This window comes from Ochotona princeps, chromosome 14 (assembly GCF_030435755.1).
Source record: "Ochotona princeps isolate mOchPri1 chromosome 14, mOchPri1.hap1, whole genome shotgun sequence".
In the NCBI taxonomy this organism is placed as follows: domain Eukaryota; kingdom Metazoa; phylum Chordata; class Mammalia; order Lagomorpha; family Ochotonidae; genus Ochotona; species Ochotona princeps.
The window spans coordinates 18,251,181-18,387,226 of record NC_080845.1 but is presented as its reverse complement, the minus strand read 5'-3'; the positions used below and the strand labels follow the sequence as shown (position 1 = coordinate 18,387,226).

General features: G+C 42.2%; 1 protein-coding gene and 1 long non-coding RNA gene across 2 annotated transcripts; both read left to right on the top strand.

The window, feature by feature from the left end:
• Window positions 1–53,053: 53,053 nt before the first annotated feature.
• Window positions 53,054–90,193, top strand: UGCG (UDP-glucose ceramide glucosyltransferase). The gene is made up of 9 exons (XM_004600026.3): window positions 53,054–53,578; window positions 69,779–69,920; window positions 78,022–78,124; window positions 80,436–80,537; window positions 82,147–82,259; window positions 85,511–85,689; window positions 86,610–86,696; window positions 87,014–87,203; window positions 87,712–90,193. The coding sequence occupies exons 1-9, from the start codon at window positions 53,481–53,483 to the stop codon at window positions 87,880–87,882; spliced, it is 1,185 nt and encodes a 394-aa protein (XP_004600083.2). The 5' UTR covers window positions 53,054–53,480; the 3' UTR covers window positions 87,883–90,193.
• Window positions 90,194–95,078: 4,885 nt separating this feature from the next.
• On the top strand, window positions 95,079–111,092 carry LOC131481911 (uncharacterized). Its single transcript, XR_009246643.1, has 3 exons — window positions 95,079–95,310; window positions 95,705–95,766; window positions 111,011–111,092. It is a non-coding gene; the product is annotated as an uncharacterized LOC131481911 (long non-coding RNA).
• Window positions 111,093–136,046: the final 24,954 nt, after the last annotated feature.

The window sequence follows — 136,046 nt, the reverse complement described above, 5'->3', positions numbered from 1 at the left end:
AGGAGGCTGTCAAAAATTCTACTGAAGATGTTTAATGCTTTTCTTTTAATTAATTTGGAACGATTGACACAACCTTCTTAAAGGAGTACCGTAATATTTCTATATCCATCCATTTGAAGAAAGTATAAATATAAATCTAAATTTGTACCTATTAACATGTAATCCTTGATCATTAGAAAAAAAAAAAAAACCTGCATTGAAGCAGACATTCTGCTCAGCAGGTTGAGCTGCATTTGGAATACCTGCATCACCTATGGGATGCCCGGTTCAAGTCCCAGCTACTTCGCCTATAATTCAGCTCTGGCCATTTTGCCAGCATGCCGGAGGGACTGAGCAGGTTATGGTTCAGTTACCTGCCATCCCCATAGAAGGCCTGGATGGAATTCCCCCATCCCCGCTCCAACCAGTGCTGGCTGTGTGGGCTTTTGGAGAGTGAGCAACTACATGGAAGATAGTTTCTCTCTCTTTCTCTCTCTCCCTCTCAAATAATTAAAAATAATAAAACTTTACCAAAAAATGCTACTTGGACATGAAACCAGGACTTGGGGCACTAGATTACAGACCAGATGACTGTATGACTACTGTTCAATTTTGAAACTTCTACAAAAGAAAGGTATAAATTAAATAACATACAAGAACAATAGGAACACACTGAAGCTGTGTCAGTCTATCAGGGAATACATAGTTGCCCTAATTATGAAGCACAATCTGTGGGAGTATATTGAGGATTCCCAAGTGGTAGGAGAAGGGACACTGGAGATTTCATCTGTTTTTTCATTTCCCTTCCTGATTTCCCCAGTGTTTCCTAATGTCTCCTCCAACATTCTCTCAGCTACTTTTTCTCGTTCTTGTGCTTTAACACATAAACTGGGTTTAACATAAATAAAACCCTAAGGCTGTTTTCACAGGTAATTGTTCTTTTGCTTTTATAGCAATCTACACTCATGAGCAAAACAAATCTAGTTTTAGGGGAATCCCAGAGGGGTTACCGTGTGACTGCCAGAAATAAAACATTTTGTAAAAGGTGAATCTGTTAACTATTTTCCTGTAAAGAAGGAATGTACACCCCCTTTCTCCTGTGTTAAAAAAGCCAACAACATGAGAAGATGAATTTAAGATTGAATGTGGTCTTACGCAAAACAGCTTGCATCAATCAACAAAGATCTTGAATCTGTGCTATGTGGTACTCACACAGTTCCTCATAATTTACCCCCAAGCAAAGGCAGAACAAGTCTTCCTTATTCATAAATCTGTGTTCGCATGCAGAATTTCCAAGGGGTACAAATCACGCATGTCACAAGACATATTCCTGCCTTCACGCAGTTTACCAAAGAAGGGAATTTATCATTGCTGTCCTGATGCCCCTTAGGAATTTCAAGAAAACATCGGTACCAGAAAGGTCAGAAGGGAGGCAAATGAGGGGAAACAGATGGGAGTATGGTTCTCAAACAACTTTTGAAAACTGGCATCTATAATGGAGAGGTGCCCTTACCTACATAAACACCTGTTTTCAAGTGCCTTTGTGGATGGAATGTAGGAATTATTCATCTTTATACTGTCACCACATTTGCTTCAGCACATGAGAATTATTGTCAGAAGAAAGAGGGAACAGCCTTCTCAGGGCTGTTGTAATGTAGTTAACAATGATTAAAGGAGTAGCCAACACTTGCCTGGAACCAAGGGCTGGTTTTTGGTTTGTTTGTTTTGTTTTTCACTATTATCTCAAGAGATGTGTCTTTGAGTGATATGGGCCTGGGTCTGAGTCCTGAGACTGTCATTCTACAACCATATGTTCATGAGCAAGAAAGTTCCTGGACTTCTCTAATACTGAATTTCTTCAAACATAAGATGTTTTCAGAATTGTTAGAAAAACAGGTTAGGTCAAATATGCACAAACACCAACAATAGCACTGGCACATAATGGTACTTTTCCTCTGTGTTGGACACTTGGTGAGCCTCAGAGACACACACTGGCATTTGTGAAAGACTGTCTAAAAGACATTGAGTAGTTAGATCATCTGGTACCAATTATGTGGGACAGTAATATAAGTACCCATTGAATTTATATGTCTCAAGGCTGGCATTATGGCCACAGCGGGCTGAACTACCACTGAGGCTAGCATCCCATATTGGAACAGTGGTTCAAGTCCTAGTTAGTCTTTTTCAATCCAGATCCTTCCTCATGCACCTAGAAAGCATTATAAGATGCTCCAAGTATTTTGGCTGCTGCCACCCACTTACTATACCAGGAGGGAGTTCTGTGTTCCTGGCATTAGCCTGGCTCAGCCCTGGCTGTTGCAGTCATTTGGGAAGTAAACTAGCATATGAAGGATATTCTTTCCTTCTTGTCCTCCTCCACCTCCTCCTCATCTTCCTCCTTCTCTCTCATGCCTCCCTTTTTCAATAACTAAATGAAAATTATTTTTTTTTAAAAAAAGATTGTATACCTCTTTCTGCTTAGGAGAAATGATCCCCATTTAAAAGACTTATTTTCCACTAGCACTGTAAAATTTAGAAGCAAAGATCCTAGTAGGCTTTATCAAATCCACAGGTATCCACTATGAAGTCTATATCAAGAGTTGATTTCTATTTCTTTCCTGGGTACTGAGATTTAGGGTTGTGTTTTCCCAGAAGATCATTCATGGAGAAGTATCTAAATGTCTGTATGGTATATTTCTCACAACCTGGTATTCATTGAAATATAGTGTGTCTTACATGGTTTCCTTTTGTCAAAAACTTCAGATATATAATATGTACAGCTTTCATCCCTTACCAATAGAATAGATGATCTATGTTTATAATGCTTAGTATTATGACTTGCTAATTAAAATAGTCAACAGCTGCTAAAATGTTTGAAAAGTTAGCCTGGTTTGTAATTAATCTCAATTGTCAAATGAATAAAGGAATAGGAACAGAGAAAGAGATTATAGAGCCTTCAAAAGCTACTGTTTATTTAACTGTTTATTTATTTGAAAGGCAGAACGATGGAGGAGAGACAGGGAGCTGTGAGGAAAGACAGAGACAATAGTATCTTCCATCTGCTAATTCATTCCCAAACGATTGAAACCAGGAGCCAGGAATTCCATCTAAGTCTCCCACATGAGTGGCAGAAACCAAAGTACTTGGGCCATCAGCTGCCTCTAAGGTGCATTAGCAGGGATTGGAAGCACAGTGACTAGGACTCAAATTAGACACTCTGATTTGGGATACAAGCACCTCAGGCAGTGGCTAAACCTCCTGTGATACAACTTCTGCTCCTCAATTATTTTTCACGTTATTGAAAAGGTACAGAGACAAATGGAGAGAGATCCTCCATCTGCTGATTGGCTCCCTCATTTACCCAGAACAACCGAGGGTGGGCTAGGCCAAAGGCAGGAGCACAGAACTCAGTCTGGATCTCCACACGGGTGGCAGGGACACAACTGTGTCAGTCATCATCTGCTGCCATCCGAGTGTGCCTTAGCAGAAAGCTGGGTAGCAAGTGGAAGAGAAGTAGCTTATATTCACACCAGGCTCTCCGATATAAGATGGCAGGCATCTCAATGGTGGTGTAACTTCTATACAAACACCTTCAGTAATTTGGGGGTTCTTTTGTGTGATTATGCTGTGGGATTCAGAACTGGATTTTGTTATTGTTGTTTCTTGCATAAGATAATTAACAAGAACAAAATAAATGATGTTTTAAAATTACACATATCTGTATTCATACAAGTAAAATATTGGGAAATTCCCTTCTTAGTAAACTACCTTTGGATATTCAAACAATAAGTACATCATAGTGCAGAAGCCAGGTAAATTCCTCTGGGGGACTTGTGTTTAGAACACTTGAAGACAAAGATCACTCATTTTCATGTGATGCATGTTAACCTATTCCTAGCCCGTTCAAAGAAACTAGATAAAGGCAGCCATCAAAATCATTCTCAGTGCCAGTATTTGCTAAAATCGTGGCATTTGCCTCTGATCCCCCTTCCACTTGCTTGCATGAAGATCCTGTTACTTTAAGTTCGCAGCATCATGAGATCTGTGGTGTCTTCACTTCATACTGTGGTTTTGAAAAATGATCTTAGCCCTGACTCTATCTAGCTACTACAGTGATAATAGTATCTATCTATCTATCTATCTATCTATCTATCTATCTATCTATCTATCATCTGTGTAATATTTTCAGATATTGAGGGCTGTTTTCCTTTTGATGATTGTGTTTTCATGAACAAGATGTCCTCTTCAGGTCACTGAGAGGGCATCAATGGCTTCTAAAGGCATTACCTGTAAAACCAAGAACAAAAGTCAAGTTCTTGGCTTTGCGTTCTAAAGTAGGCTTTGAAATACATACTAGAGCCAATAGATTTACAAGCAGAGACTTTAAAATCGTGACAGTGGGCTGTTTGAAAGAGAAAGTATTTTTATGTTCAGAAGTTTGGCTTCAAAACTCAAGAGTCAAAATCCAAATATAAAATATAGACCTTAAGTATCAGATTCTAGAAGAATGTAGCATGATTTAAGAGTCATTTTGCAGCCAAAAGGAAGTTGAATTTTTACCACTTGGCAGAGAATAGAGAAGGAACTTGGCCTTGTGACTGTAGTTTCTGTCTTTTCCAATCTACAAGGTAGTCTTATAAAGAATATGGAAGGATCTCGTAAGCTATCCTGCTGAAGTATTTGGGTTCTTGGGCAGGAGAGAGATCATCAGGCTCTCCAGAGTATTGCCCACTGGGACAGCAAAGCTTGTGGTGAAGCCTAAATTTCATGCTGTCCAGCACAATGAACCATAGAGCAACTTCTCACAGATGGCTGCCTCATGTCAAAGTACAGTGGTTCCTCAAAATGAAAATAGAACTATATGATCCAGCAATTTCACTTCTAGTTGCATATGTCACACAACTGAAAACAGGAATTCCAGCAGCTTTTTGTATACCCGTGTTCATGACAGTATTATTCTGGACAGCCAAAAGGTGAAGCAGCCCAAATGTTGATCAACTGATAAATGGATAAACAAAATCTGATAAATCCACACAATGGAATATCATTCAGTTTTAAATGGGATGAAATTGTAGTAAGTACTACAATATAGATGAAATATTATTCTAAGTGAAATAAGCCAGCTGTAAAAGATATGATTTTATTTATATCAGATATTTAAAACAGCCAGAATCACAGAAACAAAATAAGGATAGTGGTTACCAGGGCTGAAGGAAGGAAGAGGAGAATGAGGAATTGTTCTTTAATACATAATGGTTTTCAGTTTGGGATGATCAAACAGTTGTAGCAGTGGCTAATGGTAATAATTGTTCTATAATATGAACATGAATCATAATGTCTCTGAATTACACACTAAATGATTAAAATTGAAAATTTCACATCATGCATATTTAACAAATTTTAAAATTTTGACTTGGAAGGCAAATTTTACAAAGAAGGAGAGATAGAAAAGATCATTTGTCCTCTAGTTCATTCCCTATAAGACCACAATGGCCAGAGCTGATTCGTGTGAGTTCACGGGCGTAAGGACTGCCGGCCTCAGATGCTTTCCCAGGCCATATTAAGCAGAGAGCTAGGTCAAAAGTAAAGCAGCCAGTATCCAAACCAGCACCCATAGGGGATGTCGGCGCCACAAGGCAGAGGATTAGCTTACTGTACTGCCACACCATTCCCTATTTACTAACATTTTAATACCATAAAGTTGAAAAAAAAATCTCGTGCCCCTAAAAGGAGGATCAAAATGGAGAGTTCAGAACAACAAGGCGAAGAATGACTTGTGATTGGTAATCAGTGAGTCGAAGGTGCATAGACTTTTCAGCATGATCACGTTGGGTAAGTGGGTGGGGAACAGGTAGCAGAGGAACGAGAGAAAAGCAAGTATTCACTGCAGCAAAGGCCAGTCAGGTGGTCTGCTGATGACCATGAACTGTATTTCTCTCCCTCAAAGTTAGAATGATAGACCACCCAGCACCTTGAAGCATTCAGAGCTTAGATTACTGCTAAGGGGATGGAAAGAGATGAAAGGAGAAAATCCTAACTTGACTTTATCAAAAAAGATTGAGTTTAAAGTGGAAGTAATTGAAATTACTTTTGGATTATAGGGTTAGATTTTCCATCACCAATGAAATAAGAGCTCCAGAGCTAAAGTAAATTGGATTACAGGGTTGAGTTTTCCATCACCAGTAAAACAATTCCATTGCCATAGTTAGTTATAAGGAAGTCACTTCCATTTTACACATTTGAATGTGTGTGCCTGGGAAATATATTTCTATTAATTATCTGTATTCTTTTTCTAAACCTAAAGCTATGATTTTTAAGTCCTCAAAATCATGGCACTAGATGGCTCTTTTGCAAGGAATAAAGAGTTAGTTCTCCTTTAAGATTTTCATTGCTCCTTTTTCGGACTCAGCATCCAAGATGGCCATCTGGTCTCATTGCTGGCCTACCTCTGAACCAACTACAGGATATGAGAGCTATGTCTTTGGGATACTTAAAATTGGAACAGTGACAAAGCATGGCCCTCCAAGTCCTAGGTTGCATCTTGGCCATTGAGAACACATTTATACTGATTAGACTATTGAGTAACCCTCCCAACATCATCTTCCGGTGGTTAATAAGATTCCAGAAGGGCCTCTTGAAATAGTAGCTATTAATAACTACCAATATGTATTCTGTGCCGTGCTGGCACTATGCTAAGTGCTTTACACAATTATATCACTTAGTCCTCAAAAGAAATTGATGAAATATGTCCTCTAATTCATTGCATTTGGCAGAACAATATTCTGAAGGCTAGTGGAGACCAATAACTTTTTCAGAGTCACACAGCTTGAGTGACAGAGCTAGGATGAACTTAAAAAGCAACCTAACATTTCAAATGTCAATGATGGCATTCTCTTGTTATTAGGACATTCTCCTCACCTACTGCAAAAATCTAGCTTCCCACTCGTCACTGACATGAATATTCCTTAGACAGAATAGTAAGAACAGATTGAGCTACTGGATCCTATTGAAGGAGTGTCAGGTTGATTACTGATCCATATTTACAAATAGGACTTGTGCGCAATACCCAAAACCACTTCCTTGAAATTATGAAGTAGGAATTCACCTTGCAACCAGGAGATGCCCAAAACGCGCAGTGATTCTGACTACAAATTCCTTATCCTTGCTATTATTTCTGAGCTGCCACTCAAAGACTTGCTTTATAATTAGGCGGCCAGAGTGCTGAGTAGTGGAAACTAAAAATCTGATAGGAAGGAAGGATGAGGAGAGGTAGCTGCAGATAAGGAAGGGAGACAGAAGAGAAATAAGCAATAAATTCTCATTTAAAATAAACAGGAAGCCAAAAATCTCAACATGCAAGTTTATTGCAAGTAAACAAAACTATTAAAATCTACTGTTGGAATAGGAATTCAATCCAGACAAACTCTGCATGAAATGAGCATGACAAAGACTTAGCCACAAATATGCTGAGGATGTTAAATATAAGTTGAAGTACACCTTCCTTTTCAAAGGCCATTAAATTGTAAACAAAATAGGTAGAAATAAAACTAAGATGGGTATCTTAAAAAAACTCAATCTAGAATTTAAAAATATAATAATTTTATATATAATAAAAGAATGAACAGTTGATAGTTACAAAAGGGTGAACCTCAAAAATATGATGGTAAAATAAAGAGTCAAGATGCAAAAATCCACCTGTTGTATGATTGCATTATATAAATGTCCAAAAGTGGCACAACTATAACACAGGCGCAAAAATAGATTAGAAATCGCCTGGGGCAAAGCCTTGCAACAATGATTGCATGTTAGGGTATCTTTCAGGGAAAGAGTCACAGCCCTATAGATTTACTAAAAATATATTCAAATTACACACTTTGCAGGAATTTTTTTGATATGTAAATTAAACCTCAATGAAGTCCATGAAATTACATCACAATTGGAACTGAAATGTTTTCATTAAGGGTATCTCCTAAACTGGACACAATTGCATAGGAATTAAAGTTATGACTAAGAAACTCATTTGTGGAGAGGCTAAGAGGTATAAATAACACAGAGCATGAAAAGACATTGAAGATAGATTTTTGAGGCTCCAACAATTGTTTTATAATAAAAGTTCCAGATGGAAAGAATGGAAGTTGATTGCAGCAACTATCTTTGAAGTGAAAACAGCTAGGAATTTCTCTTTAAAAAGTGGAGAGACTTTGATTTATTTAAGAAATATTCATCAGATGCCTCTTCCGTGTCAGGCACTGGAAATTAAGCAAAAAACAAAATGAAATCTCTTGCTTCTTTCAGAGTAAATGTGCATTTTCAGGGTCAAGCAAGATAAATAAAAATACCAAATGATCTCATAATAAAATGGGGGAATGTTAAGGATAAAGACATAACTTAAAATCTTACAAAGATAGAGAATTATCTGTAATGAGAGACCAACAGCAGACTGAGTGTCAGTAGAAGTGAGAAAATAGGAACAGTGGTATTTATGAGAAATGCCCATCACACAGACTCTTTACCCAAGTTATGATTTGTTGATAAGATGGAGGAAAGATCCGTGAAAATTTACTCATACCGCTTCATTAAAAGAACGTTTAGAAAAGGAGGATACAAGCAGAGAAAAGATATATATAACATTTTTTAAATGAACAAGATAAGAAATTTAACTTTCCCATTTAAAAAAAACCCTACGGTCTGTATCTGTTTAAGTAAGAATGTAGAGCTGGTATTATTCAAGACATCCTAATCCTATGTTTGGTTTAGGAATATAACAGAAACACTGAATTACGATGGACTTTAAAAAAAAAATCTGTTACTTAAGAAGGTTTATAAATAGAAACATCTAGAAGTAAATTAATGGTTAATTGAGAGTAGAAAGAAAATAATAGTATTTTATTTTTTATAATTTATTTATATACTTACTTATACATTTATATGAAGTGAAGCAACTTCACATATATTACAATATATATTTAGGAGTTAAGTGTCGCTTCTCACCCTATCCCTGCTGCTGCCTGATCCTTGACCCATCCTCCTCCTTCCTTATTTTATTTTTCTAGTTCTTATAATAACATTCTTTCATTTGACTTCTCAGCCACAAGTTTTAACACTCCATTAGGGAAAGATAGCAATATATGGCAAGTAGAAAATAATAATAATAATGGCAAAGAAAAAGAACCACAACAAAAATTGTACTGTTCTTCAGGTGTGTAAATAAAGACTGTGCACAACAACGAAATTTCAGAATGTCACTCTCACACCTGTAGATTGCATTTTCTTAAACTCTATGTATTAGTCATTACAGATTTGAAAAAACATGATTTGTCTTTTTGTGACTGGCCTATTTCTCTAAGCATAATGAATTCCACTTAGATGCAAAAGACAGGCTTTCATTCGTTTATGGCTGAGTAATATTCCATAGTGTGTATGTACCCATCTTTTCTTTATTCAGTCATCAGTTGATAGGGAGTTAGATTGATTCCATTTCTTAGCTATTGTGAATTGAGCTGCTGTAAACATGGGGGTACAGATAACTCTCATATGTTGATTTCATTTCATTTGGATAAATTCCCAGGAGTGGGATGGTTGAGTTGTGTGGTGCAAATATCAGAGATTTGATCATGTATGAAGTAACAAAAAAATACAAGAAAAATGATAGCAAGTAGAAAAAAAAACAAAATTGTATAATTAAGTTAAAATGTCAATTATAAAATACTTAAGTTAAACTTACTTGTATAAAGACAAAAAATTATTAAATTGGGGTAATGAAACAGTTAGTTCTTGGCATGACAGACACACCTAAAATAGAACTACACAAAAGTGCTGTGTGTAACAACACAGCAAGCTGCTTGGGATACCTGCAACCCATGTCTGAGTGCCTGGATTCAAGTCCCGTCTGGAAGGAGGTCTGGGTTCCTGGACTTGCATAGGCCCAGTCCTGGATGTTGTGGGCATCTGGGGAGTAAATCAGAGGATGGAAGATATTTCTCAATCTTTTTCACACACTTCTTCTCTCCAGGTCTGCCTTTCAAATAAATCAAAAATAATTTCTTTTTAAAAAAAAGGTTTTCTTTTAGAAAGATGCAGCTGAAAGTAAATCAGGTTATTTCAGTATTAAACATACAAAAGCTGAGGCAGCAATATCATATAAAAGACAAATATTTAAGACTAACAACTTGGAATGTGGCATAATTTTAATTGATACTGTAAGAAACTAGACCTTGATATTAGGAGTCGGTTCTTTTATATAGCTTGGAGATCCTAACCCTAGAGGAGAAAATGTAATCCTAACATGCTACTTGGCCCAATGTTGGACACTATTCACATGTTTACACTAACAAAAATGCTATAATCTTAGAAATTGAGAATGAGGTGGTGGGAAGTAATGTTTTTCTATCATAAGCAGATATATTTGATTATCTATAAATGACCTCAGTAAAAGTAAAAGTTAGAATTAAATTTGAGTTTGGGAGCTGTACCACAAAGTACTTTTTCTTTTTGGGCCTCTGTCGTTTGTTATGCAGCTTAAAAAGCCATTGTGGCTGTAAACTGGAGCCACTAGCTGAATATGGCTTCAGAAACCCTCTATCTCCCCAGGAATTCTCTGGCTCTTTTGATATTAGTGTTGACATTAAGTTTTGGTTTTACCATTGTTGCTAACAAAACCAAGTATCACGTCAACTATTATTCAGACCAGTGGCATTGGGGCCCTTCCTATCTTGAATGGCATATGGGCATTTCTGCTTCCATGTCTGTAGTAATCCCAACAATCACTGGGACTTATTCCTGGCCATAAAGAAGTCTGGCTAGAAAACTTGTGAGAAAGTTTGCAAAGTAGAATATTCTTTTCCATTGAGAGAAAATTTTTCTCCAAGGCTAAGTGCCTCTTAGAAGGGAACTGGAAGGCTGAATGACAGAAGTACGAGGAAGAACTACTTACTTCATATACACCGGTACTTTTCAAATTCAGAGCATCGGTTTTACTTTTTAATATTTTTTTAAAAGCTTTGGAAAACTCCCCTACTTTAAATCTTAGGTTGATCTATTACTAATGTTTTAAGGTCTGTTTCTATAATGATTTTTAAGAAGAGTTGGATGTTCAGAGCCTCGGCCCAAAGACCTTGTTGACGATTTTACAGGGACAGCACCCATAAATATTTGCTGATGTTGATATTGTTATGGCTGGTAATGATTATGACAGTGCCAATGATAATATGCACCAGGGCCCATTGCATCACTTCAGAAGCCACGGCACTGGAGCTTGGTGAGGAGTCAACGCCACAATTTGCTGAAACTGGTGTAGTTATTGCTTTGCCTGAAGGCTGTGCACTGTCCTTGATGTGACTTCTGCTTGGTATGCTGAGTCTTCCTCCTGTGCTCAGTGTATCATTCTGTCCCTTAAGTTTTCCAGTTGCCTCATCATCGGCTTTGGTAGCCCTATGGTAGCCCTAACTCTAGGAAATCTCTCCACTCAGTAGAATATGCTGTGGTTGTATTGTCCCTTGGGAGGAGTCTGTAAATGCTCAGTAGTCAAGCAAAGCATCGGGCGCAGAAAGCGTATTATTAAGTGATATTTTCTTATCTCTCAGGTGCCAAGCACATCTACTAGAGCATTGTCTGATGATTGCAGACCTGCGGATGGAGATTGTGAGACATACAGAAATTATCACCACCTAGACCTACCACTTAGCTCAGTTAATTAGGCATCAGCTGGCAGAACACATACTTGCCCTAGGCTGATCTTGGAATTCTATACACCTCATCACATAGAAATGTTATGTGTCACAGAGTTCTCCATCTCTGTTCTTCCAGCTCTCTTTTCTTCTCTTTCCTTTATCCTCCCTTCACCCACCAGATATTCTTTGAGCACTGATCCAATAAAAAGGTGCCAAGAACCCCATGCCAACTTCCAATCAGTAAAGTCTAAACCATTAAGCTATGATGTGGGTTTTTATCAGTCTCCACCATAGGAACAGTGAAACAAATACCAATTAAAACCAATCAGCTCCCATCAGAGTTGCATCTGCAGGAATAACTCCAACCCTGGCACCTGATTTGGTTGGTAGGATTATGCGGGCAACTGTATGATAGGTGGGAAGAAATCTTGCTCCACCTGCATTTCTGAAGGAGGAATAGCTAGGTCCACTGCCAAGGATGATTGTGCATATTAGTCTGTGCAAAGGGATGGCTGGGGAATGTGAGTGGGGACAGAGATCCAGCGCATGCTGTGTTCACTGAGCTCACTTTCTCATTGTCACAAATGTATCATATAAGGGTACTTAAAAGCTCACGGACCAGCACACTGGGGAGTAAAGTTACATTAATGGTTAATGATACACATCTTTTCTCCTGAATAAAAGCAGTACTTGCATTTTGAAACTTGTAAATATGCCCATACAGCATAATACTGGATTTTTTTTTCCAACTCTACCTATGCTTACCACATCCTGATATGTTACATAGCAGAAAGTTAATTTTGTAACTGTTACTAAGAGACTATACTAATGTGATGATTCAGGGAATAAGAGTGAATGGAGGGGAATAGAGAAGGAGGAGGGGGATGGGGAAGAACACCTATAACTTTAAAACTGTAATAAATAAATAATGATAATTTAAAAATTTTAAAAGCTCATGGAAAAGTGAATTAAAATATGAATTTATTTTGGTGCAAAATAATTTATTTTCATTCTATATGGAAAATGCATCTTATGAAAACACATGGATTTCGAAATATACCCTTAATTCCACTTTTGCATGAGCTTTTTGGATACAGGTTTTTCCTGGATATACCTGAGAAAATCTTAGAGATCCTAATGCATTCCTGGCATGAGAACCACACTTTATAATGGATCTTTTATTTACTACCCGGACACTCCTCACATTAGTCTCACTGACTTTTATCTCCTCGGTAAATACACCTCCTGTAGGTAAATACATGTTTGTTTGTTTAAGATTTATTTATTTTTATTACAAAGTCAGATATACAGAGAGGAGGAGAGACAGAGAGGAAAATTTTCTGTCCAATGATTCACTCCTCAAGTGAGCTGCAACGGCCGGTTCTGTGCTGATCCAAAGCCAGGAACCAGGAACCTCTTCCGGGTCTCCCACACGGGTGCAGGGTGCCAAAGCATTGGGCCGTCCTCGACTGCTTTCCCAGGCCATAAGCAGGGAGCTGGATGGGAAGTGGAGCTGCCGGGATTAGAACCGGCGCCCATATGGGATCCTGGCACATTCAAGGTGAGGACTTTAGCTGCTAGGCCACGGCGCCAGGCCCTGAATACATGTTTTTTATCTTCATTGACTCTGTCATATGGAAAATGTCTAGAGAATCCCCTGAAACAAGCTATTTGGCTTAAACTCCAAGAATTTCAGGTAGGCAGGCATAGCAATGTTAATTCCCCAGAGTTAACCTTGATGCCTACTGATTACCCTACCTGGACAAAGGACCCAAGTTCCTAAGTCTTAATCCTCGCTCTGGTTGGTCTTGAACGTATCTGTATTTGACTCTTGGTTTTATTCTCTTATTCTCTCCAGTAAGAGCAGTTGACTTTTCTGTCCTACCATGGTTATACCCATTTGGGCTCCAGAGGTTGGAAGCATAAAATCAAGGCAGCAAGCTCTTTGTAGCCATGTACAACCTGTGTCTAGAGGAGATGGAAGATATCATACAAAGTGCTCCGGGATGAACCATGAGGACAAAGAGTTCCAAACAGCTCTCCTCATTTAGTGTGTGCCAAGCCGATCAAAGCTTAACTGGCCTTGGCATACCAAACATTACTGTATTTACTTGCTCCGCAGCTTCTCTTTTTGTTCATTAAGCCCTTGTGGAAGTTGCCATCCCTCCCACCTGCATTTAGGTATGCAGAATGCTACAGAAAAAAAAATGCAGTAGCTTTGAAATCCTGGTTCCACCCCTTATTAATTATGTGACTGATTCCAGTTTCGTAATATGTAAAGCAGAAATAATAGTGCTTATGTCATGGAGCTGCTGTAAGGATTAAATGAGATTCTGGTTGACACCTGTTAACTTCCTTTCCTCTCCTCCCACTTCTTCCCCCCTCCCTTACTCCCTCCACCCTACTCCTGCCAGTGTGTGCACATGTCAGTAAAAACTGTTACAAATCTGCACCCTGGAGGAGTGGATTGACTGACTAATGACACAAGCTCAGGCATGAGACAAGTATGCACTTCTCTATCCCTAGAAACAGTTCTCACTGTTTCAACTGGAAGTGTCTCATTAGGATGATTTTAAAAAATGCTTTCTTTTTGTTTCCAAGACTGTAGGTGCTTCCAGCTGTGTTGAAAATGATCATCTTAAATGTGTGGGAGAAAAAGATTAGTGTCCAATGATGAGCTCAAATGACATGAAATCTCCTTAAGTTTCAACCTAAGTGTTCTGTGATGTTTCCTGCAACCCATAGCTGATCCATACTCAACTATCTTGTCTCATTAGTTGTGAGCTTTCTATCTTATTTTTAAATTTTCGAATTATAAAAAATTTATCCATGGAGCACATACACACACACACACACACACACACACCCCAGCTGACAGAGGACCAAGGAAGAGCTCCAATTCATTGGTTCACTCCGCCAAACGTCTGAAATAGCCAGGTCAGGTTTGGAGCCACCACCAGAATGAGCCAAGAACTCAATCCAGGTCTTCCACGTAGATGACAGGAACTCAACTACTTGGGCCGTCGTTGCCTCTCAGAAACTGCACTGCTAGAAGCTGGTTTCAGGAGACAGGCACTATCATGTGGGTTATGGGCATCTAAGCTAAGCTAAAAGTCAACTCCTAGACTATTTCTTTTAGTGACATGTTCCTTCTGTACTGTAAGCTATAGTCTTTACCATACACAGCTACAAAGTTAGTATGCACTTGTTAAGAGCAAGGCCTTTATACTCAGAATGGCTCTCTTAGTGTTATTTAGTAGACACTTAATAAGCTAGTTGATTCTCAGTTTCCTCATCTAAAAAAGGAGTCCAACTGGATGAGTCTGTTGTGAAGATTAAGTGAGTCAATATATATGAAGTATCTGGTATGTAGTAAGTTCTCATAAATGTCTATTATTACTGGTGATAATTATCTCTTCTGCACGTGTTAAGTTGTCATGTTCTAGAACAAAGGTGAGAACGGCCCACAAAACTACAATAGAATGGAATAGGTGGAAAGGAGCCAGTACTAAGAACTTAAATGGCCCATTTCAAGGATATATCCCAATGCTGGTCCTAGAACTCTTATTTTGAGACAAACCATTATGCTTGGAAGGAAGCCATGATAGCACGTGGAAGACATGACTATTATTCAATGTGAAGGACACTGTCTTGCACATGAATCCCCTACTGGACCATGTAAGTGAGCTCAGGTGCCTCTTGCCAGGTTAGACACTTGAGCACAGTAAGGCCAGAATGGCCATGAATTTCCAATGATCAGCCATCTCTATACTATTGGACTTGGAACTTCTAGGCCAAGACCTTTACCTCCATATACTGCTGTGAAAAGTATATGCAGTTTGGATTGGTAACAAATTGGCTCTTCCAGGACCTAGGATATGGACCTAGACAATTCAGCAAAAGAAAAATACCAAAGAGCTTTTCTTGACACTGATTGCATGCCTAAATCCTAAGAGTATTATCAATTTTAGTACTAAGTTTTTATCATCAGAGAGCACACAGCAGAGATTCTGTTGATAAGGACTCCTTTGGTTCTTAGTTTGCTCTGCAATGCCAAAAAAAAAAAAAAAAAAAAAAATCAGGAGTCAAGCTGTTATAGGATTACTAAGGCTTCTGGACTGTCAGAATACACAATCACAGCCCACTCCTGATGATTTCCAGCTTGCTAGACCAGCTGAGGAAATCTTGAGTACTCACAAAGTGTGAAGGAATTATGTAACCTCATCAGAATCCAGGAAGGCGGCCTTACAATGACTCAAGCAATTGGAATGCTGAGGGATATCCTCCAGTTTTTATGTTGGAAGACAGTAATTGTAGTATAGAGAATGAGGAGTACATAAGGACTGAATTGGTTGGGGGAAAATCCCCTGTTGGAAGTAGTCTACATACTTCCTTTTTACTTCTAAGACAACTTGTCCACTTTCTTTCCACTTCTACTCTGGAACCATCCATCCCATAATGGTTAAAGTTTTCTATTACTTCAGCTTCTTCCTCCTGAAACACTAACTCAGATAATCTCTCTGAGGCTACTACTTGTTCCATTTCTCTTTTTTGACTTTTAAAATTTTATTTTTATTTGTTTATTTTATGATACAGTTTCATAGGTTCTGGGATTTCTCCTCCCCCTGCCTGAATTCTCTCCCCTTGTTGATTTCCCATATATTATTTTAATAATATAATCCTTCAAAAATTGTCATAAATCCATCACTATGTTATTTAAGTGTATCCTGACATTGTAGGTATGGAGAGTGGCAGAGAGTCCAGCATCCTATTGTCAAGATATATCATATGTTCTCTCTTTTATAAGGCAATCTTCATGCAAAATACAAGATCAATACATATTTGGGTAAACATGCATGTACATATAGTCATCTAGAGGAATTGTATAGTAGAGATGATCATATTGAGGTGTGAAGATACAGTGCAGTATGGGTCTCTACTTCCAAATCAAAGATGGACTCCCAAAGAAACGATTAAATATATCTTGACCATTTCTCTTCCTATTCTATCTACCGCAAATCCCAGAAATAAGAAGTTCTCTTATATCCCAACGCCCCTAGACACCTTTAATTTTATATCCTCAAGTTAAAATTTGTCCTCTTGAATTTCAGTTACTTCGCAGCTATGATGCAGAGTGCTGGCTCACGCCTCACTGCTCGATCTCCAGTCCAGCTTACTGCTAATGCATCTAGGAAGGCAGCTGAAGATGACCCAAGTACTTGGGCCCCTGTCAACCAGGAGTGCAGGATGGAGTTCCTGGCTCCTGGCTTAGACTGTTACAGCCATTTGGGGAGTGAAACAGTAGAAGGAAGATCACTTTCACTCTTGCTGTCTCTTGCTCTGCTTTTCAAATAAATATCTCTTTTCTTTAAAAAAAAAAATCATACAGCAAGAACAAAAATAAAACAAAAATAGGAATTGGGACTATACTTTTTTAAGTATGGAGTTGGACAGCCCATTCCAGTGGAAATGTCAAGTGGAGGGTCTGGAGATGTCTTTAAGAAAGAGATCGGTGCTGTATAGTCAACCGTCAGAATTCTAGCTTTCTTACTCTGACATATCAAAGCTAAGTAAGTAGGCATTACTTGAATGGGAGGTGTCTCTGAGTATTCCTCTTTTTTTTTTTTAAGATTTATTTTTTTTTTATTACAAAGTCAGATATACAGAGAGGAGAAGAGTCAGAGAGGAAGATCTTCTGTCCGATGATTCACTCCCCAAGTGAGCGCAATGGCCGGTGCTGCACTGATCCAAAGCCGGGAACCAGGAACCTCTTCCAGGTCTCCCATGCGGGTGCAGGGTCCCAAGGCTTTGGGTCATCCTCGACTGCTTTCCCAGGCCACAAGCAGGGAGCTGGATGGGAAATGGAGCTACTGGGATTAGAACCTGCGTCCATATGCGATCCCGGCGTGTTCAAGGCGAGGACTTTAGCTGCTAGGCCAGCCGCTGGGCCCGAGTATTTCCCTTCTTAGGTTTTTCTCCAAAAGTCATTCAAGTTAATTATGCATTTTATTTTTAAAGATTGGTTTATTTATTTGAAAGTTAGAGTTACAGAAAGACAGGGAGAAAGAAACCAAGGTCTTCTATCCTTTGACTCACTGCCCAGACAGCTAGAGCTGGACCAGTCTGAAGCCAGGAGCTTCATCTGGGTCTCCCACATGGGTGGCAGGGCTACCAGCACTTGGCATCCTCTGCTGCTTTCTGCAGGCCATAGGCAGGGCACTGGATCAGAAGTAGGGCAGCTGAGGTGCAAATCAGCACCATTGTGGGATTTTGGCATTTTAGCGGTGGCTTAACTTGCAACAAGCTCAGCTCCTGGGGCTATACATTTTAAATCATTTTTAAAAAATATTCAAAGATTTACTTTGTATTTATGGTTTTCCATGATACACTTTTGCAGATATAGGAATTCACCTCCCTCTCCATAATTCCTCCCCATTTTGCTCTCCCACTGATTTCCCCTCCTCTATTATCCCAATAGTATAATCTCTTAGTACAAGTTACAAGTTTAGCTTTCTGATATTTAAATGTATCATGACCTAATAAGTACAGGCAAAGGTACAAATCCTAGTATCATTTTATGACTGAACAGAAAAGGAGGAAAAGTTGTAACTCTGGACTCATATTACAATTCCTATATTGTTACGTCACTGAAGAACACTTAGGGACAATGTGCAATTATATTTACTAGAAGAAAGGGTTCTAGAACTGGTTAAAACCACTACCTTGATGTTGGCATTCCATATGATAACTAGCTGCTCTGCTTCTGATCGAGCCCCTGCAAATGGCCTAGGAAAGCAATAATGAGCCTCTGTCACCCGTGTGAGAGACCCAAATGAAACTCCTGGATCCTGGCTGCGGCCTGGTCTAGCGCTGGCCATCGTGGCCATCTGGACTCCTGGCCTGAACCAGCAGACGGAAGATCTCTCTCTCTCTTCTCTGTAACTCTTTCAAAATTAATAAATAAAACATTTTAAAACTCTTCTGAAAGTCTTGTTAGAAGATGACTTTCCTATTTCTCAGGGAAGAAAAACGAGCTCTTCAACAGCTGCTTCAGCCTCCCCTTTGGAGTAACATCTCCAAAGTACATGCTGCATGTCAAGTCCGGAAGGGTAGAGGCTGAGGAACCCCTGGATAGCATGACTTTGACCTTGGCTCAAATCACTCCTCAGAGGTTCACATTATTCTAGATTCCTTCTGATAAAATGGAATTTTACTTTTCTGATAAACAACTGCCTTTTCAGTCTCAGTAATTTTACTACAGATTTGAAAATTATTTTAGGTTACTTTAAATTACCATAATCAGTGCACTCTTCTTTCACGACAACACACTTTGCTTATAAGTATTTTCACAAAGTGCATTTGCACAGTCATCAAAAGCCTACAAATTTCCTGAAACCAACAGGATGGCATTCATCAGCAAAGTTGATCATCTGCCGTGCAGCTCTTCGAAACAATGCATCTGTTTATTCTTTGAATACTGGGTCATTGTACAGAAAGCTCAATAGATGAAAACCTAAAAATAATGTCAAGTAAATCCTCTTATTTTTGTATCATAGTGTCAAATAGCAGTAAAATAAACATGTTAAGATCCTTAATCTACTGCTATGTTTCACTGTAAAATTTACCTTTGTTAAAATTTGCTTTTGTTCAAATTTGTTGAGATCGCACGGAAAAGTATCCTAATATTACTTTGGCTGGTATTTTCTAATTACTGTATAATATTTTGGGAATGCAAATTTTATTTGAATGTCAACTACAGTTAAGCATGTGCCGTTTGTTTTTCTTACTCAGGTTTTGTAATTTGATGGAATGTTTTTATCACAATTTAATAAATGTTTGCTTTATTTAATAAAAAAAAAAAGAAAAGAAAACCTAAAAATAAAAAGATAAACTAGGAATACCAAAATGAAGAGACTTTAAAAATGTACCTACTGTCTTCCAAACAAACTAAAAAAGCCATTGCAGTGGTGATACCATCTATTTACATTCCTTCCTTCTCTGCTTTCCTCTCGTCACGTCTTCCTTTGTCTCCTCCACACAGAGACACACACATTTACTAAGCACTCCTAGTATGCCAGATTCTACATACAATATTAGGATACAGTAATGAGCAATGATCAATTTCTACTTTTAGTATTCTGTTTAGTAGAGGAGATATGTTATGTAAACCTGAAACCTCGGCAGCAAGTCTGTGTTCCTTAATTTAATCGTGTGGATAATAAGGCAATATAAATATGGAAGTGATGCTTGTACTTATCCTCTTAAAAATTAGTTATGTATTCAATCCAAGGCAAAGTTAGAGAGAGAGCAGTTCCATCTACGGGTTCACTTCCTGAATGGCCACAACAGCTGGAGCTGGGCAAGGCTGAGGCCAGGAGCCAGGAGCTTCATCCAGGTCTCCCTGGTGGGTGGCAGAGAGCCATGTGCTGGACCAGAAGCCAGATCAGAAGCAGAGCCAGCTGATATGGCTCTCTGATATGGAATGTTGGCACTGCAAGCAGTAGCTTAACATGGTGTGCCACAACACCAGCACCTTGTTTGCATTCTTTAAAAAGCAAATAAAGTTAACCAAGAAGGCAAGTGGGGAAGAGCATTTCAAACAGAGAAAAAAAAAAAAAACTTGCTAAGCAACACCAAACCTGAGTATCTAATAAGTCTAAGTGAGGCGCATGATTGCAGCCAAGTGCATCAATATAGATACAGAAATGTCTTGTTCATTCATTCTTAGGATCTTCCAGTAAAAGAAGATCAGCTCTTTGAACTTTTTTCCTTAGTAGAATCTTTCTAAAGCTGACAAGAATAAAATCCAATCCTGTTGTTTAATCAGAAGTGTTTTATTGCCAAATATATAGAGAAAACTCAAAAGAAATTGTTTTTTCAGCTTTCTTTGAGGACGAGTAACTCTTGAAGTCTTTCTTACTGCGCACTGAGAGCAAAGGTTATTCATAGGAATCATTTCTCAGTTATCCTCAGTAGAGTTTCCTGGCAGTATTTCATTCAGATCAAAAGCATGTTAATTGCATTTTTCATAAGATAAAGGAACATGATCAGTTGCGTCAAGTAGACCCAAAACCTCAAAGAGTTCCAAGTTAATTTGAATCAGCCTCAGGAAGTCACGATCTTTATCTGATGTGGCCTGTGAGTCCAGTTATATTTATAAGAAGGCCTTTTACGCACTGGCTATTTACCTCATTTTGTATTCAGGCACGGGAAGTGATAAATCTTAAAAGAAGGCCACACAACTTTTAGAACTGGTGTCACTGACAGTCCGTCTCTGTCTGCCTCTTGATCTCTACCCTTCCTTTTGATCTTCCTGTGTTCTCTCTCTCTCTCTCTCTCTCTCTCTCTCTCTCCCTCCCCCATTCCTTCCTTCCTCCCTTTCCATTTTTTCCTGTCCCAATGTTTTGTTTCTCTTCTTTGTTTGTTTGTTTGTTTTCTTTTTCCCCCTTCTGACTTACGTCTTATGACTAAAACAATTTCTGTTGATGATACTTGAGTTTGTTACTGCATTTTGGAAAGAATAATTTCAGAAACTTTTTTAGAGTGTTTACTTCACAAGGACTATCCTACCTTGTTTAATGATTTTATGTTTTCCCACCCTCAACAGAGCCATGCTTAGAACAATGGAATCACAGTTTCTGGGTCACTGAGGAAAGTCACTGGAGGATCCCGTCATTGGCCCTGCCCTGTTCAGCATTTTCACAGGAATATAGATGAAGACTCAGGCAGCAGAATGACCAAACCTGCAGGTGACTCCAAGTCAGGAAGGATAGCTAAGACTATACATGATAGAATCAATTTCTATAATGATCTCAACTCACTGGAATGCTGATATGAAACCAACAGGATGAAATTTAAATCAGACAGACTGAAAATCCAATATATTCCATTTTAAGAGAGTTTGCAGATTCAAGTCCTATATGGACTAGATTATAGGGATTATAGGATTTTTGTGGATTATTAATTTAACATAAGCCCAAAACACGAAGCAGTTGTGGAAAAGGCTAATGTATCCTTTAGCTTTGAAAAGTAGGGTATAATAGACCACAGCTGGCCCAAGGAAGGAGTTGTCCTCCTGTACTGTACACTCTCACACCATGTCTGAGACACGATATTCTTTGGTAAGGCAGAACAAGTGAGGCAGATGGAATGGGAAGGACAGTGAGAAGTAACAAACTAGAGGAGAGTGTAACAGTCATTTCAGATGAAAATGGAAGCAACAAATAGGAGAGCCGATGAAAGTCTGCTCCTGTTCCCCGATCAGGAGAAGCCAGAGAGCAGCTGGAGAAGAAAACAGTAACTGTCTCTGACCCAACTATGCCCGTGTCTGCCCAGATCCTTCTCTCCCTGGGAGTTATGAAATGAGTCCAAACTTCTCCCATCACACCTGCATCTCCGTCATAATTAAGGGATTGGTAGGCTCGGCTTCATGAGGGTATGATCAGTGCTTTTGAAGTACCATCTGCTCAGTTTAATGTCTCTTTTGTGAAAATTCTTTTCTAAATTTCTTTTCTGCAATTGAAATTTTTTATTATTTTTATTATTATTGGAAAGCCGGATATACAGAGAGGAGGAGAGACAGAGAGGAAGATCTTCCATCCGATGTTTCACTCCCCAAGTGAGCCGCAATGGGCCGGTACGTGCCAATCCGAAGCCGGGAACCAGGAACCTCTTCCGGGTCTCCCACACGGGTGCTGTGTCCCAAAGCTTTGGGCCGTCCTCAACTGCTTTCCCAGGCCACAAGCAGGGAGCTGGATGGGAAGTGGAGCTACTGGGATTAGAACCGGCGCCCATATGGGATCCTGGGGCTTTCAAGGCGAGGACTTTAGCCACTAGGCCACGCCGCCAGGCCCCTGCAATTGAAAATTTTAAATCATGTATTTATAGTGTAGAACATTATGCTTTCCTCTATGTAGAGTATAAAATGGCTGTCAGTCTAATTAAAATATCCATGACCTCGAATATTTAGTTTTTTGTGGTAAGAACACTTCTGATCTACTCCTTAGCCATTTGCAGGTGTCCAGAACATTGTTTTTAATCACAATTACCATGTTGTACAACAGAGCTCTTGAACTTTCTTGATATCCTTTTAAAAAGTGTTCTGGTGTTTTCATTTTGCACTGACACCCAAGAATTATGTAACTAGGTCTAGATGGAGAAAACATTCTTTTATCCTTAGACCACTTGGAGTTTGACAAAACAGATTTACTATGAAATTGTAGCTGCAAACAAAAACATTGGCAACACTTGTAGTAAGCAAGAATAAAAGTGCAGCTTATGGGAAGATAGACCAATGATGGGGCCTCTGCCACCACTTCGGAGATCCAGAGGCCCTGGCCCAGGCCTATCCATTAGTGGATGTTTCGGGAGCGAACCAGCACATGGAAGCTTCTGTCTCTCTCTCTCTCTGTGTATGTGTCTCTCCTTTCTAGAACTCTGCCTTTCAAATAAATAAATCTTAAAATAAAATGCAGGATATGTGAAATTTTAGGTAAAAATGATTGCATACCCACCTGCTATGAGGCTCTGCCTTGGACAGAATTTCCAGACAGAAGGCAATGGCAATTCATGGTCAGTCTACTCCTGAATCTATGATTCAAGAACTCTAATGAAACACCTACCACCACCACCACCACCACGTTTTTCAGCTTATGTTGCTGAATCTTGCTCTTCCAAGGCACAAGAGGTATAACATTTTAATGATGTGCCAGCTACTTTTAGTTTCAGATCTGCCACAGTGTAAATATAAGGAAATGGCTCCTCTTAGTGGAAGGTAAAAATCACTTTGGTTTTTCCAGTTTATATTTGAGCTGTGTATTTCTGTGTCTATTTTGGCCCGACCTTTTCCAAAAGGAACATAGTGTCATAACTAATGTGCTGACTGTGATAAATGTGGAGTAATTGACTACATGTCTATGAGGGAAAATGGTACAAGTATTATCCCTGAACACAGTTATTAGTGGAAACCTGAAGCTTGCACCTTCAATATGAAAGAAATATCTGAAGGTATGGGAAGTAAAACTATCTCATAATCTTGGAATTCCTATATATCTTTTAGTCTTTTAATGTTCTGTGAGGGAAAAGGTGAAATGTTTGGGTGGAGTTATTGTGCATATTTGAACATCATGTGTTGTGTCTGTGTGTAATGTGTGTATGGGAGGGAAGGAAGGGAGCTAGACAGTATAGGGATAAGATGTGTGATGTCATGTGACCAGGTTGGGGAGTTCGTGGTGGTGGTTCAGCAGGTTTGTTATCTTTTCAGGCTGAGTAGGGGCAGGATGTGGGTGTAGACATGTGTGCAAGAATATGTAGGGATAGAGGAAACCAAGTGTGTATTTGGATAGGATGGTGGGGCAAATGGTATGTATGTACATGTGGTCGAGGTTTATATGAGGGTAGACATGGTTATGATGTGAGGAAAGAAGTCTGTGAATGGACTGATCACAAGCATGTTTGCCTTTGTGTTTGAGAGAAACTGTTGGAGGCAACTAAGTATAAAGTGTGGGTAAAGTGATGGGGATGAAGTCTACAGCTGTTCGTGACAGGGTATAAGGAGGTGTCAACACATATCCTGTGTGTTGGAACAGACAGTGTGTATGGGAGGTGGGAGACAAAGGAGGCAGCTTTGAGACATCTGAACCCATTTCTAGATAGGCTGTTTTTTTAATGAGATGTGACTGTGTGTGTGTGTGTGTGTGTGTGTGTGTGTGTTCACAAGTATGTTAGAAAGGAGTACAGATATAGTGAGTGGAACCTTAGTGTGTTGGCAGGTGGTAGACCAATGAAAAGATTTATGACAAGGTGTGATCCCCACATGGCAGTGAGACCCTGTAAGAAGGAAGGCTAATCACCATTGTGTAGTGTTTCTGTCTGACCTGCTTATCCTGTTTCCATTGTCATCAGGGCTAGGAATGTATGCTAAGGGATGGCTCAGAGCAAGCTGATTGTAAGAGAAGACCTTTAACTAATCTCCCTGTGGATTAGTCATGTCTTAAACACAAGTGGGCATTGGGGTTCCAGTCCAGGGCTTCCTCAGTTATGCCCCTGGCCTGACCTTCTGTGGGCTTTCTGAAAGCCTGGGGAAAAACATACACCCAAGGTGTTTCCTCCCTGAGGCCTGTGGGTTCCTCTCAGCATCCCTGAGCCTGAGTCACAGGGCACACAGCCCTTTGTTCATGGACAGCGTTAATGTTTCATTAATTTGTAGACCCATAGAGTGTGAAATCTGGGGAAAATCTTCAGAGATGCTCTAACTAATTGTACTCACTCATGTTGATGGGGGAAGGGACGGAAATTGTCATAGAATCTGAGACTGATTGAGAGTAGGGTTCACATTCCAGGGAATTTTTAAAATGTTCCTTCGATAACCGGTTGTCACTGTCTCCTTGTCTAATTGAGACACCTTGCTGGTCCAACTCCTCCAACATACACACAGACACAAACACACATACACAGACAAAACACACACATGCTTATTTTAAAGAGGATTCTAAGGTAAGGAAGGTTAATATTCTCATTCAAAATGAAATGGCACTATGATGAGCATGTATTTTGCGATTTGAGGTTCTCTGAATCATTTAAGATCCATTTTATAAACGGGTCTGTATTTAGCTGGCTTCTTTTACGTAACCCTAAACATGATACTTGAACTAAATAAACATTCTTTACGAGGTTAGTTAGACAAAGGCAAGGGTCAGGGTCCACTACAACATAATATGGTATGTAGGAGAAATCAGAAATGTGCTGTTTTGATAAAAACTGGATAGGCATTATCATGACCTTTATAACGCCCTTTAAAATACAATTCATAATGCAATATAGACTAAAACTAACAGCCAGTGTGGCAACATTTTAACACATCAATGTGTGTCCTCTTACTAAGTTTATAGCTGGATGCCTCTGAAACCAGCACTTTACTGTTTTTGCCTCCCCAGTTTACCTTTATGCCTTCCCATGGAGATAGAGAATTGTAGAGAAAATGGTTTTTTGAACCTTTGCATTATCTCTCATTTCCCTTCTTCTTTATTTGATCCCAGGATTTTTCTCTGATTGTTCAAAAATATATAGCAATGGAAAAGAATCCATAATTAAAAGTCAAATAGTAGTGTGAGCCTCAGCGAGCTGCTTCACCTCTCTGCCTCCCAGCTTCTCCACTGAAGAAATAGCCCAACAGTGACTGCTATTAAATGGGATATATAACAGATCCATGGCCCAGCCTGGGCAGTGTGCGCGTGTGAGTGCCGTGCCTCTCTGCTTTTACCTACTGTGTGATGAACTGATTGTCCAATAGACAGTGAAGGGAGAAAATGCTCCAGGTTTCCCCTGTCAGCAGAGCCCCGAGGCCCAAGGCTGCAGGAAGACAAGCCGAGTGTTTTCCTTGGGCACAGAATTTTAGGAAGTACCTGTTTTTTTTTTATCACTAAGATAAATGTTATTTGTGGTAGTATTTTTTTTTAATAAAAAGTAAAGCTTTCAGGGATGAACATATTCTAAGAGAGCAGTCATAATGGTTATACAACTCTGAGTGTAAGTCAGTTTAGAAGGTATCTCATGGTACATGAACAGTATCACAATGAAGCTGTTACAGAAAAAGTCATTCAATCAAGGACACCAGATTGCAAACACTGCCTGAAAACCATGCAGGAGCAGGCGCACTCTTGCCTCCCTTCTGTGCTTTTAAGTTAGTGCCACAGGCACTAACTTCCCTGCAGTGCTTCCCCTGGTGAGAGTTTCCTGATTGCAGTTCCCTATGGTACAGAGTGCATGTCAGCTGAAGAGAAAAGGGGACGCACTCTGTAGTGAGGTCTGCCCAGGGTGAGGAAAGTAAGGGTTTGTCCCAGGTCCACCTCTAACCTTGGTGAAGACTTTAAAAGAGGTTTTTAATCTATTTGAAAAGCAGAGAGACGGGACAAGCAGACACTCAGGTAATTGCCATCTGCCAGTTCATCCCAGAATTGCTACAGTGACCAGAGCTAAGCTGGGGCTAACCCTGGAAGCCAGCAGCTGCATCAAGGTCTCCCACGTGGCTGACAACAAGCCAATTACGTGAGCCATCACTGCTACCTGCCGGAGCTTTGCATTAGCTGGAAGCTGGAATCAGGAGCAGCAGCAGGAAATGGACCCTCAAACAGGGACACAGGCACCTTAACTGGCATCTTAACCACTATGCCAACCACCTACCCTGTGAAACATTTGTAGTAACAGAAAAAGCAAATAATGAAATGAGCAATTGACACGCAAAATTCCTAAGGGGGAACAAAGAAACAGGGAGAAAAAAAAATGCCTCAGAATTGTTGGGAACAGAAAGCAATGACTAGAGATGAGGCTGGAAAGGTTGGTAAAAGCCAGATTCCAAAGGACCCGAGACATTATGCTTAGAATTTAAACCATACAGGTGGAACATCATGGAAGGATTTTAAAAGTCACCATGATGAATAAAGTTAAAATTATTGACACTGAGAGCTGATGAGGAAATGGGGTGGCCGGAATTTCTGAACCATTCACTGTAATCCCTATTAATACCCTGCAATTCAGTGATTTCCTTCTAGGTTTTATACCCCAGCAGAAGTCAATGCTGGCATCAACCAAAAGAGAGATCCAAGAAAGTTCATCACAGTTTTATTCATAATATCTAAAACTCCAGAAATGATGCAAATATCTGTCAACAAATGGTAAAACAGATGAGGTTTCAGAGAATGAAATATTACTTGGTAATAACAATAACAAGCTAGTTAGTTGTACATGCCACGTACTGGATAAATATCAAGACATGATGCTGCATGAAAGGATCATTTGTAAGACAATCTACTGTATGATTCTGCCTATGAGTTTCTAAAGTAGACAAAATTTGTCAGTGATGCCAGAAGTCAGAAGAGCGATTATCCTGGAGGTGAAAGATGACTCAAAAATGTTGGAAATGTTTGATATCTGAATCTGCCATAGATATTTGAAAAATATCAAGCCATAAATTAAAGATTTGGAAACTTTAATGTTTGTAAATTGTACCTGAATGAAACATCAAAATAAAAGAGAATGATATAACGAGACTTGCACGTTGCAATGACCGCTCCAGTGAGAGAATGAACAGGAACCAAGGAGAAAAAGTATTTATCTCAGATAGTGGTCTGAAAAGTGGGGGCGGGGGCATCTTTCAAGTAGAAAAGTCTAGGTACTTCCTGTGGATGGTGCATGAGGGAGAGGGAAGCTCAGAGGATGCTGAACTTGGGCAATAGGATGATTGGCAAATATATTCATTGAAACTGGGAGCACAGGAGGTGTGGCTGACTTGAAGTCACATTTACTAAATGAGAAAAACTGGGAAGAATTGGGTGTGCCTCAGACAGGCCATCCACTCTCTCTGGCTGGTGTGATGAGATGTTTGTAATCTCAGTTTGAGTCACCTGCATTTTATTAGCACTGGAAGAACAGGCTGCAGCCAGTCAGAGTAGTTGAGGGATGTAGTAAAGAGCCACCGTCACCTTGTAAATAGGAATTTGTGACTTGAAAACAAGGTCTGTGGAGGGGGAGAAAGAATGGATGTAAAGCAATGAGCCTCAAGCTCCTTAAGATGCCAGGAAATGAAAAGGGCAGACTATGTCAAAGTACACATTTAAAATGCCATCTTTAGCTCTGTGATGAGGGGGACAGATGTTGGGCCTTTGAGAATGCCTTTATGTAGCTGTGTGACAAGAAGGGTAGTAGCAAAGAGGAAGAGCTCTGGGGCCAGACACCAGTTCCTTTCCTGTTTCCACTGCTTACTTAGGTTGTGACTGAAGGCTCGTCAGTCAAACATCTGTAGCCTATTTCTTTGTAAAATGTGACAAATCGTACCCACCCTTCCAGATGTGATGTTACGATAAATTCATATATACAGGGAATGTTAATGCATTGTGAGTTCTCAATATATAGGGGTTTTCCTTTCCTATAGCTCAGGATAAAGTGTGTGTCCCCTGTTCAAGTCACTTCATCAGCCTGAAGAGTTAACCAGCCAGCCAGACCGTTTTACCAGCTTCCATCTGCATCTTCTGCAAACTGCGTCTCAAAATCTTATTCTACAACCTTTCCTCACTGATTTTCAAAATCTACTTTTCCTGAACATTCTTACAACCTTTCTTTTTTCTTTTTCCTGACCATTCTTGCAACATCCTCCTTTGATACAAAGTATTTAAAAAGTAACATTAAGAGCTCTGGGAAGTCTCTTTGTTCTTATCCATTTCATCTCTGACTTTTTGTAGGATTGAGGGACTGAATAATTGGTCATGTTGCCATAGTTGAAATTATTGATTTGTAATGTCTTAGGTTTAGTTTGGCATCATTTAATTAAAATGTCCTAAGGTTGGCAATAGTGACTCAAAAAAGTGTAAGTGTATTTTTTTTCTCTCACGTACAGAGTCTGAAAGCCACCTGTGACATAAGGCTTCAGCTGCTACTTTTTTGTCCACCATATAAGCAGGTGGCTTCCATGCGAAAGTTACACTTCACACCTCGAGATTACATGTGCAGCTTCACGTATCCTGTCTCAATTGCAGGCCAAAGAAGAAGAAAAAGCCCCCAAGGACAATAAAAGGTGTTCCCAGATGCAACAGATGTGAAAATTTCACAAGAAATTCCAATTTACATTTCAATGACCCAAGCCAAGGTCAAGGGAAACTAGAAAACATAATTCCAGGTGCTAAAATGTTTAAATAGTTTTTCATTATTAAGGGCCCTCCATGTCTGTGTGTTCTGTCTCTGGATTCAAAAACAGAGAGTCAAAAATATCCAAGAAATTATTACAGTGTTGCTGACATGTACTATGTAATTAAAACCATGATGCTTGCATGTACCACAAAATGTACAAATCTTTTCTTGCCATTATTCCCTGAATGACACATTAAAGCATTTTTTTACATAGCAATTGTATTGGATTAAATACTATATGTAATCTAGAGATGACTTATAATATATGGCAGGTAGTAAGTGTGTTTTCTGTGAAGCCCAGTATCTGTGGGTTTCAAAATTTCTTTCACCAAAATAAACTTATCTTTCAACTTCATTTCTCTGAAAATTTTTTGAAGTGCTCTGAGCTATATAATTGTATTTTCAATTTAAAAAAAATTATTATAATTCTTATTTTTGATTCTTTGATCACATTTTTTCCTCTGATTATTACTTTCTGCTTAACCTTTTATCCTCAGTTTAACTATAATGTGTCTATATTCTTTTGGGGTTTTTTTGTTTGTTTGTATTTTGTTTTGTTTTTATCCTGCTTAGGATTTTTTTTTGTATCTATCTTATCTTTCATTAATTTTGGAAAACTTTTGATCATTTTTCTGTTCAAGTATTTTTTCTAACTTGTTCTCCTGTCTTTCTGGTACTCCAATAACATATACTAAAGTTGTAACACTACAGCTCTTACATGTTCTCTTCTGTATTTTTCACTTCGTGATAATAATTGCTTAGATCATTTCTACTGACCTTTAATTCACTGATTCTTTCCTTAGCTATATCAAACCTGTTAAGATCACTGAAGGAAATTTTCTGCACTTCTTTCATTTTTCCTTAGTATTTCCATTTGACTTTATTATAGTTTCCATCTCACTAATGAAATTTAGATCTGTTAATGCATATAATCCACCTCTTCACTAGATCCTTTAACAGGTTAATCTTAGTTACATTTATTTAATTACTTATTTGAGGGTCAGAGAAACAGAGAGAGATGTACTGAGAGTTCTCATCTGCTAGTTCACTTCCCAAGTATGCACAATAGTTTGGGCTGGGTTGTGCTGAAGCCAGGAGCCAGGAATTTAATTCAGTTTGTCCATATGGGTGATAGGAACTCAGTTACTTGAAACATCAGTGCTGCCTTCCTGGGTCACATGGGCAAGACCCTGGAATCAAGGGCCTGAGCCAGATATCAAACTCAGCTACTCTGATATGAGATGCAGTCATCTTGACTCGTGTCTTAATGGTAACTTAAATGCCTACTGCTCTTAGCTATCTTAAAGCAACTATCTGATAATTTCAACATCTGATATATGTCATCTCTGAGCCTGGGCTTGTTAAGTGCTATATCTCTGGGAAGTGAATTATTTCTTGATTTTGGTGTAGCTCATAGTTATATATTATATGGTAGACACTGTGCACAGAAAAAACTAAAGACTTAGTTAAGAGTATTTATGCCCAGAAACGGTTACAGTTATTCTGTCCAAGCTAATGTTTGGGAGACTGAATCAGGGCTGGACTGGTTCAAAGCCAGGTGCCTCTTCTGGGTCTCCCACATAGGTCAGGAGCCCAAGCATGTGGTATGTCCTTCACTGCTTTCCCAAACATATTGGCAGGGCACTCAATCAAGAGTTCAGCGTCCAGGGCTCAAACCACTGCCCATAAGGGATGCCAGTGCTACAAGTGGTGGCTTGACGAGTCACTATGCTGCAGCACGGACCCCTGAAAACACTCTTCCGTCTTCTGGCTCCACTCTCAGCTTACAATGGTTCCTGTATCTATGTCTGTACCCGAGAGATACTTTCTGTCTGTACTCATACACCTCCTAAACAGCGGACCGCTGTTGCCTGTGGCATGGTCCTAGGTTCACTTGAAGAGACAGTCCCATTGTTCTGATCCAACTAGAGTCTTAGGTAGGCCCTGTGCTCCTGTACTCTGACACTCAATTTCTCTGCATTCCTGCCCTGCCTTACTACATCCACCTCAACTTCATATGTCGATTGACTTTGCCTTGTGTCCGTACCTGTGGTTTACCTTGGACATGAGTGTCTCATGCCCAGTAAGGTTGACAGAATTCTGCTTCATTCTGGGACACAATCTTGGGCCCCACAGAGGTTCCTTGTTCCTTCCTTGAGGACAAAGGATTCTCACTTCTGTTGTTATCCCAGCAGCACTGGTTCTTTGCCTCTGTCACAGAAGTGACATTTTTCTTTCCTCCTACTCCAAAAACAAACTGGTTTTACTTCTCCTCCTCTTCCAGAGGCAATGGCAATTTTTCTGGCAGTGGTGCTTACCACAGGGCAGGGAGGAGGCGCAGATAGGAAAAGGGGAAATGCTGATAAAAGGATACAAACTTTCAGTTAAACAAGAGGAGTAAACTTTATGGATTGGGCTGGCCACCTTTGCAGATAACAATGCCTCATGTATTTCAGAACTGCAAAAAGAGTATATTTTAAAAGTTGTGCTAGAAAAAAAATCATCATAAGTATGTGAAGTGATGGGCATTTTAATTAGTGATGTGATTGTTCCATAATGCAAACATAGAGCAAAATATCACATTATGTCCTATAAGTATATATAATTCTTTATTAATTTAAAACTAAATTTTCAAAGAATAGATTTTTTTTGCCCATTCCTAGTAGCAAAAGGGAAGGGTCTAGAACACTGAGTGGGGTTTTATGTCTGGTACCCCAATGGCAGCTCAGCTTATCATGATCTTACCTGTATCCTCTGAAGGGGAGCCTGTAATGAGTGCCATGTCCTGTCCCCATCTTTCTTGTGAATAACCCAAACAGAATATAGAACAGATTGGCGGTGAGTACAAACTCTCTTGTGTCTGGCCCATCTATGCATTCCAGATTGACCCACTGGGTCTCAATTGGTCCTTCAGAATTGTTAACATTTTAACCAGTTTCATCTTACATATTTTTTACAGTAATGACCTCCTTCTCTCATGATCTACTCAAGGTGAAAGACTAGATGTGTCATCTTTCTTCAGAGGTGTTCATTATTCTAAGTTCACTTTAATTGGTGGTCTCCTAGCCTCAACCATATGGTGGGCCCAGGAATGATTAAGCTGCTTATATAGATTATCTGGATTCTTAGGCTCTTACAGTGGAATTCAGGTTCTCTTGCGGCTGTCTGTATCAGAGGCAGAACTCACTCTTCCAGCTCCTTCACCAGAAACACACTTCTAGTAGGGAAATGATTCTAGGACGGATCTGATTGGCCTGGTCATAAGTAGCCTTCATCATATACTCATGCCTGCACCAATCACAGCTCACAGGAAATGTGATATGGTTGCCCTCACCTTGAACAGGGACAAGAGTTTCAGAATGTCTCATCAGAGGAATGGAAGGAAAGAATGCCTAACAAGCAAAAAGAGCATTCTGCCATAGGATAAATATCATTTTATGTATGAAAAAGGAATATATGCACAGGGGAAAATATTCAAACAGTGTAAAATGCATACAGTGAGAGGTGGTTCTCCCTTCCCAGTCATATGACAGTCAAGCCCCTCAGAGACAACCACTGTCAGAAATTTTCTCTGCTTAAACAAACACACACACATACACACACAAGCACATACTTCACTAAAAATAGATGCTTCCTTAACCAAACCTCCACTTAGCTGACTCATTAGATTAACCAACATCACTCACATTCCCTGTAAGACACACAGTGAATACTTAGGACATCCATATGTCTCCTACCAGGTGAGTTTCATGCTTACCAAGCCAGTTTGTACATATCTTAAGCCTGTTTATACCCATTTTGGTTATTATCATAGCTAAGTAATTCAATTAATTATTACATAAACTGATGAAAATAAACGCAGTGGCAGGCACTATGGTGCGGTGGTTAAGCCACTGCCTGTAATGCCTGATCTCATATGGGAGCCAGTTCCTGCTGGAGGCTCTGCTTCCAATCCTGCTCCCTACTTATGCCCTGGGAAGGCAGAGGATGATGGCCCAAGTAGTTGGGTTCCTGCCACACATGTAGGAGATCTGGTTGGAGTTCCTGGGTCTTGGGTCCTGGCTTTAGACTGGGCCAGGCTTGACTGTTGGGGATAACTGAGGAGTGACTCACCCAGGGAGTAAACCAGCAGACAGAAGATTCTCTCTCTCTGTATTTAAAACAAATCAATGAATCTTTTTTTTTTTTTTTTTTTTTATGTTTCTGTTTGAAAAGCAGAGTGACAGAGATCTAGGGAAAGGCAGAGAGAGCTCTTACATTTGCTGGTTTACTCCCCCAGTGGCCATAACAGCCAGGGTTAGGGCAAGCTGAAGCCAGCAGCCAGGAATTCCATCTGGATTTCCCATGTGCATGCAGGGGCCCAGGCATTTGTGCCATTTTCCATTGTTTTCCCAGGTGCACCAGCTGGGTAGGGATGGCAGCTGCCAGGAGTTGAACCGGTGCCCATATGAGGTGTCAGCATTGTAGGCCATGGCTGAACCCACTGTGGCACAATGCCACTCCCTAAAAAATAAACCTTAAAAAAATCGCCAAAAAAAGAGATCATTTATACAGATGCTTTGGGAAGAATTGATAAAGATGAGTTTTTTCTTTAAAAAAATTCTACCAAATTTGAGGCTAGTGTTGTGATACAGCACGTTAGATGCTTGCACACCAGCATCACAGAGCAGAGGCAAGTCCCTGCTGCTCCTCTTCCTTTCTAACTTTGTCATAATATGCCTGGGAAGGCAGCAGAGGCTGACACAAGCGACACAAGCGACTGGGTCCTTGCCACACACGTGGGAGCTCCTGGCTTTGGCCTGGCACCATCCTGGCAGCTGCAGTCATTTCAGTGAGCCTCTCTTTTCCTCCCTCCCTCTCTCTCTGTTACTGTGCTTTTGGGTAAGTAATTAGGTAAGTAAATAAACCTTTTTTTTTTTTAAAAGAAATCTATCAAATTAGCTGTGGGAGAAACAACTAGAAACTGTTGGGTAAAATACTTAAAAAAAAAGTGCTGAGATTTTGTCAAAGTGGTAAATCTGTATTATAATAGGAAAACCGTGAATAGGGTTGGTCATTTGGTGACACGTATACCACTTGGTTGCATGCATCCTAGTTCAAAGACTCAGGTTAAGTTCTGCTGCTTCTGCTTCCAAACCAGCTTTCTACTAACGTGCGCCCTAGAGGAAACAAGTGATGCTTCCAGTACTTGAGTCCACATGGGACACCTCAGTTGAATTCTAGGCTCCTGACTTTGATCTGACCCACTGTGTGAATGCATGCATGAGATGACCATCACACACACACACACACACACACACACACACACACGCACGCACATGCACACACACAGACACTCGTTCTCACACAGTATTTTAGTAATTAGTAGTCAGGAAATATGTCTGTAATGAAATGACATTTCATCAGAAATCTGAAGGAAGTGAGTCAGCTGGGCAGAGAGCTGATGGCATTCTGGACAAAGAGAACAAGTGCAAAATGTAATGTATGCTCTTGATGGCAGGTGACTAATTAAAGTCTGGGTCACTTATACACTAGAATGCTACACAGCTATCTATAAAAGCAAAACATAGGTTAGTTACCTTTCTATTCAACTGGGATAATGAGAATTTCATGTTTTATACAATGTTACAAAGTATTTGCACACACACAAAAACTATGTTGAATACAAAATGAAATGAAGCAAGAAGAGTAGTAGTATCTTAATTCAACATTATCAGTTGGTGGTATTAAGTAGACAGCATCTTGGTCTGTGGGACTCCCACCAGAATACAATAGACTTGGTGGGAGGGGTACTGTGAAGAGAGGTGTTTGCTTTTTTTTTTTTCTCAGTTCTGGGAGCTGGGAAGTCCAGGATGAAGGTACCAGCAGGTTCACTTTCTGGGTTCACAGGAGAATGTTGTGTCTTCCGGGTGTCCACGGGTGGGAGGAGGAGGCGTGAGGCTTTCACGAGTCTCTTATAATTACTTCCCAGTGTCACTGCATCCTAACATCAGCACACTGTGGGATCGGGTAGAATTTAAATGTGGAGAGGACACAGCCCATACCAGACTAAAAATAAAAATAGGTAATGAGGGAATCTGGATGAATTGATGAATGAGCATTGAAGAATTTGTATAAAGTCAATATGGGTGAACTAACAGGAACATAATTTGCACTCTAATATGTATGTTAAAAATAATTATAAGTTTCTCTTAGCATTTGCTAAAGTTATATTTTGTATTTCCGTATATATAAAATAAATATGTTTATATTTTGCATCTTGCAATGTTGACTAGAACTTGCAGATCTATATTAGAATGAAGTTTAAAGATGATTTAAGCCCTAAGTTATTTGACCACTAACACTCTGATCTCATGTTGCATCAATAGTCATTCCTATTTCATAACACTGCAGTTAATGAGGATGGAATATTAACCTAGGCAATATCATTGTTTCTGGCCAAAGTTGGGAAATGGAAGAGCAGGAGAAATTGAGCAAATGTAAAGTGAGACAAGAGTTAGGGGTAAGAATCTATACAAGATGTTTGCTTATTTCTAATTTTTAAATTTTCTATGCTTCTCTTCTAGTTAAAGGTTATACTCTTGTGTTTAATTTTTTCAATAAGGAAAAGGGGGACCATCATGGTAGCATAGTAGGCTAAGCATCTGCCTGCCATGCTGGCAGCTGAATTGTGTGCTGGTTCAAATCCAGGCTTCTCAATTTCTAATCCAGCTCCTTGCTTATGGTATGGGAAAGCAATGGACCTTGCATTCACATGGGAAACAAGAAAAAGCTCCTGGCCCCCTGCTTTGGACTGGCCCAACTCCCAGCCATTGCTGCCATTTGTAAAACAAATCAGCAAATGGAAGATCTCTCTCTCTCTCTCTTTCTCTCTTTTTCTCTCTCTCCTCTCTTTCTGTAACTCTGCTTTTCCAATAAAAATAGATAAATGCCGGGGTCCGTGTGATGGATGTAGGAAACAGGAAGGTGTGAGAGACATTGCTTCCATTGCAGGCAGGGCCACGAAGGAACTCCCCGCCGAGCAGGGCTCCGGCAGGACGTAGTTTTGATCACCTGAATGCAGCCCGCTTTCCATTGCCCGACACCGGACTTCCCCACTGAGTTTTCAGTAATCTGCCTAGGCACTGTCTGCCCCTGCGGAGTTAACAGTTGATGTATGGTATCTGTGGGAGCTTGGAAGTTGATGTTACTGATATTCGCCTTTAGCATAAAGGTTTTTATCTACTGCTGCTACAGCTGCCACCATTGCTATGTTAATCAAAGGTGTTCTGTCCCCAGGTGGCGGGGACTTGTTCACAGCCTTTCCTCTCCCATTGACGATATGCTAATCAAGGGTGCTAACTTCCCAGGTATAGGGGAAACCCATTCTTTCTCTCTCTCTTTGATCTTTTGGGTCCTGCCTCCGGACACATTCCTCCCTTAGCTGATTCAAGAGGTATGTGTTACTGGTTGAGCTTTCCTTAGGTGAGACAAACGGCAGAATTATCTTTAGCAACACCCATTTGATCATGACGTAAAAAGTCTGAGCCAGAGTTTGACTGACTGTATAAATAAAGCGGACGGCTTTATTGCATAGTCCACTATCATCATGGAATCCTAGTGGTCCGTCTCTTTCTTTCTGCGCCTCATCCACGCACCCTTCCCGAGTTCCGAAACCCAGGCTGGAGCTGGACTCCGGCAGATAAATTTTTAAAAAAAATTTTAATAAAGAAAAGTGAAAAAAATTATCAAAATGCTGAGAAAGATCCCATCAGGTCTGAGTAGGTAACTTTTTAAATAAAGATTTACTATTATTACCTAAAAGTCAGAGTTTTACAGAAAGAGGGAGACACAGAAAGAGATCATCCATCTGCTGTTTCACCCCCCAACTGGTTGTAAGGCCAGAGCTGCGCCAGTCCAAAGCTGGGAGCCAGGAGATGCTTCCTGTGGTTCAGGGATCCAGGGCCTTGGGCTGTCTGCTGCTGCCTTGCCGGGCCGTTAGCAGGAAGCTGGATGGGAAGTGGAGCAGCCAGGACAGCATCTGGTGCCTGTATGAGATGCCGGTACCATAGGCAGAGGATTAGCCTTCCTGCTCCTGGGATAACTAATTCTATTCATTTGTGATTTATTCGTTATTCCAGTACCTCATTTAGAACTCTTCACCCATTTCCATCAATAAGTTTTGTGTGGCCAATATTCTTTATATGTGTCAATTGGGTTTTAGTCTGAGGATTTTGGAATTTTACTAGTGTTTTCAGTGTTCATTTGTCAGTCCAATAAATCTTTATATAATATTGGTCGAATATTAGAGTTGGAAGCTGCATGCTTGTGTTCCTTTCAAATTCATAACTTAAAATAATAGTAATAAAAAAGATTTATGTCTTTGAAAGACAGAGTGACAGAAGAAAGACAGAAAGAGATCTTCCATCAACTGGTTCACTCCCAATCGTCCAAATTAGCTAGAGACTGGGCCAGACTGAAACCAGGAGCCAGGAATTCCATCTGCTTCCCCTAAGTGGGCAGCAGGGGCCTGAGTGTTTGCACCGTCCTCTGCTGCTTCCCCAGGATCGTTAGCAGAGAGCTGGATGGGAACCTTAGCCCCCAAGATTCAAACCAGCCCAACACTGGAATCTCTTCCCAAATTGGTATCTTGAATGCTAATCCTCACTGTGAGAGGATTTCAGGTGGGCCCTGGGGAGATGATTTAGTCAGTAAGGAGCCCTTATAAATGAAGGTAGTGTCCTTACACATAATAGGCCCAAAGAAGCTCATGCATCCTTTCCACCATGCAAAGACACAAAGAGAAGGCAGCTTTTAGGGAAATGGATCTCAGAGACACCAAGTGCCTTGATCTTGACTGCCCAGCCTCCAGCCCTGTGAGAGATTCGTGCCTGTTACTCAGCAGCCTCCCAGTCAGTGACACTGTGCTAACAGCAGCCTGAATGGACTGAGACACAGGCTGCAGCAGTACAAAAGTCAGGCAAGAGCCCCACGGAACAGAGCCTTCATTCTGAAGCCGGGCAGACAAAGAACAGAGATAAAGTGAGTTTCTGAATGTTTTTTAAAAATCAGACATGAGCACTTTGCAGAAAATGAAACCTAAGTAGCTTTTGACTTGATCATCTGAGCAGGTTTCTATGAAGAGGCGATACTGACGCTGAGAGTCAGCCAATTCAAAAGGCATCAATAGAGAAGCATGTGACTCCTTCAGTCATACCACTGCTACAACCATGAAAGTCAACTCAGTGACTCAAAGACCACATATTCTGTATACGAGCACATGACATTTATTCTCCCCACCAAACACACACCCACACCCCCCCACACACACACTTTTTCTCTCTAGATGGGGGTATACATTCTGGTTTTTTGTTGGTATATTCAGTGTTTAAGCAAACAATGTATGGTTATTTTAATATTTTTAATATTTTCTTATTTATTTGAAAGAGAAACAGAGACATCTTCTATCACTCCCCCCAAATGCTCACAGTATCTGGGGCTGGACCAGGCAGGAGCCTGAAACCCCAAATTCGGAGCCCCAAACTCAATCCAAGTATCTGGGTGATTGAGCTGTCACTGCTGCCTCCCAGGTTGTGTGTGTGCGTCGCAGGAAGCTGGAATCAGCAGCAGGGCCACGTCCCCAGGAGCATCCTAAAGCTGCGCCAAACTCCCATCCCTCTTCCTTTCAAACTTTTTGAGTGAAACCCAGGCACCAAACCTAACAATTCAAGGAGAAAAGCATCTTTGTAACCAGACTTTACTGGGTGTGATCCGGGTGGTCTCTCTGTTCCCTTTTCGGAGAAAGACATAGGTCTCTTACCTGTAAGATCTGCCTTTGTTTTATCCTTCCCAAAGCACTCACCGCCACTACAAATACACAAGATCAACTTGCTCTAGTCAAAACCAACTGAGTTTCAAATCATCACCTTTAACTGCAGAACATCTACTTTTGCCACTCACTGTCTAAATGAAACATAGTAACTTGGGAGCTTTGAAAACCAAGGACCTTCGGGCCCGGCGGCGTGGCCTAGCGGCTAAAGTCCTCGCCTTGAAAGCCCCGGGATCCCATATGGGCGCCAGTTCTAATCCCGGCAGCTCCACTTCCCATCCACCTCCCTGTTTGTGGTCTGGGAAAGCAGTTGAGGACGGCCCAAAGCTTTGGGACCCTGCACCCATGTGGGAGACCTGAAGGAGGTTCCTGGGTCCTGGCTTTGAATCGGCACAGCACCGGTCATTGAGGTCACTTGGGGAGTGAATCATCGGACGGAAGGTCTTCCTCTCTATCTCTCCAGCTCTCTGTGTATCTGACTTTGTAATATAAATAAATCTTATTTTTTTAAAAAAAAAGAAGCAATGCCGGTATGGGATCCCATTCTTAAAAAAGAAAAAAAAAAGAAAGAAAGAAAAGAAAACCAAGGACAAGTTCAGGAAACCAGAAATATCCTAGAGGCAAATCCTGATTTCCCTTTACTGAACTCCCTGGAAATGTAATGCTTGGGGTCCTAGGGTGATAGTCCTCGTTTGAATTCTTCTCGTTTTTAGTGTCAATTATGAACATTGTTCAAATGATAAAAATAGCAGCTCCAACTGGAATAGTGCCTTTGTTTTGGCTTTTACTTTTCAGGATTCAAAAGTGATCAAAGAGTGACTCAGCACAATCATCAAGATGGTTTAGTACAGTGGAATTGGAGTTTATTTAAAAATAAACGGTAATGCTCCATATGCACGGACTGTGAGAATTCATGATGCCGCTAGCCCTGAACAAGGTAACAAGGTAACATGCTTCCAAATGATCTACAGCCACCCTCAAAATGATTTCCTCTTTTAGCTTCTACCCTTAAGGAACTAAAATTTGTTTATGTTTGAGACAGTGTTACATACACAGAAGGAAATAACCTAAATCAGTTATTTCAAAATGTAAGCAAACATCTTAAGTCTTCCTTTCTCACCCGCACTCTCATTCAATTATGGCAAATTTTTGAATCTTTCCATCTTTGAACTCCATTACAAGGCCTCTGAGCGGGAGAGCTGTAGTTCTGAGCATCCAGAAGCCAACGTAAATCCCAAGGCCCTGATCTAACCTGCTGCAATGTTAACAAAATGCTAAGAGTAAAAACAAGGTTAGCTAATGGGGCCAGGGACCTCTGCTCCAGGTTGTGGCAGTGGGAACCATGTCCCCTGCAGACCGCAACTCTATGGAAACAGTCTACATCGAGAGTCTACACAGCTATTAATTTTGCATAATTTGTACATAAGGTAAATGTATCAGAAACAACTAATATACCTATCAAAAAATTATATAAGAATTATTCTTCCCTTAGCATGATAATGCTTGAAGTCTTTATCATTATTATTTTTAACATGCAGGTTAACTTTCCAAAGGTTTATTTACCTCACAGTGAAAACTGAGAGATTGTGTAAAATAAACAGAGCAGATTTTAAACTTAATTGATGACTTTTAAACACTCAGGTGCCATGAGGGAAAAGTTTGTCTCCATTTCTTATTGGTGGATAGCTAATAATTTCAAATCTTTTATTTCAATCTTTTTAAAATTTGATTAGTTTGTTTATTTTCACTTTATTTGAAAAATAAAGAGATCTTCCACCTCTTGGTTCAATCCCCAAATGCCCTGAAACTCCATCTGAGTCTTCCGTAAGACTGGCTGAATCCAAGTACTTGAGCCGCAATCTGGTGCCTCCCACAAAGCACATTGGCAGGATCCTGGAATTAGGAGCAGAGCAGGCGCGACTGAACCAGGCCCTCTGACAAGGAATACAGGTATCCAGAAAGTGCCAAATATCTGCCTCTAAATGTGTTTATACATTGTCCCTGCCTGGGGCCTAGTTAAATAGAACTGTAGCAAAAGGTAACCATGATTTTTGTTTTAAATGCTGTATACCAAGAAAAATCTAGAAGAGAAGGCTTTGGGATGGCTAGGAAGAGCCTTGGAAAAGCTACCATTATTCTGATAGCAAAATCAAAGCACCGCAACATCGTTTGTGACTATAGAAATACTAGTAAAATACTAGCAAGATGAATCCATCATAGAAAGCTAGGCCATATGACAAAGTAGGATTTACTCCAGGAACTCAAGAGTTAGTTTATAAAATCATTTTATTTCTAGAATAAAAGGTATCACATCATTATCTCAGAAAAGGAGAAGAAAGTTAACATCTTTCCATGATTAAATAAATACACACAAAATGAAGGAATATAAGGGAAAGTTCCCTACCCTGTAAGGGGCATTTATGAATAATTCATGGCTAACACACTTTGTGGACAAAAGCAAAAAGCTTTACCCATGATAATCAGGATCAAGATTGTGATGTCTACTACTTTGACTTCTGTTTTCATTATACTACAGGTTCTATATGTGGCAATTAGTAAAGAAAACCAGCAGAAGATACCCAGGTTGAAAAAGAAAGAAGTAAACCTATTTCTATTTGAAGATGGCATGATCATATACATAAACAATTTTAATGAATTCACACAAGATTTATTGGAACTAAACAAGTCCCAACAAGACTGCAGGATTCATAGGATCAACTAAAAAAAATCAGCTTTGTTTTTATACATCAGCAATAAATAATCCACAGATAAAATTAAAAATCCAATGTTATTTTAATAGCATCGGAGAGAATACAATACTTGGGAATCAATTTAAAAAGCACAAGACCTGTACACTTACACGTAGGAAGCATTGCTGAATGAAATTAAAGCTTCAAATAAATAAAAAGGAATCCCAGGCCTCATGGGGCAGCAATTTAATATTGTTAAGATGACAGTATTACCCAAATTGATGTATTTACAGGTTCAGGGTAACCCCTGTCTAGATCACGGCTATCTTTTTAATATAAATTGACATGCCCTCACTCAAATTCCTATTGAAAATGAAAGAGAAATAGGAGAATCACAGCAATCATGAAAAGGAATAGAAAGGTGGGGAACTCACACTTCATAATTTCAAACTTATTCCAGATTGACAATAACCATACCGGCATCAACCTGTCAAAAAGAAAGACATGTAGATCAGTGGAATGCAATTGAGAGTCCAAAAATAAATCTATACAATCTGTTTGTTCTTGACAAAGATGCCAGCACCACTCACTGGGGAAAAAACAATCTTTTGAACAAAGGTTTCCAGGCCAACTGCATATCCATATGTAAGGGAATGAAGCTGTATCCGTATTGCACACTGCACTCAAACACTAAGTGAAACTGAATCAGACTTCAACATGGTGCTAAGATCTAAAAATTACTAGAAGGAAATATAGGCATACCTTTGTGACCTTGAATTAGGCAGTGGTTTCTTTGATATGACACTGAAGCACAAGTGACAGAAAATAACTAAGTTGGATTATCAGAATGAAAACCTTTGTGCATCAAGAAACAAGACAACCCATGGAATGCTAGACAGTCATTATAAGTCATGTATATGACACGAGATTTATACCTAGGACATATAGAACTCTTAAAACTCAACAAAAAAAAGTAAAAACCAATTTAGGAATAAATAAAAATTTTAAAGGACATTTCTCTGTAGATTACCTACAAATGGTCAATAAACATATAAAAATATGTTCAGTATCATTGGGCACTAAGGAAATGCAAAACAACACATTTCACACTTAAAGATAAAACTGACTGTAGGCAGCATTTGGCCTCATGATTAAGATGCCATATCAGAGGAATCTGATTTGATGCCTGACTCTGGCTCCTGTCTCCAGCCTCTGGTAAATGCAGACCCTAGCAACCAATGGGGATGGCTTAATTGATTGGGTTCCTGTTACTCATTTGAGATACCTGAAGATTGAATTCCCCAGCTCTCAACTCCAGTTCTGGTCCATTTCTGATCGTTGTGGGCATTTGGGGCATGATCTCTCTGTCTCTCAAATAAACAGATTTTGTTTGGAAAAAACTAAAAATAAACTGAAAGAAGAAGAAGAAGGCAGACCAGACACAGAGAAGGAATAAGCCAATAGAGGAGTTAGAGAATGGAGGAAGGGGCTTGATTGAATCATGCTTGATCCTCATGTCCTTTAAATAGCATGTAGCCATGTGACTTGTTTGCCCAAGACAGTTTCATTGCCTAATAGTTGTCCTAACTTAATTGTTAATGTACCTCCTTTCTTTTCAGAAGTGACCTGGATAGATCATCATTTATATGACTATACTCCCTATAATGAAATGTTCAGGTACCTAACAATTAACTAATTAGCTAACCAACATCAAGTATTTCTCCAATAGTGCTGAGTCAGGCTGTTTTCTGGTGCACTCCCAGAATACTCCATGTACTCCATCAGATCATTCAGTTGTTTAAAATACTCAGATTAAAAAATAGTCACAGAGGGTATCCTGATTTTTATTATTATTATTATTATTTTTAATTCAGGTGACCTTCTTCTTGAAGTCTTCCAAAACTTCTCCAACTCTCACACAACCTTATACATCCCTCTACATCAGCACTTACTGCATTACAATGATTTGTTTCTGTCTTTATTTTCTAATGCCAATTGCGAGCTCCTGAAAAAGGAGTCATTACAACTTTCTATCCAAAGCATGAGAACATTGTGTACCTGGAAGGTAACACATTTTAATATTTGTTGAGAAATTAAGCAAGTAAATAGCTGGGTAGGAAAACCATTAGTTTGTGTAGTTTATCTTAATAATCTGTTCAAATCACTTTGTTCAATGTTTTCCATAGTTTATCAACTGACTATTAATGAGGGTTCACAAGTCCAGATGATTCCACAAATAGTTAACATTGATAACTGAATTTAAACGGGATCTTAGAGAGAATACGCCAATAGTTGTTTTTGTTTTCTTCAGTGGCAATATGGGTTGTTTTATGCTTTTTATTCCATTTTTTTTTTTACAATTAAGATAACTTACACCTACAGTAAAGCAAAGGCCTTAAAAACAATCAGATACAGAAATCAAGATGATGGAATAGGGTAAGGACACGTTTAAACAGACTGAGAAACATTTAATCAGGATGAAGCAGAGAGGACACATTCCAGGAAATAGGAGACAACAGAACAACAGCAGAGGGGTACCTGGAGACTGACAGACACAGGAAAGCAGCAGACAAAACGGTGTGGTGTTGCAGTGACTGATACTCCAGCAGCATTCAGCTAACCGTGATCTGAACTCCACCAGCAGCCGGAACTCCACCAGCCACCAGGTGGGAAGGGACTTTCACTGGGCGCTTGGGAGGTGAACCCAGACAAAGAACTGTCCGTTCTGCTGGTCCGTTTGATTTGACCAGGAGCAGAGACAGAACAGCAGATCCCAGACAGACAGTGTGAGAACAGGGTGGATTTCACAGCCTGGTCAGCCCCCTAGAGCTGAATTGGGCAACATTTTGCTTAAGGAGACAAAAGCAAGGGAAAGGACTGAGCATACGCTGAGCTGGAAGTAAACTCATTTTTGACTCAGTGAACTACATCAACGTGGCATTCTACAGGTTCCACCCAAGACAGCTCTGGATAGCCCTCAGACCTGATGGTCAGCAGACCAAGAACTCTAGTAGTGGTACGCCAGGTGCCATTTTGTACACTGTGGCAAACGCTTTAGGACTGCAGAGGACAACAGTGAACTGCACATGTGCTGAGCTCGCAAGGACTCACTGAGTTCAGTAGATTGTACTGGTCCCGCAGGAAAATAATATCGACTGTGGCATCATACAGGTCAAAATAGGTCCGTGTGGCACCCAGACCTAACGTCCAACAAGTTCCAGCAAGATCAGCGCCACCAACAACTTAGCTTAATAGGACACCTAGTGTCTCCCTAACCCTGGGACCTGCTTCAACCGGAAGTGGGAGAAAGGTTGCAGAGACAATGGTGCAGCCTCAGCACGGTATCACAGGAGGTGGAGACTGGTGAGCCAAGAGTTAGGGCTACGGAGTTCTTTGTGGAAATCTAACATAAGAACCCAGACCTGGAACCCGCTGAAGCGAGTGGCACAATTGGCTGCAAGCAAAGAGTTGTGTACCAACTGCAATAAGTAAAATCAAACAGTAGACCTGTGGGTGACAGAGCTTAGAAACCTGCCCCAAGGAGAAGACTCTGCTAACCAGAAGTACAATGACCAAGAGCAAAAAAAGAGACAAAGGCACAATGAATATTACTGAAAACTCCCCTGCAAAGGAACAAAGCCCTATGCCAACGTCAGAGTTAACTGAGGAAGACATCGAGAAAATGGGGACACAGAATTCAGAAAACTCATTTTAGAGCTTCTGATCAACAATGAGAAGCACATACAAGAGTTCAAAGAATTTAAGGAATATTTTACACAAGCAATAGCAGCAATAAAGCAAATCAAGGCTGATATATCAGAAATCAAGAATACAGTAGAGCAAATTAAAAGTACCATGGAGAGTCTCCAAAATAGGATGAAGCAAGCAGAAGAAAGAATCTCAAAATTGGAATATATTTTCTGTCACCAGGGGGAAGAAAACAAAAAGCTGGAAGCAGAGCTGGATCAGGCCAAAAAAAGTATTCAAGAATTGAAAGACACTATTAAGAGACCTAATATAAGAGTTATGGGAGTCCCAGAAGGTGCAGAAAAAGAAACTGGTTTTACAAATATATTTAATGAAATAATAAAGGAAAATTTCCCTAATCTGGAGAAAGAATTGGGAAACAAGATCCAGGAGGGGCACAGAACTCCCAACAGGCTTGATCAAAAGCAATCTTCACCAAGACACATGATCATCAAGCTCTCTTCAGTTGAACATAAGGAAAAGATCCTTAAATGTCCACGTGAAAAAACTCAATTGATATCTAAAGGAATGCCAATTAAACTCACAGAAGATCTCTCACAGGAAACTCTACAGGGAAGGAGAGAATGGAGTGACAGATTCCAAATCCTAAAAGAAAAAAATTGTCGGCCTAGGATAATATATTCAGCAAAGCGTTCTTACATCTTTGAAAATGAAATAAAATTCTTCCACAGTAAAGACAAGTTAAAAGAATTTGCCTCTTTCAAACCTGCCCTACAAATGATACTTCAAGATGTTCTCTTGACAGAGAAGAGGAATAGCACCAAACAAAGCCAAAGGCAAATGGGAAGAACATCCCAGTAAAATGACAACACAAGACTAAACCAATGAACAACCCATTCCTAAAATGGCAGGACCAAAGTACCACCCATACCTATTAACCCTGAATGTAAATGGCTTAAGCTCAATCAAGCATCATAGATTAGTAGACTGGATCAAAAAAACAAAACTCATCTATTTGTTGTCTAGAAGAGACACATTTCACCAACAAAAACCAGCAGAAACTATATCGCATGGGTTTTGATGTTTTCTGTTTCATTTCTTCAAAACACTTTCTTCTGATTAAATTCTTCAATGACTCATAGATCATACAGTAGAATCATTTTCTTCAAGAAGGTTCTTGATTTTCTTTCTTTTTTTTTTTTTAAAGATTTATTCATTTTATTACAGCCAGATATACACAGAGGAGGAGAGACAGAGAGGAAGATCTTCCGTCCGATGATTCACTCCCCAAGTGAGCCGCAACGGGCCGATGCGCGCCGATCCGAAGCCAGGAACCAGGAACCTCTTCCAGGTCTCCCACGTGGGTGCAGGGTCCCAATGCATTGGGCCGTCCTCGACTGCTTTCCCAGGCCAGAAGCAGGGAGGTGGATGGGAAGTGGAGCTGCCGGGATTAGAACCGGCGCCCATATGGGATCCCGGGGCTTTCAAGGCGAGGACTTTAGCCGCTAGGCCACGCCGCCGGGCCCGAAGGTTCTTGATTTTCATTTCGTCAGCTACACCTTAGTCATTTAGTAGTATGTTATTTAACCTCATGGTGTTGTTAATTTCTTTTTTCTTACTGATGTTGATTTTGCTTTGTGGCTTTTCATTTAAGGGGATGGATAGTAGTTGTGTAAAGGAGACTGTCATATCTAGTAACATGTCATTTAACTTCATGGCATTGTAAATTTCTATTTTTCTTTCTTTTGTTGACTTTGTATTATGACTTTTCATTTGAGGGGATGTGCAGTAGCTGTGAAATGGAGACTAACATATTCAGATGTGAGGATACAATGTAGTATGCATTTCTACTTCCAGACAAAGATGGACTTACAATGAAACTGTTCACTATATCTTGACAATAGGATGCTGGACTCTCTGCCATTATCCCTACCCACAATGATGGACATATAACTGTGTATGAAGAACGATACTTTAGTAATGATATAGAGGAACTAGGTGAGGGGGAGGGAATTGGGGCAGAGATAAAGGAAATATGGAATTGTATCATAAAATAATAATAATAAAATGTGAAAAAATCAGATATAATTTTGGAAACCATATAATTATGGTATTGGGAGAAGGCTCATATTCTTCACAAATTCATTGTTGGTTTAATACTCATTACTGCAAATGCACCTTTCTGTTCCCATAGGCAGCATCCCAATTCCAGCTCTCTAACCATCCAAAGCAACAATCAGTGGATTTCTATCTTTTCTTGACAGTCTACTTTCTTCTTTCTCTGCTAATTTATCCTATAACTATTTGCCACTTAAATTTTCCTAAAGCAATACATACACACAGAATTTCATACTGAAATCCTTCAATGGAGCCTCAGGCTCAAATTCTCTATCACAAATTTCTTGGCCCCAAGTTGTCTTTTTCTTTTTTTTTCTTAAAGATTTATTTTTTTTATTGGAAAATCAGATTTACAGAGAGAAGAAGAGACAGAGAGGAATATCTTCCATCTGCTGGTTTACTCCCCAAGTGGCCACAACAGCCAGAGCTGAGCTGTCTGAAGCCAGGATCCGGAAATTCCTCCTGGTCTCTCACACAGGTGCAGGGTCCCAAGGTCCTGGGCCATTCTGTATTACTTTTTCAGACCACAAGCAGGGAGCTGGATGGGAAGTGGTGCTGCTGGGATATGAACCAGCACCCATATGGGATCCCGGATCATGCAAGGCAAGGACTTTAGCCATTAGGCTATTGTGCTGAGCCCCCAAACTGTCTTTTTAATCTTTTTTTCACCTTGCTGCCTTAACCTCACCCTGATTCATGCAGTCAAAATAAATGAAGGTATTGAGAAAAAAAAAAAAAAAACAAAATAAAAAAAATGGAGAGGAAGGAGGAGGAGAAAGAGAAGAAGGCAGCATTTCACTGAATTTACTCATTTTGTACACTCTTAACTGAATTGTTCTCAAATGACAGCATACTTCATGAAACTTCACTTAATTGAAGAAAATGTTATGATAAAATTCGCAAAGTGTTTAAGTTTCCAGCGTGACTTAACAAGGTGAGCTATTTTCAATATGCTTTCCTATATTTCAGATGGTAGAGTTTATTTACATGTAAGACTGGTTAGCACTCTAAATAAGATCAGATAAAAATCTGCTTTGTACACTGAAATTTGTGGGTTGAATATCTACTCCCCATTGTTTAAATCAACTCAGTGTCGTATTTACATAGATAGCATTGGCCCTGGAGTTTGACAGACCTGGATCAAATTCCATCTCTGTCCCCTATCAGATATTGTCACCTGAACAGGAATGCTTGGCTTCCAATGCTGCATTTCATCACTGTTGCAAAAATCAAGTTAACTTTTTAAAAATTTGCCTGGCATATAACTTTTGCTCTTGTGTTCAATAAAACTCCTTTTCTCCCTCTCTCTCTTCCTCTTCCTCTCTCTGCCCACTTTTGCCTCTCTCTGTTTGTCTAAACATACACAAGAAACTTACAAGTTTTTAATTATATATACATGAACGTTACAGACATGCATGTGTGTGCATGTGCACACACAGAAAGCTATAGTGATTGTTTTAATGAAGTGCATTAAATCATATTGATTTGTTTTAACCATCTAAAAAGGAATAATGGTTTTTTTAAGTTAGGAAAATTATGGATACTTATACAGGGCATGTTTAGAACATTTTCCAGCTTAGCTTCAACCTAGGAAAAATATGGAGAAAATAAACTCACACAAGAACTTTTACAAGAAAAATGAACACGTGGCAAAGTAGATTTTAATTAGTCACTTGGCTAAGAGTTGGCTAAGTGGCTGAGAATGACATGAACTCTAGTGACCTCTAACACTCCCCTGATCCACACCCACATACACAAACACAACTAGTCCAGTGGTTTATCAACAAGATCAGATGCTGACCTGACAGTCTGACTAGGACCTTGACATCGTTTTAAGGCTGTTCACAGTAACTTAGTACCCTAGCACCTGAAGGCTCTTGTAAAGTTTCCATTCCATTGGTAGCAAAGCGATGTAAGTTTATCACCTGAGTAGATATTAAATAGACAAAATATTTTTCCTACTAATTCCAAACATGCTTGCTTGTGAAAGAGTAAGGGGTAAGCATCATGCTGTTGGAGTCATTGACCTTAACCTTGTCTTTAATCACAGAGAACTAAATTTCAATCTCTAAAATGTTTATATGAAAGATCCTTTAAATTTCTCTTTATATTTCATGTTTATTATTTTTAAAGATCAATCAATCTTTATTTTGATAGGCAAAGTTACAGAGGGACACACAGAGGACCAGGGAGATCTTTCATCCTCTGGTTCACTCCCCAAAGGACTGCAAAGCTGCTGGAGCTGGGCCTGTCCTAAGCCAGGAGTTCGTACCACATCTGTCATGTGGATGAAAGTGCCCAAGTTGGCGGGTCATCCTCCACTGTCTTTCCCAGGCACCTTAGCAGGGAACTAGATCAGAAGTGGAATAGCTAAGACTTAAACCATTGCCCATATGAAATCACTACTGCCAGAGGAAGCTACTTTACCTGAAGCGACATGTCACCAGTTCCCTGAAAGATTCTTAAAGATGGAAAAATGTGCCTAAAATTGAAACAAAAGTTATACTGTTGGCTCTGTGAAATACAGCACGAGTTTGAGAGGTTTCCAGGTTTGTGACCACATAACCTAAATCATAGCTGTTCTTACTCGAGCTTTTTTTGTGTCTTAATTTTGTAAGATGAAACAGGAAGCATTAATGTGTTGTATTTTTTTCCCCACAAAGAAAAACTAAACCATTTACAAAGGAGAAGGCTGGACAATTTTTTTCTTCAGTGACTTCCGTCAAGTAGTTTAGATTGTTTGCTTGTTTACTCATTCCGTAAATATTTGAGTTTGTACAAGGTGCAAAGCCCTGGGTGTGATAGCACACTAGTCTGGCTTAGTAATTCAGGCATAGTGTTTCCAATTACATATTTATATATTTATATAAAAAGATCCCATAGGGAAGCACTATTAAGAAACTATTTTCAAAGAGTAGTTTTGGATTCACAGGAAAACTGAACAGAAAATAGAGAATTCCTGTTTGCCCAGGTCCCCACTCTCCTGCACAACCAACATCCTGTACCGCAGCAATGTATCTGTCACCACTAAGCAACCCACAGTAACACATCCTTATCACCTAATGTCTGTAGTTGACTTTAGTTCTCGCTCTTGGTGGTGTATTTCCTACTTTACAGAGTCACACAGAATAGCTTCACTGCCTTAAAAATCCTCTGCCCTGCCCACCTGTGTCCCTTTCTCCCTTCTACCCCTTGGTAACCACTCATCTTTTTACTATCTTTACACTTTTCATTTTCCATAGTGTTGCATAACTGAAGTCATACAGCATATAGGCTTTCAGATGGATGTCCTGTAGTGATGTTTTTCTTAGACACAACCCAATCAAGAATCTCAATTATTCTAAATATGATGCTTGTATATAGATGTATATATGAACACATGAATATATGTATTATATACAAGTATATTACATGTATATAATATGAACAATATATGTGTGTACATATATGTATATATAATGCACCATTATTTTATATTCAACCAAGAGGAAAATATTTGATCATTAATTGTAAGATGCCATTGACTGTTAGGAGTACTTCCATTTCAAAAATGTTAAAGTGTGTCCAAGTATTTTTTTTTTGTTTTGTTTTGTTTTGTTTTGTTTGCACTTTAGAATATATTTTTGTTAACTAGAATAAATTTTATAAATTTCTGTTACCTTTCAAGCAGTTCATGGTAATTTAGAGGTTAATTTAATGTGACAATGAAGTTGTTCATCAACATCTATGATATTGACACTAATACAGAGGGTCTTATTCTAGTTTGTGCAAATTGCTGAAACTGGAAGGCACAGACTTAATTCCAAGTATTTTTAAAAGTAAGTGTTAGAACTGATTATTTTAAATCTATGGGCGTGAACTTTTAAAAAAGGCTTCTTTATGTATTTGAAAGCTAGAGTAATGAAAGAAGTGAGATTCTGCTGACAGTTCATTCCTCAAACAGCCGCCATGGCCTGGGCCAGCCAGGAGCAAAGGACTCCATCGGGTCCCCCACCAACATGGCAGGGAGCCCAGCACTTCAGCCATCAGTCACCTGCTGTTCCCAGGGTGGGCACTGCCAGGAAGCTGGGGTGGTAAGAGGAGTCAGGACTAGGGCTCAGGCCCTCCAAGAGGGGTTGCAAGGTCAAGTGGTGTCCTCACCGCTGTGCCCAACGCCTTCCAACCCATCAGGTTCCTGAGTCGCCTTCTGGACCACTAACTTGGGAAGAAGTAAAGGTATGGAGAATCCAAAATTGATTCTCAATCCAGATATTAAACTCTTTTTTTTCTAAGCTGTAGTTTAACATCCAACTGTAGATTGAGGTAAGTCATTCAACCACTATTATCTCTAAGAAACAGCAATGATAAAATAATTTCTTTTCAGAATTGGGTAGAACTTTTTAAATCTCTGAAGATGTCATGAGTTGTTTAAAAGGAAATAACTTGAAATCATAAATATTGTTTAAACATAAAACAGTAGTATAAACTCATCTAGGCTAAAGAAACAAACATTTTGTACCAGCATCTCCCTAGCTGGACATTTTTCAAAGAAACACTACTTTACAGTTACTCTCTCCATTTTAGAGCGGTGCCTATTCCACATGTGCAATTACATTTTTCTCCTACTTAGCCACATCTTAAGTTTTTGAAACGTGAAACTAATTTGCAGCTTAATATATCCAAAAATGTATCGTTTCAATATGTCACCCAGGTGACTGCTATTAACCAGATGGTCTTGGACCTCAGTGGCGTTAAGACAGCACAGCTCAGCTAAATTTGCTCCATTCTAGGCGTTCACACGGCCCCGGGTGGCTAATGTCTTGCCTGCCTGGTCAGTATCATTTGATTCTTCACATCCTGAACTTGAGAATCCCTTTTATAATACACACTACCCTTAAAAGGCTTAGAGCTCTGTGCAGTTCCTGGAGATTATTCTGCCCTTGGGTCTGTTGTGATTCAAGAGCCCACAGCATTCAGAGCAGCGAGAAAGCGACGGTGAAGAGAAACCTTGGCGACAGGGAACGTGGCCTGAAGGAGGATCGGGCTACGACCAGCCGTGCCCAGCTGGCAGGGCAGCAGAAACGCCAAGAGTAGCTCGACAGGCTGCCCGGAACCCCGTGTCTTTTTTTTTTTTTTTTTTTTTCTGGGGCGTCCCTGTGCTACAGAGCCAGAGAGAGGGACAGCAGCCTCCAGCGGGACAGGAGTCACCGAGGGACTGCAGTGCCAGTGCCTCCGCCCGACGCGGCGAAGTGCACAGCTGCGGAGACCCCAGCCAGTGGGCAAGGTCGACCTGCGCCCCTGGAGGGAGGCCGCCCAGGGGCGCACTCGCGCCGGGGACGCGGCGAGCGCGCGGGCGGCGCGGTGGGCGGGCAGGAGCGAGCGTACCGCCCCCAGGGGCCGGGCGCCGCGGCTCCAGAAGGCGGGGCGCGCCAGGGAGTCGGGGCGCCGGCCGCCGCTTTCCATTTGTGCGCGGAGCTGCGGCGGAGGACGGTGGAGCTGTGCTGCCCTCAGCCCGGCGGCGGCGAGGCGTTGGGGCGGCAGCGGCGTGCTACAGTCGGACCCGGGGCCGCCAGCGCCTGGAGAGGCGAGCCCGAGTGCTGGGCAGCGGCTGCGCTGACCACAGAGCGCGGCCCCGCAGCGCCGGCAGCTGCGAGCGCGCGCGAACGGGGGCGCGCAGGCCCTGCCCGCCCCTTCCGTCCCCACCCCCTCCACCCCTTCCTCTCCCCCCCACCTTCTTCTCGCCTCCCGCGCCCCCACACCGGGCGCCCACCCTGTGCTCCTCCGGCGCGAACGCGAGAGCGGGAGGCAGCGGCGGCCGGAGCGGGCCGGGCCGGGCCGGCGGGCCGGGGGATGGCGCTGCTGGACCTGGCCCTGGAGGGAATGGCCGTCTTTGGATTCGTCCTCTTCTTGGTGCTGTGGCTGATGCATTTCATGGCCATCATCTACACGTGAGTGAGAGGCAGCTGGAGGAGATTGTGGCGGGGATCGGGGCCGGGTGGGCGGGCTGGGGCGGGAGGCTTTTGCGCTTTGGAGGGCACCGGAGTTGGGTGAGGGGTGGAGAACAGCTGATGTTCACGCTCATCACCCCATCCCCTCTCTTGCTTGGTTGAGCAGGTGACCCCACAAGGGAAGGATTTTGGGCGAGTGAGGGGCTGCTGGGTTGCTGGGCTGCTGGCAGCTCCAGAGCCAGGGCCGAGGAGGCTGCTGTTACGTGTCAGGCGGAAGACTGCCGGCTAGGTCAGATTGTGTTAGGATCCGTGCGGTTTTTCGTCTGGGCCAAGATGTATAGTGTATTGTTTTTTTGTTTTTTTTTTCTTGTTTTTCTTTGGACATGGGCCCCAGTCTGTGCTGTGGTGACGATCTTTGCCGCTCTTCTGGGAGCTGCTCCCAGCTTCCTGGAGACCTCCTGGTAGCTTTGCCCTGGGAGAAGCTCTCAGTTGATAGGTGTGAAACACCTGTCTACTTGGGAAAATGTCCACCAGCCCTCCCTGCTGGCTGTGTAGCTCTGTCGAGTCAGGTTGGACATTCCTGTTTGGCTTTTCTTTCCTGTCTTGAATTCTCACCAGTGGGCTCGTTTAGATTGGAACTCTGCGCCCTGCCCTCCACATCTTTTCATCGTCTTGAATACTTGTGGAGGCCTTCTAGGTACCATTCACCATTCATGGGCTGGGCACACAGCAGAGAGCCGGACCAAATTCCTGTTCCCCTGGCACTTGTATGAAGAAGCAAAAGACAGATCACAAAAATCCAAGTGAAGCTATTTCAGATAGTGATATTGAAAAAAAAACACAAAAACCTGTGAATCAAAAAGACAAAAGGAAGGGATGAATGGAGACAGGGAACATTTGGCTAGCTTTGATACCTAAATAGTTAAGCTGGTTTGAAAATAAAATCTGTGTCAGTGAATAGAATTGCATAGAGCACATAGACAAGGATGCACTTAACTTTTTAGCCTGCAGAAGAAAAAATTTTTTATCAGCAGCTATAATAGGGTGTATGTTAGGAGAAGGAAAGGTTTTTAAAAATTACTTTTAACTTTTTTACAGAGACTATGATTTTCTTTCTTGAAAATATTGCATTGTGTTAGTAGAGTGGCATTTCTTGGGGCCGGAGGAAGATGCTGCTTGTATGAGAGGCACTGATTTATCTTTGAAAATGAAAGAATACATGCCTTTCTGGATACTGTTCATCTTAGCTTTCGGAGTTTGTGAGCTGTGGTCAACTGAACACATTCCAGAGTTCATCTGTAATAGAGGAATTCTTTAAAAACAATATTGTTACTTTTTCAGTGGTAACACACCATAATTTGGACCACATTCTGAGAAGAATAAAGAAATGTATCCTATACATTGAAACTCTGTTATTTTGTTCACTTTTTGTAACTATCCTGTGAGTTCCTGCTCTGGATATGTGACTGAAGGAACCAGAAAGAGGCAGGGAGAGGAAGAGAAAGGAGTGGTGTTTTTTTAAAAGTCCTGCTTTTTAAAAATTCCTCCATTTAATAAATGCTGACTGGGAAGCAGTAGGGTACACAGCACTGTTCTAGGTCCTGGAAATCAGAGGGAAGACACCCCAGGCTCCAGCTTCCTTAAAGCTGCCGTGTAAAATATCATAATTTTTTTTTCCTGTCAGTAAGTGAATGATCTGTGCATCGTTTTTAATAGGTGCATGACATTTTAGTTCATGAGGTACTAGTGTTTATTGTTGACAGGCATATAGGTTGTTTCTGATAAATTCATATGAATGTGCTTTGGGGAGATGATTTCTGCTGTTAGGCCACAAGTGGTATACATTTTAGCTTTTGGTGTATCTTGCAATATATGTTGTTGGTTCTGGTAACATTGTATCATGGTACACATTTTTAGTTTCATTCCTTTAATTTTCATTGAATACTTTATCACATATTTATTTGCTATTCACATTTCAATATAAATTACACATTTAGTCTCTTTGCCTGTCCTGCAATCTATTGCTGATTATTCTTGTTGTTATGGAGATCACTTTTCCTGCTTGTCATAAGTTGCAGCTTTTTCCCAGTCTATTTTTTTCTTCCAACTTTGTATTTAATATTTAATATAAGAAAATTGCACGTGTGCATATGTGTTTTAGGTAATCAAGTTCAGTGTTTTCTGATTTGTGTAATTTTTTCTTTCCTTTCCCTCCCCCACTATGAGATGCGTTAATATGATTCCTTTTAATATTTTGACTTATCTTTCTTAATTTTTTAAAAAGCTTATGTTTTAGGTTACCTTATATTTTACTTTTTTGTATGATGAGATGTGAAGTGCTATTTTTAATTTGCCCAAAAACTTTAACTTGTCCTTGAGTTACTTACTGATGATTGATTGCTCCATTGTTATGAAATACTATCTTTATGAATTTTAGAATCATTTTTGCAGATTCTTAAATAATCTTGTTGGGATTTTGTGATCGAAAATATAAATGTGTAGGTCAGTATGGAGAAATTTTCTTTCCACATGGAATTGTGATGCATGGCTATGTATCTACATAATGAGAAATGCCATATTTAATTACGTTAAACCTGCTTAAATACTTTAACATTTCAGATAACCATCTGAAAGGATCTATACTCTTAGACTTGACTGAACTCCAGAACTGCGGGCTTTTGGAGGGCTTAATAATAACAAGTTCTCTTATAATGAATAGAAATTCTATATCTTTTATTGGAATTCTTTTTGATATAAGGTATAATATAAATAATTGAAATGGCCAGATATTGATATTCTCTTCCACAAACTTGCATTTACAGCTGTTAGAAATGGAGCTTGTTGTTAAAAACTTAGGTGGTTCTATATCTGGTAGTCAGATTAAGAAGCATAGTCAATGGACTTCTAATTGTTAAAAACGCTTATTAGAAATACATAGTAAGATGACAGAGAAAAACTGGAGCATTTAAAAAGCCAAATGGTTACTTTTTGGAAAATTAAATATAGTGTAATGGTGTTTTAATTAATTCAATTTGGGATTTGATTTTGCATTTCTTACAATGTGATAAAGAGTTAAGAATTGGTTTGTGTTTAAAAAAATAGAGCTGATTTGGATTGGTACAATGAACGCCTCTTGCTTAGTGAAATTATTTGTTCTGGTTTCACAGATGTTTTACAATTCCTATAAACCTGCAGCTTAAAAATGTGTTGTAACCTATGAATTACAAAACCATGATTTTTAATATTTTGAAACTGTCTCCACTAAGGGTTGCCTCTGCCAGTTACTTTGCTCCCTTCCAATTTTGATACTGCACTGGGGCTTAGTCATCCTGTCACATATTGTAGATGGCAGACACTTGCAGAATTTCTATCTATGATGTAAGTGTTCAGATTAGAGCCATCTGAAACTCAGCAGCGTTGGAGAGGGGGATCTTATTCCCCACATTTTGAAATTTCTGAAAATAACGAGTGACGAGAGCCTCCGCAGGCATGTTTCTTTGCTTTCTGTGAGGGCAAGCTTGGTTTGCGAGCGTGGGCACTCAGTGAAGTCATATGAAGTCTAAAACTAGTTGTTTCAGACACTGAAAAGACATCTATTACTAGATTGAAAGTGAGCCTAGACACAGCACCTTGCCTGTTCTCCCCATTCTGTTCTTTCTCCCCTCTTTTTGGCCCTCCTGCAGATGACATTTTTTTTTCTTCTTGTATATAATATCCTAATGTTTGGTCTTAGGCTTTTATCTTTTCTATAAATTGACTCCAGTTCCCAGGCTAATGTGGAAATACTACTTGTATCTACAAATACTTACCAGCCTCTAGTGAAACAGAGATCCTTTTCTTGGCCATTTTTCCTTTGGGGTTAGCTCTGCTTTCTACTAACAGGCTGTTGCTAACCTTTCTGGTATATCCACATTTATTCCTGATGTATAACTTTAAAATGGAATTTATGTACTTGCCATGTCAGGGTAACTGCAAGAAATTACTTGTCAGAAACTAGTTATATGTCTAATGTAAGTGTTACATGTGGAATATTATTTTAGATAGGATGACTTTTGCCTTACATTCATGAATACATGAGTGTTCTGAGCCTGGTAGAATGTAACTTGAGAGCTTGTTCTCTGGGCTGCATCTGAAGGGTATTCAGGGAGTGATCAAATGTTGATCACTGGGAGCAGTGCCGTAGGACCGCTTTTTGGCAAGTGAATGAGGCAGTTCAGGAGTTGGACTACAGTACAATAGCTTTAAAGAGCAAAATGAAAGCTGTGGTTCACTTTTCAATATCTGGTGGTAGTTCTATGGATTCCCCATCTCTTTTTCCATACACATCATTAGTCCATTACACCCTAGTGTCAACCCTGCATAATTGCATCTCTCCTTGCTGGTGTTCCTACCCCAGCCCTATGGCTCTTCTGGCTGATTGTTCCTATTGTAGCCTGATCTTTCTGGAGCACTAATCTTGGGACATGTTTTTGAAACAATTCCTCAAAGCCTTCAGGTTAAGATTCATATAGTTAAGGAGACAAGCACAGATTTTTGTTTTTGCAGTGTTCCCCTGAATGTGCAGTGAACATTTCATAGAATTGTGTGCTTCCTTTATCTCCTTTTGTCTTTTTCTTTCTTTTCTTTTCTTTCTTTCTTTCTGTTTTTTTTTTTCTTAATGAAACCGTTTTCATTCAAGTCATTTTTTAAAGTTTTTTTTTTGAAGATTTTTTTTTTTATTGGAAACTCAGATATACAAGAGACGAGGGGAGACAGAGGAAGTTCTTCCATCTGTTGATTCACTCCCCAAGTGGCGGCAGCGGCTAGAGCCATGCAGATCCGAAGCCAGGAGCCCGGAGTCTCTTCCCAGACTCCCAAGTGGGTGCAAGGCTCAAGTCATGGTAGATTTTAGTTCCTTAGTCTGTTGGGGACCCCCTGTGCTATCCTTCCTTAGCATTTTGGGTTTATCCATCTGAATTGTACATGGGGGTTCCGTTGCCGTTTTTCCCAAATGATAAGTTCTCAATCGTAGGAATACCATCTTATTTTCTATTATGGTTCTGATGATTACCAAGTACTCGGGTGTTATTTGTTGAATGAAGGTTTCTTCATTATTAATACTGGATTTTGCTTCTTCAGTCATTAGGTCTGTGTTGGTCATTTGAGTTAGATGTCCGGCAGTTAGGGTGCTTGGGGATGGCATTGTGACATAGTGGTTGAGCCACCACTTGCAATGACACTGATATTCCACATTGGAGAGTTGGGTTCAAGTCTCAGCTGCTCTGCTTCTGATCCAACCACCTACTAATGCACCTAGGAAGGCAGCGGAAAATGGCTTAAATTATTGGAACCTTCTCTCTCTCTCTCTCTCTCTCTCTCTCTCTTTCTCTCTGATTCTCTGCAACTATGCCTTTCAAATAAATAAGCAAAAAAAAGAAATATCGTTTAGAAAGAATTTGGGAGGCTTTCAGTAGTCAAAAATTCAAATGAAATCAATTGGACTGTGGAACTGGTATTTGGTACAGTCATACTTGAGTTAAGTCATACTTGAAATTCAGACGTCCCATTTGGGAATGCCTGGTTGTTGCACTCCCAATCCTGTTTCCTTCCGACATGCAGCCAGGGAAGCAACAGAAGATGGCTCAAGCGCTGGGGTCTCTGTCACTCACACAGGACATTCAAATTGAGTTCCGGGCTCTTGGCTCCGGTTTGACACCATCCACGCTATTGTGGTCATTTGGGGAGTGACCCAACTAATGGAAGTACACTCCTCTCCTGTCCCCTCCTCTCTCTGCTTTTTCATGCATAATGAAAAAACTAAAACAAAAACAAACAGAAAACTTAAATTACCTGGACCAAATTGAATCACTGTCTTACCACTTCTAACCAATATAGGTTAAAATAAAAACAGGGCCACTTCAATAACTTGTTTGCTTTGCTTACATATTCATTGTTAAGTCTGATTTTCTCCCCCAGCAATTGTCTAAAGGAATTGTTTGTCTTGCCATAAATAGTATCGATACCCAGATCTGCTCTTGAGGAATGCAGAGCCCAAGCCATTTGGAACTACTTGACAAATGACAGTCATAAGTGTCTCCACTCTTCATTGATAGAAATTTATTTTAAATACAAAATATTTTAATTTAAATTGTATTCAAGAAGATAGGGAGGCTTTTATTAGTTTCCTCTATTTCTGTGAAAAGAGTAGATTTTGAGTTTATGGATCTTTGAGGGTATCCTGCATTTTTGAGCAGGCTTCTGCATGCCTGTCCTACTTAGTAGCTAGCAGTAGGCTATGGTATTCTACCCATTTTCCAGGCACTGGGGCTAATTCCGTTGTCTAAAGAGTCGGTCAGTTGGTTTGGTTTGGTTTGGTTTGGGCAGGGGGAAGGTGAAGGGTGGTGAGGAGTCTTGTTGCCGTGGAAGTTCGGTTTCTGTGAGGAGGAGTCTTTTATGATCTTAGTATACAAAGCCACTATCCAGTGCATGTTGTTGCTCAGCCAGCTCATTACTGATTTTGTTGTTGTTGTTGTTAAGATTACATTTGGTCAAGGCCATCGCAATAGCCTAGTGGCTAGATCCTCGCCTTACATCTGCTGGGATCCCATATGGTTACTGCCCATTCAGCTCCCTGTTTGTGGCCTGGGAAAGCAGTCGAGGATGACCCAAAGCCTTGGGACCCTGCTCCCAAGTGGGAGACTCAGAAGAAGCTCCTAGCTCCTGGCTTCAGATTGGCTCAGCTCCAGGCATTGCGGCCACTTGGGGAGTGAACCAGTACACAAATCTTTCTCTCTGTCTCCTTCTCTGTAAACCTTCCTTTCCAATAAAAAGAAGTAAATCTTTTAAAATATGTATATTTAGTCAAAGATCTGTTTTGTGCTGCTGATTAAGCATATTTTGATGCAACACCATTTTAGAAATGCTAACTGCTGTATGAAAGTAACATTAGTCATGACACATTGATCATAAACACCGCAGTTCCAGCCTTGCCAGGCACAAGTAGAAGTAACAACAGCAAAAGCCTTTAGTCCCTGCACCTGCTGGCCTTGGCTATGCGAGGTAGGGACCTACTGATACAGCAATCAGCCTAATTTTTCATGAATTATTAACTAGCGTGGTAACATGGAGCAGAGGAGATAAATTCCTTTGAATCAGATAAATTGGCTCAGCCAACTCTCAGAGCAGAACTATAAAAACATCACAGTCAGGGTGTTAAGCAAGGTGATCTTTGTCCTTCTTATAGAAGCCATGTTCTATAAGGAGCCTCCAGTGAGCTGCTTGGGCCTTCCTCCCGCGCTGGCTGAGAGCCGTGTAAAGCAGACCCAGCTGATCCAGGAGAAAGAAACCAGCAGTGTTGGCGTCTGCTCAGCGTTTACTGCTCAGAGGGGTTTCCCTTCCTCCTGCTGGAGCTGCGTTACAGTACCAAGCTTCAGAAGTCATTTAAACATGGTGCAAAATCCTCAGACTGAAAGTAGAAAGGGATGAAACAATGACAGGGAAGCGATCAAAACAGCACGTATTAGAGTGAGCAGGTGTGGGGAAAGAAAATTCAGCCATGGTTAGCCTTGGGCCATGCCATCAGCTCAGAGATGGAAAACCTTCCTGTAGTGAGAGAGTTGGGATTCACAGCGCCAGAACCACTGGGAAGTCCAGCAGAAACTCCTTATTGGCAGGTGGCAACATTTTATTTTTATTACTGTTGGAAAGGCAGAGCAGATTCACAGAGACGAGAGACAGAAGATCTGTCATCCACTGGCTCACTCCCCATGTGGCCGCAATGGCTAGAGCTGAGCCAGTCTAAAGCCAGGGACTTCTTTGGGTCTCCCACACAGGTGCAGGGTCCCAAGGCTTTGGAATGTCCTTGACTGCTTTCCCAGGCCACAAACAGGGAGCTGGATAGGAAGTGGAGCAGCAAGGACATGACCCAGTGCTCAGAGTGGATCCCAGTGCTTGCAAGCTGAGGATTTAGCCATTTGAACCATAGAGCTAATCCCGTGGTATTCTTCAACATGTCCCCTGGTGAAAAGCAGGGACCCAAAGACCTCTTGTTTTTGCCTGTGATTCAGCCCCACAACCTTGGACCCTGAGTTGCCCTGGGGGAGACCATTATGCTCAGTGAAAGAAGCAATCCCCAAAGGACAAATATCATATGTTCTCTCAGATATAAGGTGACAGTCATGCAAGATACAAAACAGATGTATAGGTAAACATGTTTACGTATATTCTCATGGATGGACTGTATAATGGAGACTGGCATATTGGGAAGCGAAGAAATGTTGCAGTATACATCTAGTCCGGAATAAAAGGAGGACTCCCAATAAAACTGTTAGCTATGGCTTGACAATTTGATCATAGATTTCCACCATTAGCTATATCTGCAATGCCATGATACATTGAAATAGCAGAGTGTTGGACCTGTGACTGTTGATGGAGGGCTACTGTTGTAATAATATGGAGAGAACTGGTTGGAGGAGAATGGGAAGAGCAAAAGAGGAGGTGGAGGGGAGATCCCTATACATATAAAACTGTGTCAGGGAAAGTAATAGTAATAATTTTAAAAAGCAAGAAAAAATGTTATAGCAAAAATAGTATCTTTGTCTTTGATTTCCTTTTGTGTGTGATTTTTTAAAGTACTTTCTGTATGACTGTGTTTGATTCTCTCTGGAAGTAATCATAAAAAGCTGTCTAGGGAATGGGGCCGTAGGGAATGACTCCCTGGCTCAGGCTGGGCTGCGGTGGGAAGGCTGCCTTACAGCCCATTATCAGGGAGCTGGGTTGGAAATGGAGCAGGTGTGACACAAACCAGCACTATAATGGGTTACTGGTGTTTCAGGTGGTAGCTTAACCAACTGCACCACCAGCTCCATCTTTTAATCTTTCTTACTATATAAGGCTTGGTTTTACATTTATAAAAACCAAATTAATGGCCTAAACGCATTGATGAAAAAAATTTTTTTAAGTGTTAGAATTTCCTGTCTTACCATTTTGGTACATAAGTCTCACCAGTGTTTAACAACTCCAAGTGTCTGTGTAAGAGAAATTACACATGACAAAAAATGTTCTTGGCTAGTGTTGTGTCGTAGCATGTTAAGCTACTTTCTTTGATGCCACCATCCCATATGAATGCCAGCTCAATTTCAACAATGACTCTCCTCTGATCCAGCACCCTGCTGATGCGCCTGGGAAAGCTATGGAAAATGGCCCAAGTCCTTGGCCTTCTACACCCATGTGGGAGAGCTGGAAGATACCCCTGACTCCTGGCTTCAGCGTGGCCCAACCCTGGCTGTAACATATGTTTGGGGAATGAACCAGTGGATGGAAGATCTCTCTCTGTCTCTCTCTTGCTCAGTAATTCTGCCTTTCAAATAAATGTATTAATTATTTAAAAAATAGAAAATATTCTTATAATTACAGGTTTCCTCACTCCTCTTATAATGACAACTAATGATAGCTGTCATCACATGTTTATTTCATGGCTTTGTCTCCTGCTTCTCACATGTAGCCTTCGAGGTGGACACTATCAGCCGCAGTTTACAAAAAAAAAAAAAAAGAAGAAGAAAAAGAAAGAAAGAAATAATTGCCAAAGGTAAAGAAGTAGCGTGCCCAAGGAGACACAGCTGGTGACCTGAGCAACAAACTAGGCCACATACCACCAGTTCAGGTCTTAACCTCTATGCTACAGGTGGCCAGAGGCAATCCAAAATTCGCCAGGCAGTCACCCGTATCCATATGGGAGTATCCATATGGGAGTTGAAGGTTCCTATGTATGGAGCTTGTGCTTCTGCAAACCCCCCTGCATTCTCACATTTCTGTTGCTGAGCTTTTGAAAGGCTTCACATTTTCAGCCCATTCTGTAACTGGTGGTCTTTTCGTTGTTTCCATTGTAACCCTCGTCTATTTTGGCCACCTGGAGGGCTTTAAAAACATCCCACCGCCTGGGTCTTGGCCCCAGGGATTCCTACTGAATTGGGGCTTGCTTTGGAAACTCCCTCCCAGGTTTTGACCTGCAGCCTAGGCTGAGAACGACTGCCCAGGGCTGTTTATCCACAGTTTTATCCAACACCTGCCTACCCTTGGCTGCATTTAAAGCTCCACCTCGCCCAGAACCCACAGTTCATTACTACTGTCTTGCCCCTTGCCTTGTCTCCAGTCATATCAGTCTGCACTGTTGTACTTTATCCATCCAATAATTTATAGCTTCTCAACTTTCAGAATCCTGCCTAGGGTAGTCACACACCCGTGTGGGTTAGTACTACACCCCATTCATGGTCTCAGGTCTCAGCTAGCCCTCCAGGGCTCCCTGGCAGCACTTTGTTCCTATATTTAGCTCTACTGCCCATTGCTGATATGACCTCTTCAAAATCTTGCCCATTTTACCATATTCTGGCCAGATTACCTGGACTCCTGCTTCTCGTCCTGGACCCTGTCATGCAGTACAGTATTTTCTCTTTATGTTTTGCCTGGCTGTTTCCCTTAGCCTGTATGTATTCCCAATTGAGAGTGGATGTTTGGTGTGGAAGTCGAGACACCCGTTAGGACACCTCCCTCTCCTGTAGGAGCCTCTGGGTTCAGGTTCTGACTGTGCTTCCTAGCCAACTTCCTGCTAATGCACATCCGGGGAGGCAACAGGGGATGGCTCGGTACCACATCACGTGGTTCCGGACACTCATGTAAGAGACCAGAATTGGGCTGTTGGCTTCAGCCGGGCCCGTCACTGGTTGCTGTGGACTTCTAGCGAGTGAATCAGTGCATGAAAAAATCAGTATCCCTGTCTCTCCAACTTGAATAAAATGAATACGATGAATAAAATAAAAAATCAAGCCGAGAAATGTTCTGTTCCTCCTCCTTTCATTTGCTGTCAGGTTTGGAAGAAGCTAGTGTTTATTCACTGTTACCAGGTCACACATCCATTGTACTTTTTAGCTTGTTTCTGTCTGCCTTCTGTTCCAGTAAGTGCCCCATCTCTGCCACAGGTGCTCCAAGGCCACCAGGTACACCCTCAACAGGCATTCAGTTCTTATCCCGATGGTAGCTTTCAGTGATGTTCTTTCTTAAAATCACTGAAAAGGATAACTAAATCCTTCTGTGACTTGAATTTTATCCTGGCCATCTGCCTATGTCCTTAATTATCATTTACTCTTCCTCGTGCATTGCTGGCTCTGTAATAGTGGTTGTATTCATTCTTAGCTTCCTGCAAATAGTGTGTTCTATCTTGGGAAGCTTTATGTGTTTACCAAACTCTGAATAGCTCCCATGTATTTTTGTTGTTGTTGTTGTTAAGATTTACTCATGTATTTGTTTGAAAGGCAGAGTGATAAGAGAGAGGAGGGACAGAAGAGAGATCATCCACCTGCTGGTTCACTTCCAGAATGCCCTCAGTAGCTAGGACTGGGCCAGGGCACAGCCAGGAGCCGGGAACTCTGTCTAGGCCTCCAGTGTGGGGTGTCAGGAGCTGGTGTGCTTGAGCCATCATGTTCTGCCCCCAGGTACTTAGCAGAAAATTGAATAAGAGACAGAGTAGACAAGGCTTGAACCAAACTCCTTTATGGAATGGGAGTTTCCTAGGCAGTGGCTTAATCCACTGTGTCGTGACCCTGACCCAACTGCCATGTTTTTATCTCTATGCTATTCATGTCTGTTGAACTCCATGTTTTTATTTACACGTCATTGATTCAGCAATTAAAAGCAACCATTGAGATTGTGCTGTGTTCATCAATGCTTTGATAGGCTCTGGAGAATTGATCGTCTACTTGGTGTTTCTCTGTGGGGTTCACTGCCGGCATGCTTCACTTGTTTGGAATGCTTGTGAAAATGCGGATTCCTAGGACTTCAACTGGTGAATTAAGAAAGTTCTTAACTCTCTGCCTGTGAGCATTATGTATTCTAGATGTTGCAAAGCGGTCGTCGGCAGGATGAGAGTCATTGCCACTTTTTTTTTTTTTTTTTTTTTTTTTGCTGCAAGTTGGAAATTCATGGTCAAGAGCAGTCTTATCCATCACTGTCTCCCGTCTTTCCTTGTGCCCAGCTTGAAAGCAGGGCCTTCAGATTCTGGCTAGAATCACCTGTGTGCCACTCCTACCCCAGGCTCAGTGACCAAGCCCCAGGAACACGAAATTCTCCTGATTTTTCCCTTCCTTTGCTTCATTCTTCTGCCCTTTTTGGATTCTGCTCCTGACTTTGAACGTTCCCTCGTCTCCCATCTCCCTTGCCTGTGATTTGGTCTCTGCTGTCCCATACAGAAATGACACTGATGGCTGCCTTTTTGTTTTCCACAGCTTTTTCTTTTGTTCCCTTTTCAGTCACAATTCTGAAGTCATGGAAGAATTTATAGCAGAGACAGGCCTTGAAATAGTGCCCCTCAAGCTTGAAATCTGCCTGTGAGCCCCTTGTTAACATGGTGAGGGAGGAAGGGAAGATCCTTGAGCCAATGGAACTGTTTCATGAAAAATAAAAAGCTTAAAAAAAAAATACAGGTTCTGTGTTTGTAGCTTTTGGGTGGGCCCGGAGATTCTGCGTTTCTAGTAAGCTCCTGGGTTATATCCACGGGGCCGCTCCTTGGCCCACAATTAGAGTGCGAAAGTCTTAAAGGATGGGCCCAGCACTGTGGCCTAGCAGCTAAAGTCCTCACCTTGAACGCCCTGGGATCCCATATGGGCACCGGTTCTAATCCCGGCAGCTCCACTTCCCATCCAGCTCCCTGCCTGTGGCCTGGGAAAGCAGTCGAGGACGGCCCAATGCATTGGGACACTGCACCCCACCCGCGTGGGAGACCTGGAGGAGGTTCCAGGTTCCTGGCTTCGGATCGGCTCAGCACCGGCCGTTGCACTCACTTGGGGAGTGAATCATTGGACAAAAGATCTTCCTCTCTGTCTCTCCTCCTCTCTGTATATCTGACTTTGTAATAAAAATAAATAAATCTTCAAAAAAAAAAAAAAAAAGAAAGTCTTAAAGGAACAGCTCCTGGGAAATGCGCGCTGCTTTCTTCCCTGTGGGTTTTCTCAGCATGCTTTGATTGTAGTCTCTGTCACCCTACCCTCACAGAGGCTCGTAGAGAAGTTACTTCTGAATGAGAGGTGGTCTGTGCCCATGTGAGAACAGACATGCGTCTTCTAAACACGTGGAAATGCTGTAACAATTACACATGTACATGCATGGCCTGAAAGTAAATAAAGGAAATCCACGGGCTCCAGAAATGCAGAGGCAGTGCAGAACAGTGAGCTGGTCTTGCCTGCTCGCTCTTACCCCACAGACGTTCTAAGCTAGTTTCTATTCACTGATTCAAAAAAACGAAAAACTTTTTTTTTCAAGTTTCTTATGAGGTTGGCACCTTTTAAAAAATTACATACCAGACATTTTGAATCTCACTATTTTGTTGAGCACCAGATATTGTGCTTCTCAACTCCACCTCCCAGGGCAGAGGGCTCTGCCTTCTCTTCCATTCCCTGCGCCGTGGCTGAGAAGGAGTCCAAAGCAATAACCCATGGCAACTGCACGACTCCATCCTTTGTTTTCCATGGCCCAGGAGGCACTGTCTCCCTTTCCCTAATGTCTAGAATCTTAAAAACTGTTGTCTTTTATATGTTGTCTGATTTTAAAAAGGTTGTTCATCTCACCCAAAAATTGGGTTCCTGGGAGAAAGGAGGGAAGATCCTAGGCTGTGTGTAACAGCCGCAACTGTGAGCAACCCAGATACTGGTCAGCAGCAGGTAGAGTGTGACGTATTGATGCAGAGAATGCTCTACTGTATGACAGGAAAGAGTGCAACATAGATACATCTCTCTACGATAATGTGAAGCAGAAGAAACCACGCCTAGGAGAGTGCATCCTATGGGATTCCATTTATATGATGTTCTAAACTGGCAGTACTAGTTTGTGATGTGATACACCAACAAAGCCATTACCCTTGAGAGGAGAGTGTTAAGCCGAGGGCAATATACAGGGCCTTCCGGGCTTCTGAGAAAACTTTTTTGTTGATTCTAGGAGTTTCACTTTAAGAAAGTTCTTAGCGTTGGGTATGGCTGTGGAACTTTACAATCTTAATATTATACACCAATTAAAAGTACTCTTCCTCTCCCCTCCAAGGAAGAGACCGAGGCTACAAGCCAAATACATGATAGAAAGAAAGAACTGGATTCCTGGTGTAGGACGAGGAACAGAGATAATGCTGTAACTAGAATCCTGGCAGAAGACACACTAGCCATCTTTCCATTCCGGAAATAGGCACCCATGAGAAATCCCATGCAAGATGTAGGTGCTTAAGGGTAGAGTTCATGCTGTCTAGATAATGCAGCAGCCCTGATCTAAGACACTAACTGAAAAATGGCACGAGTTCTTTAGCCCCCGTGGATCCATCAGAGCCTCTCATAAAACTAACCCACTGGAGGAGTGTACCACTGAGGCCAAACACCAGGCAGCAGGCCGTTGATGAGAAGCTGTAGACTGGCATATAGCACACTGGCCAGAGCTGAAAGCATCATTTCTCTGGATAACAGCACTACGTTGCTGCTACAGTGTAGCCTTGTTGTAGCTACAGCATAGTACAGTGTAGCTTTGTTGACACCCATAGAAGCTGTGTAAGGAGGAAGAGTGCAAATCGTGCAGGAGCCAAAACCTCCTTGAGAGAGGGAATTTACTTGCCCTTGCTGTTTGTCCTATATCTATGATAGTATCCAGATTAGTGGATAGTGGGAAAGGATTAGTTCTTTCAAATCGTTTAGTTTGCAACCTACTGAACTATGGTAGCCTGCAATAACAGTAAATGGTCTGTCGCTTGGTTGGATGTCACAGCAATGTCAAGTTGCTGTGAAGTTTCTGAAAATTTCCTCCTCATTTCTTCTCTTTGCAGACCAATACCAAGCAGCTTGTACACCAGACCATAGTTTGAGTAGTACTCTTGTGGTTGGTTGGTGCTTCATGATTCTTTCTCATTTATGTTGTCCATCAAAAATTGGTGATACCATATTCCGTTAAGTTTTTTGTTGGTTTAATATTTTTGTGTTTTAGTTACTGCGTTTTCTTTCTGTGGCCTTACTGAAATGTAAGGTGTTTGCCTTCTTTACCTGGGCACAAGCCTGGACCAACTGGTCTGAACGGTGATGATGTACTTTGAAAAAGTCATTCATAGATGAATAATGTATGTTTTTAAATCTAAGATGCTTTTATCTTAGTCTAAAAGGTCTCCTTAGTTGGTTTTCACACTGTCAAATCAGGAATGCTGTCTGGGTGACAGCAGTTGTAGCTGCCATGAATTTCAGAGACATCACAAGGTGAGGAAACCGGTGCCTTAGAAGACCATGGTGGTTCTCGCATCTGGTGCCTGGAGACTTGCCAATGGGAAGTCCTTGGGATTTGCTCAGGAAGAGGAAGTGTCTAGTGACCTGTTTCCAAAATTTTGCCGCTCTGCAGAGTGGCACCTCCTACCGTGACAGCCTGGTGTTCACTGGGGCACAGTCTCTCCTCTCCACTTGGCAGGATTTCCCTCGTTAGGACCGACTGCTGTCGCGCTCTTGGAATGAAACAGCGGGGAGAACCTCAGCCAACCTATTTGTGAAATGGTGACACTGGAGTATCTGCCAGAGGAACCGGTAGACATTTGTTGTATCAGTGAGGCTGTTTTCATGCTTGGAGTTGCCTCTGTTCTGCCTCTGTCTTTCTGAGTTTACTAACTTGGGAAGCTCCAGTTATCCTGTTCTTTGTTTCCCTGGCAGGCTGCTTAACACTTTTCAGTTGCCATGTTACTTGGTCTGTTTGTTATGGGAAGTTCTCCAAAGTTTCTGATTAAACTTCCATATTTCTTTGGCACAAATAAAGATTTTATTTAACCTGTTATTTTGGTTCTTTGGTTGCTGTGATAGCAATTTGAGAGGAAGGGCGGTGTAAGTGTGGGTCCGCAGAATCATGTATTTCTCCCTCATGTACTTGTTGAATGTCTGTTTTATTCCAGCAGAGTTCTAAACACCAATAAATGCTCAACAGTTTGTTTACGTTCTGGAGGTCAGTTAGTTCTGGAAGATTCATTCGGCTTGGTTCTGGTTTTCTTAACCTGTGACTTGCTGATTCTGTTCTGTTTTGTTTTCAGAGCTCCGCTTACAAAGATGTCAATTTTATAAAATCTTACCCTAGAATTGAGTAATTTACTGTATGATTTGGTACATGCTTTATTTTTGTTTGGCACAAATATATTCTTAAAAATAATATGTATCTATGTCCTTTGCTTTTCAGCCGATTGCACCTCAACAAGAAGGCAACTGACAAGCAGCCGTATAGCAAGCTCCCAGGTGTGTCCCTTCTGAAACCCCTGAAAGGAGTAGATCCCAACCTGATCAACAACTTGGAAACCTTCTTTGAGTTGGATTATCCCAAAGTAAGTGCCATGAACAAACAGGGGATGGGCCTGGGAAACCATGGGTTGTCCTTCCCCATCATCATAAACCCCCAAGAATCTCAACCCTGTGTGAGGTGAAGCTGTTGCTCACCTGCAGTGATGCTGGGCTCGCAACACTTAAGCTCTAGCAGGCACAGGACTGAAATGAGATTGGGAATGAGGTGTAAATTCCCCCTTCTCACTGTGTGTGTGTCTGTCTGAATAGAAATTTCTGAATAAACTTTCTGAACTCAGCTACCATCCAGCACCTGGCAGACAGAATATAAAAATCTCATTTTGTGTGACTTGTCGTGTATATGAACCACAGGAAGAGGAGCAGAGAGAGAACACAGTGTTGACTGATCTGAAATGGAACGCAGGTCAGCTGGAATTAAACCTGAATGCCTTAAAGAAAGTGGCTTCAAGGAGTTTTCCCTGTGGCATAAAGCTGCTCTCTCTTCCCCGCCACTGCCAGATGCCAGCAGCCCATATGGGCACAGATTGTTGTCCTGGCTGCTCCACTTCAGAGCCAGCTCCCTGCTGATGAGGAAAATCAGCAGAAGATGACTCAAGTGCTTCGGCCCCTACACCCACGTGGGAGGCCAGGAAGAAGCTTCTGGGTCCTGGCTTCAGCCTGACCCAAGCCTGGCCTTTGCAGCCATCTGAGCACTGAACCCTCTGTGACGCTGGCTTTGCATGCATGCATGAATGAATAAATAAATAAATAAAGCCACCTTTAAGGCAAGAATAGGTTACAATTAGTGAAAAGGTAGGGATTTGTGTTACCTAACTTGTAAATCCTTAATTGTTCCGATTTTTAGTACCTAATTGTATCACTTGTGTTATTTGGCTCTGTAAGCTGTGCTCAACTTAGTTTGGAGTCTTTCTGGAGATGGAGATGTTCTTTTTGTAGCCTTTCTGTTAGTATTCTAGCTACCATTTCTCAGGAAAACTTAGTGTTTCTGGATTTATTAGCATTACTGCAGCATTTTGAACTGCCTATTTGGGATATTGCTTGTGGAAGTAGTAGATTACTCCTGAAAAGAATGTTTCTGGAAATTTCACCCGGCTTGATTTCCAGTAGGTTTAAAGTTCCTTTTGTAGTGCTGCTTGACATTCTTCCCTCCTGATTCTTTAGGAGAGGTAGTCAGAGGAAGATCATATGTAAACCATCCTTCTCAGGCCCACCGGCTTGTACATCCTTACTTCTTTTAGCCTTAATTTTTCTTGGTAACACCAGTGAAAAGAATAGATAAGACACAGGCATGGTAGCCTTTAATGCAGCTCTTATTAAGTATGTAGATATGAGTATCATTCAGTTATTTTTAGTGTTGTTTTAATATTACTTTTATAGGAGTTTCAGAGCTTAGGTATTGGCAGCTAATTTGATTAAAAATAACTTTCTAGTTTGTGTGCTATTTATGTATTTAATAACTGAATCATATGCATGTGTTGTCCATTCAGTCAATTAAATATGTAGCCTTTAAGAATAAAATAATTTCATATAGGTGACTTTATAAAACTGAAACAGGAATATAGCCTTTGAGGACTCAAAAAGAATGCTGCAAGCAAAGTTATAAAATAAGGTATATACGAAGACAAATGGAAGTTTTTCAAGACCCATAGCATGTAAAAAGGCAAGGATAGTTTCATAAAATACAAAGGCGCCTTGTGAGGGCAGCTGGGGACCATGGGCACGTCCCGCTGCAGACGTGAGCTCACGTTTCAGAGGATGACCTCCATCCTGCGCCATCTCCTTCACACTGCTCCCAAGACTTAGAGATGGAGTGCAGGTGTGGCAGCACCTGCGAGAAGACGTCATAGGATCAGACACAGTCGAGGAAGGTTCTGCAGGCATAGTTATAGAATTTTTTTAAATAGCTCCATGAACATAGGTGTCCATTAATTTTGAACATCTGGGATGAATTTGTAATTGAGTCCTTCTTCTGAATGAACACTTTTTTCCTCCCTTAATTACAGTTCAGCATTCTGACCTTTTCACTTGGTTCTTCCATTTAAATCATATCTCTGGGGGCATTTAGGTTGGTTGACGAGAAAGCTGTTTTGATACTGATGATGTTATAAATAACAGCAGGGACAAGGGGTTTGCTTTTACTTTTTTGTACACAGCTTTATTCTGATTATGAAAGGATTGTTAGCTGTGTAAGTAGAACATTTGGAAAACAGAAGCACAAAAATGCCTTTTTCCATGGGAAATGTTTAATGTCACAGTACTTTTCTTTGCTTTTTAGAATCCCCAGGCCCCATGGCAGACATGCCATGAGCGACCCCAGTCAGCAATTGGAGTTGAGCGGAGGGCGTGTAGTCTGACTGCAGGGCGGGGCAGGTAGTCTCCCAGGCAGCGGTCATGCCCAGTTTGCATATGTTACTCCTGGCTGCTTGGCAGGTGCAAACATCACTTTACAAAAATATAAAACATTTTCATTCTGAACATAACTTTTCCCTGTTTTACTTGATTTGGAACACTTGAGGCCATTTTGAGGAAGAAAAAAAGGGCCATATGTGGAAGTTTACATTGTTTAATTTTGGACATAATGCGAGATTTACTGCTGGCACTTGTTCTGAACTAGAAGGTTTCAGTTCTGATAGAACTAGAATAGCATCCTTGAAATATTTCTGCACCTTAAATATCTTATAAATTAACCATATTATAGTCATTGTGGTGCAGCTGGTTAAGCTGCTGCTTGAGACTCCTGCATCCTAGATGAAACTGAGATCAAGTCCTGCCTCCACTTGCAGTATAGCTTCCTGCAGCCGTGTCAGAAACCCGGAAGGAGTCCCTGGCTCCCTGGCTCTGGCCCATCTCCAGTGATTGCGGGCATTTGGGAACGAATCAAAGAATGGAAAGTATCTCTCAATCTCTGGCTCTCTCCCCTCTTCTCTGTCTATTCTACTTTCCAAATAAATTTTTTTTAGTTTTCTTTATAAATCCTTTCTCTCTTTTTTTTTTTTTAAAGACTTATTTATTTTTGTTGGAAAAGCATATCTATAGAGAGAAGGAGAGACAGAGAGAAAGGATTTCCATCTGCTGGTTCACTTCCCAAGTGGCCGCAACAGCAAGAACCGAGCCGATCCAAAGCCAGGAGCCTCTCCTGGGTCTCCCATGTGGAAGCAGGGTCCCAAAGCTAAAGCCATACTCAACTGTCTTCAGAAGCCACAAGCAGGGAGCTGGATGGAAAGTGAGGCAGCAAGGACACAAACCGGTGCCCATGTGGGATCCCGGCACATTAAAGGTGCGGACTTTAGCCACTGGGCTACTGCACTTGGCCCTCAAATTTTTAAAATCACATATAGACAAAATAGTAGTCTTGATGTTTTAAACACTTCACCCGTAGATTAATTCATTTCTGTAGTCATTTTTTTTTTTTTTGTAGTCCATTGGGCATCACAGTATTGAGTGTACATTTGACTTTGGAGAGACTGAGCAGTTGCCTGAAGATTTCAGCTACTTACTGTGACTACTGACTTCAAAGTCTACTAGTCTGAATAATTGTTAATCATCAGAACTATTAACAGGGTGAGCTTATGTAACTTATTTTTCCTTTTTGCAAATTTAGGATTGATTTAAAATGTCCCAAGGCCAGTGTCATGTTTTAGACCCCTCATTGTCAAGGACAGAATTGTCCTTAGAGAATCTGGTTTGCTCGCCCGGTTGCCTTGTGGTGAAGAAGACAGGGAAAGTCTGAGCAGTTAACGGCTGAAGGGCTGGCTTGGCCTGACGCTGCACAACAAAGCCTGCAAGGTTAGGAGTGTAGCATGTAAACTCTCTCGTTTATGAGAATAGATAACAGCTATTCAATGTTAGGTGTCAGCATTTTGAGGTTAGCATTTCCTCTTTCAATTCTGTCCCAGAATTTCTATAATCACAACATTTTTTATGTAAATATAATTTATAAAGTAGTAGTTCTTTATGGGTATTATTATATAATATACAGTGCATTTATTTTATATATTAAAGCATTTTTCTATTATAAGAAGATACATTTATATTTTTATGGTTAGCAGTTATTTGATCAAGAAGATTTTCCAAGTATTTATATATGGAGACCTAATAAAGTAACTGTGGTGATTACAGTTTTACATAGGTAGTTTTTAAATATCAAAGAACTGAATGTTCTTAATTTTTGCTTTTTTTAAAAAAATTTATTTTATTTATTTGAATGGCAAATTCATGAGGAGAGAGAGATCTTACGCTTGCTGGGTCACTTCCCAAATGACTAGAATGGCCGAAGCTAGGAGACAGGTGCTCCGTCCAGGTCCTCCACAGGAGTGACCTGTGCTGTCTTCCTCTGCCTTCCAGATGCGTCAGCAAAGATCAGGACTCCAAGGAGAGCAGCAGGGACTCCAGCCAGTGCCCTGAGCATCTGATGTGTTGATATCTTTTAATACCCTACTTGTTTTCAGCCTGCTAGTTATTGCAGTACTTAAAAAGGAAGAAGAGCTGGACACAATGACTCAACTAGCTAATCCATCCCCTTCAAGCGCTGGGATCCTGTGTGCGTGCCACCAGTTCATGTCCTGGCTGCTCCACTTCCTATTCAGCTCCCTGTTTGTGGCCTGGGAGTGTAGGAAAGGATGGTCTGGAGCCTTGGGACCCTGACATACGTGGGAGACCCGGAGGAGGCCCCTTCGGGTTCAGATCGGCTCAGCTCTAGCCATTGCCGCTGCTCGGAAAGGGAGCCAGCAGATGGAGGATCTTTGCTTCTGATTCTCCTTCATTCTGTTGATCTGTCTTTTCAGTAAAAATGAATAAGTCTTAAAAAAAAAAAAGAAGGAAAAATTAATCTGTTTAGTCCTTGGTATAGCAACTTTACTAAAGATTTATTTGGTGGAGGCTAACTTTAGTATTTATGTCTAGATTTTATATATCCCTGTTGTACCAGTTTAGAGTAGAATTTACTGCCCCTTATATCCCGTAAGTGTTCTCTAAAGAATTTAAAAGGTTAATTACAAAAAGTTATTCATGGTTCTGTTTTGTTTGTTCTAAATTTGTTTTTTTTTTTTTTTTAGTTTATTTTACTACAAAGTCAGATATACAGAGAGGAGGAGAGAGAGAGAGAGGAAAGATCTTCCGTCCGATGATTCACTCCTCAAGTGACTGCAATGGCTGGAGCTGAGCCAATCTGAAGCCAGGAGCCCAGAACCTCTTCTGAGTCTCCCACATGGGTGCAGGGTCCCAAAACTTTGGGCCGTCCTCAACTGCTTTCCCAGGCCACAAGCAGGGAGCTGGATGGGAAGTGAAGCCACTGGGATTAGAACCAGTGCCCGTATGGGATCCTAGTGTGTGCAAGGCGAGGACTTTAGCCGCTAGGCCACGTCGCTGGGCCCCTGTTTGTTTTAAATTTGAAATGAAGAGGGAGAGAGAGGCTGTGAGAAATTAATCTTGCAACTGCTGGTTCACTCTCCAAAGATTCCTGCAACAACCAGGACTGGGCCAGACTACTCCATCTGGGCCTCCCACGTAAAGTGACAGGGACCCAAGTACTGGAGTCATTGGCTGCCTTCCAGGGCGCACGTTCACAGGAAGCTGACTTAGCAGTGGAGTAGTGGGGACTCAAACCAGGCACTCTGCTTTGGGATGTGGGTATCCCAAGCAATGACATTAACTGTTGTGCCAAATACCCACTCTAAAAGATTCAGTATTTTTAATACTCATTGTGCCTTTAAACATATTCATTTGTATTTGTGCCTCATGTTCTAAATAGTGTCTGAAATACCTGAAAATTTACTTTTGTGTCAGCTGAGGAAGACTTGAACCAATTTAGTATGTTATGTCTTATCAGTTGACAGTTGGAATGATTGCACCATTTCAATGCAAGAAGATTCCTAGCAAATAAAACGTTGGATTGAAGTGTAGACAGGAATAATTGTCATGGCTGAAAAATGTGGCATTTTAAAAAACAGTTGCAGTGCTGCTCTTAATTTGGTGTACCTTTCAATATCAGAAGCCATTAAATGAGCACCATGTACTTATGAGTTTGAATATTTTCTAGGACAGTATGAATTTAATTTCAAATTAGAGCATCTGTTTTTAATAAGAAGTTGCATTAGTGGTAATAAAGTTTAAACCTTTAAACTTTACACCTGAATAAAGGTAAAATATACCTTTCTTTAACACCTTGTACTTCTCAAAAAGTTTTTGCTATAATGTAGTGCAGCTTTTTTTTCCCATTGAGTACATTTGTGGTACTAAACTTATACTTTGCAACATTTTCTTTTACTAAGGGAAAAAAGCTAAGATTATTATGTCTTGTGGAATTGTATTGCTTATAAAAATGTCCGTTTCCTGAATTTGCATGTGCAAAACAGCACACATGCTAAAAGCAAGAGTGTATGTACCATGTTTAGAAAAACAAGGGATTCAGAACAAATTTGTCTGAGCCATTGGCTGGAATAGGAGAGTTAATTGGTGCTTTTGCCCTTTGAAAAGTCACTTAACCTCTCTGATTTTAAGGTCACTGCCTTTTGATGGCTCACCCAAACTTTGAGTCAAGAAGGGAGTCATGGCTGCCTCCGTGACTTAGAATTAGGCCTGTGGGAAATGTCAGGGGTGTGGTAGGAGTGGCACCCTTTCCTGTCTCTTGGTTTCAGTCTCCTTGAGTCACACTTCTGGTCCATTCTCACTGGAAGTAGATACTGGACAGAATGTGTAAAAGGAGTGGCAGGAAGGGAAGTATAAGGAACATAGAAGTATTTTTCACAATTGACTAGATTGTAAAGAAAACTTATTTTCACTTGTCTTATTTGCTAAGCCATCTTTAATGACCAGAGTTGTGGTCTCTTGGGCTTAACCACAGTGTTTTTTTATGGCCAGTGTTGAGGGAGATAGTATGTCATAGGTAAAGAATAATGACAGTGAACATCTTAGTTCTGTTTTTTTATTCATGGATGTTTATACCAATAGAACTAAATAAAGCAGAGCTGCCTGTTACCTGAGTTACTGCATCCTTAACTCTTGTTTGGTTTTAGAACACACTGCTTTGCTGGTGTTTTCATGGACATAACTATCCTTTCTGTGCTTCGAACTGTCCAGACAGCTTTAGAAAGAGGATTTAGTAGATTTTTCTTGGAGTCAGCATGAATGTATTGCCATTGCACGATTGCACGGGCGGGGTGGGCGCGGGGAGGGAGGAAGGAGCGTTATCACTTAGACTGAATATCCCACAAAATCGGAGTAACAGCTTGGTGTGTGAAAGGCAACACTTTCAGGATTGAATGGTTTTCCAAATGTTACCTTAGAGGGTTAACTCATGATTTTATAAACCTGGCTGGCTGTATGTCACAATCACTCAGAATTCTGGCTCAAAAGTGTAAGAATAAGGCCCAGTTCTTTTTAAATAAATTTTCTAGGATAATTTTGGTATAGTCAGGTATAGAAAAATGGCTGTCGTAATTGACTCTGAAAGACTAAACATAGCACTAGGAAAAATAAAACCCTGGGCTTTTGCATAGCTGTAAGGCTAACTTAACATACTTTCTAGGATAGTAAGTGTTCCATCAAATCACACATTTCATTTAAAAAAAAATTATGCAGCCAGATTTGAATGCCACTTTTGTCACTTTTATGTGACCCAGGTGGAAAAAGCCTGTGTAACTTACCATGATGGGATTTTATGTCACGCATAGAGCTTCGTGAAATACATAGGAAGTGCAGACAGCAGGCTGCTGGAGGACACGGGGTGTCCATTTGGCTTTCTAGGTGCAGGCTTTTCCTCTGCCAGGCACCTGTAAGCATTTAGTAAACTCTGAGTGATGGAGATCACATACAGACCTGAGACACAGCTTACATCCTAGGATGTACCAGCATGGGCAGGGCACAACTGCAGCTACAGGCTGTGCCTGTCTCTCCTGTGCCCTGTGCCTGGCAAACGGGCCCCTGTTTTGGGAGTGGTCCCTCTAAGAATTCAGCTGTTTTTTTACCCTCATTGGTTTGCACCTACTACAAAAACCCACTTTTGAACTTGGTGTGTACCATTGTTTGTTTTTCCTCAGGCTTTTTGATCAGTTCGTAAGTGTAAATAGTAAGTATTTGTTTTGTTTTTTAAGAGGCTGATTTGCGTAAAATATGTTCTTTGACTAGTATGAAGTGCTCCTTTGTGTACAAGATCATGATGACCCAGCCATTGATGTCTGCAAGAAGCTTCTTGGGAAATACCCAAATGTTGATGCTAGATTGTTCATAGGTAAGTAGCAAACTGCACAAAGACCATTGTGCTCGGTATAGTATTTTGCCTTGTATACTCTTAAGCATCAGTAATCCTCTCTGTTAAACAGTAAGGGGTTAGCCATCCATTAAAGTTCCCAGCATGTTTGCTATAACCATGTTTGTTGGCATAAAGATGTTTCAAAAACATCTTTGAGAAAAGTTGCAAAAATAAAAATGGTTGTAGCCTGTCTAGGATTAATAAAACAACATGACCACCTGTTATTGTTTTTTGTTTGTTTTTAAAGAGTCATTGTATTTGAAAGAGTAGTCAGACTTACATAGAAAGATCTTCCATTTGCTGGATCATTTCCCAAATGGTCACTGCCACCAGAGCTGTGCCACTCCAAAGCTAGGAGCCAGGAACTGTTTCTGGGTCTCCCATGTGGGTGCAAGAGTCCAAGGGCTTGAACCAGCCTCCACTTCTTTCCCAGTCCATGAGCAGGGAGTTGGATCAGAAATGGAGGATCCAGGACATGAACTGGCACCCATTTGAAATTCTGGCACCACAGACAGAAAATTAGCCCGCATGCCAATTCAGGTTTCTTTAATGTTTTCAATATGTGGTCTTCTCTGTAACCCATTGACTATGATTGGGCGTAATAAAATTCACTTTTATAATATTGCAAAGTGTATTTTCCCCAAAGCCCGTCAGCTTATTTAAAGACTTGTAAGGGTATGTTTACCATTTGTTGCTTTTCTTTTTATATAAATTTAATGTGAACTGTGTGTTTCATCTGACTGGGTCAGTTTCTCTGTGCTCTCTTAATTACCACTGTGTCAAAACAAGTCATGCCTTTTTTTCTTACGTTTATTTTTTAAAAGATTTATTTAGCGACTGGTGTGATAGCTCAATTGGCTAGTCTTCTTCCTGTAAGTGCTGGTATACCATATGAACACCTGCATATGAACCCAGCTGCTCCACTTCCCGTTCAGCTCCATGCTTATTGCTTGGGAAAAGCAGTAGAGGATGGCCCAAAGCCTAAGGATCCTGCTTCTACATGGGAGACCTGGAAAAAGCTCCTAGCTCCTGGCTTCACATTGACTTAGCTCCAGTCATTGTGGCCATTTAACAAATTAAGCAGCAAATGGAAGCTCTTTCTCTTTTGTCTCTCCCTTCTCTCTGTAAATCTGCCTTTCCAATAAAAAGATAAATAGTTATAGAAAGAAGGGGAGATACAGAGAGAGAGAGAGATTTTGTCCATTGGCTCACTCCCCAAATGGATGCAATGGCCAGGGCTGGTTCAGGACACAGCCAGGAACAAGCAGCTTCATCCAGGGCTCCCACATGCGTAGCAGGAGCCCAAACACTTAGCCATCTTATGCTTTTTTTTTTTTTTTTCTCCAAAGCATTAGCAGGGAGCTGGATTGGAAGTGGATCAGCCAGGACACAAACCGGTGCCTATTGAGATGCTGGGGTCTCAGGGAAGACATATTTGCTATGCCACAGCACTGACCCCATCTTATTACCATTTTTAATTTGACAAAGTATACATCATGGAATGGGCTAAATCAAGCTAATTAGCAAGATATCCATTAATTGAGTATGAGTAATCTCATCAGTCATCAAGTCTGCAACACATAGTTGTTAACTGTCGTCAGCATTTTGTGCAGTTATCAGATTATCAAAGGTTAATGCTTAATGTTAGTGCACGAACTTAAGAAAACTGAGGGGCCAGTGTTGTGCAGGCTAAACCCCCCTCCTGCAATGCCAACATCATATGGGCACTAGTTCAAGTTCAGATGCTCCACTTCTGATCTGCTAATGTGACTTGGAAAAGAGCAGCAGATGGCACTCACACAGGAGACACAGAAGCAGCTCTGGGCTGCTGGCATTGGCCTGGCACAGCCCTGCTCATTGTACCCGTTGAGGAGTAAACCAGCAGATGGAGGATCGCTCTGTCACTCTTTCTCTGCGTCTCTGACTGTGCCTTTTAAGCAAATAAAAAGAAATCTTAAAAAGAAGTGAAACTTTGATGAGCATAGTAAGTATCCCTCATGTACATGGATTTCAGATTTTTTTTTTTTAAGCAAAATAAACTCATCTTTTTCAAGTAAAAAGAAAAGAAATGGAAAACAAACATTGCATTTTCAAAGGTAAATTATATAGGTTTTTTTAAATGAATTTTTTCCAAATCTACTATGAATAATAGGCAAAAGATAATGTGCAAATGTTTTCACAAATTGTTAAGTATACAGATATTTTTACTGTGCTCTGCCATGTGTCTATAAATAGTGGAAATATTTTCAGAGTCACATGAATGTTTTAGTGCTTATCTTTACATTTTTAGGTGGCAAAAAGGTTGGCATCAATCCAAAAATTAATAACTTAATGCCAGGATATGAGGTGGCAAAGTATGATCTTATATGGATTTGTGATAGTGGAATAAGAGGTAAGATTTTTCTTACTTATAAAACTATTCATTTACTAATAAAGACCTCAAAACCAATCTGTAAATATACTTATCAAATCTTTTTGTTCACTACATTTATTTCATGGTAATAAATCCAGTTGTACCTGCAAAGGTTTTGATTTCTTTTAATTCTAACCTAGAGTGTCAGGTTTGTAAAGATGCTTTCATTTTGAAGAGAAAAGTCCAGCTGTGAAAAGAAATAGTCACAGCCCATTACCCAATCAACGATTACACTGTATGTGTGAAGTCCTTGATTTTTTTCTATTGTGTTTTGCATAATGCAGTGTCTCACACAGAGGGACAAAAATCAGCAGGCATATATTTTACTAGATTACATGTTTGTTAAGATCTGTACATAGCTTTGCCCTGAGATGAATTGGGCAAGAAGCGTTTTACCTCCAGCCTCTCAGAAGCATGGGGAATTTGTTCCGGAACAGCCTTAGGATGCCCTAGCCCACAGGTGCTTAAGTTGCTTGTGAAAAGTGACATAGTGTTTGCTGTGACCTATGCACGTATTTTTTAATTTGCAGTTGATTGAATGTGCTGAGATGGAACCCAGGGAGTGGGAAAGTCAACTGTACTGAATTTATAATCTGCATTTTTACATGGTCAAACTTTTGGACTTAAAATAGTCTCAGTATTCTATAATTTTAAATTAAGAACTCTTAAGTTTCTCAGGCTCAACTTTTTTTTTTTTTTATTGTGGGGGCTGTGCCATAGGAGAGTTAGCCCAATCCCTGGCCTTGGCCCCTAGATGCCAGTAGTACCCTCTTCTTCCCAGCTGTGTCAACAAAAGAATGTTTGCAGACGCAGCCAGATGTTCCCCGTGGGCGACTTGCCCCTAGCTGAGAGTCACTAACGCAGAATATGAACATGTAAGGTTCGAATAACACTCTGTTTTATGTAGTAAGTTTAGTTCTGAAAGGCTAAAAAAATATATATTCATTTAAAATGGTAACGTGTATTTTCTGAAGATAGAGCAATCACTGAATTTTTATTACCTTAAAATGGGAATTTGAATATCTCATGTAAGTTTAGAACTCATTTGATTTGATTAACACCATTCCATAGCTAGCTGTGGATTCATGGACACAGATCATGGCCGCTCTTCACATTTGCTGCCTTTAAATTATCTGCTGCCATAGATTGATTTTGCTTTTCAGTAAAAATCTTCTAGCTACATCTCTTTTTAATCTCATGAGCAATTCTGTGAGATCAGATGAGGACATTGAGGCTCCTTTCTGGGGCTGGAGAGCAGACAAGCCAACATGACACGACCCTTGACTTCTGCCCTAGGACCCAGCCTTAGGACCCAGCCTTAGTCCAGTGTGAAGGCCCTGCCCAGGGCATTGTGTTTTCAGGGCACGGAGCAGAGTGAATGTGAACTTGGCTTGAAGTGTGTAGAGTAAAGGAGCTTACCTCAACACTTTGGAAATGTTGTACTCTGCTCAGAAATGTGTTTAAGCTGGGTATCATTAGACTCAGACATTCCACATAATTTCACAGCATGTAATTGTCATTGGTGGTATTTTACTAAAAGAAAAAATTTTTTTTTCTCTTCCCCTCCCCATTTCTTCTTTCATCGTAGTAATTCCGGACACACTGACTGACATGGTTAATCAAATGACAGAAAAAGTGGGTTTGGTTCACGGGCTGCCTTACGTTGCAGACAGACAGGGCTTCGCTGCCACCTTAGAACAGGTAAGTGTGGTGACTGTAGCTGATGTCCGTGTGGTCAGATCCCTCATCCCCCAGACGTGCAACTAAGTGGGACAGTTGGAACTGGCTTCTGAAGTTAGTTGTGTTGAGTCCATTTGGGAACCTGCTGTGTAATTGAATCCTCAGGCTGAGAGTAGCTATTTTCATTAGTGAGGAAATTGCTGGGGCCCTGGGTCACTCACTGCTGGGCTGGCTGCACACTGGCTGTGAACAGCTGTGCCCGGACAACGTCATGGGGTCTCCTGCCAGCTGGACACAGTGTATTTTTCTTCCACTGTCTTGGCTGCTCAGTTCTCAACTAGTGACTGGATAAAAGAGCATGCTACACCATTTTTTCAAAGATTTATTCTGGAAAAAAAGAACATTTTTAAAACGGGATTTCAAGCATGCAGTATAGGAAAACGTGTTAAAGTTTTTATAAGATCGTTATTGTTAATTTTTTGAGAAATGTATGTTTCCCTTGCACTTATTTTGATTCAATTTAGAAATGATTTACTTCTGTGTGGGACAAATTTAAGAAGCAAAAAACAACCCATAACCCTACCAATTAGGGGAAGTCTCTATCTTTAAAAATTAAGGTTGGTTGGTTTTGTTTCTTGAAAGATTTATTTATTTGAGTTGAAAGGCAGAGTGACAGAGAAGGGAGAGGATGAGAGAGAAATTGAAATCAGGATTTTTTATTCACTGGTTCCCTTCCCAAATGCCTGCGACAGCTGGCACTGAGGTAGGCAGAAGTCAGGAGCCAGCAACTGTGGTCGGCATCTCCCACAAAGATGTCAGGAACCCATGTCCTTGGGCCGTCATCTGTCCCCCAGCACATTAGCAGGAAGCAGCAGTGGGACTTCATCCTAGATATTCTGATAAAGGATGCAGTGCCCCCAAAAGTGGCTTGCCTCACTGAGCCACAGTGCTGTCCCCAAGTTGTGTTTGTTTCAACATTTTGGCATTTCAGATCTTTTTTCCTCCTACGTACCTTTTACAAAGCCTAGATGAAATACAGGACTCTAAAATCAGTTTGCATCTTATTTTTCTTTTCATTTCGTAACATTTTACATAATATTAATAGCTTTTCATAAAAGTAATCCTGTTGGCTCTATAGTCATGTGTATGTTTCATACTGTTAAATATTGACAAGAAAAGCTTGTCTTAATCCTGCAAGGGAAGAAAAGCTGGTTTCGTTCTTCAGATATATGAACTTTCTCTTTAGCATACTGCATTTTTGTTATTTGAAGTTGCAATCTTACATGCCATAGACCTGGAAGGCTAACAGTAGATTGTAAGAATTTACATTTGACGTTTGATCATTTGCCTTTGAACCATGGTTTCTTCTTATTGCCCATGTACACAGGACTAGTTCTACTGCAAGAGAGTGTTAGTCTTAAATTCCTGAGTTTTTTCCGTAAGTGAAAGGAGTGCTGAGTAGTTCCTGTAAAATAAAATTCTGTGTACTGTTGCATGCCACACAGTGTTTTTGTGTTGGTAATATCCAAGTCGGTGTGTATGTCAATGGCAAACTCTCTCCAGTGAAGTTTGAACCTCCAAAAGGCTCCACGTTATCCTCCAAGGAAATGGAAACAGGCCAGACGAATCGTTCTAGTCTGCAAAGAATCCTTGCACGTGTTCAGTGAATCATTAGCATCACCTCATTCCCAAACTACACTTGATAACTGCTTACAGAATTAAGATGTGTGTTTCACATCCTAGAAGTTAGGTTTGGTCGCCCCCACAAGCATCAGAGTTTTCTAGGAATCTGGGCTTGGATAGGTAGCAAGAACCGTGCTCTCAATTGTTGCTGGAAATTGTTCTGCACATTTGTATGAACCCTGTGCTGTTGAAAGATCGTTGCTCTTTATTTCAGAGTAATTAGAAGAGGCAGAAAGAGAGGAGATAGAATTCTAGTATCCATCTAATTCATGGAAGATATGTTGACAAACAAAATTGAGAAGAATGTGAACACAGGGGCAGAAGAAGTAGCTAGCAATGAAAGGATGCAAGAAAAGGAATTGAGCAGGGTTGTCCTAAAAGGTGATATACTTATAGGTGATATGTGTATGTACTTTTGCATACATGTGTATATATGTGCATGCATACAGATATGTGTAAACAACTGTACTAATCCAAGTAAATGCTTAGATGTGTGTTCATATAAGTTTCACATGATCATCCTAAAAACAGGATATATTAAGTGTTCTGTGCCGCTTAGATATTTTTAAGTTCTGTTTAGTGCCCAAAATTAAGGGTTTTTTTTAAAAGATTTATTTGGGCCCGGCGGCGTGGCCTAGCGGCTAAAGTCCTCACCTTGAAAGCCCCGGGATCCCATATGGGCACTAATTCTAATCCCGGCAGCGCCACTTCCCATCCAGCTCCCTGCTTGTGGCCTGGGAAAGCAGTTGAGGACGGCCCAATGCATTGGGACACTGCACCCCCGTGGGAGACCCTGAAGAGGTTCCAGGTTCCCGGCTTCAGATTGGCACGCACAGGCCCGTTGCGGCTCACTTGGGGAGTGAATCATCGGATGGAAGATCTTCCTCTCTGTCTCTCCTCCTCTGTATATCTGACTGTAATAAAATGAATAAATCTTTAAAAAAAAAAAAGATTTATTTTATTTTTATTGCAAAGTCAGATATACAGAGAGAAGGAGAGACAGAGAGAAGTATCTTCCGTCCAATGATTCACTCCCCAAGTGAGCGCAACGGCTGGTACTGCACCAATCCGAAGCCAGGAGCCAGGAGCTCTTCCAAGTCTCCCATGCGAGTGCGGGGTCCCAAGACTTTGGGCCATCCGCGACTGCTTTCCCAGGCCAGAAGCATGGAGCTAGATAGGAAGCAGGGTCTCTGGGAATAGAACCGGCAACCATATGGGATCCCGGCGCGTTCAAGGCAAGGATTTTAGCTGCTAGGCCACCATGCCGGGCCCCAAAATTAAGTTTTAATTACATTAATCTTTGAGTCTTTTACAAAAGTCTACTTTTTTTTTAGAATGGAGTTTGATTTTTTTATGAAAGGAAATATTTCTTGGTAATGGACAAGGCTCATTGTGAATACCAGCAGTTATTCTCCATAGTGAAACCAAGAATAGGCAACCAAATAATTATTGATTGCTCTTAATATACACAAGTGTGTACCAGTTTTTACTTAGGTAGTTTATGTAAGGAAAATGAGATATTCTCAGTCATATTTAAAGAAACTCATTAGAATACCATACTTTTTAACACAAAATTTAATTTTTGACAGGTGTATTTTGGAACTTCACATCCAAGGTCCTATATCTCTGCCAACGTAACTGGTTTCAAATGTGTAACAGGAATGTCATGCTTAATGAGGAAAGATGTGTTAGACCAAGCAGGAGGACTTATAGCTTTTGCTCAGTACATTGCTGAAGATTACTTTATGGCCAAAGCCATAGCTGACCGGTAAGAAAACTAAAGCCGTCATAGTTTTAATACCTCCCTTCTGTTGAACTAGTCTTTATCTTCAATCTGCCGATTAAGGGCTTTTTTTTTATTATCTTATTTTGTGCTTGTGCAGAAAGAATGATTAATAGTTTTAGCAAGGCAATTCAAGTTAATTATTTATAGGTTTGCACTAATGAAGCAAATGAATATTCTGAGGCCTTTATCACTCAAATGAATGGGTTTGAAGAGATTAGAAAGAAGCACATGTAAATTTCTGTATGCTTTAGAAGAATTCAATTTGTCAATGTAGTCAAAAGCTAGTAGGCGGAAATTTAAAGAATGTCATTTCAAAACTTGAAATTTCTAAGAAAATTATTCGGAGCCTTGCTAAGAAGACACGTACCGATGGATGTCATTACCTTAGCAGTACTCTATCCTAAAATGTTTGATTTCTAAATAAATAGCTGCCTTATGGTTCTAAAAATTGACATATGTCTTTAAAATTCTCTTGCAGTGGTATTCATGTGGTTCATGGTTTCCTCTCATCTCCCATAAGATACATGGTGCCTCTTATTTACATTTCTTAGTGAAGGTCTGCCTGCACACACCCTTCTAGTGTTTGGTTAGTCACCATTGCCTCTCGGCCTTTTAGCTAAGATAAAGAGTAGTAATGATCAGAGGCTAAACTGTTATGCATGTTAAGTCTGTCACATTGTGAAGTTGTTAGTTGGTAGCTCCTTTCAACTCGTGGGAAGTACCCACCGCTATGGGCCAACATGCTTGCTAGAATGTTTCTAAGGGGTGTGCTGCTGCTGCTGGAAAGGCGGCTCTAAACGGCAGCAGTGTGTTGCTTTCATGGGGATGAGCGACCTCAGACTGCAGTCTGGCTTCCCTGTGTTCAGCATCATGACTCATTTTCCAATTGTCTGGATTTTCAGAGGTTGGAGGTTTGCAATGTCCACTCAAGTTGCAATGCAAAACTCTGGCTCGTATTCAATTTCTCAGTTTCAATCAAGAATGATCAGGTAAATCAGCTCTCTTCTTTTTATACTCTGTTAAGAGAGATGGGGGGAGTCATTTTTTACATGGCCTAACTTGATTAAAAAGTATCTCAAGATTAAGATTTTTGTTTCATTCCAGAAAGTAGTTTTTTAAGCTCTGTATTAAAATAAGTTTTCTGTCACTGTATTTTTTCTTGGCTGTGTGAAATTGAATGTTTTCAAAGAGGGAGGAGTCTGAATTTGTGTGTTTGTGGACCTCTAGTGTACCTTGATTAAATATCTGTTTTTCACCAAAGTGCAAACTATAGAAATGAATTGAGAGATTCTTTCAACTTCTTCAGGTGGACCAAATTGCGAATCAACATGCTTCCTGCTACAATCATTTGTGAACCAATATCAGAATGCTTTGTTGCCAGTTTAATCATCGGATGGGCAGCCCATCATGTATTCCGGTGGGACATTATGGTGTTTTTTATGTGTCACTGCCTGGCCTGGTTTATATTTGACTACATCCAACTCAGGGGCGTCCAGGTATGTGGACAGGCGGGAAAAGGTTGGCTGGAGCTAATGTTGTTTTTCATGTAGAAGATATTGAAGGAAAGTCTTACCTGAGCCCTTCTTTGGCTTCCTGTTAAGGGTTAAATTCAGGTTTAAACATTACATTCTTTGTGGCATGTTGACGGCGTAAAACTTGATTTAATTTACAGCCTTCAGTCAGTTGTACGATCACTTTTATTAAGGTTCCCAAAGAAGGATGTTAAGCAGATTAACAAGCATTCAAGCCTAGAGAACATTAGGATGGCAGTTATTTTAGTGCTTCTTACAATAACATTTTGTTAGATGGCATACAGCATGTGGCAGTTAGATTAACTAAGGAAGCAGACTTGAGTTTAGGCAGTTCCCTGAGAATAGTACACTTGTAGGTATAATAATAGCAAAACTCGTACTAAGTACTCTTAATGAAGAATATTCTTTCACTTGTAACTGTCTTATTAGTCTGACAGTGAGCAAATTAGCATTTTTTTCCTTTAATTCCTAGGGAGGCACGCTGTGTTTTTCCAAACTTGATTATGCAGTCGCTTGGTTCATCCGTGAATCCATGACAATATACATTTTTTTGTCGGCGTTATGGGACCCAACTATAAGCTGGAGAACTGGTCGCTACAGGTTGCGCTGTGGAGGCACAGCAGAAGAAATCTTAGATGTATAACCACAGCTCTGTGACTGTATGTAAAGGAAAAAGGAGAAGTATTATAAATTATGTTTATATAAATACTTTTAAAAAATCTACCTTCAGTAGTTTTATCACATGTCTGTTTTGGTATCTGTTCTTTAATTTATTTTGCATGGCACTTGCATCTGTGAAAAAAAAAAAACATCTGTAGTCTTGGCCAAATGATACACTTTATTTTATGGAAGTAGAGAATCAAGAGAATTGGTTCTAGAAACCCAGGTTTGTATTTTGTTGTTGTTGTTTATTTTTTTAAATGAATACACACACATATGTATATGAATGTTCTGCAACAGACACTATGACAGTATCCTTCAGTAGAGAAAGTTTCTTATTTGGGAGTAGTACTCTCTTTTAGAACATTCATCGGTGGGATGGCAACAGCTTTGGGAGTTTAGAAAAGACAGAAGAGAGTGACTTCTCATGTCTACAGTGAATAGCAATATGCAATGAACAACCCACGCAAGGTACTAATGGAGAAACTTTTTCATGCTTTATGCCTACCTCTTGTAGTTGTTGCAGAGCAAATGTAAGTTGTAATAAGGTAGCTAGGCCTTGCAAAGACAAACAAAAAACTTTTAAAAATAATAATAAAGGAGCTGGAATCTAGTATTTATATGAAGCTGTGAGAGATATTTTTTGGTCTCACTGCAATGAACCAAAAGTAGCCGAGTTTGGTTTTTACTTGTAGCCATGGATTGAAGGTATGTTTTTGACCAACGCTTGTTGGTTCTGTCTTGAACCATTGTTAATCACTGTGCTGTAATTAGTATAGCTGAATATTTCCTTCCCTGCTCCTCATCCAGCTCACCCCAACTTTCCTCAACTTTTTTTCGGGGCCGGGGGGAGGGGGGTTGAAGGGTGGTTTTGTTTTAGTGTGAGTGGATGTTTTGATAGTTGTAAGGAAAAATGCATTTCAGACACATTTCACACATGAGCTATTTTCTTACATAGTACATCTTACTGTTAATAAGAATGTAATTTCATGATACAGGTATTTAATATCTTTTTTAAGTAAATAAATAGCCGTCAAAAACTTGCAGTAGAGTTCATTGAGATGGGGATAGGATGAGATTTACTCTTAATCTGTATCGAACTAGGTCTACTGTGTGTTTCTTTTTTTACTATTATGATTTGTCTAGTCCTATTTAAATTGAATTTTTGTATTCCAGTTTCTATGATACAATAGACTAGATCCAAGCTCATTGTAAATGCATGCTGTGCTTCCCTCTGCTTGTCAGGTTGTACTTAACTTGTGGTGAACTGGACTTGTTTTGTTTTTTAAATGTAAGGAAAAGTGCATAAGCCTTTCATTTGATATTCTCTGTAGTGGTCTTTGGCCCTCTCTTGGGGCCTGCATGGCATATTGTCCCAGTAAATGCCTCCAGCAAGGCTCTGTACTGGCAATGCGGCAGCTTTCAACTTTAAGCACCTGCACTTCCCCGTGGCCAAGCATCATGTGTAGCATATCAGCAATAACTAGGTATTTTTAGAAAACCAACACTTTTTCACTCACTGAGCCAATTCATTTGATTGTCTAACGACTAGACCCATGGTTTAAATCGCAATACATCTATAAATGTGGATATACTATGTATACACATTATATTCAACTTTTTCTCTGGGCCAAACTGCTCTAAGTTTTGAATTTGTTTTTTATGTGTTTTTTTTCTTTTTTGCCTTATGATGAATTTGTTTGAAGGGCATTTTCTTCATGAACAAAGGCTTGGATGCATATTCCTTTTTCTCTGTGAAGTGGGTAGCATTGTTCCCCGAGCAAAGTTGCACATTGAAAACCAGTCTAGTTGTGATCCACTACATGTTTATTTTTGTTAGTCATTGTGACATGAGTCGCGTTTTGCTGCCCATGTTGGTAAATGATTCATTGGATGAAGTTTGGTTGATGCCATTCCTTGCACTGCCAACGTGGAAATCTTGCTTGTTACTTACCTTTTTGCTAATCTCAGTATGGGCAATGTAACAACAAAACCAAAATGGCTGGACAGACTTCTTGTAGTTTGTAAATATTTACAAAAAAATATATGTATGTGTGTGCTTTATGTGATAGTGGAGTATTTCCTCTAAGTGAAGCTTCACATAGGCAGACAGAGTGCTTCTTTGTTTAGCAAGTTTGGAGTGATCATAAAATGTCAGGAATAATAAACATGCTGAAGGAAGTATCAACAGAACTGTAAAAGTCCAAATTTAATAAACTGAAAAAAAAACCCTCTATAATATACCATGTTTTATTATTTAAAATCATTGTCTTAAGTTTTTTGTTCAAAAAATAAAAATTGAATACAATCAAAACATTAGCAATAATGTATTTTTTTTTTTACTATATTGTCTTTTATTGTATATATTTGTGGATAATCTTTTCCACCATTTAAATTGGAATTGTTAGATTTCTGTGCTGAATTGGCTTTGCCTTGTCTTTGTCTTACATGTGCTGCAGGCGGCTCTGTGCCATAAAGTAGGACTTTCTCCCCTGGGTATCCATTAGAAGCTGGCAGGCAGCCTTGTAAAATGCAGATGCCTGGGTCCTGCCCACAAAGATGTCATCATTCTGGATGAGGCCTGGGCTTTTCTCATAATGCTGCTGTGAGAACAGCTGGCCCCTAATAACATTTAGAAAGAGCCCAGTGGTTGGTCCCTCCCTCCCCTGAGCTCACAGTCTGAACCCAGCCTCTCCAATGGCCAAGAGAGGGAGAGGCAGGGAAGGGCTGAAGTGGCGTTGCTGCTGCAGAGCAAGACCAAGCTGTGCCCCACAGGCTCCGGCAGCTCCTCCCAGGCTAGAGGCATTCCAAGACCACCAGCACACCAGACCGGAATACTCAACTGGGGACCAACCCCAGGGGAGACAGAATCTGCTTCGGACTGAATGTATGTATATGTCCCCCACCCCCAGATGTGTGTGTATTGAAGGCTGATCCCCAGTGTGAGGATATTTCAAGATGGAGTGGGCTTGGATGTATGCTCAGAGCGTGAAGGTTTGGCTTCGGGAAGGAAAACAAAGAGCCCTTCCCTTCCACCATACAAGACTGCTGTCTGAGGGGGCCCTCACTGGACCCTGAATGTGTTGGCATCTTCATCATGTCTTCCACAACCTTCTGTACAGTCAGAAGCGTGTTGCTTCAATCAGCTGACCAGTCGTTGGTATTCCTTTACAAAGCAGCCTGATCAGACTACCAGACACTATAACAAGGATCTTGACCGTGGCCTCTGGAGGCCTGCTCCCCACCACCTGGACCCAGCAAGCAAGCTCGTTACTCCCCATTGATGGGCTTCTCACCCTGAAGTTTAAAGGCATGATCAACAAATACTGTGTACATCTTACTTTTATAGCTTAGCAGACTTCAAAAGTCCCTCGCCCTTAACTGTATGTAGAGTGAAGGAATTGGGCACTTATTCAGAGTTCCAGTCACAAGGTTTAGTAGCTGTGATGCAGTGAGCAGAGCTGTAGAAGCCCCAGGATGAGGGGTCTTCCAGAAACTCACAGAAAGTGAGTATTATCCAAAAAACTACAGATGAGTTTCAAAACTTATTTTTGCACCAAAATTTTTCTTTCCATTCCTTTTTCCATGAGCTTTTAGAACTCCCTGCTAGTTCTGATCTCAGGGTTGTGTTTTTTTTCATAGGATCATATTAAATTCTACCTAGAAGAGTTTTAAAACTTACCCAAGTCCACAGCTTTAATAGCTATATTCTAAACCTTAAAACAGCCTAGAGAACCAGATTGAAACCCGTAGAACAAGTATGCCAATAACTATAAAGCCAGTTTAGGTAAAATCCTTTGCAGACTCTATTGATGGGGAAGATTAGTACATACCACAAGACTGTGTTCATGTGAAGAGCCAACAGTTCAGGCCTGTCCTGAGGGTTCTCAGGGTCTGGTGCTCATTGACTCATTGCAGGTTACAGTCAGTGACCACACCAGCCTCGTTTTGATGGAAAGAAAGCATTGCAACCTGGTGAGCAGCCCTGGCTGCAGAGCTGCAAGGATACGCATTGAACGGAAGGACTTGACTTGAACGTACTGATACCTGCAGGACTGACAGAAACATCTCAGCAGTTCCTCAAAACAAAAAAACTAACCTCGTAACAGATCATTCAGTGGCTAGCAGCCTGAGGAGGCAAGTGTGCTAAATCCATTTGTTTGAGCCCTCCCTAGTTGCGGGAAGCAACAGCAGAGACTAGATGTTGTGGGTGGGGGATTTCATGGCACTGCTGTGGAAGCTATTTGTTCTCCAGACAACCATGCTAACAGCACAGACTTAACAGTTTGTTGAACAGTTTAGAGATGCCGTGTGTTTCTCTACAGCACTTCAAGTATCAAAACACCCCTCCCCCTTCTCTGTGCCCTTGGCATCACAGTCATGCCACCTTCTGTGGCCCTGTTACTGGCGCAGAACTTCTGTCATCTCCCCTTATGACATCGATCTCAGGTACACAGGCAGGCAGAGCGGGACTAACAGAGGGATCTTGGGAGTTGTCCACAGGGAAGTGGTGGCTGCAACCAGTGACTGTGTCAACCCGTAAGTGAAGGACAGAATACTGGAGACTTGTTTCAAGATACCAAGGGACCAGAATAGGCAGGAAAGAGGCTACCAAACCTGGCTCAACCTGGGCTTTGTGGTGGCTGGGAGCCTTTGAGCAGCTTGCGTAATCTTCCAGAGACTGAGCTCATTACCAAGTCAAGGAGTGGGTATGACAACACTTGGTGAGAAGGTGATTCAATGAGATGACACATTGTGAATGTTTCTCTTTTCAAAGAAGGAAGTAGTAGAAGAGTGCCAATTGACCTTGGGAAGAGCTATTTCAAGGAAGGGGTTAGGAGAGAGGGCACAGGTGGAAGGGAAGAGGCTGCTAAATTCTGCAGTAGGCATTCTTCCTGTGGCATCACCAGTGCGGTGTGTTTGGAGCCTGGTCCATCATGCATTGTCACATAAGCCCAATGGGAGGGGAAGTAGCCACGAGGGAAGTACAGCGGGGCTGTTCGTGTCTACAATGGTGACGCGTTTCTTCAGGGAGAGGCAATGAATGGAGTGGTCCTTGGAGGACCAGAAGCAGCCCCCGGAGCCTGAGAGTCCAATGACTTAGGTGCCCAGGAAACGTTTTAAGAACAGCCACCTTGGAAGCCAGTTCAGTCAAGTGCAAAGGACAGAAACCAGACTGAGTTTAGGTGTAATGAAGAAGAAATTGGCACAAATACTTGGAGATGACAGCAACGATGCATTTCCCATCCGAGGACCCTGTGATGGGCTTACAAACTAGAAAGTTGGCTTGCATTGCTAAAGGGGCTCAAGAAGGGGAGTTCATTGGGCCTGGCGGCGTGGCCTAGCGGCTAAAGTCCTCGCCTTGAAAGCCCCGGGATCCCATATGGGCACTAATTCTAATCCCGCCAGCTCCACTTCCCATCCAGCTCCCTGCTTGTGGCCTGGGAAAGCAGTCGAGGACAGCCCAATGCATTGGGACACTGCACCCGCATGGGAGACCCAGAAGAGGTTCCTGGTTCCCGGCTTCAGATCGGCGCGCACCGGCCCGTTGCGGCTCACTTGGGGAGTGAATCATTGGATGGAAGATCTTCCTCTCTGTCTCTCCTCCTCTGTGTATATCTGGCTGTAATAAAAATGAATAAATCTTTAAAAAAAAAAAAAAAAAAAGGGGAGTTCATCAAGGACTCCGCAGGCCTGCCCACAGAACATATTTTTGTTTTGTTTTTACTTGCTTTTATTACTCATTTTACTTCCTGCTTTGTCTCTGCATTGGTCAGGGACTGAGCCTGATCGTGGCTTCTTTTCAGACCTCATTGTTGAGATAAACAGACTTTTTTTTAGTGACTGGTGACATTGAGGGGTTTTGTTTTGTTTATGTGTAATTTTTCATCATTGTAATTTCCATTTCTTATTTAAGTGTGGGTCTGAATGTTTTCCTTTTCAAGATTTTATTTTTGAAGATAGAGAGCTCCCATCCCAAATGCTTTCCACAGCCCGTGGCTGGGCCAGGCCAAAGTCAGGAGCTGGGATTCGACCCAGGTCTCCCTCGTACTTGAACCTTCCCAGGGTGCGCATGAGCAGGAGTCTGGAATCAGGAGCTGAGCTTGAGACAACCTGACACTCTAGAATGGATTGTGGCATCCCTCTAGGCTCTTAACCCCTAGACCAGTACCAACACCCTAATTTTTTTTTCCTTTTTGCTTCATATCTTTTCCTTTTAAGCAAAACAATTTGCATTACCAAAGAGAACTTGTCACTCTCTTGAGATGTTTGGGATATGTCACCAAGGCAAGAGGGGGTAGGAATGGGCACAATTCATTAGTGCCTGTGCAACACTGTGGCCTTGTAAGTGATCCAAATCAAAGAACCATCTTTACACTGTGATTTTCCTCACAAAACCCGTTTCTCAACAAAACCCATTTTCAGTTTTAAAGAAAAAACATTTTTCAGTCTATATATATTTGCATTTCTAAAAGCTTATTTGGTCTTTGTGTATTGCCTCGATACATTTCTGGATTTTATGTTCATAGAGATAGGTTATGCTAAAAATCAGTTGAGCTACGTTTTTTCTTCTTTTTTTAATTTTTATTTATGTATTTATTAAGACTCTAGCAAAAAAATATTTAGCTAGGAGTTCACTGTTCCTTAAAAATGGGAAGAAAGTTATCCATAAAAATGTGTGGGCCTGGCACTTTAATTTTCAATTTATTTTGTTGATAATAATCCATTCTACAATTTATGTTTACTACATTTTTCAAAAGTCGGGTTGTGGGGCTGACACTGTGGCATTGCATGATAAACCTTTGCCTGCAGTGCCAGCATCCTATATGAATGTCATTCGAGTCCTGGCTTCCCCACTTGCAACCCAGCTCCATGTTCATGGCGTATGGTCTGGGAACACAGCAGAGGATGGTCTAAGTGCTTGGGCTCCTATATCTACATGGGAGCCCCAAAAGAAACTTCTGGCTCTTGACTTTGGACAGGCCTAACTTCAGCTATTGTGGCCATTTGGGGAATGAACCTATGGATTGGATATCTCTTCCTTCCTCTCTCTAAATTTGCCTTTCAAATAAAAATGAACTTTAAAAAAAAAGAGACTCTAAGTTAAAAAAAAGAAAGTTGCACCACAGAAATTTTCCCACAGAATTTTCATTATTATTTTTGAGTATTTTCTTTTTCTGATCATACAAGCTGTTGGGCTGGAAGTTTGCAGCCCCTGTGCCAATCCAACTTGAACCACTGTGACTGAGAGCAGAATTTTAAGCATGGCCATCATAGCTGCACCCAACAACACATTCTAATTGTGATACAGATCTCGCCCTGTCACTCCCCCTCTTATGACACCTCCAGGGCTGATGCTGTGCCTCGGGCAAAACCCAAGCTTTTCTCACAGCAGAGAAGCCATTGTCAGGTAAGTCCCACCAACCTCTCTCATCTCAGCTCTCACTACTTCCCCTCAACTTAATAAATGCACTCTCTTCCTGGAACCTGCTTGCATTTCCTGACATCTGGTCTTTCCTGCTGGGGACCTTCATGCAAGTTGCTTCCTCATCACCACCCCATCCCTTTATCCAACTTCCACTGTGCTCTTGGGATTAGACTGATGCTGTCTCCCACAGGAGGATTTCCCTGACTTGACCTCATGGAGTCACATATTCCATTGTGCTTCCACAGCCTCACCCTTCACTTCTGCCTTAGCACTTAACACACTCATTGTCGTAATCACCAGTTTCATTGTATTCATCTTTCTGTTTGAAATGTCAAGGGCAAGGAAGATCAGTAACTTATTTGACTTTGTGTTCCAGGTACCTAGATTCAGCTCTCCATGGAGTCCTTTCCATTGAGTGACTTCATGAACAACACAGAGGTAAGCATGCCTCTATCACTAATATGTGAATGACCAATTCCATTGTGGTGAGGAGCCAGGCGTGGGTTCACTCTCCGGCTTGCCATGTGCACCCTGTCCAATCTCTCTGTCCTCAGTGGACACCAGTGTTAGCTACTTGTCAGGGAGATATGAGAATGAAGAGGACACATATGGAAAGCCACATTGTTTCTGTGGAAGTTTCATGTTGCTCTGATAGGGATCTCAAGTTCTAGGCTGTGGTCACCAAATGAAAATGAAAACATCAAGGTCAGGGGACAGAGTAGCTCTCCTTCCTCCAGACTTCAGGAATTGATACATTGTTCCCTCTGAAGGACACAGTTGCTGGTCCTCCATATTTGGGAAACTGGTCTTCCTTCTTCAGTGGAGAGGAACAGTCTGGCTTACTGAGGTTGTTATAAGCAGTACTGTTGTAACCAGTGCTGTATTGTCCAAAATGCAATCTTGCAAAACCTGACAATCGACTGCAAGACCTGGTTGCACAGAGCTCTATTCCCGTACACAGCCCACACAACCGGAAGGCTAGCACATCCTACCCAGAATAAGATGCATCCATGCCATGGGCAACATTCAAAGAACTTTACCAGTCTTGAATGTTGCCAACTGTTACTCTCCAGGGACAATTAGTTCTTTATGATTCAAGGACAACTCCCAGGTGTCTTCTGACCGGCCGTTGGCAGCAGCCAGTTCCAGCTGTTGAGGGCATTGTCGATCATCCATACGATAATAATTTCCCTTTTCTTTTTTTTTAAGATTTTTTTATTGGAAATGCAGATTTACATAGGAGACAGAAAAAGATCTTCCATCTGCTGACTCACTTCCCAAGTGCCACAATGCCCAGAGCTGAGCTGATGCAAAGCAAGGAGCCAGGAACTTCTTCTCGGTTTCCCCTCGTGGTGCAGGGTCCCCAGGCTTTGGGCCAACTTCTTCTGCTTTCCCAGGCCACAAGCAGGGAGCTGGATGAAGTGGAACAGCTGGGATACAAACCAGCACCCACATGGGATCCTTGCAATGCAAGGCAAAGTTTTAGCCACTAGGCCATCGCACCAGGCCCTGATAATATTTTTCTACACATCCTTTAGCTTCTGTGGTTGTTCAACCCTAGAATAATTAAGAATCCTTTTAAATCCCAACAGCATCCCTGGGTGAGGAAGCCTCTGCCATCTTTCCTTGGGTTAAAGGTGGGTACTGGGCCCGGCATGATGGCATAGTGGTTAAGGTCCTCACCTTGCACGCGCCGGGGTCCCATATGGGCGCCGGTTCTAATCCCGGCAGCCCCACTTCCCATCGGCTCCCTGCCTGTGGCCTCGGAAAGCAGTCGAGGATGGCCCAAGGCCCTGGGACTCTGCACCTGCCACCTGCATGAGAGACCTGGAAGAGGCTCCTGACTTCGGATTGGCTCAGCTCCAACCATTGCGACTGCTTGGGGAGTGAATCATTGGATGGAAGAGCTTCCTCTCTGTCTCTCCTCTCTATCCGTCTTTCCAATAAAAATAAAGAAATCTTAAAAAAAAAAAAAAGTGGGTGCTTCTAGCCATTGTTCAAAAAACAGCAAGGTAGGGAAGCCAGAAGTTAAGTTTCCCATCTTAGGATGGGATGTGTTGATGCCTGTGGGAAGTGGCCCACCAGAATTGCCCACAACACAGGCATCTGCAAGCCAGGCCCTAGTTCAACAGATATTGATTGCCCGGAAAAGGCCTGATACCAGATAAGGGAGGTGGAAATGAAGGAAGGAAAACTCACTGAAAAGTGAACAGAATTTCTTTTCTTAGATACTAACATTTTTAATTTTACCACCAGGGGGATGAGAGCTTAAAATTTTTACTATGTGGGGCCCAGCACTGAAGCCTAGTGGCTAAAGTCCTCGCCTTGCACGTGCCTGGATTCCAAATGGCTGCCGGTTCTAATCCTGGCAGTCCTGCTTCCCATCCAGCTCCCTGCTTGTGGCCTGGGAAAGCAGTCGAGAACAGCCCAAAGCCTTGGGACCCTACACCTGCATGGGAGACCTGGAGGAGGTTCCTGGCTTCTGGCTTCAGATCAGCGCAGTTTCACTGTTGTGGTCTCTTGGGGAGTGAATCATCAGATGGAAAATATTTCTCTCTGTCTCTCTTCCTCTTTCTATATATCTGACTTTGCAAGAAGAATAAATAAATCCTTAAAGATTTTTTTTTACTATGTGGCTTAGCCCAAGAGGGTATATAGGCCATTTCTGTCTCGAGACTGATCCCAAGAGGCCTGTGTGGCCATGTGTGTTCTCTGCTCTGACTCCATAATGATCAACACCAAAGAGCTCTGTGATCTCACAAAATGTGGGGGTTTCACCCCAGCAGCACGCAAGCACTCAGTTTCACAGTGAGCGTCAATTCTGACATCGTCTACATGGAAAATAATGGCAGATCCCACAGTTCAATGCCAAGACCCCAAGGCTGCTCCTCCCCCACGTCCAACGCCATTACGAGCCTCTAGTTGTTTTACTGGAGCTTTGACCAATCGACTATCCTCATCAAAATCCCCGCGACCCCTCCGGGGCTGATGTGCTAGAAGCAGACAGAGCCCAGGGAGATGCTGTACGTTTTTTTGCTGGTGAAATGCATTAGGTTCCTTCCTCAGCTTAGTATGGAAATAAAAAGCCGTGCATTGGTTGCAGAAGAGTTTTATTTGCAAAATGACCAGGTGAATGGGAAAATAAGGAGGAAGAAGGTAAAAGCATCTCTTGGAACAGAGCTGGGAGATGGGGTGTCTCCTGAAAAGAGAGGGAGAGACCCTGAAGTTTTTGGAGAAGTCTTGGGTTTCAAAGCATTCTCTCACTCCTGCTTGTGTGAGGAGAATCGTCAGGGAAGGCGTTCCCCATTGGTGGTCTCTCAACCAATCAGGAAATGACTGGGCAATTCCCAGGTCACCCACTTAAAGGTGTAGTTTCCTGGCCATGAATTGGACCATTTCGATTCTCAAGTTTATTGTAAAGGCTGTCACTAAAGCTACAGGTAGAGAGACATAAAGGGCCCCGTATGGGGAAAGGGCACAGAGCTTCTCTGACCAGCCCAGGCTCTCCACCCTCGGGGAAGCTCCGCATGTTCAGCCATCTGGAAGTCCCCAGGTTCGTATCCTTCTTAGTCCTTACGTAGATGTGATAGTTAAATCGTGTGGATCAGCTGAACTCTCCACTTCTCTCTTCTCTGGCACGAGGGGGACCAGGGCTAAAAGTCCCAACTCACCCTGTGACCAGCACCCGTGCTCAACCCATCTCGTGACCACCAGCATCAATCAACATCTTGGTGTGTAGAAGGGTATTCTCCCTAGGGACATGCCAAAGATTTTCAGAGTTGTGTGCAGGAAACAGGAACTAAACACACACACACACACACACACACACACACACACACACGTACTTGCACATTCTTGGGGAATTCTGAGGCAAATGAAAACCTGTGCAGTGTTTTGATCTTAAGTCCCTCTAAACCAGCACAACTCAACTGCCAAACAAATAATCCAGACCCAATCAAGAGTTCATTGTTTTTGGTATGGAAAGATGAGGACCCCCCCCCCCTCCAGTCTGGCTGGCTTACCCCTTGTTATAACCACTCTAGAAGAAAGAGACCGACTCCACTGCTGGCAGTGGGAGACGCAGTGCAGCTCGCTTGCCTCTGAGAACAGAGACCCTGCCCTCCACAACCACAACAGAGACTGTCCCACTTCCTGTCCTGCTAATTGCTGCCCAGGTTCTGAGGCAGTCACTCCAGCATGGCTTGAGGGATTTCAGCAGCTGGCTTGCAAATGATCAAGCAAAACATTACAAAGGGAGGATGTCATTTTCAGGCAAGCGCCGCGACGGCATGACCAGGAGATGCGGCTGACATAGAGGGAAAATTAATGGGAGGAACAGAAGTGAAGTGCAACTCAAACATAATGAGGGGGAGAGCGTAATGAGGACTTCTCAGGAGGTACAATTAGAGCATAAAAAATGAAATTAAAAAATGAGAAAGTATGATTCCTAATTTTAGAACTCAATGTAGACATTAAAGAGAATTATCAGTACTCTGAAAACTAGATTAATGTTTGGTAAGGCCCGAATAACCCAGAACAAAGCAAGGCAAAACTAAAAACTAAGAAAAAAGGCCAATGCCAGACACAGGAGACTGAATAGGTGAAAACTTAGTAGTTAACTCACAGAGTTCCCAGAGGGAGAAAGGAGAACGTAGGGGAGAAAATGAAATAAAACAAACAAAAACAACCCTTTTCCATCTAAAGCTTCTTTAGACTTAAATGGCTTCCCTAGTCATTAATGAAAAATCACCTTGGTGAAATTTCTTAGCTCCAAGGATAAATTTACCTTTCAACAACCAGAAAGAGGAAATGATTGACAAAAGACAGGGAATTAGGCCATCATTAGTCTCTCTGCAGTACGAAAGCTCTTAGGTGATGAAAGAATGATATTTACAGGCTACGGAGGAGAAATCAATGGTATTATGATACTGTACGCCCAAAGTCTTACTAAATGAAGAGAAATCACTTGGGAGTATGTAGGGTCTTAGAAAGTATGCTGCCTATGTATTCTGTGTGTGGGAATTCGTTAAGGAAATACTAAAGAAAATAACCCCGCTCCAAGTGAAAATCTCAACGACAAGGAAACAATGGTGAGTGATGAAGCTCATTGCAGTCATCACCCAAGCAGAGCTCAGCACAGCCTGGGATAAAACTCATATTTTATAACCAAAAGAGACTGGTGGGAGATTTGTTTTCTTCTAAATTTTTATTTATTTTAGAGTCAAACACAGAGAGAAATAAAAAGTTGTTGATTCGCTCATCAAATGGTCATAACAGCCAGAATTGGGCCAGGAGGAAAGTCAGGAGCCAGGACCACAGTATAGGAACCCTATTCCCTGAGCCATTATTCTAGCTTGGCAACGTCTCTGTTAGCAGGAAGTTGGAGCCAGGAATGAAACCCAGGCACTATGATATGGGACACAAACACCTTAACCAGCATCTTTTTAAGAATGTTTATTTTATTTATTTGAAAGGCACAGTAAGAAAAAAAGAGAAAGAGATCTTCCACCTGTTGGTTCATTCCCAATGGTCACAGAGGCAAGGGCTGGGTCAGATGGAATCCAGGAGCCAGGGGATTGGTCCCCATCTCCCATGTGGATGTTAGGGGCTCAAGCACATAGGCCGTCCTCTGCTGCCTTCCCAGGTGCATTAGCAGAGAGCTGGATCAGAAGAGGAGCACCCATGACATGCACCAGAGTGCATGAGGAATGCTGCTGCTCCAGGCAGCAGTTTTACCCACTGTGCCACAACACTGGCCCCTCAACAGGCATCTTAACTGTTTGGTCACACGCTTGCTGCTACACTGGAAAAATTTAACAATCTTAGATAAAATTCAAAGTTAGCTCAAATCCTGGAGAAGTGGAAAAGAAGAAAATGGCATGGTATAAGTTGGCTTGTTTTGTCAAGGCGTATGAAGGGGGCAGGGCTGCAACACCATCCCAATACAGTGTATGATGAAGTTTGTTCTTTCTTTTCTTTCTTTCTTTTCTTTCTTTCTTTCTTTCTTTTTAAGATTCATCAATTGGGTCCAGTGCAGTGGCTTAGCAGCTAAAGTCCTTGCCTTCAACGCGTCTGGATCCCATATGGGCACCGGTTCGAACCTCAGCAGCCCCACTTCCCATCCAGCTCCCTGCTTGTGGCCTGGGAAAGCAGTCGAAGACGGCCCAAAGCCTTGGGACCCTGCACCTGTGGGAGACCCGGAAGAGGATCCGGGCTCCTGACTTCGAATTGGCTCAGCACTGGCCATTGCGGTCACTTGGGGAGTGAATCATCAGATGGAAGATATTTCTGTCTCTCCTCCTCTCTGCATATATCTAAATTTGCAATAAAAATAAATATTTTTTTAAAGATTCATCCGTTTTTATTGGAAAGGCAGATCTATAAAGAGATATAGATACAAGAGTCTTCCTCTGCTTATTCACTCCCCCAGTGGCTGCAACAGCTGGAGCTAAGCTGACCAAAGCCAGGAGCCAGGCACCTCCTCCGGGTCCCCAAGGCCCTGGATCATCGTCCACCGTCTCCCAGGCCACAAGCAGGGAGTTGGATGGGAAACAGAGCAGCCGGGACACAAACTGATGCCTATATGTGATGCCCACACATGCAAGGTGAGGACTCTAACTTCTCGACTATTGTGCTGGGTCCGACCGAGGAATTCTTACTGCCGTTTTCTCCCTTTCCTGCTCTGTTCTGATCGTCTGCCTCTCCCTTCCGAGCTCCTCGCCCCTGGCTGTGCTCCTATCTATAGGGATGGATTAGCTGCAGATTACAACCTACCTCCTCTGAGGCTCCAAAGTCCACCCAGAGGCTCAGCTAGGCCAAAGGAGCCATTTCTCCCTCTGGAAAGCTGGGATTACAGTCTTTCCTCCTGCAGGAGCCACTCTCGTTAGAAAATTGCATCTGTCAGCACTTGTGCTCTGAACAGGCTCCAGGAGGAAGCCAGGCGCTTGGGCAGCCCTAGGATAAGAATGGGGGTGAGAGTGGCGGGCCCAGTGAGGTGGGAGTGGATAGACTGGCAAAGGCAAAGATAGAACCTTAGGTGTACAGTTCTGAAAGCACGACTTCATCATGCAGGCAGTAGAGAACTGGTGAAGGCTTCGTGTGTTGAAAAGATTTCTCTGGACGCCATGGTTGAGAGTGAGATTGGAGACAGAAAAATCAGCAGGAAGCCTGCTGCTCTAACCCTTCTCAGAACGTTGCTTTATTCCTAATTCTATGACCTAAACATGACTACCATCTCGTTTTCCCTTAATATAAATCAGATGGAAATGTTCCATGTAGGAACTATTCCCGTTCACACTGGGAATTCCTCCTCATTTCACACAAACCCTGAGCAGGGTCTGACCTCCCCAAAGCCCCCCGGGGAAGCTGACGGGTGGGAGAAGCACGTGACAGGATCACAGCCACGTCACCTGACGCTGCCTTCCCCGGAGCTGCCCAGGTCACTCTCCAACCTGTTTCGATGTGTGACTAGCACTTCAGTGCCCCTGGCTTGTCTCCCTCGTCCCGTTTCCTACTCACTCTTGAATGTGAAGACTGCCTTCGCTTTTCCCACTGCTCCTAATACTCAAAGTTAGTGCTCTAACAAGTTGAAGTAAACACTTTAATCAATTCCACCACCTCTTCTGGTATATTGCAAAAATGACAACATTAATGAGAAAGAAGCAGGTCCCACAGCATGTGTCTGGGGAATTCCAGAGCCCATTAAAACTCTCCGGAAACACACACACAGATCCTTCTCTGCTGTTTGAGATTCCAGAACAATCTTGCTAGCGGAAGTTACCCTGCAAGAGGCAGCTGAGTCTCTTCCTACCCCACTGTCTTATGATCTCTGGTTGCTGCCAGACTAGGAGTCACATCCCAGCATGCCCTGAGGCACCCAGAAAGGGAAAGACCCAGAAAGGGAAAGACATCAAAAGAATGTTAAATCTTTGCTCCCTTCTTATCAGTAAAAGCCTGAATAATGTGTGTGAGAATGGAAGCTTGATCAAGGACTATGGAATATAAATAGACTCAGTTCAAGTTTTTCAATCACTGTTCTTCCTGAAGAATTTGGATGCAAAATCCTAGCTCCTGCAGCTGGGAATATTTTTTTTTCCTCCATTGGTTCACTAGAAACTGTGAGTCAAAGATGGGCCACATCTAACAGAGATCAAGAGACTAGAGATTTCTGGGTATGATATAGAGCAAGAAACACAAAGGCTGTTACCTCAAAACCATGCCTCCTCAATGGAGATTATTAAGATATGGTCATATCATTAGTTGAAAGACATATTGGTTCAGGGTCAGTGTTGTAGCAATGTTGGCTAAGCTGCCTTCTGCAATGCCAGCAACCCATGGAAGTACTAATTTGAGTCCTTGCTGCCACATTTCCAACCCAATTCCCTACTAATGTGCCTGAGAAATCATCAGAAGATGACTCAAGTTCTTGGGGCCCTTTCACCCATGTAGGAGACCTGGATGGAGTTGTATACTCCCGTGACCTTTTGGGAAGTGAGTTAGCAGAAGGAAAATGTCTTGGTCTCTCTCATTCTCTCTCTCTTTTCGTAACTCTGATTTTCAACTTTCAATTAAATAAATTTTTTTTTTAGAAATTTTTTTTTTAAAATAGCAAGCCTATTGATTCAAAGAGAGCCAGAATCTTTGAAAAGCGCATGTATGCCAAGGATATAAACGAGAAGGGCACCGAAGTGGTCTCCTCAATTTCAGTGCAGGGATAAGATGAGGAACAGGGCACACAAGCACAGCTAAATATGTGTGAGTGTGTGTGTGTGTGTGAACACCCAGAGGGAGAGTTCCCAGCCACTAATCCACTCCTCCAAAGGCTGCAATGGCCAGTGCTGTACTGGGAACACGAGCTGGGCTTCCCACATGGGGGGTGCAGGAATCCAGTCGCTTGAGCCATCACCACTGTTTCTTGGGGTTTGGAGTAACAGAAAGCTGAAGTCAGGAGGCAGAATCAGGTACCAAATGCAGGCACCCAGGTGAAGCATGCAGGTGCCTTAACCATGGAGCTAAATGCCTTCTCTGGCATAGGAGGTATCATTTCCACAGTTGCCAAAGACACTGAATCGAACACCTGGATAATCTGACTCTTTGGTGATGTGTAATTAATCAGAAAACTTAAGATTGACACAGATGGGCATTCCACAATCAGGTTTTATTTGATTTATAGACCCAAAGCCTCTAAGTCTGAGAAAAGAAGCTTTTCTTGAGCCACTGCATATAAAATCCTGCTTCCTCAGTTCCCAGGTCTGAATCATTTCAGAAACTCCAAGACTGTAAGTTCAAGGAAAGGTATACACTCTTGAAAAAGACTCTGCTCCTCCACTGCAGGCACCTGCCTAGATTGCCTTGTACTTAGGCAAGCGTTACACTTCTAGGAGAAAAGCAGCCAGTAGCTGGCAGGCATTCTGGGCCTGGTTAATGCCAAGTTTGTATTAGCCATACCAGTATGCTGGCAAAGTTTATTTTTATTTTATTTTATTTATTTTTATTTGAAAGGCAGATATACAGATAGGAGGAGAGACAGGAAGATCTTTCATCTGATCACTCCCCACATGGCCACACAGCCAGAGCTATGCTGATCAGAAGCCAAGAGCCTGGAGCCTCTTCCGGGTCTCCCTCACAGGTGCAGCATCCCAAGGCTTTGGGCCATCCTCAACTGCTTTCCAAAGCCACAGGCAGGGAGCTGGTTGGGAAGCGGGGCTGCCAGGATTAAACCAGCAACCATATCAGATCCCTGTGCGTGCGAGGCAAGGACTTTAGCTGTTAGGCCATTGCAACAGGCTAAAATTTTTTTAAAGATATGTGGGAAGGCAGGGAATGCCAGGCCAAGGCATGCCATCCTGGTTCCCAGGGTGTGGGGCAGGTGCCCCAAGGAAGGGGGGTCTGGAGAAGTATTAGGGTGGGAGCAGCTGAAGGCATGTTTGATGGGGAGGAATGACTTCTGGAGACTTCTATGGACTGGACTGCTGCACTCATAGGTAGACTACGGAGCTAAGATGGAATGGTTTACAGGGGGAAATTGGGAGGGCATGCCTGTGATAGACCAAGATGACCGCCCATGTTGGGAGACCTGAGCTGGGCTAAATAGCCATCACCCATAGCTCACTGGCATACTCAAAAGCTGGGGCAAGGATGCAGCACGCATCAGCATGTGCGTGGGCTGGGTCTGGGGGCTAGGCAACACTAGACTAGGTTCCAGCACTCACTGGTGTTCATGAGAGCCAGAGTGAGTGTGGGACGAGTTGGGTCACTCTATAGTACCCATCAGTAAGAGCCGGAATAGATATGAGCCAATTGAGCTAGGCTGCAGTACCCTTCTGTGAGTTCCAAGCTTGGGGCCAACCATGTCAGTCTGGGCAGCAGCACCCGACACATGCAAGATTAGTTGCTGGGATCTGGCCTGGTTGAGGAATTTGAGGAACTTCCCTGCTAGGCCATAGCTCCTGCTGCTGAGCGTGAGAACTGGGGCTGGGGGCAGGCCTGACCAGGCTAGGCCACAATACCTGTTAGCACACATGTAGGCTGGGTCTGCAGCAGGTTGAGCTGGGCCAGTCCACAACACACACTGGCATGAACAACAGCCAGGATGGGATACAGGACAGGGTACAGTTGGACTGTAATATGCTCTAGTTCACATGAGGGCTGGTGCTGGAGTAGGTCAGGCTGGAGCCAGGCTGCTGTACCAACTGGTGAGAGAGGAACTGGGGGGTGACCTGGGCTGAACCAGTTTGCAGCACCTGCTGCCAAATGCCAAGACTGGAGGCAACTATCTAAACTGGGTACGTGGTGGCATGTACAAGACCCAGGGCTAGGAGTGGTCCTAGTGTGGAAACAACTGGGACTTTTCTGCTAGGCCACTGCTTCCACAGGTGTGCATGAGAGCTTGGACAAAGTGTGGGCCAGACTGGGTTAGGCTGCTACACCCTCTATGCACACAATAGCCACAATGGGTTAGGCCATAGCACCTGCTGGCAAGTGCCATAACTGGATGAGAGTCATGAAAGGCTTGACCACAGTATCCCCTGGCATGCACAAAATCCAGGGGCTGGGAATTTAACTTGCACGGAAACTGTGGGCACTCTCCTCCTAGGCTGTACCTTCTGCTGGCAAGCACAAGAACTAGGACTGGGGGCAGGCCAGGTTGAACAAGGGGGCAGTACCTGTCAGTCTATGTGAAGGCTGGGCCTGGGGTGGAGCAGGCTGAACCAAGCCACAGTACCCGTGGGTGTGCACAAGAACCAGATGGCATGTGGGCTGGGCTTGGCTAGGTAGCAGCAGAGGCTGGCACATGCAAAAACCCAGGCTAGGGGCGGACCTGACTGGGATTATTGCGGTCACCACAAACAGGTCATAGCACCTGTTGGTATGCATGAGGACTGGGTCTGACACTTGTCGGTTCACATGAGATATGGGGCTGGGGTGGAAATGACCAGGTAGGCAAGTGCATCCAAAGGTATGTGCGTTGGCTGGTGTAGGTGACAGACCATGTACTGGCTAGTGCACACAACAATCAGGTCTGAGGTCACTGCAGATGAAGTTTCTTAGAGGACCTCCCAACTAGATGGTTGGGCTTAGACCTGATCACGGGGAAAAAATCACAGGATGTGTTGTCCAACCTTTGGCCATGTGTACTGGTGGGATTGGGCCTGAACAGTTGCTGATGCCTGTGCAGTGGAGAGCATGCCCAGATGTACACACGGGACATGACAGCCAGCTCATCTATGCCAGTAGGGGACGTCAACTGCCTCATCAGGGGATAGAAAGCATAATAGGTTGAACAATTCTAACCAAGCTTTGCAACAAGGTCCTGGGCCTGTGGATGCACTAAGTGGATTTAGTCAGCTGATAGGTCTTGGAAAGATTTTCTCAGCCTTGGTACAATGAAGCCAATGACATCTCAATGCTATCAAAACCAATCAAGTAATAACCTCAGAACGCTTCCCCACATTGAGGCCTTTAAGGCATCATCAAATGACCATCCCTTAGCTCCATATGCTAATGTAGTTTAACAGCAAGGACCAGCCCCCTCCTTCTCCTTCCCTGTGGAAACAGGAGGAAAAAAGATTGAAACATTTGTCCCCCTTCACCTTCCTCCATACATGACCCTTCCCACTCTAATCAGAGGCCTACATGGGCCTGCATCCCTCTCAATTATGTAAACAATATTAAAGAGAAAATTTCAAAAATTTAGAAAAGAAAAATGCTCTGTGATAACACCCCACGTGCATATCCAGCCTTAGCCTCCTCCTGCCTCGAAGACAGTTGCCTATTGGGGTAAATGCATATTTAGAGGAAGAAATTATCCAAACTGTTGGTTTTGGAATAATATAGGATTGAACTAGTCAGCAACAGTTTGGTGGTAATCAGATTATAAATTCTTTGATGTTAATGTTACATGGGGGGAGGGTCCATGTAACCCCAAACCCATTTGTGTATGAATGGATAGTTGAAATGTATTGACTGACTAATTAAGGGACAGACGTTTGGCAGAGCAGTTAAGATGCTGGTTGAGGTGCTGCAATCTGTAGCAGTGTCTGGGCTTGAGTTGCGGTTCTGCTCCCAGTTCTAACTTCCGGCTGAAGCCCATCCTGAGAGGCAGAGCTGGTGGCCCAGGGGCTTGGATTCCTGTCACCCAGGTGTTGCCCTGGCTGTTGTCCCTACCCCAGCTTTGGCCTGACTAAGCACTGGTACCTGCAGGTATCTGCGGAATGAGCCAGCAGATGGGAGTCCTAACTTTCTTATGTCTCTAAGATTTATTTGCCTTATTCGAAAGGCAGAGTTAGAGAAGCAAAGATAAAGAGAGAAGTCTTCCATCCTCTGGTTCACTGCCCAAGTGGCCACACTGGTCAGCACTGGATCAGGCTGAAGCCAGGATCCAGAAGCTTCATCCGGGTCACCCATGTGGATGCAGAAGTCCAAACATTTGAGCCATCTTCTGCTGCTTGCCCAGTGCATTTAGCAGCACAAATGCATTATGGCATCATAATCCATACAGTCTCAAAAAATTCAAAAAAATTTACAATTGGCTAATTTGTAAAGTGACTTCTTAATCCATGTTATGAGGGCTGTTGCAGTAAGAAAAATAAAGCAAACCTTTAGAGTTATACTAAAGCTATACTGTACAATGAAGTTACTAAATGGTTCACACTTTCAATTTCCTAGAGGCAACATTTTTAAAAGTATGAAGAAACAGGTACAATTAATTTTAACAGTACAATTTGTTTAATCTAATATATCCAAAATAGTATCATTTCAATATGGTATCACTGTCAGAATTATTATTATAATAAGACTTTAAAATATGGTGTGTATTTTACACTTACAGTACAGTTCAATATGGAATCAACACATTTCAGACACTCAGTAGCCACAGGTAGGACTTGTGATCATGGTACTAGATGGTGCAGCTCTAAAACTTTCCCTCCTTGCTCCTAGAGGTCAAAAACTCTTCTGGTGGAGTCACAGAAATGCAGGTGCAATCAAAAGACGGTTGAAAACTGCAAGGCATGTGGCGTTTTATAGTACTTTCTAACACGCTTGTTTAGCTTGCACAGCTGTTGAGAGGCCTCAAAGAAATATAGAGGATTATGATAAGTGTAGATAGTGTCCCAAATTGTACCTGCTGCCCCTCTGTGGCCTTTTTTTTTTTTCTACTAAAGAAAGTCAGTTGTTAGACTGACTAGTCTAGTGAAAAAAAAGTCAGTCACTAGACCCTAACACCTGGCATGCAAACTGCTTTTGTCTGTTCAAATACTGAGGAGCGTTTATGGCAATTTGCTTTCCTGGCAGGCCGAACGGGACACCTTCACTGACTCAGCCAGGGATCGTGTTACCATGCCTCTGCGCCATATGTCAGAGCACGCATGGCTTTTCTCCTGCTCTAGGACAGGGTGCTGACCCAGAGACACTGAGCTAATAGGACTGGGGAACAGGTTTTAGCTAGAGTTGTAGATGCCAAGGGTGAGCCCCACATATACCAGAAACAGAAGATGTATCCCGTGAAAACTGTAGTGGACTTCTGAATCTTCCTTGTTACAGTACAAATCTTCCATCAAATCTAAGGATTCAGTTGTCACCTTAAAAAGTAACACAACTGGATCTGGCAACTTTTTAAATAAAGGTTTTTATTTTATTTTTATTGCAAAGTCAGATATACAGAGAAGAGGACAGACAGAGAGGAAGATCTTCCATCTGATGATTCACTCCCCAGTGGCCACAAGAGCTGGAGCTGCACCGATCTGAAGCCAGCAGCCAGGACCCAAGGCTTTGGGCCATCCTGGACTGCTTTTCTAGGCCACAAGCAGGGAGCTGGATGGGAAGCAGGGCCGCATGGGATCCTGGCGTGTTCAGGGCGAGGACTTTAGCTGCTAGACCACCAAGCTGGGCCCAAATCTGGCAACTTTTAACATTAAGAAGTTAGCTCATTGTTTGGTAGACATTTTTAGATTTGGGAGGAAAGATACATTTATTATAACTATTCTGTCTTGCCCAATTTACCAAATTACCACAAAGACTTTCAAGGATTGAGACGGATCCAAACCAAAACTCCCCAGCTGGTTTGAACATCTAGTGCTTAGGACTGATGGCTACCGAACCAGTGGTGTTGCTGTGTCTGTGTCGATTCAGGCACCTGTCTGCTTGCTACAGCAAACCTCAGATGGGAGTCTCGCAACTACATCCCCTGAGGTTTGTACTCGTGGACAGCTAGCCTTTTGAGAAGCCCTGACTTGCTACTGGTCGATGCATACTGCATTCCTGTCAATTACAGACACTGAATTCCTACCCAATGACACCAAGAACGCTTGCAGTATGAGCAGTCAGTTATGATCGAGATCTTATTTGTTCATTCAGCTGTAAAATCAAGTGTTCTTGGCAGCATGCTCTCCAAAGGTCCTGAAGTTACAAGCAAATTATATGAGCAGGTGACTCCAAGTCTCCATGTAGCTTCTTTGTCACACTGCCACCTCGTTGTTGATACATGTCTACATCTCACACTGCAGTTCCTGATAGTACATTAACCTACAGTAAATGACTCCTCATGATGTGCTGGCACCATAAGGGAGTGGAATTTTAATAGTTTTCTGCTGCCTGAAAGATGGCTCTGAAAGACAGTGAGAAAATAAAATCCCCCATTGGTAAAAATGGTATAGTTGCTGTGGCATGTAGTGAATTTGGCCTAAGGAGTCAGATGGCCCCAGCTGTGGGCTTATGGTGTAGCTTCATGGAGAATGTAGATCCGTGGGAAGTAGCTAATGGTTTTGACCAATGCTCAAGGAGGTGGAATAAAATGAGTAAGTGACAAAAAGGTTTAGAGAAGAATTGTGCTAAAAATATCTTTCAAAAGAAGTGAAAGCATAAGACTGTTTCTCGTGTGAATGCTAACTCAAAGCCCCAGTGACAAAGGACATCTTGCTGGTGAGAGTGAAGTTTTTGTACAACTCAAGAACACACAATTCCTCTCTTTGAGGCTGATTTGATTACGGCCATGTCTGAATGCTCACTAAGATTAAAACCCAACTGATGTCCTGGATGGGAAGCCATAATGCAGATGGACCAATCATCTACCAAGTGGCCAGTTATTGATACTGAACTCCTTTGATGACAGAGTGTAGTCCACCTTAAAAGTGATACTTCACTGGTTTTGATCTCTCTTCCTTGCCCTTAATACTTTCCCCAGGTATTACACACCCTAAAGAGATTCATTCCAACATTCAAGAAGAAAATGGACTGATGTTCATGGAGTCCAGCTGTCTCACCAGGAATCTTTGCCACCCAAAAACAGCCAGTCTTAAAGCCAGGTGAGTTTGTTGATTGAACACTCAAGGCAAGAACTAGGAGACAAGAAGTTAAAAGCGTGGGCTGAAGCATGTGCTCTGAGCCAGCAGTAGTGTTTCTTTGATAGTCCAAATATGTGGGTCCTGCAACCACAGATTATACACGAGTGGAGTGTCTTTCACCATTATACTTAATGATCTAGTTGGATCCTTTTAAATTCTCGTTTCTGGAACTATGAGTTCCTATTGTTTAGAGTTCCTAGTAATCAATCAAGGCATATTTCTATTAGAAAACACAAAACTAGTGACAGTACATAAGGGACAGATTTTAATTTTTATTATTTTACTTGTATAAAGTGAATAAATTTCATGTACCCCCCAGCACAGATTTAGGAGAATAGAGACACTTGCCACCGCATCTTCCCTCCCGCTCTCATTCTTTGGGACAGATTGAATTTAGTCCTTCTTTTGTCAGTCTTCTGAAAATGACTGCTACAACACAGTGATTTGTAGCCACAGCGGGAAATGGGGAATGGAGGATCTTTCTCACAGACTCACAGGCCTGGGCCTTGCTTGGCAGCATCCCTTTGAGGTGTCTTCCCTCTTTCTTCATGTTATTTCAGGACTCTTACTTGTGTCGCATATGAAAAACTCATGTAGGAATGTTTCCTCCAGCATCCAGCATCCAGCTCCGAGGATGGCAAGGTAGTGAGAAATGAGATGCAATTTAACTGTACTCCTCCCCTCAAAGTAACCAAGACACAATTCTGAGTTGCACTTCAAAATCAATTCACTAGCTTTCCTATCATTTATAGCCAAAATTGTAGTTCTCCCTTGCTAAGGGCCAGAGCACACTCTGGTTAGTTCACTGAATGGGAAAGCAAAGAAGTGAAATCAGCTGAGAGCAGACTGCTCTAAGAGTGAATGGTTCTATCCTCGCTGCTCTGGTCAATCATTCTTCCTTCCTTTGGCAGGCCCACGTGGAGGACAAAGGGACTGAATGTGCCATACTTCCGCCTCTCCTCCATGACGTTGTAAGGATCTAGGAACAGGCTTCCTTCTGTCTCGCCAGTCTATCTCCCACAACATCCCCGGAGTCTATCAGAGAGCTTTAGTTAATCCAACAGTGTAATCCATTCTAATAAGGAAGGAGACAGGAAAGAATTTATTCCTCTATAATCAATAGGAGAGATTTTCTTCCTAAGAATCCTGAGTAACAATGGTGTGTGCTGTCTTCTCTAGGCTAGCAGCTAAATGTGTGAATCATATAGGAAGGAAGACTAGAAGCTGGTAGCCTGAAAAACCATATATAAATCTTGGGAAGTGGAAGAATAAACAAATTACATCATCAGAGCTATAAAGGACGCTAGAAATCATATGAGAAGTTTTGAATGTGACTTTGGGTGTTGTACAGGTGGTAAGAGCGGCAAAGCCTGAAAGCCAGGGAGAACAGACATTAAGATGCTACTGTAGCTATGAGTGAACAATGTGGGATCCGGCAGACAGTGCCTCATAGGTACAAATGTGGACAATGGGAGACGAGATGGAGGAGAGAGATGAAAACAATAGTGAAACAGCAGCAGCCAGCTCCTCCTGCTGCCGAGGGAAAGTCGAGATCACCCATTTGCTGGACTATTGGACCCTATAAAACCTTCCCATTGCCAAATTACATTCCAGGGCCTGAATAGTCTTGCTATTGATCTGTATATAGATCCATGAGAGACTTGACTATTTCACAATGTATTCTTACACAACTAACTGTATGGATCACCATCACTCAGGATTATCTAGATAATCCCATCTGTACCTTATAGCATAAAGATAATTATGGACTAAGGTTTTTTTTTTTTTTTTTTTTTTTAGGATTTATTTATTTTTTTGGAAAGGCATATCTATAGAGAGAAGGAGACACACAGAGAACACTCTTCCATGCACTGATTCACTCCCTAAGTAGCCGTAATGGCCAGAGCCGAGCCAATCCAAAGCCAGGAGCCAGGGGCTTCTTCCAGGTCTCCCAAGTGGGTGCAAGGTCCCAACCAAGGCTTTGGGGCCATCCTCCACTGCTTTCCTACACCACAAGCAGGGAGCTGGATGGGAAGCAGGGCAGCTGGGACATGAACCAATACCCATTTGGGATCTGAGGACTTCAGCCACTAGGCTACTGTACAAAGCCCCAGACTAGGTTTTCAACTGCAAGTTCACTTTGTACAAATCATATAAAGTAGTATTAAAAGCTTTGGATTTTTATTTGCAAAGTAAAGAGGGTGAGAGAGAAAGAGAGGGGGGAAGGACAGACAGTGAAAGAGAGGGAAAGAGGGCCTGGTGCGGTAGCTGAAGGCGGAGCTAAAGTCCTCGCCTTGAATGTTCCAGGATCCCGTATGGGTGCCAGTTCTAATCCCGGTAGCCCCGCTTCCCATCTTGAGGCCTGGGTAAACAGTCCAGGACGGCCCAAAGCCTTGGGATCCTGCACCCACGTGGGAGAACTGGAATGAGCTCCTGGCTCCTGGCTTTGGATTGGCTCTGCTCTGATCATTGCAGCTAGTTGGGGAGTGAATCAGCACATGGAAGAACTTTGTCTCTTCTCTCTGTTTATCTGACTTTCCAATAAAAATAAACTTTTAAAAAGTAAATGAATCTTCAAAAAAAAAAAAAAGATAAGCATCCACTTGCAGTGATTCACTAGCCTTTCTCCTCCTTGTAGTTAGATCTTAACTCTTTTTTATTAGTGGAACTAATCAACTCTCTGGTCATTTCCCCATCTCAAAAAATCAATGGTGCAACTTCAGCAGCCGCACTGTTTTACCTTAAACAACTCTTTTTTTTTTTTTTAATCCCAACATTCTTAGCAGAGACTTCTAAACAGCAGGTGCATGTGTAGCTGGTATCTTCCCTGAGGTTTGAAAATGGAATAAGCAATCAAGATAAAAAAAAAAAAGTGTCCAGAGAATAACTTCCTGTTCACAAGAAGGAAGTTCCTGCATGGAAATGATGTGTTGACTGGGGAGAAGGTGAACTTAATGGTTACAGAAAAGGAATGCACCTTAGTAGGTTGGAACACAATCAATGGTTTTGCCTCAATTTGTCCTATTCTATAGTTACTTTATTATTATTATTTAGGATTTATTTCTTTGAAAGACAGAGAGCAACCCACAGAGAGAGACATATCTTTCAACTATTAGTTCACTCCCCAAAAGGCCACAATGGCCAGGGGAAGATTCAGGGTGCAGTCAGAAGTCTGCATCTTCCCCTGGCTCTGCTAGATGGGTCACAGGTGCCCAAGCACTCGGTAGTCAGTGGAGTAGCCAGGACTCCAGCCAGTACTCCCAGATGTGCTGTCGTGCCACTGGTCTCTGTGCACAGTGCCAACCCATAACCTATTGCTCTTCTACTCCTTTGTAACTTTTGTTTTTTGCTGTCTGCTCCCTTTCTCCCCCTTTTCTTTAACCTATCTTTCTTCCTCTCTTCTTTCTTCCTTTGTCTTCAGCACTGGGTGTGGTGTGAACAGTTTCATGGAGGCAGTTACCAAATCCAAGTCTGTTTCTCCAGAAAATGCCAACCTTATTTTTTTTTTAACCTGGCAAATTTAAAAGTCCATTTTATTTAGAGAGATATGGGACAACAAGCACTTCAGTCCATTTCTAGTAGAAGCCTAAATTGATGTGTTTGAAAATTACATGCGCACAGGCCTTTTGATCTAACATTTCTTCTTCTAGGCATTTATCCTACAGATATAATCATACATGCAGTTTCACTTATTTTTAGTCTCTTTCCTGGTTGTGCTTTTCCTCTCTTTCTTTCGGGGAGTACTCATTAAGGATGATGCTAATAAGGAAGTAGCCTTCTCTGGCGTTCTCCGCAGCCTGTGATATAAGGATGACTCACGCTGTAACCGACAACCTATCTCGGTTGAAACCGATGTAGGTAGGGGACAGTTCCTCCACTCAGCCTTCCTCTGCTTTCTCCAATAGAATTGCACAGGGAGCACCTCACTACACCCCGTGCAGATTGCAGTGAGGAATCACTCACCCACTCCTCTGCCTTTCTGATGAATGGAAGAGCATGACAGGATTGTGACTGTGTAATATGAGACATTGGGCAAGCAGTGATTAAAAAGAAGTATCTCAAGTTACTCTTGTTATAGAGCATTTAATACAAGTGCACAGGAAATGCCAGAGTATTGTGCAAATGAAGAGTTCATTTTCAGCTCTGACTTCTAACAAGAAGAACCTCCTTCCTCTAATCAAAGGAACCAGAGGGTAATTAAAATGTCTTTTTGTCATCACAGCCTGAATGAAGCCAACACAAGACAAGAGTCCCAGCTGAGTGCACACAAGAGTCTGGGGTTAGAGGTTCGGAGCACCAGGCTCACTCAGTCATCCTCAGACTCAGCATCCAGCTTCTACACCTGCAGCAGGCGTGAGGGATGACGGTTCACAGTCACAGGCTCCCATTGAAAGAGGCAGGAATCCCGGCACAGGACATGACAGGAAGATTTGAGCTGCTGGTAGAGAATTACACCTGCTTATCTCTCTGTCTCTAGGCAGCATCATTTGAGGAGGACTGGGGACTAGAGATCAAAACTCATCGTAGATTGCCAGTGTCCACTCCAGCCCTCCTTTCATTCTTCACATTTAATCTTAATCTCTCCAGAGAACTCTGAGATTGGCAAATTCCAAAACAATTCAAGAGTTTTCCGGAACAACAAAGACAAGCACTGCCATTTATCAACATAGTTCCTGTTTTTTTCCTTCCACATGATACAAGAAAACTTGGTTGAAAGAAAGATCATGGCTCCTGGTATCGTATGTGAGACAATTTCCTGAGCTTTATTTCGGACCTGCAGTACAAATGGTCATGATCCTATGGTAAATTTACTGACATAGAAAGAATGGTGTTGGTGAGATGGAGAACAATATTAGAGACAAGGTCGCTTGGCTGCAAAAAATAATCTATACCGAAAAAAGGAGTAAAGCCAAAAATAAAGAGAGCCCGAAAAAGCTTGATTGTAATTGTAGCTGTGTTTCCATAGAGGACAGATGTTTGCTCTCTGATAATATGTAGACTATAATTCTAGGCGTGTGTATGAGCCATTGTAAACAGGAGTGGCTCCGGGGATATTCAAAGGAATTGCTCAACAACATCGGCCCACAAGCATATTTTCACACTGAAGGATGCCATTATCTACAAGTAGGAAGTGGCAGCCTTGACATAGCTCATTAAGTAATAGGAAAGCACTGGTCCTTCTAAGTCAATAAGCATCTTTGGATGCCTTGGGAGCCAGCCAGGCAAGCTATTCCAGCGTGTGGCTCTAGTGCATGATGACACACTGTGAACACCCAAGCTCTGTGCTGCCCATTTGTTGTGTAATGGCTGGATGAGTCAAAGCTCACCCTTCCCAGTCCATCAACTACTTGGTAGCTCCCCAGACCTGGCTCCAGTCTTCCATGGCTCCGTGCAAGCAATTCTGCAGTTGACTGTGAGTCCAGAAAGTCACTGAGAGGACATGAGTTATAGGGGAGGAATTCTAGAGTCTTCCAGGACAACCAAGATATGCACTGTTATTTAACAAGCAAGGAAAGGCATGGCAAAGATATTCTTGACTCACATCCTTTCTTCTGCAGAAGGTTGTGTTTCTGTAAGCATCATTGTTTTCTTCAGGGCGTTGTGAAGTCATGGTGATGACACAAAGGGGAGGAGAAAGGTAACAGTCTGGGTTTGCAGACTCGGCATCATGAAGCTGAGCACGTCTTTACTTTCAAACTCATCAAGTTCCAGCAAGATATAACAATCTTGCCTACATGTTAGGACCACCACTTTCCAATCAATACACCCACAGACATGCTTCTGTGTTCCTTCCAGTGGGCTTCCTCTCTTAAGTCTGCCTGACTGTGATATTGGTATTGACACCAGTTACACTGCAAACCACTCCATCCTGGCATGATAGAGAAGGGTCAGTTTTTCTCCTATCTATACTCAGCAGTTCAAAAATAATGAGTGAATTATGTATTTCCTGGCTTAAATTCTGGCTCAACTTCTCAGTGCATATGGACACTGAAATCATGTCCAAGTCTCAATTTCTTTATCTGTAAATTAAGGGTAGTAACATTCATTTTGTACAGTTGTTTTGAAGGTTAGATTAAATCAGATGTGGAAAGCACCTAATACAATGTCAAGCAAAATAAAAGCTCCATAAATGTAGCTCTCACCTCTGGGACTAGTGAATCTAAGAGCTGAAAAGATGTTAGAAGTTATCCAATAAACTATTGCTTCTACTTTTCTGTTCCCAGAATTCCCTACTCCACCTGTGCTTTGATTTAATCCAAGGGAAAGGCTGTGCAGTTGTCTAACGTTTGTACGGAAACTGAGTAATTCTCCAAAGCTTCTAGCTTATGACGTAGCAAGGCCTTGACATACAGGACACATGTCTCTGGTGGTGTAGACTGTGCCTCACTATGCAGTTCTGGGTGTTTCTCTTCAGAGACTTTAATGTAAACATTGACTGTTGGAGTTTGAACAGGGTGATGGCCATGCCCATTTAACAGTCACTCAAAGTTTTATCAGTCTCATATAGTTTTGAGTCTTTCCTTCTCCATAGAAAACACTCGTAATTCCTTTATCACGCCCCACATGACGCATGGTGGATCTCCCATCATTCCCTTCTCTGAATGCCCCATTATGTGATGTGTTGATTTGGGCTTGAGTCATCATCTGACCAGTTTTGAATAACGAGAATCACTTTTCACACGTCACTTTGCTGAGCTGTGTTACCCCATCCCTCCTCTAACCTATACTTGCATCATTTGTTTTGTTGCTTTAGTTCTCACTTAATCCAAGAATAGGACTTTGTACTTCGTAAGAGTGAAACTTCATCTTGCGAGAGCCATGATCGCTAAGATAGTGAAGGTTTCTTTGCGATATACATGTCAGAAAAGGAATCTGCTTGACAATCTTTTTTTTTTTTCACAATGTAGCCTTGTTGCATCATAACTGCAAACGAGCCTTCTGAATGCTCATGAATCATTCTTTTCACATCTCATTCATGAGTATGTTCAGAAGCTATGCCAGACACATTCCCCTATAGTAAGGGAGATCCATCTTCTCCTTTAAAAACTGGTCTGCTGCTTACCTTTATCAAGGGTTTGAATACTTATACTGTACTTCATAAATCCTCCAAGCTCTCTATGAGCCATTTGGATATCTCATCCCCAAATTCCCACACAGGAGCCCAGAGCTCACACTGCCTCATCACCCTCTTACTCCTTGATTCGAACCAGTGTTGATTCTTTGTGATATTTCTTTCTGAGGCATCTACTTTATTAATACAGAAGTACACTTTGCTTCCTAATATGCCCCAGGAAATTATCTCATTAGTGCCTCAGGGTCTAACTCCTTGCCCTTCTAGTTCTCATAAGTTTTACTTTGGGGAGGGCGCTGTGGTGCAGCAGCTTAAGTCACCTCTTAGGATGTCCACTTCTTTACTGGAATCCTGGTTCAAGGTAAGGCCGCTGTGCCTCTGATACAGTGTGCTTCTAATATATCACAGGAGACAGAAGACAGTGATTCAAGTGCTTGGCCCTGTCACCTATGTGGGAGACTTAGATAAGGTTCTGGGCTCAGGGTTTCATCTTGGCTCAGCCTGTTTGTCATTGGCTTTTAGGGAGCAACAAACTTTCTCTTTACCCATGTCTTTCTTTATATGGAGTAAAAGGATGTGCGTGCATGTATGTGTGTGACTCTGCCTTTCAGGAAGGTGAAAATAAACTTTTTTTTAAAATTTAACCTCACTTTTGGATCATATTGCTGTTCTACCCTTGCTTTTCTCTTTCTCTCTCTCTCTCTCTCCCCCTCCCTCTCTCTCTCTCTCTCTCTTTAAAACATTTATTTATTTATTATTGGAAAGTTAGATATACACAGAGGAGGAGACACAGAGAGGAAGAGCTTCCGTCCACTGATTCACTTCCCAAGCGACCGCAACAGCCAGAGCCGTGCCAATCTGAAGCCAGGAGCCAGAAGTCAGGAGCTAGGAGCCAGGAGCTTTTTCTGGGTCACCCACATAGGTGCAGGGTCCCAAGGCTTTGCGCCATCCTTGACTGTTTTTCCAGGCCACAAGTGGGGAGCTGAATGGGAAGCAGGGCAGCCCGGATTAGAACCGGCACCCATATAGGATCCTGGAGCATTCAAGCCTAGGAGTCTAGTCATTAGGCTACTGTGCCAGGCCTCACCCGACTACCATGAAACCATCCATAAAACAAAACAATGGTTTTGCCACATACTCTGGTTTCACATGAATGAAAATGTCAACAGAGAATGGAGAACTCACATCCTTTCATATCTTGCTTTTCCTGCCCCACCCACAAGGTGAGTATTTGCAATTCTCTCTCCCAACCATTGTAGTTGTTTCTCCATTTCTATCTTTACCTAGGTGCCCTCCATTGAGTTTGTAGGCTAAACTTACCCATTCCCACACCACAATTAGAGCTCCTTTAGCTGGCCCTGTTCTCATCAATTTCATGCCCCTTTCTTAAATTTCATACCTCAGAGTCTCTGAAAGCATTCTCACTGAGTTTATTACTCATGTTTGAACTTAGGAACTCTGGCCGTTACTCATGAGTATATTTTAGGTGCTATGCGAATCAAAAACACAACATGTGACAGTCAACCTTCCTTACAGGTCATAGTCCAGCTGGGCTTATCTAAAACGACTGGATAACTCTGCAGTAAGATAGGAAGTAGTACGTGCTCTAAGAAAGTAATGAACAAGATATGATGAGAGCTTAGAGGTAGACAAGAGGTCACTCCCTCGTAGAAGAGGGGTCTAAAGGAAGAGGGACTTTTAAGAATCAGCAACTTCAAGATGTAAACAAAGTATGGGTGACATTTCATGCCTGGGAGGCTGTCACGTGATCTCAAAACTCAGAAGTCGGTTAAGGCTTCTGTGTTCATGAAGAATCACCAAGTTCAGAACAGCACACTATGAAGTAGGGCATTGTGGGGGGCAAGACTAGCCATGTAGGTAATGCCAGCCCATGGAGGGTTGTAAAGTTAGCTAACAGATTTCGCTTTTCAGCTGTAGTCCATGAAAGTCTGGGGAGACTAGTAAGCAAAGAGTGAGGCTTTTCTTGTGTGTGCGTATTTTATTCATCATAACCACTACAATTTTTCTTAAGTTGAAATTCAGTTACTCAGCCCAATTGTGTGGGTTGGCTTCTTGCCCCCTCATCTCTCTCAGAAAATGATTTCTTCACAAAAATTCCAAATGAAAAAGGCTGCGCAAACAAAATTCACCTTAGTCTCTACTTCTGCGTACCCCGGAGAAATTCAAGGCTGGCAACAAAAATGTTACCCAGATCCACCAGGAAATGGCTTTTTCTGAGCCACATAGTTGAAAGCAGATAAGTAGGATGAAACGGCTTTCAAAAACAGTGAGAACTATAGTGGAAGTGACTTTGGGATGACATTCAAAATCCCAGATTACAATTTTTTTGTTACTGTCTCACAGGTCTTTATCTTCCTCAGGGCTTTCACTGCTCACTAAACCCTGAGGGAGTCTCTTAAGGGAGCCTAGGAGGTCTTTGCCATCAGAACTCAGACCTGCGCTGTTACCTTCCGTGGTGCCTCAGCCCCTCCTCAGTACCCCCAACATGGGCATGAAATGGATGCACTCCACTGTTCTTCCTCATTCTGGCACTTCTCTTGTCCTAAAATGTTTTGCATAGATATCTGGACACAGAGAATATCAACCATAATCTCCTAATTCTGCTACTTTTTCCAGATAGAAAATCACCTGGAATTGCTATTATCCTTTCATTAGAAGTATGATGGGGAAAATAATAAAATGAGTCCCATTTCCCCAATCCAGGTAGATTTTAGCCTGCATTGGAGAGATGCTTCAAGTCGGAGTGATGCTGGTGTAGGAAAACTTAAAAAGAAAGCCTAGGACAAAACCTTCTTCTAAGAAAGCCCCCCGCTCACCCCTAAAGTGCTGTTTAGGAAGTGACTAAAATATGCCTAGCTCAGCAGAATTTTGGGGTTGTACAAAGCTGTGGCATGTGAAATGGGGTTAGGAATAATAGTCATCTCTGTTGGGCTAAGTCTTCAATGGGAAAATGCCATCTGGCAAATGGTCCTGGCACAGGAGTTAAGTCCCTCTCTGGTCTTCATACCCGGAGGGTCAGTGGGCTTGAAAATGCACTTGACATGATCTGTCACCACTGAAGGGCGAGACGGTGGTGAGTTAACAGTGCAAAGCCAACAACAGTAGCAGTGGCAGGACTGAGAAGACAAGAGGAAGCAGAGATCATTCTGAGAGCTCCCTCCGAGATCTTGCAGCCAGCCTGCTGAGGAGTGAGGCAGCCCTGGGCCGATTCTGTACAGAAAGCACCACAACTTTCCTGATGACATCTAGGCTCCAGAGCTAAGTATATGAGTCCTGTGCTAGAGCCAAGGCCATTTACTCAAACAATGGTATGGGGCCAACTCTAGCCTGCCTAAACTAGAACACCCTTGGAATACACCTAGGAACAGCTCCTGTCTCTACTAGGGGACAAAATCAGGCCCAGAAAAGGGGAAGGGATTGCTAAAAGTCACTCATTCAATGAGTGGTTGCACAAAATCTGATGTGAAATTTCCTTACAAGCAGGGATTGAGAGAGCATCAGTCCCAAGCGCATAATACATGGATCCAAATCCTTGTCCACCTGTCAGCTGAGAAATCTGTCCAACTTCCTTAACTTCGTTCTAACTCTGCTGCTCCTTTCATAAAAATTGAGGCTACCATGGGATCTGCCTTGCAGAGTTGTTGCTCCAATTAAACAAAATAATACATGGGAAGCACTTAACACAGTGGGTTAAGCTGCCATAGGAAGTCTGTGCCCCACATTCAAGTGCCTGGGACCAAGTCCTGCTTCCACAGTGCTGCCTATCTCACCCCAAGTTCTTGCATCCAGATCAACTATGAGTAGTTGTTTTGTCCTGTTTTCCAGAACTGGTCATAAACATTTTCCTTTGTTTTTTCTCAAAACAGAGGGCAGAGAGCCTCTGCTCCATAGACCATGCCTTTTATCCATGCTCTGTTTAGCCTGAAATGACGAAGTAGAATATCTACAGATATGCAGACAAGTGAAGCAAATTATTGTAAATTAATGGCACACTGGAGAGGAAAGTTGGATACGGGTCTCATGTAGTTGCCTTTATCTACATGTTGTGCAATACTGAGGGCTGATACAAAAGCACTCCTTATGGCACCAGTTATCAGTTGAATGTCACGGCCATTTGCAGTGTCACCATTGTGAGGGTGTGTGGACAGTGCCTATAGACTCCCACCACCACTATCAGTGCTGGGCAGAAATCTGCTAGCCAGTGACCCAGGCTCTTATCTCCTCTCAGGGAGCTGTGCAGCCAAAGTATGGTGTCTGACTCACATTATTAACAGTTCAGAGAACAAACTTATAACCACAGAGAGAGAGAGATGTTTTGTTTTTGTTTCCTCCTAATGTTTAAAAATTTGTCATTTTCATTAAGAAATTCTGCTTAATATAGTACAGTCAAACAAAAATATGATATCTTAAGTTAAGGTCCCTTCTGAAGCTATTCCATCCAAAGTGTCTTAAACAATTGATTTTCTTCTGGCTGTATCTTATTGCATACACGATCTGTGTTTATTTGTTGGAATTACCACTGGCAAGTTCCACAGACAAGGTGGCTTCAACAGCAGGATGTGTGTCTTCACAGTTTCAAAACCTGGAAGTGCACTATTAAGGTGTCTACAAGGTTTCTCTCTTCTGCCGTCTCTCTCCCTGTGTCTTTGCATGGTCTTCCCCCTGGCATCTGTATCCTAATATCCTTTTCCTATAAAAACACCAGTAATGTTGGGCAGAGACCGTGCTAGCAACCTGATTCAGCCTGAATTACCCATTCAAAGGCTCTGTCTCCACGCATAGTCGGGATTAGGATTTAGAATATGAGGAGTTGTCGTCACAGGTCAGCCCTACACACACACACACACACACACAATTTTTCTCTATACATTTCTACAACTGGATTATCTAAAGCAGCTTCAATGTGCATATTTACATGTCAGAAGATGTGCATCTTCCTGAGGAAGGTGAGATACTGAAACTTTGTCTTTTCAAGCTTCTGCAATAAAGGTAAGAGCAAAATAAACACAGGAGTGGGGGTTGGGGAAGGTTGGGAATGAGCCTCAGGCCAACAAGCAACCATGTCAGCAAGGGGTGTGCTGGATACTCAAACACTTTCTTCTTTCTTCTAATTGCTTCCATTTCTCTGTCTTTTCAGCTAAAGTGGGTTTGATTTTCTTAAGCTTATTCTTCACATCTTATAAAGTTGGCTTACGGTGTGAATTATGCACTTGGTTTGCTATTTCCGTTACATGCATTCGTTCAAAACTGACATTTGGTCCTTGCTGTCTTTTCTTAGCTATTCCAAGCTTCCTTGTTGATCTCTTTCAGCTGAGTGTGTGTTACATCTATTTCCGCTTGTTGTAGAGGTCCCTTATTGTAGGTGTACCTCCTCCCTGGAGGTCACAAGCTCTTTCTTGGCTGTGAAGGCACAGGCTGTGTAACTCCTCCTGTTTCCTGAGATGCTTTTCCCAGGTCTCCTGTCTAACCCTCCTGCTCTCCCTCCTGTGCTGCTGGGCTCCTTGAACGTTCTACCCCCATGACAAATGTTAGACAGACACGAGGGCCTTTCTACAGCCTCGCAGTGGTCTGTAAGAGTGTGTGTGTGTGTGTGTGAGTGTGTGTGTCCCCGTTCAGAAGTCCTGAGTGATTGATGCTGTGAACTTTGTCTCTACCCTGTTACTCTGGAACTCCACCTTGGTAGCATGTATCTGGTCCAGCAGGCATGCCCCAAGCCCCCAAGTTCTAAATTGTTCCCACTTCTTGATGAGGTCCATTCCATTTGCAGGAAAGATGCTCTTATTATCTGGCAGGAAGCAAGCTCTATGCACATTTTGCATCATGGTTACTAATATTTTCCCTGGTAGGGGAATTGAACTGGAAGGGAGATTCCAAGAGGAAAGGATCTGGGATCTGCAGAAGCGAGGAGAGAAACAAGTCCAAGAAATTGACTACATAAGCCCCATCCCATGCTCACATTTCAAACCCTTCGAAAAGCTGGCCATTGCAAAACTGTGTGAAACTTTAGGGAGAAAGATGTAGAAAAAAGAATTGTAGAATAGGAGCTGAGTTATGGAACAAAATAGTGCAGCATTGTGAGATGAAATATAAGTGAGGGGAAGAGTATTTAGAGAGCCAGAGCTTGAACTTGGGGTCTCAAGTGACCAGGAAGTTTACAGACACTGACCAGGAATCTGCAAATATTTCATAAAGGACATCAGGCTTTGTGTAGAGTATAGGATTATAGAAATTCATGCTCATTGAAAAAAAAAGAGAAACGACTCAAGTAATGACATCGGCTAGTCCAAGATCACATTAAAAATAGAATGGTTAAAGCATAGTGGATGAAGATGTCTAGGAAAAAGGGTAAGCTTAAATGCACATTTACAAAATTCCTTCATACCTACACCCATTAAGAGAAACTAAAATATAGGTGTGTGTTGTGGCTTAGTTTAACCCACAATCTGGGATGGCCACAGCTCATATCAGACAGAGTGCTTGACGATGAGTTTTGCCTTGATCAAGTCCTGCCTCTGCCTCTGCTCCCACCAGTCCACGCTCCCACTGGCAGGCAGCAAAGCAGGTGACGCCTCGAGTACCTATGTCCCTACCACCCTTCTGATCAATCCAGCCAGAGCTTGACCAGGCAGAGGAAATCATAGTTTAATTGGAAGCAAAATAGATTTGAAATTCTTCAGCCTCCTTTTCCCCAAAATCAAATCAAATCAAGGGGAAATGTTGACATCATAGGATTGTGCAAGACACATAGTAGATCTGAGAGATATGCTGAGCACTGACCATCAGCTGACTATTTGGCTTTAAATCTAGGGCAGCTACAACTGATGGACTAGTGGAAAAACTGACAAAACCACTTTTTAGGAAGAGTTTTTAACACTTTCTTCTGAGCAACTGTCAGCTTATGCAGATTTTAAAAAACTAAGTATCAATAGAGAATAGTGATGGGACTGAACACTTTTCAATCAGAATTTACTATTTTTTCCAGTATTTCTGAAGTAAGTAGCTCATTAAAACAGTGATTCTCAAAACTTGACTGGCTAGCTGAAATTCAGACAGAAGAAAACACAGAAAATTAAGAATAAAGAAGAAACACTAGCTATAGAATCAGAACAATTTCAATCAGAAAAATTTAAAAAATTCTATATGAAATTCTATGAGGGCTGCTTAACAAGAATAAAACTCAGGCCCAGCATGGTACCCTAGTGGCTAAAATCCTCGCCTTGGACGAGCTGGGATCCATATGGGTGCTGGTTCTAATCCCAACAGCCCCACCTCCCATTTAGCTCCCTGCTTGTGGCCTGGGAAAGCAGTCAAGGATGGCCCAAAGCCTTGGGACGCTGCACCCATGTGGGAAACCTGGAAGAAGCTCCTGGCTCCTGGCTTCGGATTGGCTCAGCTCTGGCTGTTGTGGTCACTTGGGGAGTGAATCATTGGATGTATATCTGATTTTCCAATAAAAATAAAAATAAATCTTTACAAAAAAGTAAGAATGCAACTCTAATTCAAAACACAGAATACTCATTAATTTATTTTATTTTAAAATACAAGATCCTGGCTAACCCAGAACCCAAATCCCTTAATTCATAGAACTAATTCTGTTGTAAGCACTTGCCCTGTGCCAAGCATTGCTCCACGTATCAACACAGTCCACCGTCACAACAATCCTATGCCCTGCAATTACGCCTCTGTTTTCCTGAAGAGGAAACTGGCCTGAGGTTACCCGGCTTACAGTGCAAACAGGAAGCAATTATAGAAGTGATTACTAAATATTAAGGACAGAAATAATATTATCATCATTACTTCTATTTTTTAAATGCAAGAATCTGATTGAAGCAGGGTTGTAATCTCTGTGAGGCCATATCACTAAGCAAAGGTGGAGCAGGAACCCAACCCAGGTCCCCCAAGTGAGTGCGAGATACCTAAGCACCTGAGCTGTAGCCCTCTGTCTCCCAGAGTGCACACTGGCAGGAAGCTGAAGCAGGATGGGAGCCAGGACTGGGCCCAGGTACTCTGAGATGAGAACCAGGCATCCCAGCCAGCATCCTAACCCCTATGGCAAATGCCTACCACTGAGGTATGTGTCAACAATATTCTGGAGAATATTTCAATGCTGTTACTATTGTAAATGAGGAAATTGTTTAATATCAGGAATATTAATAGTTCTATTGTAATTGAAACGAGATGATACATACGGATACCGTGGCCTAATAGGCTAAGCTTCCACCTCCATCACCAGCATCCTATATGGGCTCTAGTTCAATCCCAGCTGCTCTACTTCCCATCCAGCTCCCTGCTGATGGTCTAGGAAAACGGCAGAGGATGGCCCAAAGCCTCAGGACCCCACACCTACATGGGAAATCCAGAGAAAGCTCCTGGCTCCTGGTTCCTGACTGGCTCAGCTCCAGCTGTTGCAGCCATTTGGGTAATGAACCAGTGGATGGAAGATTTCTCTTTCTCTATCTTTCCTTTTTCTCTGTAACTCTGCCTTTCAGATAAAAACAAAATAAATATTAAAAAAACACTAGGCAATAATAATGCAAAAATAGGTACCATGATGAATTGGAATAGGACCCTAAGAAAAGCCCCCAATTATGCTGAGTTTTACTATATGATGAAAAGAGGGAAAACGAAGGCTGCTTCATCCAGTTACTGGGGAAATGGCAGGCTTTGTGGCATTCAGTTTTTAACAGATTTGGTGTAATTCAGAGGTACAACTGTAATAACATGTTACTCCCTTCTTCCCTTTCTCCCACCACCCTCATTCCTTCTCTCTTTGTGTCTTTTTTTTTTTTTTGAGGTCATATATCTTAAATTTGCATTACACTAAAAAGGCTGAAAAGTTCGCTGAATAATAAATTTAATAAGTAAAAAAGCAGAGGGCCTAGTTTAGTGGGAATACAGACAAGTGGCTATAAACAATAAATGAATGGAAGATCACACTCATTTCATCCATAAGCAATAAATATTAGAGGGCCCAGCATGGTAGCCTAGCAGCTAAAGTTCTCGCTTTACAAGTGCCTGCATCCCATACGGGTGCTGATTCATGTCCTGGCAACCCTGCTTCCCATCCAGCTCCCTGCTTGTGGCCTGGGAAAGCAGTCGAGCATGGCCCAAGGCCTTGGGACCCTGCACCCATGTGGGAGACCCAGAAAAAGCTCCTGGCTCCTGGCTTCAGATAGGCACCATCTCCAGCTGTTGTGGTCACTTGGAGAATGAATCAACAGATGGAAGATCTTCCTCTCTGTCTTTCCTCCTTGCTGTATATCTGATTTTGCAAAAAAAAAAAAAAAAAAATTAAAAAATAATTATTAGAGTAAGTGTAGAGCATTAAAACTACAGTAATATTACCTTTAAAGCCTTATAGAGTTATACGTGCACTCATGCAGGTACACACAGATATTTCTTTTTCTTTAATTTTATATTCCACATATGAGGGAGAGCAAGTGGCGTTTGTCTTTCTGGGTCTGGCTTGCTTCACTCAGCCCGATGTCTTCCAGTAGAGTCTGTTTTGCAGAAAATGATAGAATTTCACTCTTTTTTATCACTAAATAATATTCCATTGTATGTCAATGGCACATTTTCTTTCTCCATTCAGTTGAGAATGAACACTGCGGTTGGTTCCAAATGCTGGCTTCGTGAACAGGGCTGCTATAAACGTGGTGGTGCACGTTTTGTTCCTGTGTTCAAGTTTTTAGTGGACTCACTGGGTCATATGGTAAGTCTGTTTCTAGCTTTTTAAGAAATTCCCACCGTTTACTTTCCCACCAACAGTACACCAAGGTTCCCCTTTCACCACATCCTCACCAGCATTTATCATTCTCTGTGTTTTGGGTTTGCCATTCTGACCGGGGTGGGGGCTTTCGTTGGTATTTCCCTGATGGCTAGTGATAATTGAGCATTTTTGATACATTTCCTGGCCATTTGTATGTTTTCTTTTGAGAACTGTCTATTGAAGGCCTTTGTCCATCTCTCAGCTTGATTGGTGATTTTGTTGCTATTGACCGGTTTGAGTGGCTAAGTCCCACATCTTAAAAGGACAGGGAGGCTTAGAGCTTCCATCCTCCCCCTGCGCACAGTTCCAGCCCTCCCCACTTCTTCCAGCACAGTCATCAGTTTGCTGTCACTTCATATGACTGCCCAGCCAGACCGTGGACTTCATATGAGAAGGGTTACATCTGTCCTTTGTGTCGTGTGTCCTCAGCAGAGTAGTAGCACGTATGTAGGTACTCAACACATGTATCTGTTGAATGAGAGAGAGGAGAGAAAGAAGGAAGGAAAAAAGGACAGGGGAGGATTGAAGGAACGATATGACAACATGCACTGGGGCCTGTTTGCGTGAAGGTTGCTGGAAGCTTGCAAATTAGGAAAGCTGAAGCTGCTGGTCTCCGGGAAGGGAAAACTCAAGAGGCACCTGCAAGCGGTCAAAGGGGATGTGGTCTTGGTTTCAACATGAGCTCTGCAGCCTGAAAAGGCAAGGCCATCTGTGAAGAGCATCCCAGCAGGTGCACCCAAGGAGGGTGACAGCAATAACAGCTTGAGCTTCACTAGAGCCAGGAGGCGAGAGCTGGAGAGAAGGTTGCCTGTTCTATGAATTTTTGCCTTCTGGAGACAGCATTGAGACCACCCGGGGCAGGAGAAGAAGGATGTCCTTAGCTGAGAGCCACGCCCAGGAGGGTCTGGCTGGAAGGGCCCCCAGAGCGCTCTGACTGTGTGACTCAAAAGAAACCTTGGTGTGTCCTTTTGATACCTATGGCCATAGAGTAAGGGATGGGGGTAGCTTATATACTTGGAATCTTAAAGAATCATGACAAACACCTCTGAGTTCTTGAGTTTCCAAAAAGAAAAAGAATGTTGAGAGATTTAACATTAGAGTTTAAAAAATAATAACCTGAAAGTATAGGATTACACAATTGGAGGTTTTGTCCACCAGCCAGTCCCAACTTTGATGGAAAGTGTTGCAAACAGCTAACAGTGCCAGCCAGAGCAACAGCAGCCACCTCAGGGCAGGACAAGCGGAAGTAAGTGAGGAATCTCCTCAGGTGCATAATTTAAGAGAAACCCCAAAACTCAATCGTCATAATAAAGAACGTTGTCAAAACTCCCCCGAAATAGCATGAAAAAAATTCCAGCCTAATTTCAAAATGTTTCATAAAGGTGAGCTCCAATACTTCTCAGCTCCGAGAGCGCCACCCTCATCCCACCTCACCCTCAAGGCCCCATCCCTACTCCCTACATCCTTGGATGGCTTCTGCTTCTTTATCATCTTGCTTTTCAGAGCATCTCTCACCAGATCATGTCATTTGGTCATGCATTTGCTGGTACCTCTTCAGTGCTCAGCACACAGGACATGCGCTTATCTATCAGGAGTCGTGCTAGGTACGTTTCATCATCACTTCACTATGACCATCTTCTCGACAAGAGACTAAAAGACATTTCCAAAGTCACATAGCCAGCAAGCTAAGAAACCCTAAAAGCACCCAGGATCCTGCTTCTTCTCACCACCCTCTGCTGCTCTTCTCCAGGGCCAAGCCTCACCTCCTTCTCACTTGAGACACTGCAAGGGCATCCATGCCAGTTTTCCCAAGTTCACGTCTTCCAAGTGGAAAGCAGAGCCCAACTCTCCCAAGTTTAAGCCTCCCCGTTGCCTGCTTTTTTTTCTTCTTAATAGTTTGAAATTTATTTGTTGTGGTTCACAAATTCTCATAAACATAAGTTTACAGCATTAGTCCTATCTCTAATATTAAATTCCATTGATTTTGTTTCCCTAGAAAACGCAGACTAACAGTGCCTGCTTTCTTTCAGAACATGTACCGCTGCCTGCTCCTCACGGTCACTCCTTCCTTGCACGTCGTGAGCTCAATGCCACCTTGCCTGTCTCCCCTAGCCATGTGGCTTCCTCTGTCACCCCATCCTGCCTTCATACACATGATGTCATCTCAACGGAGCCTTCTTGTTCCCTCATTTATTTGTGACCTCTGAGCACATGGGACGGTGACAGTGCATTTGCTGAAACAGAAGGCAGACAGAGACAGGCTAAAAAGTAATGTAATGGACATGAGACACGATGACAATGAGTAAACACCAGCTTCTCCCCAATCCTGGCACTGAATGGAAAAAGGGGCAGAAGCATCTCTCAACTTGAGTTTTAAAAAGTTTTCATTTAACTAATCCACAGAGCTCTTTCTCGGAGGACGCGTGCAGTAGCGTTTTGTGGCTCAGCTGTCGCCTTGACTTCTGCTCTGGGCTGCCACCCGAGCCTGGTGGCTCAGCATCACAGCTGCGAATCTGCTTAGTGGGCTCTCCTTTCTCTCACCTCTGGCTTCCTTATCTCCGTCTTCCAAGGACAGATTGAATGCTGCTTCCTCAAGTCACCCCATCTCCTTCTCTGAGCCATCGTGAAGGCAGGGGGAAAAAAGTTCCAACACTTTCTTCTACAAAGCACTGCCTGCAGACCTGGACGGTCTGTTGGCGAGAGGGGCTGACCTCACCAGCCAGCCCCAGGTTAGCCCTGCTTCCCTCCTGCCTGTCCTGTTGGAAGCCACATAGCGTGGACCCAAACTCAACCTTGACTTCCAGTTTCCTTCCCCCAAACCACTTGTGTGACTTTGAGGCTGTGACTTGTGCAAACTGTCCAACCAGGTTTCATGAGGAAGGAGCAGTGCTGGAAAGCAGATCCTATCTGTGCTCAGGCTAATTTCCTCTTTGGCTTTGTATAAAAGCTGCTAAACTTCTTGCTCCTGTGTGACCCCAAGGAGAATGGCGCGCATACATGCATAGATGCATGTTTAAACAAGTTTAGGTCATAAAAAATCACTCATTTAGTGTACAATAGAATAAATTTCAACAAACCTATCAAGTTCTGCAGCCAACACACAGAGATGACACACAGAGAGGAAGAGGGGAGTGGCAGAAAGAGATGTTCCCTCCATTGCTTCATTCTCCAAGTGGCTGTAAAGGCCAGGGCAAGGCCAGGCCAAAACCAGGACCTAGGAACTCCATCCTGATCTCCCACGTGGGGAGCAGAGGCTCTTGGGTTATTTTCTGCTGTTGTTCCAGGCTGTTTAGTACAGAGTAGCATCCAAGTGAGGCAGGCAGGACTCGAACTAGTGCTCATATGGGATATCAGCCCTGCAGTTTAGCAGCAGCTTTACTCTCTGCACCACACCACCAGTCTGTCTGCTATTCTACTTTCTGTCTTTAATGATTAGCCTGTTGTGGACATTTTATACAATGAAATCATTCATTAGATGGTGTTTTGTGTTTGGTAGCTTTCATCTTGCACAACTTTTTTTTTCCTTCCCCAAATGCCCTCAATAGCTACGCTCAGCCAGGTCAAAGCCAGGAGGCCAAAGCCGCCTCTCAGGGTGTGCATTAGTAGGGAACTGGGATCAGAAGTGGAGCTGAGACTTGAACATACACATGCTTGTCTGAGTTACAGACATTCCAGGCAATGTCTTGATTGCTGCAGCAAACACCTGCTCTGCGTGTGGTAGGTGCTCCTAAGGTTCATCCATGTTGAAGCTAGGCAATATTTTGTTTCTCTTTATCAGTTGGTAATATTCCAATCTGTGGTTTTGAAGGGGACTAAGTGAGCAGTTCTGGCCAATAGCTGGCTCACCTTGATCTTCCTTGGAGAAGAAATGTGATAGCCCTCTCTCAGAGCATCCTTCCTGCTCTGGGTAATGCTTGTGCCAATGCTTTCTTAGTGAGAAGGCAAGTTTGGGTCACCTCTTTTACACATGGTAACAAATGCTTTCATAGATGTCATGCCTTCCACCCAACGTCCTATGGACATCCCATGTCTTCTTCCTAGGCTACAGGGTCCCTGCAGGAGACTGTGAGTTCTTAGTGCCTTTATGGTTTCGCAGCCACCCAAGAACAATGCTTAACAGAAAGCCAGTGCCTGATAGATATGGACAAGCAACAAACGAATGAGTGACACAGACCACAGCTTTGGGATGCAACATGCAGTGAGTGAGGCATAGAGGAAAGGTTTGGCTGTACACCAGCTCCCTTGAGGCCACTGCCCAGTGGGCCACCAGCAATTCTGCAGGATGTACCTGAAGGAGCACAGGGTCCTTCCAATGGGTGTGGCTTTGAAGACCCTCAGAAAGCATCTCTTCTGAGAACAGGAAAAGTCCCTACTGCACAGCACTGTCCGGAGGGGAGAGCAGAAGGCAAGATGTCTAGATTGTATTGGGCACAGCTGCAGCAACCTCTCTTCTCCCAGTCAACTCCTCCCTCCAGATGGCCATAGTCCCCACAGATTTGCTCTTGCTCCAAAGACAAGCTCACTTTTCTTTACCCTCACTCATTTCCACTGCCTGCATGACCCCCTGAGGCAACTGTACAAGTGTCCCTGTTAGAGGTGATACCTGAAGGGGATCATTTCTAGAATGTACGAAGGCTCTGTACAGAGGTGAGTCTTACAGACTCAAATTGTCCACTTAGAATGAAGGAACTGCCCATCTGTCTTCATTTCCTCCTTATCTGCATTGTAAGATAGGGGAACTCCAGAGAGATTAGAGTGGGGAATGGGGTGACTTCACCTGATCTCAATGTTGTGCTGGGATCTTCAACACAGAGGCTAGGGAAATCCCTTTCTAGGATGAAGAGCAGGTGTCCTGGGCCAGCACCTTGACTCAATGGCCTAATTTTTCACCTGCAAGCAATGGTACCCTATATGGTGCTGGTTCATATCCCAGCTGCTCCACTCTCCATCCAGCTCCCTGCTTAAGGCTGGTAGTGGAGAATGGCCCAGGTCCTTGGGACCTTGCACCCATATGAGAAACCTGGAAGAAACTCTTGGCTCCTGACTTCAGATTTATTCAACACATTTGGGGAGTGAGCCAGCATATGGAAGCTCTTTCTCTTGGTGTCATCTTCTCTCTGTAAACCTGCCTTTCAAATAAAAAATAAATGAATTGTTTTTAAAGAGCAGGTGTTCTGCTATCCCTCTATTGTTTGATAGGAGACTGGGCCGTGCATATGTTTAGCCCAGTGACTGACACAAGCACTCAGTACACCCTGGCTGGCGAGCTTTGTTGCCATGGTCATTGTTACCATCAGTAACCCTTGGATCCCTGTCACCTAGGCTATTCCCAGCAAGATGGGATTCCAGTACACTTGCTTTTCTCTCATTAGGGGCCCTCACCCTGCCTCCTCACCTCTTCCAAAGGCCTAGACTCACTCAGGTGCAGCCCCTAACCTCACTTCATAACACAGGATGCTGTCCTTCCATCAGGCTAGCATGTATATCCTTAAGGGCACTGCTTCTAGCTGCTCCAGGTCATTCCCCAGACTACTTAGCTCTGGCTCTGGCCTGAAATGCAGACTCTCATAACAGTGCTCCCTTAGGGCTCCCCAGTGGAGCCTGGGCTTCAGAAAGTGTGGGACAAGCAGGTGCCCATTGTTATTGCAGAGGAGTTGGGAACTACAGGAGAGTTAGGACTGTGTCAGCATCTGCCACAATCACTACTATATCCCCAGTGCCTTGGTCATACCTTGCTACAAAGCAGGGGCTCAAAATGTACTCATTGGATGGAGAAGTGAATGGAAAAACAGGTAAATGAAAGAACGAGTAAATACGCATCAGGGGCTGGAGTGGTCAAAACTGTCCGTGTAGGAGCTGACATTGCGTCACGCCCTGTGGGGTGCTGGTTCACATCATGGCTGCTTCACTTCTGATCAGGATGCCACCTGGGAAAGTAGTGGAAGATGGCCCAAATGCTTGGGCCCTGGCACCCATGTGGAAGACCTGGAAGACTCTCCTGGCTCTTGGCTTTGAACCAGCCCAACTGTAGCCATTGTGGCAATTTGGGGAGTAAACCGGTGAATGATTCTTACTCTCTTTCTCTCAATCTCATCGGCCTTCCTCCATCACTCCCTCCCTCCTTTTCTCTGTAACACTTTCAAATAAATCTCAAGTTTAAAAAGCTATGCTTGTTTTCTAAACTTCCTAGATGTGCTGGTTTTGCGACACAACCTGCGTCTCAAGTGAGTAGCAGTAAACAGAAGGGCGGCCAGAGTTGGCCTTCTGGACAGGGTTGTGGTGTAGGGGCAGGGCAGGACACTGGAGAAAGCTTCCTCTGTGTGCAGCCTGAATTTGATGGAGAGAGCTGTCCCAGGACACAGAACAGGTGGAGGCAGGTCAGGATGCTGGCTGAGAGGTGGGGAGGAAGGGGACACCTGCTGCAGAGGAAGGACAGGTACATAGGAAAACATCACTCGTTCAACATCTTGAAACATATAGCAGCTGAGCAGGAGAAAGGCCTGCAGGAGCATTTGTCTTAGACATGCCACTGGTAAAAGGCCTGCTCTGTAGGCAAGGCCCTTCTCCCCTTAATGGGTAAGTCAGAAGATGCAACCACCATCTTCTGGGATAAGCAATAGGCTTCTAGAGGAAGGGTATTTGGCCTCATGGTTAAGACACCTGTGAATCCCAGCTTCTAAAGGCCTGTAGAAGCCCAGCTCTGGCTCTTGATTCCAGCTTCTTGTTAATGTGTACTCAGGGTAACAGTGTTGGCTCAAATATCAGGGTTCCTGTCACCCATTTGGAAGGCCTGAATTGAGTTCCTGGCCCCTGGCTTTGATCCATCTAGTCCCAGCCTACGTGGGCATTTGGGAAGTGAAGCAGGAGCTAAGCTTTCTCTCTCTTCTTCTTCTCTCTACCTCTCCACAGCTGATTCTAGCCTTGCACAGCATTTTCCTTCCATTCTCAGATCAGTTTCTCTTCCTGCCTGTTTGTTCTGTGAGGTGAGCAATTTGGGCAGCTTGGGTCTACCAATACCCTGACAAACACTGCTGTTCTTTCCTTGCCTTTTGAATGGCCCAGCAATGAAAACTCAAATTTGCACGCTGCACCTTTTCTGTCCACGCAACCACAGCCCTTCTGTCAGATGAAGATGAGCCACAAACCCTCTTGAGTGTGGGAGCTTAGATCAGAAACCCAGATCCTAGTTTCCTCTATTCCAATCACATGCCTCAGGGTAAAAGTTCATTCTACTCTACCTCCATCAACTTCCTGAAGGTCATGTTAGTTCTGATGGTTCTGGAAATGAGTGCTTCCCCTTTTCTGGGGGACAACCAATCTGGGGAGCCCCGAGGGCTGAGCAGTTCCGGACTTGACAATGCTATTCCTCCTGCACACCAGCCTCATGAATTTCAGAGAGCACCACCCTCACTACCACAGTGATGTCATAATCAGGGCACAGGGAGGATCCCTGACTGTTGTATGTACCATTGCCCCACCTTGGGACACTCCCTCCTCATTTGTTACTCAGGATCTTAACTCACCCTCAACACAGCAAAGACTCTGCCCCACCTGCCTTCTTGTAGGATGATCATAACCAGCATTTTCTTTGCTGGATAAAGCCTTCTGCAAAACACTTCATTCACACAAGATCTCATAGCGTGTTAGATATGCCTTATAACTTCCTCCATCTTCTAAAGGAAAAATAATGATAATAATAAACAGGCTTTGAACATTTACTCAAAATCTTGCAGCCAATAAGTGGTGCAGCTAGAATCCAAACTCACATGGATGAGACTCCAAAAAGCCACACACTTATCACCACACCCACGTCCTCTTAGAAGGCTGAGGAGCTGAGGAAGGAGGGAACTCTACACAAAACTGTCACAACCATTAGTGAATCCTCTTTAGGGAAGCGAAAGCCCCACCTGTACAGGACTTGAGACAACTGCCTGATCCCCTAAATTGCCAACTGCAATCTGACATTAGCATGAAGTACCAAGACAGCTGTTCCCACCATCAGAATCATGCCAGT

What these genes read in the sequence shown, in the direction of transcription:
- UGCG (XM_004600026.3), top strand. Translation starts at nt 53,481, where the DNA reads ATGGCGCTGCTGGACCTGGCCCTGGAGGGAATGGCCGTCTTTGGATTC. An exon ending in TTTCAATCAAGAATGATCAG is followed by an intron (nt 86,697 to 87,013) that starts GTAAATCAGCTC and finishes CAACTTCTTCAG; the next exon opens with GTGGACCAAATTGCGAATCA. An exon ending in TCCAACTCAGGGGCGTCCAG is followed by an intron (nt 87,204 to 87,711) that starts GTATGTGGACAG and finishes TTTAATTCCTAG; the next exon opens with GGAGGCACGCTGTGTTTTTC.